This window comes from Arvicanthis niloticus, chromosome 15, assembly GCF_011762505.2.
Source record: "Arvicanthis niloticus isolate mArvNil1 chromosome 15, mArvNil1.pat.X, whole genome shotgun sequence".
Taxonomy (NCBI): domain Eukaryota; kingdom Metazoa; phylum Chordata; class Mammalia; order Rodentia; family Muridae; genus Arvicanthis; species Arvicanthis niloticus.
Genome location: NC_047672.1, coordinates 53,370,197 through 53,514,375, shown reverse-complemented (window position 1 = coordinate 53,514,375; position 144,179 = coordinate 53,370,197). Strand labels below are relative to the sequence as shown.

At 42.0% G+C, this 144,179-nt stretch overlaps 2 protein-coding genes and 2 long non-coding RNA genes across 5 annotated transcripts; 2 read left to right on the top strand and 2 right to left on the bottom strand.

Annotated features, from left to right (window-relative positions):
* Positions 1-67,153: 67,153 nt before the first annotated feature.
* LOC143434572 (uncharacterized) lies at positions 67,154-105,768 on the bottom strand. The gene is made up of 2 exons (XR_013104184.1): positions 104,662-105,768; positions 67,154-69,553 (listed from the first exon to the last, which is right to left on the bottom strand). It is a non-coding gene; the product is annotated as an uncharacterized LOC143434572 (long non-coding RNA).
* Positions 105,769-105,946: 178 nt separating this feature from the next.
* Dlx6 (distal-less homeobox 6) lies at positions 105,947-111,185 on the top strand. The gene is made up of 3 exons (XM_034519666.2): positions 105,947-106,953; positions 108,209-108,402; positions 110,212-111,185. Exons 1-3 carry the CDS (start codon positions 106,494-106,496, stop codon positions 110,461-110,463), a joined length of 906 nt encoding a protein of 301 aa, XP_034375557.1. The 5' UTR covers positions 105,947-106,493; the 3' UTR covers positions 110,464-111,185.
* A 9,804-nt stretch (positions 111,186-120,989) lies between these two features.
* On the bottom strand, positions 120,990-125,434 carry Dlx5 (distal-less homeobox 5). 2 transcript variants are annotated; one of them, XM_034519467.3, is made up of 3 exons: positions 124,732-125,304; positions 122,720-122,904; positions 120,990-121,696 (listed from the first exon to the last, which is right to left on the bottom strand). In XM_034519467.3, the coding sequence occupies exons 1-3, from the start codon at positions 125,084-125,086 to the stop codon at positions 121,367-121,369; spliced, it is 870 nt and encodes a 289-aa protein (XP_034375358.1). In that variant the 5' UTR covers positions 125,087-125,304; the 3' UTR covers positions 120,990-121,366. The 2 variants fall into 2 exon arrangements, with proteins under 2 accessions (XP_034375358.1, XP_076769826.1); XM_076913711.1 differs by having other exon boundaries at positions 121,554-121,696; positions 122,720-122,822; positions 124,732-125,434.
* An 8,738-nt stretch (positions 125,435-134,172) lies between these two features.
* On the top strand, positions 134,173-136,278 carry LOC143434469 (uncharacterized). Its single transcript, XR_013103943.1, has 3 exons — positions 134,173-134,820; positions 135,845-135,960; positions 136,181-136,278. It is a non-coding gene; the product is annotated as an uncharacterized LOC143434469 (long non-coding RNA).
* Positions 136,279-144,179: the final 7,901 nt, after the last annotated feature.

Here is a 144,179-nt window from a genome sequence, read left to right as displayed (position 1 = left end):
CCAGGTGGTCTATAAAATACATCCTGTGAAAGGTAATGCTACATGGTTAATAAAAGAAGTTACAGGTTCTTTCCCAACTACATGGGTTGAATACTCATCTTTTGAGATAACTGGATTAGTTCTGCTTAAACCATCTTTAGAACTGTGAGTATGCCCCAATATTTACTGGACTTTGACCAAGATGATAGTCTATACTAGGTAAAGAGATATGACCACCAGAAGCCATTCCCCAATGGGATTTGGGTATTAGAATATTCTGTTTGAAGAAAACAACAACAGCAGCAAAACCCAAGCCAGAAGCGCAATGAGCACTGATGGTTTTTGCCAAACCATGCTTTGACAATCACTCATACTGTCCCTTGCAATAGCACTGAATAAAAGAGACTTCCAGGCCCTGGCAGATACAAGGCCTGCGGTGCTTCATTGCTAGGGTAACTAAGCTGTGAACTGGAGATGCTACGGTGGAAAACTCTAGAAAGTAGCTATAACAAAAGCAGATAAGCATGAAGTCTTGATTTACCAACTGGCAACACTGGTAAATAACTAGGTGTTCTCTGTGGTGCCCTTAGGATTCCAAGATTTCCTTACCATGCATAGCTGCAACACAGATATAGCTGAGATTCACACTCAGATTTCGTTAAAATCACCGAAGTTATTTCATTTAAAAATACCACATTACTAGGGTACTACAAGGATTAGAGAGCAGTTGGAACTGATTTTAACTCTGATCATTAAGGGAGAATATCTAAACAAAAGAGAGCCAGGCTGACAGTTTTACAGCTCAAGATGTCTTTGGTTGATTTCAGCAGAGACCATCACTAAAGTCCATTACTTGATGACAGTGAAACAGATGTATCTTTCTGTCTTAGTTAGGGTTTCTATTGCTATGAAGAAACACCATGACCATGGCAACTATTATAAAGAAAACACATTTAATTGGGGCTGGCTTAAAGTTCAGAGTTTTAGTCCATTATTGTCGTGGCCAGAAGCATGGTGTCACACAGACAGACATGCTGGAGAGGCAGCTGAGAGTTTTTCATCTGGAACTGCAGACAGCAGAAAGAGAATGAGACACACTAGGGTTGGCTTGAGCTTCTGGGACCTGAAAGCTTGCCCCTAGTGACATGCTTCCTCCAACAATGCCACACCTACTCCAACAAGGCCACACCTCCCAATAGTGTCCCTATGGGACCATTTTTTTCATTCAAATAAACACACTTATGAAAGAAGAAGGGGGAAAGCAAGCACCTCTAATGCATTAGCAGCACACACATGCAATAGAAAAATCTATGAATATATCCAGGAGCCTGGTCTACTGGAAACTTGTAAGTCCAGTTTTCTAAATATCCTTTTACTAAAGAAACCTTACTACACCATAGACCTTGTGGCATGAAGAACAAGCTGGGTCTCTTAGACATTGAAGTTAACAAATGGTTAAGTGAGATATTCTGACATCTCTGTATTATTCAAGAACATCCTTAAGAGAAGAGAGACAAGAGTCATTCAGGAGCTCCTAAGAAAGGGTGATGGGGTTAGGACAGGGCTTTGTGGCTTGTTGTCAGACTGATGACCAGAAGAACTGTTCTGATGGTTGATAAGCTGTTAATCATTGTGGCTAGCCAGGAAGATAGGCTTAAATTGTGTGTGTGTGTGTGTGTGTGTGTGTGTGTGTGTGTGTGTGTGTGTGTAATAGAGAGAGAGAGAAAGAGAGGTAGAGAGAGAGAGAGAGAAGACAGCCACCACACACACACACACACACACACACACACACACACACACACATGTATTTATGCAAATACTGACCATAAGTAAATTAATGGCTCTGAATTGTGCCTTCTTGGCATGCATTAAGTTCTTATTATTCAGAGCAGGACATGTGGTGCAGAGTCATTCCCTAGCACTTGAGAGATGAATGTAGAAAGATCGATATTAGGTCATCTTCAGCCACAGAGTGAGTTTGAGGCTAGCCTGCACTACATGACACCATCTTTAACAAACCTCCACATTTGAAGTAGTGGACTTGAACCAGAGGGTCCATAATTCCCTGAGGGCTTTAAGTAGTGTTTTGAAGGTCCACGCAGACCTGTTGAATCAGCATTTCTGTAAAATCCCCAGGTAAGTTTTTTTCTAAATGCACAATCACCATATTAAAACATACACATAGTTTGTAAGATGCGTCTGAGGCCGAGAAGCCCGGGTGTACAATCTAAATAGCCTCCAAGGAAGCTGGTTTAATCTAAGAAACCCTACCCTGTCATTCTAAGCAAAGCCTTGGGGTTGCACCATGCTCCCTTCCAGGAAAATTTTGGAAAAATGAGAGAAGAGTTGACTGAAAACCCTCCCGCATGTAAATCACCTCTATATTTGATTGAGAAGATTTTAGTCCTAAACTCTGTGTCATCCTTTGTATGTTCCATGTACATATACACTCTGCACATAGTCCCTTGTCTCCAGTTCTTCATGCACAGGGCTGTTTCTGTCTGAAGTGGCAGTCTTTTGGCAACCTTCCTCCCAGCTCCTCAGCTGACCCCTAGAGGAACTTCTGAGGCTTACCTTAGTATCCCAGCGTGTCATCCCAGCTAGAGACTTCTCTGGGAGCCCTGAGATCTGTCCATAGTTCTGCTCGTCCAGAACCAAATACACCAGTATGACATTGCCTGAAAGTACTGTGACTATAGACTGCTAGGGATCTTCCTGTAACCATAGCACAAAGACACAACCCAAGACTTCTGAGGTGCCTATGTTACTACTTGAGTGAATGACTAAATACTTATCCCAGAACATACAGCAGGGGCACATCCCAGTCGTGACCCAACCTCCACCTGCTTTAGGCTCTCCACTCTTCTGTGCTGCCTCCAGCTAGCCTGTGAAAAACCCCAACTCAAAAAAAAAATGATAAGGTGGAGATTGTAACATTTACCTGCCAGGCACATTTTATGTGGAAAGCAGGGTTTCTCAAATGCATTTTATGTGTAAGATCAAGTTTGTGTATCTTGCAATTTAGCATCAGTGTGCAGAAAATTCTAGTGAAAAGTAGGGAGCAGACATCAGAATGTAAATACATTCTTAAAGCATAAAAATCCAAAATAAACATAGCAAGCAGTTTTGCAATGCCTGATTTCAATCATATTACAGACACATAGCCCCAAGAACAGCATGGTACTGGCATAAACAGACAGACACACATGCCAATAGAGTAAAAAATAGGACTCAGAGATAAACCCACAGAACTACAGCTGCTCTGTTTTGTTTTATTTTCCCCAAAGGTGTAAATATATATATATATATATATATATATATATATATATATATATATAACTATATATATATATATTGGAGAGAAAGCCTATGTAATAAATGGTGCTAGAGAAAGTGGGTACTCACGAGTCCACAAATGAAGCTGCATTCATGTCTCTTATTCTATATAAAAAATCAACTGAAATGGATCAAAAAATGATAATGTAAGTCCTGAAACTTCTTGAGGAAAATACAAAGATAAAGCCATAGACGATGACTTTCTGAAAGGAACTCTAATTGTTGGGTAGTCAATAATTGCAAGAATTGACAAATGACTTTGTGCAAAATTAAAGTTACTGCACAACAAAAGAAACAACAAACAGAATTCAGAGACAGCCTACAGCATGGGAGAAAATGGCTGTTTGTTGTGCATACAATTGGGAAGTAATAGCTAGAGTAGAGAGAGAACTCAAAAACCAACAAATAAATAAGTGCCCCACCCCACAGATAACCTAGTCAGTCAATTGGCAAGTGAAGTCAACGACATCTCTCAAAAGACAAGTTACAGATGGCAAGGAATACATGATGAAATACTCAACATCCTTAACTACCAGGGGAGGGAAAACCCCAACAACCCCAAAGTTCCCCCATCCCCTGTTGGACTGGTTATTATTTAAGAAAAAAATAATAACAAGTGCTGATGAGCATGAAGAGACAATGAAGCCCCATTGCTGTAGTGGGGATATGAATGGTAGTACCACTACAGAACTCAGTCTATGGTTTCCTCAAAAAACAAAACAACAACAAAAAATAAATAAATAAAACGAGAACATCCATATGACTCAACACACCCTTCCTGAGAGGAAACATGCCCACCATGTTTACTGTGGCACCACTGCCCTTTAAGGATTCCAACAAGGTGTCCTTCAGCAGAGGATCAAATAAAGCAAAGGCGTTAGATACACAATAAGCTTAGCCCTGCCAAGAGAACGAGTGGAATTATGTTATTTCCAGGGGAAAAAAATGGTTAGAATTGGAGCTCATCAGAGCAAGCAAAGGAAGCCAGAGACAGAAGACAAAAACAGCATGGTTTGCTCCTATCTGGAACTGCACATGCACACATGCAAATGATATAAAAATAAACAGGGCATCTATGAAAGAAATGAGGAGCGAAAGGAGGCAGGAGAGGGGAGTGATTATGGGCACAGAACATGATGTTTTACCAGAAACATCAGCTTCAAACCCTGTAACTTTGTGCAATGAAGATGTATCAACATAAAAGGAAGATTTAAAACATTAATAAGATGTTAAGATACCCTTAAAAGAAAAAGGTCATGAAGAAATAGAATGTAGGCATAATCAATACTTTCAAATAAACTTCAAGTATACCTCCCATTCTTTCTTTCTTTGTTGTAAAAAAAAATATTACTCTACTTTCTTTAGTCACACAACAAATTTTGAAGTTTGTTTTCAGAATTGAGTCCCTGAATAGATGAGTTAACAACACTCATCACTATTGGTACTGGTAAACATGTCTTCCATTTTATGCTTAAACTTGTTAACGGTGGTAGCCTGGAGGCAGGAAATATAATAATTATCTCTGTCTTACTGCTGACACACCTTCCCTTTATTTATCTTTCTTTTTTAAACTCTGGATGAAACTCTAGCCAGGGCAGTTCTTCGTCTGATTGCCAGGCTTTCCAGTAATCACATCAGAAGGATTTTTTTTTTTTCAACATGTGGGCAATTTTCATTATTTCAGCGCAGCAGTGACCTTTGGAATTCCAGGATCATTTTCTCTCCCCTTCCTGGTGCCCCCATAAGAGACCCAGAAGCACAAACATCTGAGGCGCTTCTCTGGGTCTTCACATCTGCTGGCAGAGAAGAGGAAGGCCACTGTGGTGGATTTACAACAGCAGGTGCTGAGCTGAGGGATGATGAGCCCGCTGGGTTTGAGAGATGGGCAGGAGCAAGGCTTAATTCTTAGTTTCCGGGCTGTTTGAAAAACACTTGGAAAACAAAGTGCATCTGTGAACACAGAGCTCACAATGAGAAACTGTAGTTGAGCTGTTACCATGTAAAACCAGACAGGACTTTGATTCCAAAGTCCTGCATTTTATATCAGTTTTCCCTCTGCAATGGTTCACTCTTTCCATCTTGAGTTATACCTCCCTGATGCACCTAGAATCCACAAAATATTACTTATTTCAAGGATAGCTTGCTTCTTCCTCTGTCTAGTTTCCAACTCGTGACACAGTTCTGATACCCATAGACAGAGTGGGACTTCTCTCTAAGGCTGATTAACTCAGTGGAAGTCATTGGCCAGGAACAAAGTGAGAATGTGAAACGCCATCTGTATTATCTGCTGTACAAAAGTCTCTGAAATCATTGCTTTTCCTTTGCTCACCGGTAGTAACGACTCAAAATTACAGAAACAATGGAAGCACTGTGTTTAACCCAAAATATCACTGAGATCCATTTTAGGAAAATCTGTTTCTTTCAAATTTTCTCAGAGAAGTAGAGCGTGTTGCAGGGTGCGCTGTTATCTGCCGGGGTAAATGGTATAAATGGATAATTGCTTAAATACGGCTTCTTTTAGAGGGAGTTAGAGGACTTTACCAAAGCGTCCCACTGTGCTTGCCGTACAGGTGAACCTTTTCCAAGCAAATAATTTGACTTAAGGGATTGTTAGAAACTTTTCTTATCTCTTTATCTGGGCAATAATTGCTAGATTTCTAATCTGCTTTTTAAAAAACCAGTTGGGGTTTGGTTTCTCCACAGTATCTTCAAAGTCAGGAGATATTTAATGGGCATAAGACAGCTAGTGAGAGTGTTAATGATAAATGGTCCCTTTATCCGAGTACCAAGAGCTAGTACCTTTACCACTCTCTGGCACAGAGCTGGTTCATAGTCGTGACTTTCCCCCAAGGCTTTACAATAAACAATCTGTAAATGTTCCATAGATTCCTCTGCAATCAAATTCTTCAGTCTGTCAGCCTTACTAATTTTGACTAAGTGATTTGCTACGTAAGTGCCCTGCAGTACTGTGATGGGGAGCCCACCCTTTCTCCAGACAGCAGGTGGGGGCAGGGGACCCATCTGTGGAGGACCAGCTTTCCTGCTTCTTCTTGAAAGCATTGTTCTCTTGCTAAGCTGCTGAAGTGTGCTTACCCATCACATTCAAGCTTAAACATTCTTTTGGGGGGGAGGGTAGTGGGGTGGGCTCAGCGAATGTTTGTTGAAGTATTTAAGAGAGTAGGGAGGGCTCCCTAGGCCCCTCCTGTTATTATGGCATCTGGGATGGAAATTGAGAGGGAGATGCTCAGTGCTGGGGACAGGGACTCCTCAGCAACCGTGGGTCTCTCTCTTGCTCTCAGTGTCCTTGCTGGGGTGGGTGGTCCAGGGTTTCTTACTCCTTTGAGGCCATGTAGGCCGTGAGGTCCACGACCCTGTTGCTGTAGCCATATTCATCGTCATACCAGGAAATGAGCTTTACAAAGTTGTCATTGAGAGCAATGCCAGCCCCAGCATCAAAAGTGGAAGAGTAAGAGTTGCTGTTGAAGTCACAGGAGACAAGCTGGTCCTCAGTGTAGCCCAGGATGCCCTTCAGTGGGCCCTCGGATGCCTGCTTCACCACCTTCCTGATGTCATCATACTTGGCAGGTTTCTCCAGGCAGCATGCCAGATCCACAATGGAAACTTTCAAGTGTCGACTGCCTATCTACTGCAGATTTCTGAGAATTTACATCAGATTTCCAGGAGGATTTTGCCTAGAAGCTATGAAGTCCTCTGTATTCAAACTTGTTTTTCACACTTACTTATAAAAATGGTTTTTGATAGACCAAATGATCATGGAAGTTAGTGTAATTTATCTCTCTTTATGGAGGTTTAGCTGACCTTGCTAGCCACCCAGAGAGTACATTCCACCACTGACAAAGAGAACCAGTAGGAATGTAGGGGTATCAATAGGAATACCATGTCTCTCTACCCTCCTGGCCTCTAGAGAGAAAGCACATTTAAGGAGAATGTCTGATGAATGCTTATGCTATCTCCTTCCAAGAAGACACATGGACAAACCAATCCATGTACCATAATTATATCTGCCAGTTAACATCCACATGGAAACATGTTTTATTTGTTGTTTGGTTGATTGGTTTGGTTTTTCAAGCCAGGGTCTCTCTGCATAGTCTTGGCTGTCCTGGAACTCGTTCAGTTCACCAGGCTGGTCTGAACTCAAGAGATCTATCTGCCTCTGCCTCCTGAGTGCTTGGATTAAAGGTGTGTGCACCACCACTGCCCAGTGGAAACATGTATTTTAAAATGATTTCCCAAATATTTATCATAGCTTTGCTTCACGGCTACTTTGTGGTAAGACCAAGGATGGGAGGTAAGAGGTGACAGAGTCACTTGATGAACTCAGGGAAATCCCAGGAGACCAGACTCCAGAGACCAGCATCAGGGTGCAGATCTGAGTTTATTGCCTAGCCTGTAAGATTATATACAGTGTATGAACCAATTCCAAGTCCCTAAATCCTTGGCCAATTGTATCTCGTCACACTGTCACTGTGCTCCAATGAAAACCCTTCCTAATGAGGTAATTCAGAAGGAGTAGGGGAATATCTTCACCTGTGAGGACTTTGGTGAAGACAAGCCACCGCTGTGGCCTCAGTACCATGTCCCAGGAGCCATCTTAGAATTAATGCCCTGTACCTCAGATCAGGACTCTCTTTGAGGAGTCGCCAGAATTTGTGGAACCTTGCTCTTCAACCCACTTTTTCCTTCACAAGGTCGACTTGCACATCCCCTACGTTGTAGAACCAGTAGAAATGTTCCTCTTTGTTTCACTGGGTGTCTCCTTCTGCCTACCACTTCCATGTTGACATGAGTTCCTTTGTCTTTCCTGGCTTTTTTTGAAGAATTGGTATGAATGTTTCTATTTTCATCTCTCTGAACGTTCACAGTAATAATGAATCCATGTCAACCATGAGGATAGTATGTAGCCCTAGCAGGCCTAAAACTGAAGAAAGTACAAAGAGAACACAATGTTTTGTGTTTGATGGTATGGGAAGTTATTGGACTTTTCACAGTGAAAGAAAAAACAAATAAGTAAGAGATCTTCCTTCAAGTAGTCAAAAAGTTACTAGATTTCTTGTATCATTTGATAGATTTTATCATAATAACTCATCTCTGTTATACACTAACAATAGGCATTGTTTTGTAGATAAAATATCCTATCATCAATTTGACAAAGGAAACTATTTTACAGTACAAGACTTTGGTAATTATTTCTAAAAGTCCCCATGCACTGGTCCTGCATAGTTATCTAAACCATAGCACATATATATGAAATAGGCATAGAGATGGGGGCAGTGTCATGGTAGTTAAGAGCACTTACTGCTCTTACAGAGGACCCTGCTACAATTCCCAGGACCTACATGGTGGCTCACAATCATCTGTAACGTTTGTTCCAGGGGAACCAAAGTCTTCTTCTGCCTTCTGAAAGCCATACGTGCACACATGCCTAGACAAAATAAATCTACAGACTGGTGGAGGGAAGGAGGGAAGGGAAGCAATAAAGGGGGGAGAAAGTGAGGGGAAGGGAAGGAAGGAGAAAAGGAAAGAGGCTAATTACTTTTCAGGTGTCTCAGACCACTGGTATAGCACCAGCTGCTATATATCAACAGCCACGTAAGAGACACAAAGACAGACCACCTAGTTGAGCCTGTCCCTAAATCACGACCCACAGAAACTATGGGGATATTTGTTTTAAGCCACAAACTTGGGCATTGATTCGCTATCTTACAATATCCAGAACAGACGTCATTCCTATATTATAGAAGTGACAGCCGGTGCTGTTGTTTGTATGAAACTTTTAAAAAGGTTAAAAAAAATCAATCTATCTATCTATTTATTGTGAGAGAGTATATGGGTGCAGGTGTATCATGTTGCATGTATGGAGGCCAGAGGGTTTGCAGGAATTAATTCTTTCCTTCAACCATGCGGGGGCTTGGGGATGGAATGTTAAGTTGGCAGGCTTGTCAGTAAGTGCCACTGAGCCACTTCATTGGCCCCCTTCCTCTGAAACTTCTATAATCCATGACAATAAGAATTGAAGGACTGACAAACGAATCACCAAGACACTGCTTTCTGTTGCTCCTTTTACTTGAATTCATCTCATAGAAAGAACTGGGATAGTAACATACGTGGCTCCATGCAGCATCAGCTCTGGCTGGTTTATATCCACTGAAGAGCATCATGATCATAGCATGATTTTTGTGTGTGTGCTGGATTCAGAATTTGTCTAAATGACTCTTGCATGCACTCCCTCAAGCTGTAGACACACTGTCACCTTCTGGAAATAAGAGCAAAACAGCCTGTGTCATCTCTCACTAACAAGTAATGATCTTTGCAAAACATGTTTTTCTTGTTATTGTCTTGTTTATGTTGAATATACTTATCTTTGGTGAAGCTGGATATACTGTGCCTTTCCATTTAAAGCCACACCCATGTCTGACATGGCAGCAGCATGTACTCAGTATACGCACCTATTGTGTTCTATTGTAAGATGGGCAATTTTTATATTTAAAGGATTCTGCCTTCCTCCTCCTTCTCCTCCTTCTCCTCCTTCACCTTCTTCTCCTCCCGCTCCTCTTCCTCTTTTTCTTCTACTTTTTGCATTTAGCACTTTGCAAAGGTTAGGTACAGGGTAAAAGAAGAAGCAATATAAAGTTAATTATTTGGTTTGGTTGTAAGGTAAGGTCTTATTATATTCCTCTGGCTGTCCTAGAACATACCCTATACAACAGACTGTCGACCTCAAACTCACAAAGCTCTGTCTGCCTCTGCCTCCAAGGTGCTGGGATTAAAGTTGTGCACCACCACATCTGGATTAAGTTAATTTGTTTTTCTTCTGTAAAGAGTTCTATAATGAATATGCTGTCAGAGAGTCTGTTGTGCTGGGGGAATGGTGCTTATTAAAATCTTCTATGTTAGCTGGGCGGTGGTGGTGCACGCCTTTAATCCCAGCACTTGGGAGGCAGAGGCAGGTGGATTTCTGAGCTCAAGGCCAGCCTGGTCTACAGAGTGAGTTTCAGGGCAGCCAGGGCTACACAAATAAACCCTGTCTCAGAGAACAACAACAACAAAAATGTTCTATTGTGTTTGCAACATCTAAACTGGTAGCAACTAAAATCAGGCAGTGATGTTCAGTTTTTCAGTCTCGACTCTGATTCTGGAAAAATTGCTAAACCAGTGACGTTAAGAAGTTTAACATTTTTGAGTCACTCAGTAAAAAGTCAAGTGTCCCAATTCATCCTAATTAGTCTAACTGAGGAGATCAGGAAGCTGGAACAAGCTTCACTATACAGAAGATTAGAATTCTGAACACTTTTCACTTCCCTCAGACACTGGTTGTTATAGGCCTTCCCTGGCTGTTTACTGATTATTATTCATAGTTCTCAAATCTACCTCCAAGGTTGCTGGCTTTCTCTACCTTCACTGCTTTCAGAGACAGCTCAGGAACTTACTACTACTCAACACTATTTTTGAGGTAACCAGTGCATAACTCCTATTATCACATAAGGCCTGCTTCACTTCCTCTAGTGAACATACTATCAGTACAAGCTACCCACGTTCAACCTGCCCACGGTTTTGGCAGAGCTTAAAAACATTATGATTCCAAGATACACCATCAGCTTAATATCTGATCTCATTAAGCTAGGCTGCTTTCTAAGCACAATGTAAACAAGGTAGAATTATTAACTACTTCCCTGAGTCATACTGTGTAATTTCTTTTTACAGCAGCTAGTTGTTAAACTTGGATGTCTGTCTGCACTGTGCTTAGACTTCATTGTATCCTGCACTGTCACTGATCATGAAAAGGATTCAGCTTCCTTCATAGCTGTGAAGGAAACTACAAAGGAAAAAAATTATTTTTCACTCTCTTGTATTTATGCTCGTGTCTTCAGAGGTATGAACAGGAAATTCTTAAATGAACAGACTGGAAAAAAAACACAGATTTTTTAAAGGTGTTATTCATTAATTTTATGTGTTTTCTTTGGTATTAAACTGAAATAATTTATATTAAGTTTCAACTATATGAAATAGAACTAAACATATTTGTTACAAATATTTACTCAGATAATTAACATTTTTATGTTGGCTGTATTAGCAACAGCTGAACTTAAAGTTGATTTTTTTTTTTCTCTTTTTCTAACAAAGAGAAATTAGAAGCTGGCTCTTTCCGGGTGTGCCTGGACTTGACTTGGGTTTTCCACAGTAAATAGTTGCCTTTATAAGCTATTCTACCTTGAACAAAATCTAAATCTGGGTCAAGTCTGTGATATGAACAAGAAGAGAAGACAGAGCAAGTGCACCCTGACCTACGTTGAGTTCTGTTGCTTTGATTTGGAAAAAGACCGGAGTAAACAAACAGCACCTTTCAAAGTGACAGGAAAGTCTCTGTTTGACACCATGGATGGTTGCTGTCTTCATAAGACCTTTAAAAACAAACTATGCACTTGACTATGTGTGTATTACAAACACGTACCCTTTTTCCTCTAGGCTAGGACTTCAGGCTCTACATGGGCTTCCAGAAATTCATGATCTTGGCTTTCCTGGAATGGCTTCAGACCAGGAAGTCTGACTTATGATGGGTAGCAAAATGTTCTGACTTAAGGCAGTTGAAAATCCAGAAAGGGACACTGGCTCATTTTACATCATGTGATAAAGTAGAAATTAGGTATTCAAGAAACAGGTCATTGCTAGAAAGGGCTAAAATCCTTTCCATTGTATGACATTTATTCCTCCCTTTTCCCTGTGGTATATTCCCCTAGAAAAGACCAAAACAGCCATTCCCCAGATACTACTAAGTGCATTTCTTCTAACAGTGCAGCTGCCAGTACCATTCTCACACGACATAGGAAGTGATAGACCTTGACCATCAGAATTTCCTATAATGTTGTACAACTGCCTTACCTCTGTCTGATAGAGAACAAAGGAATGAGGTGTCTTTTGTACAGGGTGAACATCTCCAGTCTCCTCATGTTTCGGAAACACATAACTGATGTTTCTTTTTTCTTTTTTAAGGAGGGAACAGTTTATACTGAAATTTTATGCAAATTCCTTCAGAAATTGTTTTCCCTCCCCAAGAGTTTCCTGAGTTACTGCCTTCTGCCCATTTTAAATGCTGAGTTTGGCACAGAAAACATTTAAGAAAATGACAGAAAAATGAGCGTCATCAGCAACTTCAAAGTGAGGCCATACAATTCAGAATTTGTTACCAAAGTCTTCCAGGACTGAGCCACACATGGAGGTATTTTACCTCTCATTTCTCGAAGCAGAAAAGAGCTGCGTTGAAGAACACTCCAGCTTATTAATTTTGCAATTGATTATCCTGATTGCATGAAGATTTCCATTGCAAAAACAGGTTTTTAAGGACTAAAAAAATACAACAATTATGCAGGTTACTTATTTAAGCGAAGAAGCAACTACGGGTTTTTAAAGCAGCAGACACTTGAAAACTCGGGAATCATTTGCCCCCTTCCTTCACCTGCCTGAAATGTCTTCTCATGTTTTTAAACTAAAAGAGGCCAATGCATGTGAAATGATAGTAATCACACAGTAGTTCAAAAATCTGAAATGAATGATTTGTGGGCACATTATAGATAATTAAACTATGACATTGTCTTGATAAAATATCTGAATGCAATTAAACAGAGCCTGGTCTTCAGAAAGGGAATCAAGAAATCCTCTCTAGGGGCTTAACAGCCCTCCAGTGCTAAGGCTGGAGCTGCATCCAAGCATCCTCCTGCCTGCTCAGATACGTGAAAACACACAGGTAGCTGACATTTCCAGAAGGATGTTTATCCCTCGGAAGTTCCCAGTGGAAAGCAGGGAGAGAAGAGAAGACGGGCACTGTTATTTTCTCAACAACAGTAAGGGGAATGTTCACATCATTAAATGACAGAAATCCAAATGAAGGAAATGATAAAATGTTGTGCTCTGTACTCTAAATCTTCTGACTTCTCCTCAAGAAAGAACATCCTGAAACTGCTTTCATGTGTGTACATACCTCTAACTAACTTCAGCAAAAGGACAAAGGAGAGGACTGTTGACCTGAATTTTAGCCTAATAAACAAAACCATCATCATGGCACAGTGAAGGGCTTCTCAAACTGACCTGATGCCTGCTGACGGATATTCCTGTCTGTCGTGTTTGCTAATGGTACCCAGCATTTAGATTAGTCAGTGGTGTATATCACATGCTTAAGAAATATATTCAGAAGAGTGACTGAGCCAAAGGGAACCAAGGAGACACATAAAACTGCAAACACCTTGGCTTGGACAAGACCTGGTGATGGTGGGAGAGACTCCAGAGAGCTGAAAGAACCAAAGAATTTATATTTTTAAACAGGGATTTCAGATGAGTCTTAGCATCAGCAGATGAGTATGTCTCAAAGATATGAGGAAATTTACTTGGTAACTAAATCTTTCCTGAAGGTTGGTCATCCTGAAAACTAAGGCTTGAGTCCTATATACAAGTCTCAGAGTAATTTACCTTTTCAAAGCTTTCATTGTCCACTATACAGCTCCTGTGACCATGTTGTTAGGAGTGGGTGGGGTCCTAGTGGGCAGAACGACAACAACAATGAGCTCCTGGTGGGAAAAACAAGGGCAGAAGGAATTGATGTGATGGTACTTTCTTGCTCAAAGTTCACATTCTAGAAGCTGCATACTGAGAGTCCCTACTCAACACCAAACAGCCTTCAGAAAGATGACCTTTACCAAAGTGCCAGTAGAGTAGAGAAAGTATTTAGAAAATTCCACCAAGTGACAATGGTTAACATGCCAAACAGTTGGCTCTCCTGTGCTCCTCCTCTGCTAAGGGAATTAAAATGCTGATACTGCAGACCACATGGTCTTTCTTTCTGTGGTGTGGACCGGCATGTAAGCTTGGCTGAAGGGAGACACAGTGCTCTAATTCTCCTGGAAGCTGGGACAGTCATATGAAGGTAAGGAGAAGAGAATCGTATGCACATGTGGGGTTCCCTCTATACATTTTTTAGTTCACCCTTAAGGGTAGCTTTAGGTGTGTGTGTGTGTGTGTGTTGTGTGTGTGTGTTGTGTGTGTGTATGTGTGTGTGTGTGTGTATGTGTGTGTGTATCTGTGTGTGTGTGTTTCTGCTGTTTAACTGTCAAGCTGGGTGACTTCTTCACATCTTTTTCACATATGCTAGAAAAACAATGGGATTCGACTACTGTATAATTTTTGAGTCTGTTGGGGTTTCTGCTAGACTCACCTGTCACTATTCTCTACCCAAATGACTATTGACACACTCAGAAGGGATGAAGACATACCTTATGATTTCTCTGCCCTTTGCTACCCCACTACCAAATTCCATGCTGCGCAGCCTTCTTTCTGTATCTGAAACACTTATACATTTCACCGGAGGAATTGGTACTGAACAGGTATCTTTAAATTGGTTCTTAGGTTTGGTTTCTTGAGGGAGAAAATGGAAAAAGTTAGCCCTGAAGACCTCGGGTAGCTGAGATTTCAGAAGACCAAAGACAAATTCAATTATATTCTCCTGTCCCCACCATTTCCTATGCAGTACCAGCTATTTCCATTGGCTTTGACTACACTGTGATGCTCTGCCGATGCCAGTGTCCACAAAGATGAGCAGTGGGGTTTCCCGGAAATTATCTCTATCCTCCCATGTACTTAAAAAGGAAGCTAGCGTGCACATCTACAATAAACACAAAAAGATGGGATCGTTACAGCATGCATTCCTAGTCTTGCTGTTCACCTGCCTGTGGTTCAAATCACAGGTATCTTCACTACCCATATCCATGCTAAAGAAGATTCTGAATATTCATCATGCGTGTGTAAAATTCAGCTCAGATGGCATGGCAATCCCTGCTGAGGAAGTAATATGTACAAGGCAGAAACCATGGATGCTAAAGGCTCAACATAAGACAAATTACCACCTATTTGTTGCCACTGCTTACTGCAATTTTTTACTCTAAACTGACTGGGTTCCAGCAAAGACATGAGACCTGAGGAACCACTGTCACTAATGTTAGCTTTGACCTGAATGCTATACCTTCTGCAAACCGTCAGCCACAGGGAGGAAGACTCTGTGATCACCTGGCACCAGCCCTGCTTGAGTTTCTACCTTAACCAGAGAACAGACTAGGAGTTTCGGGGCTGATAGGGTTAACAATGTCTGAATAGGTAGCTCAGCAACTTCCTAATGATATTTCTCTCTCTATGGGATAGTATAAGCTCTATCTGTTTTATGAAAATATCTATTGGTTTTATAATTACCTTGCAGCATGATAAATTATCTTAAATTGATTGCATAGACAGCCAGCTGTGTCTTTGTTTACTTCTGGCCCAGGACTAAAGCCGACATGTAGCTATTTTGATTTTACAAGTATTAAATGTCATTTCCCCAAACAGTGACTATATCATGTAAGAACTATGAGCAACTAAAGTCTGTTTGAGTTGAGTTTTCTTATATTATGTTATAGTTTCCTTATATTCCTTGAATATAAAACATTAGCAACATTAAGAAAATATTGATTTAGATTTTTCACTTTCAGAGACATGAAAATTACCCTAACCGTACTTAAAGAATAGTCTCAGATTTTTCTCAACTACACGTGATTTTGCTGACTCTGGTCTACTTCTTGTCTGCTCTGTTATTTAAAAAAAAAAGAAAAATATCATAAACTAAAATCACATTCATGTATGTATATTCATAGAAGTATATGTCCAAAAATGCCACTAACAATATCATAACTTCCGCTCAAGTTACATAAATCTGCATAGGAAGATAAAAACCACACCAAAGCTGAACACTTAAGCCTTACCACACAGGTAATTAACCTGAAGTAGTACAAGAATTTTCATGTTTCTTTCCTTGATTTTGCCTCAGGTATTAACCACCCAAAAAGTAACAAGCAGCATTTAAACATTTCTGGCAAACAGCTGGGCCGAGGCTCACACAACATATAACAAGAACACAACAGAGATGACTTCACAAAAATGAAAAACCAGTTTGGATTGCTGTTGTACTTGAGTGCCTGGAGCCATTTGGAGTGGAAAGAATTCTATAGCTAATTAGAAATACCCAGGGTTAGGAAGGGGAGTCTGGTGCTGTTTCCCTTCATTTGAGAAGCTGAAGCTCTTCTGAAAAAATGGTTGTGTGTCAGTTTACAAAAGACTTGTCTCCCTGTTGAGTCTGACAACCTAAGGTTCAATAGACTCTAGTCATCACTGAAATTAGACACAAATAAACAGAAAAAGATGTACTCTTGCTCGTCTTTAAATCATGGACATATGCAAATATTAGTCCTGAATATGCAAGCCTGTTTTAATTAATGCAGAAGACTATAGAAGTATTAATTAGTAACTGATTGGCATTTCTTAATGGTCCCAGAATAAGAATATTATAATAAAATCTTTTTTATAGTATCTACCTACTTTGACTTCTCTGTGGAAAGATGATAATAAACTTACCTGATCATCCTGAATTTGAAATAATTCACACAGGGAGATGTTATGATCTAAATGTCCCATGAAAGTCTTGGCTTCAATCTAAAATCCCTGTTGCATCAGGATTAAGGAGTAGGGCACTTGGGGATAAAATCAGGAGAACTCTAGACTGATCAGTAATGTGGCTGGAATGAACTAGCTTAGTGCATTTACATTCTTTTCTCCCCTCTGCCAAGTAATGATGTGACATTCATCCCCCACAAGATTCTATACCAAGCTACTCTGTAGAAATGGAGTCAAGATCATCACCAGACATCAAACCAGGGCCTTCCTCGATGCTGGCTTTCTATGAAAGTTTTGTTCATCATAAGTGAAATCAGGAGGAATCCACTAGCCAGTTGCTCACTAGTCTTGGACAGCCGACTACGAGACTCTCAGAAATCATGACTTTTCAAGAAGAAATAGGTTCAGAACCTAATGTGTTTCTCTTTGCTCTTGATCTCTTTCACTGAAGTTTAATTCTTTGGATCTCTGCACAATGGAAACTCAAGGTGCGTTGTGTGCAAAAACCTGAAAGTCTCTGGTGCTTGTAACACACCTCCCAGAGACCTGTAGATGTGTGGTGTTAAAGAAGCATCCGTCCAATAGCAAGGTGTGGGTTGCTGAATACATGAAAATCTTTATATTTCAAATACTGTGTATGTGTCTCTGTAACTGTCTGTGTATATATGAATGATACACATATATTACAGTTTCTCCTTATGTATACATGCACATAACTCATAGATGCCAGATTTTCATAAAACACCCCAGTTTATAGTCCAATTTCCTATTCAGGAGGACAGTGCTGCCAACTATATAACACAGGGATCTTTCCACTTCTTTATCAATATGACAAGAAGCGATTTTGCTTGTATTGGTATCTTTACTTTGAAGTGAAGTGAAACCCCACCGCTTTTATTTTGTTGGTAAAAATCCTTAAGAACCCTCCTATCTTTGACCCCATATGGAGTCCTATAATCTAGTCTCACTTGGGGCACCAGAACCTTTTAGGCCATCACTGCTGAAATTGGTACTGGAAAGGAAAATAATATCTCTCAGGAAAGTCAGAGAGACTAACAGGAAATTGTGTGAGGAGAATATTAGAAAGAGAAAGCTGAGAGGAATTTCTGTATCTTGTTTTTACTCTCACTTTGAATGTTAACTCTTTGAGGTTTATAATCTTCTAGCTGCCTTTCTTTTGATTCACAAAAGTGTAATGTATATAAGTGATACATATATGTATTTATATACATATTTGTAATTTAAGTCAATTTATATCACTTAAGATGAAAAGGTACCCCCTACTACCAAGAGCCAAGGACTAGTTATCAAAATCCAGAGTGCCAAACATGGGAAACCTCATTTGGAGTTGTTGGTCATGGGAATCCAGGAGACTTTCAAAACAATATAAGCTACTGCTGTTGTTCTTGGATGCCCCTCAACAACTTGAAGGTATCACCCTGCTGCTAATGACACCACACACTTCAGACACAGGACTTAAAGCAATCTAGCTGGAACTCTCCTGGAAGCCTCCTCGTCCTTGAGGACTGGATTTCATAGTACTGGAAAGTGCTATGCAAGCTGCCAAGGGAGAAAAGCAATCAGTAGTCTTATCTATTTGTAAAGCCTCAGAGCCACAATAGCTGACCTGGGGAGATATACCTAAGGTGTGCAATAGTGAAGCTTAAATCTTAGCAGTAGTCAACAGGGACTTTAGGCCCACCCTACAGAAGGAAATCCATGCCTGGTACTGTAAACCCGGCCAACTGCTTGTGGCTGTCAAGGTCATGGACCTTAAGAGGAGAGCTGATAACTGTCATTTGCTTAAGCCAGTATTATTTCTAACTACATTCTAAATACTTAATTTTTATACCCAGATATAAGTGTTGCTCTCAGCCATCACTAAAGTAGCTTCTTTTTTTTAAGCAAATGGAAAAGATTACATAAGTCCACAACTAGAGGAAATGCAAAGAAAAATTGACTTCTGTTTGTAAACAAAAGGAGTTACATTTATAACCAACCCACTGAAGTACTTTCAGGGGCTTCTTTCTTAGAAGAAAGAAATAAGAATAAAGATTTATTTATTTATTTAGAGTGCTCTGGCTTCATGCACACCAGACAGGGGAACCAGATTCCATTACAGATGGTTGTGAGTCTTCATGTGGTTGCTGAGAATTGAACTCAAGAGCAGCCAGTGCTCTTAACCGTTGAGCCATCTCTGCAGACCCATATTCAGGGAGTTCTATCTATTGGGGCTGGGAAGGTAGTTCAGTGGGTAAAATGCTTATTGTGTGAACATCAGGACCTGGGTTCGTATCCCCAGCAGGCTTGTAAAAGGCCACTGTGGAGACATGGAAAGGTAAGTCTAGAGCTGCAGGAGTAGAGACAGAGATATTGAGGCTCTCTCATCAGATAACCTCACCTAAATTGTGAGTTCTAGGTTCAACAAGAGACCTTGTCTCAAAAATAAAAGATTGAGGCTGGGTAGTGGTGACACACATCTTTGATCCCAGCACTTGGGACACAAAAGCAAGAGAATCTCTTTGAGTTCAAAGCCAGCCTGGTCTACACAGTGAAACTCTGACTTGAAAAAAAAAACCAAAAAACAACAACAACAAAAAGATTGAGATTGATAAAGGAAGAAACCCATTGTTAATGTCTGGTCTATATATGTGCATACAATAACAACAACAATAACAACAACCACACACACACAAACACACACACACACACAAAGTGGAGAAAACCTTTGTCTCTGAATCTGATACAGGGAACAAAAATCATTCCAGGTATTTCTGGTAGAAAGGAATCTAATACAAGAATAGAGACATTATCACTGGATGAACTTAAAAAAAAAAAAAAAACAAAAAAAAAAACTTAAAGATAGACCCTTCTCAAAATGTTGATGCTTTCATCCTTCTGTAATTTAACAAAAAATGCAATCATTAAATAATTATTAAACTACTAATGACTTAACTAGAATTAATTTTTCAGTGCAACTCAACAATCTGTGTATTCTAGGTTGGTTAGTTTAAGTTGGTTTGAGCAAATTTTGATTTTATCAAAATCTAAAGATAATAGTTTTCATTAACTAACTAGTTATAACTTAATTCTGTTGTCACTGAGATTTAAATAGTCAACCAATTGTTCAGACCCAAATATATGGGCATCTACTTCAAATTTTTATTTCACAAAAATTTAAAGGCTATGATTACCCAACCTACAGGAAGCATCTGACATTTTTTCTTATATGAGATACTGCTTGTAAGAACCTCTTTAAAAACCAAAGAAGGGAGCTAGAGAGATGACTCATGGTTAAGAGCACTTGTTGTTCTTGTAGAGGACCTGAGTTTGATTTCTGGAACCCACACAGTGACAAACAACCATCTATAACTCCAGTTCTGAGGGATCCAATGCCCTCTTCTGACCTCCATGGGGACCAGACATGCAAGTGGTACAAATGCAAACATTCATACACATAAAATAAATAAATATTTTTATTTTAAATAAATAAAAAACAGGTATTTCAACTTATTCCCAAGGATGATTAGCTATGACAGAATACTGAAGCATAACTTCTGTTCTTCAAGAATTGTCTTCTGAGGTCAGCCATGTCCTTGCATTGGTAAATTTATATGCACAGGCAATGAATCATTATTTAAATGAAGCAATTAACATTTAGCAAATTTTGAATTTAGATTATTTACTATAGAAACTAGGTCATCCAGAAGAGAGCAGATTTATTCATCTTATATAATTGAAACTTGGTATCTATTGACAAGTACCTCCCTCTTCCTCACTCCTCTACTGGCAACTGCTAGCCTTCTCTCTGTCTCTGGAGGTTGCACAGTTGTAAAGTTCTATAGATTGGTTACAATATCAAAATAAAGGATTAAAGTTATACATAATCATCTCATCTCAATCCATTCAGAAAAAGTGTTTGATGGAATTCAACTCCCTTTCAAATAAAATCTCTTAACACATTGGGTATTGGAAGGAACTTCTCTACACACAAAAATTGCCAACTAGGTCACCAAACACATAACTAAACAGAATGCAGACTCACCATCAGATTCGGTGCTGAAAAGCTGAAAGACTTCTCCTTTAAATCTGTAACAAGGGAGGAATACTTTGCATCACTTCTCAGAGTAGTGCTCAAAGTCCTTGCAATTAAGAAAAGATTTAGTAATAGGAGACTTCCAAATCAGAGGAGGGGGAGCAAAGATGCCTCTGTTTTCAGATGACATAAACCTACATGTAGAAGACCTAGCAACTTCACAATAAAACTGTTAGAATTGATAAATTAATTCAATAAAGGTACAGGACCCAAAATCAACAGACATAAACATTAGATGTGCCTCTATTCATTAAAGGGGAAATACTTTTTTAGTCCAGTCCTAATTTCCAGAAAAGAAATGAAGAAAACAATCTCATTTTCAGTAGCATCAGAATGATTATAATACTTGGGGCTAAGTGTGATTAAGGAAATAACCTTTTTTTAAAAAACCTTTTTATTGATTCTTTGTAAATTTCACATCATGTACCCCAATCCCATTCACCTCCCCATCCCTCCATATCCACTCTCCACTCTTTAACCTCCCCCTCAAAGAAAACAAAAAATATTATAAATAAATAATAATAACAACAAAATCTCGCCATAGAAGCTGCAGTGTGTTGTTGTATCTCACACAGTATATACCCTTTTGCCCAAACAGCTTTACTTGCAAATGTTCATTGCAATGAACCTGGTTCGAGGCCTCTGACTTCTGCTACACTATCAATACTGGATCCTCAATCTTAACCTTGACTGTGTCACTGAATACTATAAAACATGGGTGAAATACTTTTGTCTTCTCATAAGTAAATCCCTTAATTCAAAGTCACATGAGTGAAAGTCTTAAGTGTTAGGACACTAACTCATGCTTGTAACACTCTAGTCAGTAAGGGAAATGGGCTCCTGATATCCCAGGTGGCCCTGTTGTGTCACACTGCCTGAGTCTGCAAGGAATATCCCTGCTAAACCCTCAATACTAGGGCTTAGGGGTTGCTTCCCTGTAGGAATGTCTCACTAGCATTTCTCAGGAAATTAGGCTATCTTTCCAAATCTTGAGAAAAATCTGTCAAGAAATCAGCAAAATTGTGGTGGTAGGGGAAGGCTTTTTATGAAAGAATTCAGACATAGACTAAAAGCAGAAACTAAAAGTGTACAGAACCAAGGTCAGGCTTGGCTGACAGCTCTAAAAATCAATAGAAAAATACAAAAGAGAAGTGGTGGACATCTAAAGCCACCACAAGTCTGGCTTCTCCCTATTGCTAGGTTACAATTAAATCTTCATGGCTCCAGTAAGGGCTAACAGTGAGTCATGCATGTAAATAAATGTATCATAGAATACTTATAAATATAGAACACTGGAACAAGTCTTATGAGTAGTGTTTTAAGAAATAAGTCAGGATGCAATGTAAATATCCTATTTTGCTTCTCTGTTTCAGTGATACAACACTGACCAGAATCAACTAGGGGAAGAAACGTTTTATTCACCTTATTGCTTATAATTCATCACGGAGAGAAACCATGGCAGGATCTCAAGACAGGAACTGTAAGCGGAGACTGGAGGAACGCTTATTACTGACTTGCTACATATGCTCAATTTGCGTTCTTATACAACCTGGGACCAACTGGCCAGGGGTGGCACCGCCCACAAGGAACTGGGCCCTCCTGTGTCAATCATTAGTCAAGAACACACTGGATAAATTTGCCTGTAAGTCAGCCTGATCAAGGCGTTTTCTCAACTGAGTTACCTCCTTCCCAGACTCTAGCTTGTATCCAGATGACAAAAAACTAGCCAGCAAATTGACACTTTTGATCACAGGACCTTGTTTATTGTCTTGCTTGTCCCTTGACTATTTGTAACTATTGTATTGTTAGTCCCTCATCCTAGAACTGACCTGAATACGTGCATGCAATTAAAATGGTATAAAACTTAAAAGGAGGAGGGGGGATGAGATAGAGGGCTTCTGGGGGAGGGAGGGAATGGGGAAACGTGATAACATCTGAAATGTAAATAAATAAAATATCCAATTAAAAAAAGTGTTGTTGATTCTCTGTGATGGTAGGAGATAGGATATTGTTTGAGTACCGAACAATAATATTTCTTGGCATCTTAATAGCACTTAAATATTGGCTATAGACAAAAAGTTATTTATAAATACTATTAAACATAATGGTTACTTGTCAAGCAAGAATTTTAGGTGCTCATAAAAATATATGAAGAACATAAACAGCATGAAAAGTAGTTGAAAGACAAAAGAAATTTACAGTTCCAATGATTTCTGAGAATTTATGAGGCCTTTGACCTTTTCCTTCCCATTTGCTAAAGATTATGAGCATGTGGGAATTTAGAGATTCCACATTTAGGTCATGGATTAACATTCTAATTTTGAGAGCTTTAGAAAGAAAAAAGGTATGTTTCTTTACACTTTTCTGATCCTATTTGTTTGACATTTACTTGTTTGAATTATTATAATATAATTTAATGAAAACATGTTTATAATAATGAATTCTATGACATGTTCATATATATCTGAAGTATATGCATGTGTATACATATATACATACATATGTATATGTGTATATACCATATATTCTATTTATTATTATTATTATTATTATTATTATTATTATTATTATTATTATGCCTTACCTTTATTAGACTCTGGTCTCAACCTTCTTTCCCAACTGTACATATGATTAAATTTAAATTCTACATAGGGGGAAAACATGGCTCTATGAGCTTTCTTACCTCACTGTCTTCCCTCGCTCGCATCCCCTTCCTCTAGTGCTCTTGCTCCACGTGCATCTCCCTTTCACTTTTACGTCCTGTACACATAAACATTTTAAAATATTTAAATCCAGATTCCATGTGTGCTAGAAAACATATTTCTACCTTTCGGAGTCTGGCTTACTTTGCTTAACATGGTGATCCCTATTTCTATCCATTTCCCAGCAAGTTACACAATGTCATTTTTATGGCTGAGTAAAATGCACTGTGTATATACCCCCTTTTCTTTACCTACTTGTCTATTGATGGACAGCTTGTCTGCTTTCAAGGAAAGCTTCCTTTATGTTTTTATTAGCACGTATTAATTGTGCATAATAATGAATTTTCATACATGTATATAACATATTTTGATCATGTCAGCTCTTTGTCCTTCTCCGTTCCCACTGCGCCCCTTCCTCTTGACAACGGGGTCTCCTGTTTTCCTGACACAATGAGTTCCATTAGAGTTCTTGCAAAACACGAGCAAGACGTTATTTACAAGATCAGAAGCTTGGCTATAGCACCAAACACAAACAAACAAGTGTCTCCTTCCCTAACCAACCATTAGCTACCTAGGTAAACCTTTAGAAGGCCTCTGAGATCCCCACCCTATGACAGGATCTTGACAAGCCCAAGCTTCTGAACTTGCAGCTGTTGTGAAGAATTCAAGAACATAACTTTTATATCAAGCCCAGAAGACAGCTGTCCAGAAGACAGCTTTCCACAACACTCCACCCCTTCCCTCAGCTCTTACATTGTGTCCACTTCCTAACTCCACCATGCTCTCTGGGCTTTGGATAGGCTAACATAGATATCCTATCTGTATATGCTTCAGGAGAAGAATTGTCATCAATAGTTAATAATCATTTTAAGAAATTATTTTTAGATACAAAAACTAAGAATACTTAGATAAATTCAAAGTCTTCATTTTGTTTTTTGTGGGTTTTTTTTTTTATTGTTCCTATGAGAATTGCAGAAAAGTAAGTATACCTGGAGTCTTAAGAAAACATAAATGGATGAAAGAGTTCATCAGGATAAAATACATGACTCTGAAACTATAGTCGATTATCATTCTGGCTTCTGAACATATACTGGCTGTGTAGACAAAACCTGACTGAAGACAACTTTGTTCCACACACTTAATTTTGAGAACATCATGTCATACTAAAGACAATGGTTTGTCCTTTTTATCCTTTCTGCCTTTCTTAATCTACCATGATTTTCTAAACAACTTCTTAACAGATCATTTCATTCAACCCCATAGAAAAATGCCCAAAGTCATATGTATTCTACCCGAAAGGATGTTGAGAGAGAGAGAGAGAGAGAGAGAGAGAGAGAGAGAGAGAGAGAGAGAGAGAGATTGCTGATCTTCAATATCCTTTTGAAAGCAATATATAAACACTTTGCACTTGGTCTTAGACTGTGTATAAACAGGAAACACTGTGAAGATAAACTACCAGAACATGTATAAAAATCAGATCTCATAATTAAAGCAGGAACCACTAGCATGTTTTCCACACCTAGTTAGTATGAAGTTAAGTCTTCGTCTACTAATGTGCAGAATCATGTAATATATAGAAGATTCACAAACAAACAAGAAATGCTCCCCAAGTTCAAGAAAGTCAGAGTCCCATGGAATCCGAGAGGTACCAGTGCTGGTCTTTTAGAACAGAATGGCTTCTGAGCCACCAGTTCTTCAGAGGGACACAGGAGAAGTGGGAGGCGCTTGAGATGGAATGTTGGGAATGAAGACCAATGTAGGAAGTGGCTGGAGATGAGAAGACTAGAGGGGGCTTTTCCTGGTAGAGAGGGCAGCAAGACCAAAGACAAACAGGCAGAACTGTGTGTTTCAAGTAGCAGATGTTAGAACTGTCTAGTTCCTGGGAAGAATCTAGAAATGAAGGAAGAAAGTACATTTGACCTGAATGATGATTAACAGTTACCTAGATAGTTCAGTTTATACTTGACTGATTTTCACAGACTCAACAATCCCTCCATTTACGAGATCCGTTGGTATCTCAAACCAACTCTTTGTTCAACTCCCATGTTAATTACCTTCATTCTAAAATGGAATTTTCTTTTTTTCTTGCCAAGAAGGGAATGATTTCACTCTTGCCTCTCTTCCCTTTTGATTCCTTCCACTTATGTTTTTGTAGATACATAGACACACCCTTTAAGCCAAGGTTTCAATGAAAAAAACTAACCCATCCAGTTATAACATTGTCCATGGTGACGCTAATATGGAGACAGTGCCTTCTTATTGCTCAACAGGGTGAGACTTTGAAAAAGGCTTGGGCATGTGCATGGAGCCAATGTGTCTGGCTTCAGCCACCTCCTTCTCTCCCATTGCCAAAGAAGCAGAAGGAAAGGAACCATCTCCTTATTGTTCTCTTGCACAAGCAGTCCTGCAGCCCAGGTGGAATCTCGGCATTTTATATGATCTGCTAGGAAAGGGTGGGGTTCCTGTCTCAAAATCCCTGCTCTTAAAAACTGGAGAAATAGGGCCCTCCCTGCCAAGTAACTAATATAAAGGAGAAATACTGGCCTGCAAGCCTGTTGCCTGCTACTAGTGGGAAAGGATGCTAGAACACTTTCCTGCTTGTATAGACAGTTGGAGGAAACTCAATCCACCCATGACTACTTGAAGATGGGCAACTCCACACCATACTACCAAGTCTCAAGAAGCTACCTCATTCCTTGGTTGACCAGATACAAACAATTGAGTTCTTTTGAATCTAGCGTCATAGGCATTGAGACATATTTTTGTAGCGTAGTTTATGATGACATTTATGGGCTATGTATGCCTCATAGAAATCTTTCATGGCGAGTGAAGATAATCCAACAAATGGGCAAACTAAAATGTGGGGTACCTCAGAGCAGGCCCCAGCAAGCTAAAGCCCAAGAAATGGTAAAACAGACCAAGAAAAACTCCTAAGTAAAAAAGGGCTGTGTATTTTTGAGTCGAGTGGAAAATTATAGTTAGGAACATAAGTATGGGGAAGCAAAATAAAACAAACAAAAAAAAAAGGGAATCAAAATTGAAACCACCTTTAGTATGCAGTCAGTTCAAAGCATGCATCGTGGATTCTAGGAGTATCACAAATCCTCCCTAGCCCATTACACTTCTAAGAAAACTGCTTATAAAAAAATCTGAAAGCAAAGCGTAATTCCAAAGTTATTAGCTATACAGACAGAATTCAACTTCAGTCAAAGAAATGACACAAGTTAAATGTCAGACCAGTCACACCTGAAAGAGTCCAAGGTATCTCTTGTGTCTGCAGGCGTTGCCCAATTTGATTGGACAGTGGCATTTCCATTGGTGACCAAGCACTATGGAGCCTTTTATTTGTTTGGTTTTTCATAAGTTCTTGAAAATAAAAACTCAGATATACAATGTATTATGAGATTCTGGGTAAAAATCTATTTTCCATTAAAACTTTTAAGCTGTTGTTAAAATTCCTGAGAAAGATAATTGTTTTAAACATACTTCACTTCTGAAGACAGAATAAACAACATCTCTGAGACAAGGCCAGGGATGTTTTACTTCATTTTCTTTTAAATCACAGATGCTTTTCTCCCTCTACAACCCTTGCTTCAACCTTGTTTACTATTGTGAGGATAGAGAAAGGCTGTAACAGCACAGGAGAAAGCAAATACACAAAAAGCAGTGGCGGCCTGGTCAAATGCTTTCACCATGATGACTGCAGTGAAGAAGAACTTCAAGTGCCAGGGTCTGTGGTGGAAATGTTACCTCTCATTGTCCCTGTCATGTGTGTACCCTGCTTGAAGCAGACTCCTCCTTTGTAGTTTTTCAGTTTTGCTTCTTTCCCTGGGAATTGCCTGGAAGCATAGACTCAGTGCTGTCCTGGATCTGACTTTGAATTCCAACTTTCAAGGCGGAGAGCTTAGACTTTCTTTCTTTCCTTCAATCTCTTGGAGATTTCTTACCCAATCTGTTTTAAATGATGAAGGTTATCCTGAGGGCAGAAACACCTTATTAAAACATATAATGAGGGTTGTGGTTAAATGCCAAGCATGCAGGAGGCTCCAGGTTCAATCTCCAGTACCTACTTTACATACATGTTTTAAGTATAGACACATATAAATATAATATTTAATACATATTCCTAAACATTTACACATATATGACATAGATGTGAATAGTGAATGGTGAATGGCATTATAATTCATCCAGCTGCCAGAAAAGATATTCAGTCATCATCCTTGAGTTTTCTCAAGTAACCAAAAGCAGGTCCAGTCAATCCTTTCTTCTAATCTAAAAACTATTGCTTCATCTCAGGCTACAGATCCCACTCCTAGTCTCAGACTATTTTACTTCTATGCTACCAGCAAATTTTGATAACCACAGTTTCCATCCCACAATTTCCTGTCCTCATTCCTCCAGGAACCTGGAGAATTTCAAAGTGTGTTGTTACCTGGCCTAGCACACTTAACCTATCCTTTTTTGTCCTGTCTCTGTCTTCCTTGCCTTGAGCCCTTTCTATCTCCACCTTTATTCTTTGTTACATTCTCCCTTAATTCATCTATTGCAACCACACTAACATTTGCATTTAAAAATAGTAGAGTGGTTATTATTTGTGATTTAAGTGCAGGTTTTTCTTGAACACTGTCCTAGAATTTCTCCCTCAGCCCACTTAGTCTAGTCTGTGTTGAGAAGTCCTTCAAATGTCTAACAAAGCATCCTAAATCTAGCACAATTTTGTGGATAGTGAGGATCTATGAGCCCCCCCTCAGCATAAAGATAGATATTTTGGCTTTATGGCCCTAAGAAAATATATAATATTCAGTAAAGTACTTTATAGCATGATGGTGAATGCATAAATGAAGAAACTCACATGCCCAACATAGTGTCAAATATATGAATGAGTAAACTCATATGTCAAATATACAAATAAATAAACTCATATGCCTAGCATACTGTCAAGTGTATACTCATCTCAATGAGCATTAATTTGGCTTCTGTTTCTTCAGTCCAAGTCCAGAATGAAGGAATTTCTAAAATGACCATTTTCTGCAAGAAATACTTGAGCCTGTGGCCATACCATCTTGAACATGCCCAATCTCGTTTGATCTCAGAAGCCAAGTAGAGTCAGGCCTAGTAAGTACTACAATGGGAGAAATGCTGTAAAATTTTATGTCCTTTCTCTACACCCTGTAACTGTCTGGTTCCTATTACTCTTCCTTCCCACATCGACATATACATCCCACACCCCACACAGATCTCCAGAGTCTCAGTGAAGTTTCTTGAGCCCACCTGCCCTTCCATGGAGCTTCTAGACATTTGAATTTATCCAGAGGTACTTGGAGAGTTTATTAAATTACAAATGTATATATCCCATACTCTCAGAAAGACCATGGTGACAGTTTTCAAAAACAGTCCCCAAAGCAATCCAATAAGCATTGCAAACTATGAGTCACACATCAAAGTTGTAAAGAACAAAAGAATGTAACTGCCAGCCCATGCCTCCTTCCCAGGCCCACTCAGCAGTAAGCCAGAAACTGTTGCTGCCAAGGAGGAAACAAAGGGGATACCTGTTTTACATACATTTTTATTCATACTTCCTATTATTCCAAAACAGTTTAGAGTGCCAGCGAACAATCCCATTCAACTAACAACTGGGAAGATATGGAACGTTGCCAAATCCCACTTCCACCAGATGGCCCGCTGTCCTAGCTTCACTTTCTTTGCTGTTGTGAAATGCCCTGATACAAAGCTACTCACTGGAGAGCTTACTGTAGCTCATGGTTCCAGGTTACAGCCCATCATAACACAAACATCATAGTGGCAGAAGCTTAAGGGAGCTGGTCACATCCAGAGTCGAGGACAGAGAGAGAATAAAAGCATGCATGCTACCCAGATCATTTCCTCCAGTCCTATACAGTCCAGGACCTAACCCAATAGAATGAGACTACCCATACTGAGCTGGACCTTCCTATATCAACTACCATAATCGAGACAATACTAGTCCGGCAGGACAACCTGCTCTAGATGACCCCTCTTTGAGACACTCTTCTCAGATGATTCTAGATTGTCTCAAGTTGACAATTAAAAGCAACCCTACGCACAGCCCTTCCTAATTAGTAAATACATAATCTGCAGTTTTTGAAGATATTTTAGAATCACGTTGCCCTGATATTCTTCAAGGAGCAACACAAACTTGGGGTCAAAGATGCTTCTATGGAAATTTGCTGGTTCGTGTGTTGCACTGTATTTCTGAGACACAACTTACACTCGTATGATGCTAGTTAGACAAGAGCAATGAAAGGTACTGGAACCAGTGAGGACTAGGAGAGAAAGAAAGGGGGAGGGGATGTATTTGTGTGTGTGTGTGTGTGTGTGTGTGTGTGTGTGTGTTACGCATATGTGTGTAAGTATGTATACATGTATGTGAACGCCAGATATCAATGCCCAAATTCCTTCTGCTTTCATTCTCCACTTTATATTTTTGAAACTCAACAATTCAGCAAGTCTAACTGACCAGTAAGCTCCAAGGATTCTCCTGTCTCTGCATGGCCAATCCTGAAATTACAACCCTCACTACTATGAGCAGCTTTTATGTGAGTTCTGGGGGACTTGAACTCATGTTAATGTGTATTGAATGATCTTCCTAGTTCCAGTAGGAGGTTTTGAAATGTCAGTATGTTTGGTCCATTGTTTCCTTTTTATTTTTATTAGTGTTTTGATGGTTTCATATTTAATCATGTTCACTCTTCTTCTTTAACTTTTCCAAGATCCTCTCCCTCCCCTACATATCTGATTTTGTGTCCTTTTATTTTTAACCCTTCAAGACTAGTTTGCACTGCCCAGATATTCTGGGATGTGTGTTCTTCCATTGGAATGCGGTGGGTAGGAGCTACACTCTCCTCCCAGAAGCTAACAATTATCAGTATTTCCATAGCTGGGGTGAGATGATATACCTAATATTCTCTTCTATAATTGATACATCACAAAATTAACTGGGATTTAATTTATCTTTAAAGGGATCAAAGCTGTGCTTCAACTACCTGTGGTCTGGGAATCAACTCTATTTTGCTACATAAATGAGAAAGTTGAATTTCCAACATGTCTCAACTTCTCAATTCATTTCCGTTTCAGAGGCTCTCCTGGGGGTTGGGAGGTGGGGAGAAAAGCATGATCTACTTCAGGGTGGATCTGGAAATCCAATTGCCTAGTTTCTTCTTTTGTCTACCTTCTCATAAGGAAACAGATGTACCAGAGCCCAAGAAAAGTGGCTGCTTGCCCTCTGTGTCAGTTTCAGGAAACCTGGCAAGGAAAAGAGCAGAAAGCCTAGGGCAGTGTGTCTTCTTGATTCTTCTCTCTTCCTTTGGCTCTGTGATCTTCGTTTGCTCATGTGACTCCTATAGTTCAGTAGTAGGAAGGTCGCTATCACAGTACCTAGAATCCAGAGCACATGAAATCTGATAGGCCTAGCGTGACGGTGGAGTCCACCCAACTCCTTTCTCTGAAGTCCGAAGGCAGTGCAGATTTTGGATTATTCTTTTTGCCTAGTGACCAGGAATCCTAGTCACCCCCCTCAGGGGACACTCACTTCCTCTACAGCAAAATATCAGTGGAGAAGCAGGGATGGTGGGGCACTGTGCTCAGAAAGGCTTCCCCTATGTAGGAAAGCCCTCCTGGTACGTGCGTGGGACATGATTTACTTTCTTCCCGTAAGGATGAGCAATAAGTGAGACCTAACAGGAATTGCCTCGGAACACTAGCAAAGCTACAGAAGTGAACACAAATGTTCCAGTTCCTTCCAAATCCTTGCATGCTTAGCATTAGCAATGGCTTCTTGCTACCACTGTGACACCAGGGAGGAATCCTGTGGGACTGCACAAATCACCCCCGGTCCTCCTTAAGATGCAGTGACCAGAAAATATTCTTAGAACAACGGCTCAGCTATTTTCCTATGAGGCCATTTTTCCTTGACATACCAATAGTTCCCAACTGATGTGGGAGGGTAAGGAAATATCCTCCCCCGACAGCATCACACCCTGCTATTAGGCCACAAAACAGAGTTGCCTTGTGACTTAGCTTTTTATTAGCCCCACTATTTTTCCAGCCCCATCTCCTAGGACTCTGGCTCTGCTCCAAAAGGGGAGGGGTCAGAGGCAATGGAGGTGTCAGCTTCCTTTGATGCACTTGTTTTAGAAGCTTCTTCTCTGCGGGAACTATTTTCTCATTTAGAAAGCTGTCCCAGAGCTCGAGGGTTAGCCACAGCTTCTATCTACTTAAGGTCATGAGGCTCAAGGCGTTGTACTTGGGCACTTTTTCCTTCCCACAAGGCTTTAATCAGCCTGTAGGAGCATTGACACATAAAAATATAATATATATTATACATGTTATATTTGCCTGAATTGGCAGTGGCTATATAGCTCAGGTCCTTATCTTGAGATTTCTTTTATTCCACCACCCATCAAATCATTATGTTATAGCAAAAAAAAAAAAAAAAAATCATCCAATCACTCAACAAATACCTATTTAATGTCAAGTATTACAAAACATTGTCCTGCACGGCTAAGCTATGTCAGCAAATAAGTGAAAAACCTTCGCCCTGGTGGAGCTTATTCCTGTTGAGACAATGATCAAATGAAACGACCAGTTGTACTGCAGAGTCATTTGTGATATGTGCTGTAGACAGTACCCAACTGATTAAGGAGACCAGGAGCAAGATGGAGCTGAGAGGTTGGAACCGAAGTTGAATAGAGGGATCAAGATAGGACTCTGGGTAGTATTTAAACAGGTTTTTAAACAAGTTAAGTGGGTCAGCCTTTTGGCACACTAGAGGAAGAGGTAAAATGTTTAATTTGCTGCCAAATACTTGAGTAAACCCATCCTTGACATGACAGTGAGATTGATATGGATGAAGCAGAATCGGGAGACAGACTGCATCCCGTTTGACAGGCCATGAGCAGGAGCAGGGAGTCTGTTGCTTGCAAAAGTGCATTCCCCTCACTTAATTGTTTCAAACTTAGAGTTCTATAGGACAAATACTAAATTTAAATATACTCCAAAACTCTCTCTTGAGCAAGCCTCAGTACAAAATGGATGTAATGTCTAATCGTGCAAATAAGACTTTTAGAAAGTGACTGACCTTCGCCACTTTTTCTCCCACCCTCTCCTCTCAGGGTCAGTCCTAGATGATGCACTGGTAGAACCCCTACCCCTAGTAGAATGTCTAGCCCACACCACTAGATTTTCACCACAATTCTAGAGATGGGGCTGTGATTTGAGAACATGATGGGATAAAATTTCACGGAAAATATTGAACACTTTAAATTAAGCATTGCATCTGTTACTTTTTACTTTGTTTAAAGAAAAAAAAAGTGTCCCGCCAGAGCTAGGCATCTTTAATTCCAGCATTTGGGAGATAGAAGCAGGTGGAACTCTGTGAGTTGGAGGCCAGCCTGCTCTACATAGTGAGTGCTAGGACATCCTGAGCTACATAGTGAGACCTTGTCTCAATAAAACAAAACAAAACAAAACAAAACAAAACAAACAAAAAGTGTCTCCAGGGAAACGGGTGATTCAAGCTAGGAGAAGCCTTTAGCAATCATTGATCGATTAGAAGCTATCATTGATAGCTGAAGACGTATAAATCCTTAATTTGTAACCAATCTACAAATGAGACCGGTTAGCATTTTCCTTAAACACATCTCTATACAGTTACCTTGCCCCACCCAAAAGTACCACACATATCTTTAATTCTCTGTCTACTACAAAATCCCCCAAACAATACCCTACCACAGCCATTTCTCTCCCTCATGAACTGAACAGCCTACCTAAACATGGTGCTTATAAAAACTGGCAGGCCCCAGAGGACCTTGGGTGGCCCTCCAAAAGCACATGGCGGTACTAGATGGTCTCCTAAGTGAAACAGGAAGCCACTACAGAGTTGTGGTCTCCGTAAGAACATGTTCTGGTTTGTTGTTTACAAAGTCCCCTGGCTGCTGCTTGAGTATTGACTGTAAGAAGAACCAAAGCAAAGAGACCAGTGAGAGGTTGTTACAGGACCAGAAGTGAACAACAATAATAAAAGAACCTTGGACTATCTTGATTTTCTTGAAAACTCAAAGATCCTTCCCACCTCAAGAGGTTGGCTGTTACTGTAGCCTTGACCTTGCATTGTCTGTTCCTAGGTCATCAATTGTCTCACTGAATCATCACAACTCACTTCTTTTTCTAACCACACAATCAGAAACAACTCTCATTTCTCTCTGGTGGTCTTTGTCCTCTTGTTTTTACACCTCAAATCATGGACTATTGCCAAACACTTCACTTTTTACCTATTCTAATTTATTGTTACCTCTTCCTCGTGATCACAGACAATATGAGCAAAGATATTATCTGGCTTTGTTGACGTAGTAGACAGAAAAGTTGAGTCTGTTTCTGGCACAAAATAAATGAAATGGGTTTTCATTAGACATATATTGCCTGGATGGATGGATGACTATATTTGTTTATCTATTTATAGAATGATCTGAAACAACTTATAAAGGACCAAATTTAACTTCTAAACAAAACAGGAGATAATCACTGAAAATCATTAAATACTTCTGGTTAATAATAATCACCTACATTTATTGGGAGTTCACTAGATTCTGGATAGTATTGGGAGCTTTATTAGTTTATATGAGCAGACATAAGAAAAGGAAACCTATGATATGGTTTTCAGACAAGAGAACTTAAACTTAGCTATATACTCATTGTGGGGTCTTAGGAACTGGCAACTTCACTGCCTTCCAGCTCTTAGAAGCCCTTGAAAAGATCACTTTAGCCTTGAAAGAGAAAAAGTTACTGATAGGCTTGTTTAAAAGCCTACAAGTTGTTACAGTTTTAAAGCCTAAATTGGACCTGGTGTCAGCAGATCTGATGACCTTTCTTCTTCTTTTTTTTAATCCCAGGTAATCCCATAATCTGCCAGTGATGAACAACACGGGTGTATGCTTTTAAATCCTGGGTGCATGAATGTGACCAGAAGAAACCATCGTGGACAATACATAGCTGAAGGGCAGTAAGGTCACAGTTCTGGTCACCTGCTCATTCACCTCTTGTCATGGAGCTGTTGCACGGACCTGGCTGTTCAGCTCTTCCTTGACCAATGCTTGGTGTCCTGTAGAGCTGGACATTTCAAATTTGGCCCAATTGTCTTCCTAACCTGTGTGATTGCTGCGGTGAGTCACACACACTTCTTCGAATCTCATTGAAGAGTCAGAGTCCCAGGCTGTGTTAACAATGCCAAATACGTGAGTCTCCTCAAACGAAGGACTTATAAACAGAAGATCAAAGGGATGTGGTTTTTCCAACATGAAATATTAAAAGACAGTGGGAAATGTAAATATTTGCAGAGTTATAATCAGGATCTGATAAATTTAATGCTCATCACAAAGTATTTTATGTTGCTGTGCATGGGGACAAGAAAGATCACCTTCTTGAAAAAACTGAATGTACATAATTTAGTTATATTTTCAGGTGGCTCACAGCCAGAATTTGGTGTTTATATTTATCCTTTTGAATATTAATTAGAATGTTTGTGCTTATGTTTATAGCTAGTATCTTGATAACATTAGCATGTCTCCTCTGTATGGATTAAGGTGATCAGACAGTTTGTCTCTTCTCCTTTTTATGACTTTTTTTCAAAAGATTTTATTAGAAAAGGATTGCTTCTTATAACCGTCATTTCATTTATTCATCCATTTATTCACTTATTTACTTTTCTTTCATTAGAAAAAAAAAAGTCAAACATTTGAGGTTCTTTCCTGAGACACACAGTGACTCATGGGAAGGCAGTTCAAAATCGACCAGTCTGAGAGCAGTAATTGTGGTCTGTTCCTGAAAACATAGCAAGATCTTTCCCAAGAGACCTTGAAGGGTATGTGGGCCTGAACCCCCAGTCTAATAGGTACAAGGCTTTCTTTTATTTCAGAGCCTAAGGCTGTTTACAAATAAACACAGACTAAAGTGACATTCTGCCCAAGATAGCACTGTAAGGGGAATCTCAGTCGTTTGGTTAATGACCTATCTGAAATAATACACCACTCTCCATTTAGGGGCAGAGTTTCCACTGATGCAGAGCCTTTTTGGGTGGGCCAGCTCTGAGAGCAATGATGAAAGCCTTCACAATGGCTTCTTAAGAATGGGAGCCAGATACCCTCAAACAAAGTCGGACTTTCACAGAGCAGCAAGAGAGAGAAAGGCCTTCCAGTAGTATAGCCAATAGAAAAGTTGGCCCTGACTCCATAGCCCCAAGCACAGACCTGGGAACAGTTAGAGCAGGGGCTCTGGCACATCTCAACTGACACATGAGTGAATGGCAGGAGGCAAGGGAAGGAAGCTGGGGCCCAAGTCGGATTGCAGAGATCCGAGGCTGCTACTTACACAAGCATGCACGTTTATGAAACACACACTCAGAACGACAGAGAGACAGAAAGAGACGGAGATATTAACTGTCACAAGAAAGGTTCATTTCACATGTTAGGGATAAGTAAACATTGTAAATCACTTCCTCCTCTTCTACACATGAGAAGAGCAGAAACCCTTCGGAAGAAGCAAACTCTGAAAGTGCTCCTGTGTATTATCGGAGACGGACCAAATCAACGTCTGTTTCTCCTTGTACATCAGTCAGTTGTGAGATGTTGCTTACCTTATATCTGCCAGGTAGACATATGCCAGGACCTTCAAGTCATTCCTCTCAGCACTGGCATGACAACAGTCTGATGCCTTGGGAGGCAGAGGCAGCAGGATCTTTGTGAGTTGTAGACTAGCCTAGCCTGGTCTACATACGTTCCAGGAAAGTTAAAGCAACATAATGAGACCCTGTCTCAAAATACAACCAACCCTGTCCATCCCCCCTCCTAACCATAGCCACCCCCACAGCACCAGTAACTAAGAGGCATCTCCTAGAACTCTAGGTCAGAATCAGTCACTTTAAATAGCAAGACTCTTCTTCTAAATGTCCTTATAGATGGAACTTTCCCGTCATCCAAAAGAAAACATGTTACCACCTAATGGAGACTTTTTCTGTGAACATTGTCTCAACCATTGCCTACCTCCCTTTTTTAATTTCATAAATGTTTAATTTTTCTCATTGTCTTTTTTCTAGTCTATTTTATGTTTCTGGTTGTTCAAGACCCCTCCCGATGTCCACATAAGCTCTTTTAAACTATTTCTTTATTACCAACCTCACCTGGATCACTGTCTGGCACTTTGAATGTGTTGCATAAATATTTTTATGAATGAAAGGGCTTAGCTGAAGTTCCTTTTCTCCCACACAGCCCATGGTTATTAGAGCAAGTTCCACAGTCCTTTTGTGCTTCTTTGTATGGCGTTGATGCTCCGTGAGCCTACCCTATCTTATCTTAGTGCTAGATCAGGTTCTTTACTTATCCATTACCCTAAATTCATTGAATAGATCTGGATCCACTCATATTAAACCTAATACAATAGAGATGTTAGCTATGCAGAAAGCAGTCCTTTTCCCACAGATGAGCCTTTCCCCATAAACCCTCCATACAGCGGAATACCTACTGTCCAGATGCTGAGCCTCTAGCACTATGTGGAACATCAGGCCTGAGTTTCAGAACGCCAGGAGCAAGCTGTCACACTCAGGAGGGCAGAGTTGCTGGTGGAAGTCTTGAACTCCGTATAAACATTACTCATTTCAGGCATACTGTGAAAAATCTAAACAGTGCCAAATTAAGAGCTGATTGTAAGTTATTGCAGATTTCCTCCTGTCGCTTCCAGATTATTTGTCTAAACAGGTCTGGTAAATACCAGACCTTTATTATGATGACTAATGTCCTGCCAAAAGAAGAAGTGGGGGAAGGATTTCCAAATTATTCTGTAGGGAGATGCAGGTGGCTCTGTCCCACAGTTCAGATTCTACCCCACCCCAGCCACCCCCAAATTCTCAGGCAGCCTGTTATTTCTAAGTTTTGAGGGAAAAAAAAAACTCTTCTAAGATTGGGACTTTTTTCCAAACTGCTTCTTCTGAGAAGCCAAAGCCTCACTCCTCCCTTAGGGTTGTTCTTTGTCATCAGTCTTTGGTGGTCAGCAAAATGACCCCCAAGTGTCAGAATCAAATGAATGATGTAGGAATTAAACTTTAGAATAAATGCTTAATTCCCCAAGACAGGGACTCCCACCACCTGTCAGATGCTTGGAATGCAAAGAGGCAGAAAGCAGATGACAGTGTACAAAACGGGAGAGGAAACAAAGTTGCATTCAGCTGAGCACTGACTTCAGATTTCCAATTCAGCCTTAATGGGCACTCACGGTCCTGGATAAGTTTTAATTAGAGGGAAAATGGCGGACAGAAAAGAAAGGAGTGTTAGTTTCTCACAAGAGCCTTAATCATGCAAGATGGCTCAAAATATCCATCCCAGTAAGCCAATAGTTTCAAGATTTAAACCACTTCAACTTCCAGTACTCTCTGAAAGAAGCACCCTCCTCCCATCCAAATATGTACCATCACTGTGCCATGAGAGATGAAGTCAATGTCTCTCTAACAGTAACCTTGCCCAAAACCTACGGTTCTCTTGTTTGGGATATTACCTCAAAAAAACTTAAGTTGGGCTTGACTTTAAAAATATTCACTACATATCAGATCCATGCAAAATGAAGCTGTGTGCTGAATGTATATATAATGAGTGTATATATAGTAAAACCATGACGATGAAAAATAGCACCCTATCTCTGAGAATATTATAAATTTAATTATAACTGCATAAAATTTATCTCCAAGCTATATTCGAAGACAAGAACTATTGGAAGCAAAGAAAGGTAAAGATTTCAGAAGAGACACCAAGTTCTTTCTGTCTCCCTTTGTTTCTCTCTATCTCTGTCTCTATACACACACACACACACACACACACACACACACACACACACACACACACGAAAAGACAAGTACCTCCTGTCACTTGGTCATTACTCAGTACACTGTTGTCATTTAATCTTCACAATAACCCCATGAGGCTGGCACTATTGTTACCCCCCATTGATGTGAGAATGTCCTAAAACCATGCACGGTGCCACAGCTTTCTGATTCCACCTAGATTTTAGAATAGCTAAATGAAAATAAATTTAAAATACGTTTAAACGTTTGCTGTGGCTAACTTGTACCATTTATTCTTCCTGCAGAGACTCCCAGATTTCTGTCAGAAGTGCCGATTAATTATAACTCGAGTTAACCATTCCAATCCTAATTTGCCAGTATAAGGAGATCAAAAGGCTCATGCAGAATCAATACACTCCAGGGAACAGTTACACTATCACTTCTCTCATACTGCTTTGCTTTTGCAGGGTCGTGTCATCTGTTTTTTGAGTATAAATTGTAGGTGGATTTAAGTCTTTTTGTTAAGCGGTGCTGTCGAGTGCTTTGCTTGAAGCTGCAAACCTTGGCTCATCTGGCGGGAAATGTACTCAGGATTCCAAGAAGCCTGTTCCTTCTTTGGCACATTTAATTTGATGGGAGGAACATATCTTGATGTGCCTATTTTTTTTATTTATTGTGACATTTTTTTTCCAAGAGTACTAGTGGAAAATGGAGAGGTTTTTGTTGTTTAAGTTTTTTGTTTTTTTTTTAATGTGTGGAGGATATACATGAAAAAATGGGAACTTTGCTGATGTACTCTATGGCAAGACACTTATGTGATGACAAACACAGACCTGGATTCACACAAACACTGCCCATTCATAGCACTGTCACTTATTAGTGGTACCCTATAGGAATGTTCCTGAGCCCTCTCTGAGCATAAGTCAAGCAATAAATAAATCAAGCATAAGTCAGCAATAATGTACACTGTCCTCCAGAGGTGATCGCAGGGATTAAGTGAAAGGATGACTAGAAAAAAACTGGTCTCTTGGTTATTTTATTTTTGTGTGTTGCTGAGGATTCATGCATTAGTTGTGGGTCTCTGCAAAGGGAGATGATAGATAGATAGATAGATAGATAGATAGATAGATAGATAGATAGGATTAGATAGATATACATAGATGTATATATACACATCTATGTACATATATGTATGTATATTAAGCTAATAAAATATGCATGGTAACTACATGGATATATATATACATGAGAGAGAAAAAACATTTATTAATGAAGACTTACCTCATGGTATTATGAAGGCCCTACTGTCTGCAGAAGTTGGACACCCAGGAAAGCAGAGGTTCACGATTAATTCAGTCAGGATCTGAAGCCTTGAAACCTAAGGTAGCTGGCTATTGATCGAGGACTCAGGCACAAGCTGTCCTAGCTCAGGGGGCAAGGCAGAAAAACAGAGGTAAACTCCTGCCACTTCACCATTGGTTCTGCTCAGGCCTTCAGTATGTAGGATGGTATCTGCCTACACTGGGGAGATCAGTCCCTCTTACTGAGATCCACATGCTAAGCTCATTTAGGAAGAGCCTTAGAGACATCCAACAATAATGTCTTCATATTAGTGGTGCTCGGGAAAATTAATACATAAAATCAGGCATCACAGCCAACAAGTGCTAGATGTTAATTCTATGTTAATTGTGGTCATTTACAGCGGGAACTGGCCCATCTTTTCCTCATGATACACTTACCTAACTGACCAGCATTCTATCAAAGCTCCCTTTTGGCTTTCGGTTATCATCAAATCAAAATCTCTATGTACATTCAAGAGATCGTTTTGCCCTCAGAAGGTACGTTAGAAGAAAGGGATGAAACATACCTAGGGAATAGTCATTTTGAAAAACTGAAGAATGATTTCCAAGTTCCCAAGATGGTCATTCAGCAATAAACAATTAAAACAAACAAACAAAAAAACTCTACAAAAAGTAGGCTGGTACTTGCTTTCTTTTTTTTTCCTTACAAGGAAGGAGTTTGTAAAGGAGTTTCAATGATTCCCAACAAATAACACAGAACTCACAGCACAATATAGACAGGACTACAAACCACTGGGGAGTTGACAATGAAGTCTTCGGAATATCAGTCACTAGGCTGAGCTTGAATCACAGTTACATAGACCAGGCACCAAATTAGCGCAGGCTAAAGCTGAGAAAACTCGGACTTAAGTAGCTGAAATTGGTTCAGGAGCAAACACATGCAAACCATGACACCGAGTGTGCTGCTGCTGTTCGTCACAGCCCAGGCCACTCTGACATCAAATCATCACCTTGGTGACCTCAGTAGCAGAGGACAAGACGGGTGAAAGCATTCGATAAGAAAAGCACTTCCTAAGTATGTGACAGTGACAGCTGTCCGTTTCCAATATCATGTGCTTTCCTTCACGTGGTTCTCTTTTGTAGCAAAATGGACTGCTCTGTGGGAATATAACTTCTGAGCCTTGTTCTGTGTGTTCAGACTGTCCTGAACCTAAAGTGCTAGTTACATGGGTAGGGAACACAAATGGTGGGTGTCACTCAAGACCCTGCACATAAACCACCCAAACTTTCAACACTATTCAATTTCCTTCTTGTCTCCAGAGATAATCACAGTGATGGATGAGGAGTGCTGAGTTGTACAGAACCTCACAGGCCTATATCTCTGAGTGACTGGGTCCATCCCCATATCTCCACTGCCCCGTGCACTGTAAGTAACTTGGGATATTTTACAGGCATGATGAACATTTCTGTTGTATGTAACCACCCTTGTGTTTCATCATCCACTTGTGACAACAACCAGCATCACACGAACTAAAATACCTGGTGTTATCCTAAGATGTAATATTTGAGAATACATGAACATTAAATTCTTAAATAATCTTCTGTCCTACCTAATATAAGCTATAATACTAAAGAGTACATGAACTTTAAATACATAAATACTCTTTTCACTTTTCTTTTACATTCTGATATGGACTTAGTACATGTTAAGAAAGATTATAATGGTTGACCTATAATATAAAATATAACTTCTCTTTGTCACTAATTCCTAATATCTATAATTAATATCACAATGTCATCACTATATTGAAATATAATGAGGATTAACAAAAGGCTACCTGACATGGCACTCTGAGCCTTTGGGGTTCAAAACCATAGCAGTATGGTTAGAATATATGCAACAAAGTTTTTAATATACCTGTTAAACACAAATCCAGTAGAGCTGGGGTTGTATATAATTATCTGGAACCCAAGAATCCCAAGTTACTCTAAGCTACTACAGTGATGAACACCCATAAGAGTAAATAGCCTCATTCAGTGTGCTACACATATAAAATGAGATTTAAAACCTCTTTAAGGGATATCTTAATAGCTAAGAGTCAGTAACTACTCAATATTATTCCTTTTAACAGAAGTGTAAATCTTTTAGTTTAATGTTACCTGGATGTACAAGCTTTTATGTCATTTATAGATATTAGATATGGTGACATCTAATAGGACCTCTCTGGGTGCTGGTCTGTAATGACCACAAAAGTAAATCCTCCAAAAGATCTGCAAGATTCTTCTAAAAGGAAAGCCCCTAATGGGGGTACCTAGCGCTCTGTACTGATTTTTAAAAGCAATGTAGGTTTTAAGAATTTCAGTCTGTTTGATTTTACATTAACATCTGTAATTATAGAGCTTATATTATAGTTGACACAGGCTCCCCAAAGGAAGAGGAACCTATGGAAGCTGTGTGCCTGGTGGCTTGAGTTAGCCAAAGTTGGAAGATTAATCTTTTTCACCTAATAATATTGACATAGGGAATCCCCAACTCTAGAATTTTGGCTACATTTAGCATCATGTCTTTCCACATATGTCTCCCATCTCTTTAATCTCTAGGCTAGAAGTTGGAGTTTACATTTGTTCTAATCACATGTTGTCTCCACTTAATAAGAAAGCAAAACAGAGTAAGCATATGACCATAACTGAGCAATATGTTTTGTCAAATGCAGTTGTGTGCCACATGTAAATGCGTAATAGTTCTGTCATTATGTCACAGAGATATATGCAATAAGAATTCAGAAGTGTTCTGTATTAGTATATGTAGTGGTTCGAATATGTTTGGCCCAGTGAGTGGCTCTATTTGGAGGTGTAGCCTTGGAGTAGGTGTGTCACTGTGGGCATGGGCTTTAAGACCCTCTTTCTAGCTGCCTGGAAGGCAGTCTTTTCCTGCTGCCTTTGGGTGAGGATGTAGAACGCTCAGCTCCTGCTGCACCATGACTGCACCATGCTTGATAATGAACTGAACCTCTAAACATATAAGCCAACCCCAATTAAATGTTATTTTTATAAAAGTTGCCTTAGTCATTGTGTCTGTTCACAGCAATAAAACCCAAACTAAGACAGTATATGTGCTACAAATACAGTCAAAGACTCTAAGCTCCTTAGCTCACCTCAACTCACCAGTGTTCTGCTTCAAACAGATCAGCCATCAAATCACTGTCAGTCTGTTTTTGTGATTTGAGGATTTTAGGTGGTCACATCAAGAGGGTCCCATGGAGGGGATGGAAGTATCAGTTTAGGAAGCAATTAACATAGGAAAGGTGTTAAATTTAATCCCTGTAGTCATCCTCATAATCATCATCATCATTGTTGAGAAAAAGACAGAATGAGATCTTGATCAAAACATCCTTCTCCTGAATGAAAAGTTTATTACATGATTTTTATTTTTGTCTTGAGCCTGACTATACCCACAGAGTATTAAAAGCCTTATCTCCCCATCTGGTTTTTTTTTTGGATATTCCTGCTCAGGCCAGAAAGTATTTGTGGGTATACAAAGGCAATAAAGTAAGTTGTAGCCACTTTGGAAAACTGAAAAGAAAAAAAAGAAAAAGCCTTCCTTTGGAAGACATGACTTTCTTTGGATGGCACCTGTGCCCTAGGGAAACTGTCACACTATTACGAGCAGGAAAAGAATGTCATCCCACCACATGGGAGTGATTGTTAGCAGTCAGTGATCATGTAATATCCAGCAATTGTGGGTTTTAAGGGCAAGATTCCAGACCATGATACAAGCACAGTTGTCTGCCCAAGGTTAATGGAGTAAGATCCTTGCTCACTTCAGCTCAAAGTTGAATTAACTCCGTAAACTCTGAGTTTAGGTTCTGTCTTTTGTCTGAAGGTATCCAGATATAATCTCTTAAAGAGGACCGGATGATTTAGTGGTTCGTGGAATATTTGTTCTTTTCTACCAGACTAAAAACAGAGCCCCCTTCCTGACACACCCCTTGAAAAAAGGCCTGAGACACAAGATTTTTGCTGGCAGCCCTTATTTATTTACTTAAACACTGTTTGGAGACACTCAGTTCTGGTTCTGCCATCCACTGAGAGGACATTCTCAACTGTTGTTACTACAAGAAATGTGCTGCTGGAGGAAGGATCGTGGGCCCCAAAGGGGATAGAACTCCACCGGAACAGCAGCAGTGTGAAGTAACCTGGACCCTTGGGGTGCCCAGAGACTGATGCGCCAACCAGAGAATATATATGGGCTGGGCCTAGGTCCACCGCACATATGTACCAAATGTGCAGCTTGGTCTTCATGTGGGACCCCCAACCAGCTATACCTATATCTTTTGCCTGACTGTGGAATCCATTCTCCTAACTGGGCTACCTTCTCTGGCTTCGGTAGGAGATGATGCCGCCTAGCCAGGTAGAGACTTGACATGCCAAGGTGGGAGGATTGGGGTTGGAGGCTACACTCTTTCAGAGGAGAAGGGAAGGAAGATGGGAAGAGGGATTATGTAAAGGGCGGACCAGGAGGCAGAGCAGCGATCTGAACTTACGTGAATACATTTTTTAAATTAATTTTTTATTGGATGTTTTGTTTACATTTCAGATATTATCCCCTTTCCCCATTTCCCCCACACACAACCAGGAACCCCTCCTCCTGCTTCTATGAGGAAGTTCCCCCACCCACACATACACTCTCACCTCCCCGTCCTCTAATTCCCCCACACTGGGGCATCCAGCCTTCATGGTACCAAGGATCTCCTCTCTGACCTATGTCTGACAAGGCCATCCTCCCCTATATATACAGCTGGAGCCATGGGTCCCTTCCAGCTCCCAGGCTGGTGGTTTTAACTCTGGGAGCTCTGTTTGGTTGGTATTATTGCTCTCCCCATGGGGCCACAAGCCCCTTCAACTCCTTCAGTCTTCTCTCTAACTCCTCTATTGGGAACCTCATTATTAGTTCAATGGTTAGCTGTGAATACACTTTTAAAAAAAATGCTACTAATGCATTTGCTTCTGCCAGATTCCCCTCCCCCCAAAGAGCTCAGGAGCTGCTATGAAGAGTACACAAATGACTTCATCACTCTGTGTGTGTGTGTGTGATATGTGTTAGTAATGCAATGTGTAAACGGTGAACTTGTTTGACTTACACTCTCATTTTAGCTGCACATCCCTGAATCTCTATCCAAATAATTTAAATCTTAGGGTCAATAATTGTTCAACCTGCCCAAATTTTAATTGGCCATACAGCTCTATAAGCTTACCTTTTAAATAATGAGTTGTAGATTTACAAAAATAAATTTTATGGCATAAAAATGTTTCCTGATAAACGTTAATCATGCTAATAATATGCAATGTTGTTTGAAAATATAAGTAAATGACCAAATTGATATACCGACAATTTGTGTGAGTTAATTTCATGCCTAGCCTGATCCGAGATGGAAAATATACGATTAATGAGGACTCTAAATGACCTAATTTGTCATAGGAAATAATTTATCAAAATTTAACAAGTTTAATATCAAATTTAACCATTGCTACATAAAGGCAAGCATTTGGTTTCTTGCATCTCCAATTAAACAGAACCATTTTTAAAATGTTTGAATGTCTTAGACCTAGACAGCATGGCAGTACAGATGAATGAGTCTCTATCTTTGGAAAAGAACAGAAGTGAGGCTGTGTTTATAAACGACTATCGAAGGCATGTTGTAGCCATCACTTTACATGTAATTGTGTTAACTCATCAAAATTGTATACTGAAATATGATATCCTAAGAAAGCAGCACTTAATTTTGTTAAAAAATAATTAAAACCTCTACATTTTGTATGGCTAGCTCATGATGAGTGGGTGTCTTACGTATGCAGGAGAGCCTCTAAGCGATATTCATAACTTCCATTCTTTTTCTAGAAAGAGCAATGTGCTTTCAAGTTGGGCTTTCCACAAGACTGAAGTAATGGCCGTAAATTTTTCAACAACCGAACCTTATAGATGCCAGTTATCATTCATCCAAGTGCTATGAGAGATGCCAGTTTATCTAAACCTGCTTCAGATGCCAAAGTCATTCCCCGGGGACACTGCTGCTTTTCTGTGGACTTGGAAATCAAGGAACTGTCACTGCTGTTTCATCTGCAGCAGAAGGTGGAGCACACAGAACCACTTTGTATCTAGGGTCTCAAAGGGAGCGCATGCTGAACACCCAGGACCCTCTAACTATCCCACCGTTACAATAAACATTTAAGAGAAATGCTTTCAGAGGCTTGAGATTATGAAATTGCTTCCATTTGTTATTGTGCATTTATGTAGAATTCATTTCATGCAAAGTAGTCTCATGGTTATTCCAAGGGAGAAACAGCAGCTACATTTTATAATTTACAGCTAATATCTGATCATATCAATAATCCTTTAAGGCAGGGGATCTTTGTCTCATTTGTTTGCTTATCTAGATGGAGACAGGGCACTCACTCTCTTGCCTTGATGGGCATGAGAAAGTTAGAGAATAACTTTGTAGAATTGGTTCTCTCTTTCTACAAAGTGGATCCCAGGGATCAAAATCAACAGGTTGGGAGCAAGCATCTTTACCCACTGACCATCTTGCTGGCCTAAACTAGGTAATCTTACTGCACGTTGTCAGTAGATTGATAAATTAACATCTTAATGAGGTTGAATACTTTGGCTAAACGTATTAGTGTAGTAAGTGGCAGAGATAGAATTCAAACACAGGGCTCAACTGCGTGAGAGTTACTAGTTGAGTAAGATGGCTGAAAAAGCAAGGAGCCTGTAAACTCAGACTGAGGAAAAGGCTGTTGTTAAGTTTGCATTGACTTTGAAAAATGGACTTACCCTTCAGCCTGGACATCAGTGGGAGGCCAGAAGAAGCTGGCTCGTGGACAGGGCTATCTCCAACGTGAAGATGACTGCTTGGGGGAGCAGAGGCGGGTTATCTGTAAATTTCTACCCGAAGACAACAGCTTGTCCATCACAGAATATGATGCTCACTCACAATACCTGTCACTTAATGTAGAGGATTATAAATACCACAACTGCTTTGGCTGAACACGTTGATAAGGTCATTACACTTGTAAACTGTTAACAAGTTGTTGGACTGATAAACCCAAGTTCAACCATGTCAGACCATTTACAAGGAACAAAGGCAAAGCTGGACAGGACATATTGGCTGGAAATTTCCCTAAATATTTTCTAGACACACTCCCTCTCTACTGGAAAAAAAACCAGACTATTTGTGATTGAAGATAGTTCTTTTTCTTCTTTTCATCACACACAAAAGGACACACTCTCCTGAAAACTCCAAATTGACACACACACACACAAAAATGCTTTTGTAGGTTTTGCCGTATAATTTCTACTTTGGGAAAAGATGCCATGCAGCTAGGCGGACACATTTTCAGTCAGTGGATCTGCGTGTTTGATCTTGACCGAGGTCTTACGAAGTGGGACAAGCATAGTAACCTACCAGGCTGCCTATGTCCCAGCATGGGCCTATTTCTTGACTAGCTTGAGTTGTTGAGTGACTGCATAACTGTTCCCACAGAGCACATGAGGTAAGATGAGACACAGGTGTGAATTTGTAAGGTGCAGTGAGCTCTCACGCGCCCACAGCTGAGTAGCTCTCCTCACCGCAGCCCAAATCCTGTATGGCCTCTGTCTCCACACTTAAACTCAGTCGATCTCGTCAGACCAGTGACGATGGGGAAAAATTGAAACTCCGTTAATAGGATTATATGATTTGGGGAGTAGAATGTTGTTACAGATGATTTATTTTGAAAGCTGATTTTGCTTTAGTGAAAACAAGCACAAGCCATTACACCAGAGGCTGTGGTGCCAAACACAATCATTTCTAGCTTGAAAGATGTGATTGCTTTTTAATGTGGAAATTTCACAAGGTTACAAAGAGGAAAAAAATTAAACTCCTTTCCTATAACAAAGTCACTTTAGGGTATGGGTCGCAAAGCCTTGACAGTGTCCAGATTCCCTGGCCACATCACAAGTCAGAAGGGTGGGTCCATTTGATTTACACCATCCTTCATTTTTCTCCTCAGGCCTCTGAAATAGCTGATGGAGGTTTTGTTTTGTTTTGTTTTGTTTTTTCAAATTAGAGTAAAATATTCTAATCGTAAGTGTTGCAGAGTCAAGCAATGAAAAAATATATAGGGTAAGAAACTTCATCTGGAGTCATATAAAGAAAAGCCTGGTGATATAAATTCAATCCCTGGAACTCACATAAAAGAAGAAAGAGCCACCTGCATTGTTGTGCATCTGTGACATCAGTCTTTCTCTGGCAAGTTAGGAGGCTAACACAGGATAATCACCAGGAATCTCCCAGATCAGCTGGTCTGCAGTCTACGGCAGTTTTGAAGAAACTTCATCCTGAGGTCTATTAGATCAGTGTGTGTGTGTGTGTGTGTGTGTGTGTGTGTGTGTGTGTGTGTGTGTGTGTATGTATGTATTTGAACTTTCTCCAGTCGTAACCAAATCAACAACCTGATACTCTGTCCTAATCTAGCTAATCTGGTGTGTCCCTTTCATCAATAACATCTGTAACGTGTTTTTCCTCATCTTCTACATATACCTTTAAGTAATTCTGAAGCAAATAAAGTTGTTAATAAATTTTTAAACATGATCCAGAATATGGCTGAGATATGAAAGTGATGGTAGCTAGGTTTTGAGTCTGCCATATTTTATGAGACTTGTTAAGTGTTTGCTAATCTGAGATTCGCAATGAATGCTTTCTAGAATGGTCCGTGGGGTAAGGAAAACCACCAGCTGAGAGAGATCAACATTTCAAACTGCTTTGAAGAGACTCGACAGTTTTTGCAAGACTCCTTTCTCCATCCTTCACCAAGACTTGTTTTATCCTGAGCTGTAGAGGTTAGTGGGGGAGGGTGGAGAAAATATGGCACGATACCACAGCAGAATGTCTAGGGTCTTTGGGTGGGAATGTGGCATACCCCACGGCACCTTCTTGTCCTGCAGTAATTGGCTGCTTTGGTATTGCTTTGTCTTATGCCTGTGCATTTTGAATGCACATGGTCCTGGCTTTTGTGATTGTCGGAGGGAAGCAAACAAACAGCTCAGGGATTGCAGAGCTTTCCTAGAAGCTGGCCAGGCAAAATTATTACATAAGCTACACCCAGCACAAAAGGACACAGCAAGAAAGTCCAGATGTAAAGTTAACTGAAAGGGAAATGTGTTTGCCTTTTTGTGAGGTGGAACTGTGGGGTGACTTGGGAGGTAGGAAAATAAGCGAAGTGACTGGAGAACCTAGATTTCAGTGTGAGCACTGAGTTGGCTCCCAGTACTAGAACCTCAACTAGGTTAATCCCAGATGGTGGATGGGAATGCAATCAATCTCCTGCATCTTCCCATTTTGATCCCTCCTTTTCTCTTTTTTATCACTCAGTTCTATTCTGGGGAGGAGGTTGTGTTGTTTCCTGAGACAGAGTTTCTGTGTGTACACCTGGAACTCACTCTGTAGACCAGGCTGGCCAAGAACTCAGAGATCTGTCGGCCTCTGCCTCCCAAGTGCTGGGATTAAAGGCATGAGCCACCATATCTGGCTAATCACTTCAGTTGTTATACTTAAATATTGACTAAGGTTATTTCTTAGCATTAGTTCACAGAAGAAGGAGAGTTGAGTGTTACAAAATAAAATGTGGTATAATGTTGGGTTAGTGCCATTGCCGCTTGATAGATCAGTGGATAAATATTTGATAGAGAGATCAATCATATATGAAAATAGATAGGTGATAGATACATAGACAGATAGTAGATGATAAATAGATGATAGATAGATAGATAGATAGATAGATGATAGATAGATAGATAATAGATAGACAGATGTAAACAGATAGATAGGTAGATAGATGGATAAAATACTACTGACTATAGATTTGTACAGCAATAAAAAAAGACTATGAAACAAATTACAAGAATAGCATCTTATATTGATATGGACATCCCTTTGTACCCTCTCCTAGGTATTTTCATATCTACTTCTCTTAACACTCTAAACACAACAGTGTGGTATCCCCACTTGACAAGGAAGGAAGCTGTATGGGTAAGCACTTTGTCCAGGATGGCATCTGTAAGCACAAAATCATAATCCAAAATGACTCCCTTTTTCAACACTTAAGCCAGTTGAACTTCCTTCTGAGATACATATCCTGCTTAGAACTGGCCCCTGAGCAGACTGTACCATCTCTGAGTATTGTTGTATTCTGTGTATCACACTGTGTGTGTGTCACACTGTGTGTGTCACACTGTGTGTGTCACACTGTGTGTGTGTCACACTATGTGTGTGTGTGTCACACTGTGTATCAATGACACTGTGTGTGTATCACCACATGTAGCAATCACATTGTGTATCAATCACGTTGTGTATCAATGACACTGTGTATCACACTGTGTATGACACTGTTCTTAAATTATTAGGTCACTCATCCCGATTTCATCAACTTGACATGAAGAACTGTCGCATCTATTCAAAATGTAAGAAGTCATCCTATTTACCTTTCATTGTATTATTATTTTATGTGTATGAGTGTTTTTCCTGATTGTACATCTGTGTATTATGCATTCAGTACATTCTGAAGAGGCCAGAAGAGAGTATTGGAATCCTTGGAGCTGGAGTTGTTGTGAGCTGCCATTGTGGGTGCTGGAAATCCAACCCAGGACCTTTGGAATAGCAGCTAGTACCCCATAATGACTGAGAAACTTCTCCAAATCCTTATTTGCCTCTTTAAATATAACAAAATGAGAAGACAGAAATGGTTCAGTGGATAAGCACACAAGCTTGACAACCTAAGTCCAATCCTTGGAACCCATGTTTAAAAATATAAAACCAGATGTGTTGGTGTGCATCTGGAATCTCAATGTTTCTACAGCAGTAAAGGTGATAAAGAGACAGGTGACTCACACAGCTCCTTAAGGGCCAGCTAGCCTAGAGTATGCACCGACGCAGCAGAAACAAACAGCTTTGCATTAACAAAGTAGAACAGAAATCCCACAATGAATGAATCTTGCTGGGTATTGAGTTGTGGTCCCTTTAATTGTTTAAATAAGAGATTCCTTCTTGAATTTCAGTGGCCACCATGAAACTACACAGTCTACACACGAGTAGAAAAATCACACGCAACCAAACTCTATGCTCAATGGGCAAGCATGCACACTGCATCAGAGAGCACGCTCTTCAAGGCCCAGTGCTACCAGGAACGTATGATCAAGTAGTTAAGTTCTAAAGGAAATGCAGGCAGCCCTGAGTGGACACTGTACAATTCTGTCTCCTTCAGTCTTCAGTTAAGGAATCTTATCCTTGACTCCATATCTCTCTCGAGAATGGCAGCTTCACCAAGTGCTTCGAAGGAGTTACGCAGTATGGGCCAGAGCTTGGATTTGGAAAAGAGGCGAAGCAAAACGACGACGCTGTGGCTTACTATGAGATCCTGGGAGGGGCGAGGAGTGCTGCAGAGCCTTCCTCTACCAACGCTCGCTCGCAGTCTACTATTCCCTCAGGAGTCGCGTGCTTTTGATTTTTTTCATGAGAGTTTGGCAGGCCGAGTAAGAAAGACTAATTGGAGAAAAAGTCCTCTCAGCACAGATCTCCTTTCCTATGACCTGTGATGACAACCCCACGAGGAGATTGTGAGGCTGGGTTCCTTCTTTCATTGAGTCTGTCTCACAGAGGGGAAAAACTGCTTTGTGTGATGGCTTCATGGCAAATGCTGGCAAAGGCCTTGCCTGCATACTGAGAGACATTTCTGACCGCAGCTCATGAACCACACTTATTTACTCTGGCACATGCCCACTATTTGTTCATAGGCTTTCTGTCTCTACTAAATGTGTTCCAATTTTGGAGGCTAAATCATTGCCAGTAGTTTCCAAGACATTCCGCTAGGCTAAGCAAATTGCCCTAAGTGGTAGTCAGAAACGACTGGCATGGTACTGTAAATACAGACTATTTGCAGAAAATGAATGACAAAGGACATCTTATCTCTTTGTGCCACTGAGACCCATAGGTTGTAGCCTTCAGAAAGGCATCCAAGATGCTAACAAGAATTCAAGCAAGTTTATTTGCACCGCGCTCAGAAATTACACCAACATTAAAAATTAGTTATAGCCTAACACAGTTCTGGATCTGGGCTATAGATGTATTCTTGAGGTGTGCCACTGACCACAGTCTAATTGGTATCACCTTTTGCCTATGATGGCTTTTGAGATGAACATAAGATCTGAGAGCAGTAGAGCAATGGAGGGAAAAAAATGGCGGTCTTCATGGTCTCCTCACAAATTATTACTGTATCCGTTCACTCCATCCCACTGTGAGTCAGCACTAATGAAAACAGGGTGGCCTGTACTGAATGATACTGACTCAAGATCTGGGATGACTGGGAAATTCTCTTTTTTGTACTTAAACTTCCCAGTACTTCTGAATTGCTCTGCCGCATATCTCACCGGAGACAGACTAAAAAAGAGATTGGTCTACTATGTGACATTGCTTCCCTATATGTAACTTCTTTCCCTATATGTAACTCTTACTCGGTTTGTTCCTAACCAGAGATGAGATTTTAATCACATGTGTTCATAAAAAATAAATCAGTCTGTGTGCTACAGGACTGGAAACATTGATATCAGCTCACCAATATGGCATGGTTTTGTTTGGAAAGAGTTTACTTCAAAAAAACAAATAAGTGATTAGAAATACTGATTTTCTCTGGAGGAGACTAAGAAAATTCTTGCAAGTCCTTACATATTTTATGGTACCTCTTGAGTCACACTGAAACTAGTGTCTTTCATCCCAAGGGCGAAACAAAATTAAGTTGAAACAAGCCACAATTAAAACTCTCTGTGGTGGGTTAGACTGGAGACCGAAGAGCCTACACATCTCTCTTCCTGTGTATTCTGTTACCATGTCAGCTATTTTAGCCATGAATAGTGGACGGCATGAAGGAGGACTAGGTAGGAACAAGGCTACCACATCAAACTGATAGTGGGTAGAGAAAACATTTGACACCTCCCGCCTTCCCTGCCCCTTGTCTGCTTTTAATTTTGCTAAATCATTCCCGTCTGGAGATTGTATATTTTAAGTTGACTCTCCAAGCAACATAGAGGTACAGTGTCAGAGAGCCTGAATTAAGTTTTGGGTGAAGATCTGCAGACACCGTAAGTCTCTAAGTCACAAAGAAAAACAAAACAAAAGCCAGAGAAGGAGCAGGACACACGACACCTCAAATGGTGTCACCTTTACATCACCTGGAAAGATGGCCCTTAGAAACAGTTTCTCTCGTCATGGATTTAAAATTTAGTGTGTTTCAAAACTTTTGGGGGTGATGTCCTGGGAAATGAGAACCTCCATTAAACTTCACTGGAAAAGAGATTTAATACCAAAGAGAACTTCAACGTGGGTCCGTTTGCCCACCAAAGTATAAAACTGATAGAAAAGCAGAGAAAACCATTGACCAAACCCCTCAGGGGTGTGATGCATACACACTCACACACAGAAAGACCCTGATGGCATAGGAACATCAACAGTGGGCATAAAAGGAAACCTGACATCTGCTTCAGTGTGTCCTTGACTCAGTCGCTGGCTTTTACCACACATTCCCAATGTGTATATGCCTGTGTAATAAAGGCAAGATGCATGATGATAATTTCTAACCAAGGAGTAATTGTGAGGCTCAAATGGGATCAAAGCCACTGTGATTAAGGACAGGAAAGGGACAGGTAAGTAATCAAAAACTGTTATCTACTGATTTTATCCAGAGACTTAAAACTGTATATGGGATGATAGATAGATAGATAGATAGATAGATAGATAGATAGATAGATAGATAGATATGTGTGTGTGCATACACATGTATGTATATAGAGATATACGTATACATACACAGAGACTCACAGACACACATAGACACAGACACACACACAGACACACACAGACACACACAGACACACACAGACACACACAGACACACAAACAGACACACACAGACACACACAGACACACAAACAGACACACACACAGACACACACACACAGAGACACACACACACAGACACACACACACACACACATATATATATATAATATATATATATATATATACAAATATATATATATATATTTAAATTTATTTGTGTGTAGAGGCCAGAGGTTGACACTAGGCATTTTACTCAATCACTGGCCACCTTATTTCTCAAGATTGGTCTCTCACTGAACCTCGAACTCACCAATTTAGCTATGCTGGCTGGCTAGCAAGTTCCTGAAGTGACCAGATCCATCTTCCTGGCACTGGATTCGAGATGGACTACCACACTGTTTTTGTTTGTTGGTTGGTTGGTTTGTTTTATTTTTTGAGACAGGGTTTCTCTGTGTAGCCCTGGCTGTCTTGAAACTTGGTCTCTAGACCAAGCTGGCCTCCAACTCAGAGCTCCTCCTGCCTCTGCCTTCCAGTGCTGGGATTAAAGATGTATGCCACAACTGCCCAGCCCACACCCAGCTTTTGACATGAGTGTTAGGGATCCAAACTCAGGTCCTTCTGCTTTTTCTGAGAGCACTTGGCTAATGTGGTATCTTCGCAGGCCTCTGACTTTGTCAGTTCATAGTTAGAGGAAAAGGGGAGGCCTTATTTAAGGAGGAAATAGTTACGGGGAGAGCAGAGTTTCATAAGGTGTGTGTGTGTTTGTACACATCCTTAGGTTAGTACTAGAAAGTATTTGCCCTGTACACATTTACACATGTAAAAGACAAGTGTTTACATATAGAAACCACATAATTAGTAAGACCGACCAACAATGCCTGTGGTTCTCACGGGGAATCAATATACACCACGGGGGAAATTTTTCAGTGTTTCAAGTTAAACCAGAACCTTGCCTCCAAAATTCCTCAGTGAATGTGAGGATGACTAGCGTAGGATGTTAGTCAGAAAAACTTTGGATTAACAGAGCAAAGTGAAACAGTGTCAAATCAGAACTGGGGTAGGTATTTCAACAAGAATATTTCTCGCTTTAAATCGTTATGTAATCAAGAAACAGTACATCATCATTGCTGTTTCCAAAGCGATGGTGAGGAAGGGATTTGATCCGAAGTACAGGGACACTTAAAAAAGGAAGACAGAGAGAAAAAAATCAGGCACAGATCGTGGGATTATAGTCTAAGCAGGACAAAGCTATGGGTGCTTCTGAATCATTCATCTTTCTGATCTTTTGAGAAATCAGCCTGTGGGCAAACCATAGGGTGAGGCTGGGTGTGCCTGGGTGAGGGTGTGTGCCTGTGGGAGGTGTGCCCAGTACCCTTTCACAGTGCCAACCCCCAGGAGGAGAAAGGGATGGACAGTCCTTGGTCTTCTATTGACAGAAAAGTCAGACTCGTCATAGTGCCATTTGCTCCCTGACAGCACCTCCTCCCTCCACTGTGATGAGACCTGGCTGTACAAAGCAGATACTCTGCCCTCCCAACCACTGGAGCTGGCCCCTTATACCCATGGCAGGCAGTCTATGGGCATGAGTCTAAGGGTGCTTAACACTGTGTCCTTGTTCCCTCACTCTCCTGAAATGTCACTACTAAAAGTTCACATTTTTGTTTTGTGGTAACCAGGAATTGCCTTACTAGTTACAGGCCCTCTTCATTTTTTTTTTTTTTAATTTTGAGATAGTTTTTGGAAGTTGCCTCGTTGAACTTGAACTCAATATGTAGCCCAGGAAGTCCTTGAACTTAGCAAGCACGAGAAGCAGCTGAGATTACATCCAACTGAAAATTTACATCTTGGGGCCAAAGTTCTGTTGCTCTTGAGTTATCCAGGAAGACTAGTGCCTGCCTTCACCCTGTTTCTTTAGGAGATAGAGTACATTAAGTTGTCTATACCCACTCTGCTGTCGTGCTGTCTAGATTATCAGATACATTTCTGATCCTTTGGAAATTCCTTGTTCTGTTTGAAAAACATAAGGAAGTATCAATGGGATGCGAGCTGAATATGGTAGGAAATTCAGTCTGTATGAGAAGCACACAGAATCCAAAGCATATCCACCCTGATGAGACAACACAGTACAGGGGCTGTGGGTAGCCAGACAACAGAATTACTGATCTGGACAGAGGAAGGGGTGTGCATAATGAGAGAAGAGCCTTTGCAAAACAAGAACCGTTTCTGGCCCTTCCTAAGTGAGCAAAACCTACAACCATACAACTCATCCCCACCATGGTCCCTTTTCTAAGCCACTCCCCATCCTGTCTTATTTAAACAGCCTTTAAGCTTTACTGTGAACCATTCACAGAACAAATAACAGAAAGCTTAGACTTCTTTAGCCAAATGATCATGTCCCTGATTTCTCAATTCTGACACCCAAGCCTTGGATTTGGCATGTCAGTAAAAGGTTACCATGTTGGCTGGGAGACAGTGAGCAAGTCCCTTGAGAACTGCAGAGATGGGCACAGGCTAGTCACACTCACCTAGTCAAGGAAGACATAATGTATGCTACGTAGTTCAAACCCACAGTTAGAAACAACTCATAATTTTTAGAATCTTTTTTTTCTTTTTTAACTTCTTTTTGGTTCTAGTTAAACATTTACCTCACAATTGCATGTCTTTTTTCTTTAGGACACCTGTAAGCGTTTTTATGCACAATACATCACATTAAATACTAACATGATCCCAGTAGACTTGGTTTCCCAGAAGGTGATACTCCAGGCCCTCAAACCACCTGATGCCACCTCTTCCAAGTCAAGGAACGTCCCTATTCACTCAGGAGCTGTGACACTCTGGGGACACTTGCCCAGGCCAGTTTTCATAAACAGGCCCTGAAAAGTCAGCAAAGAATCCATCTTTGTGGATAAATGTGTGTGTGTGTGGAAGGGATGTCTGTAGGACTTGTTTTAGATTTTCTAAGTGGGGCAGGCAAGGAACTGAGAAGAGAGTACAACTGATACCTAAAACCAGGAAATAAATGATCATTAGACATTTACTTGACTTCTCCAACCTGTGTCTTTGAATTAAGAAGGAATTTAGGACTCCATTTTTTCCATCTCTTTCTACATTTTGAAAAGAGCATGAAATTTACTTAAGTTAGTACCAAAGTAGTATCATTAATATTTCAGGGTTCATCAGTGCTTGATGATGAAGTTATTGCTGCACATAACAAGAATTGGTTTGTGCAGATACTGATAAAAGGAGAAAAGAAAAAAAAACATGTTAGACACTTTGTCTCAATTTATTTTTTTTAACAAGCTACAAATGAAAAAGTCATTCCACATCTTCTATCCCGAATACAGTCTTTTACAAAAGAAATATTACTTATTCTTACAGAATAATTCTACCAAGACAGAAAAGAGCAGAAATTTCCATAGTTTTCTAGTGAATTACAAAACTGTGAAACAATTAACAGCAAACAAAATTAATACCTCACCTTCCTGGGTGTTGGCGGGTTGGGGTAGACTAGGCTTTAGTCCTATGTCTCCATAATTTCACATTTTGAAAAACTTTTTAGGTTAATTTTTTTCTTTTACATCTAGTACTGTAAGGACAAAGCTTTGATGGAGAAAAGTCATGATTGACTTTGCAAGACATAGGAATGAATTAGTGTTTGCATCACTCCTTTATCAACCAAGAAGGAAGCTGCAGAAGCCTGCAGTTTAGGCAGGCAGGCTGGACTCAGCGACACAGAGCATCTTTTCCATACGAATCCACACAATTATCTAGTTTTAGCTGAGATTACCCTTGAGGAGGCAAGAGGCCACTCAGATTCTCTTTTCAGCTACTCAGCCCCCAGAAGCAATTCCAGAGACATCAAGAATCTCAGTCCAGAAAAATACATGAGACTCCTTACAGCCACACTACATTGGGTTTTTCTCTGAACTGAAAATCAGCAGAAAAAAAGGAAGAAGAGGAGGAAGAGGAGGAAGAGAAGGGTAAGAGAAGGAGGAAGAAGAGGAGGAGGAAGAGGAGGAGGAGAAAGAAGAAGAGGAGGAAGAGGAGGAGGAGAAGAAGAAGGAAAAAGAAGAAGGAAAAAGAAGAAGGAAAAAGAAGAAGAAGAAGAAGAAGAAGAAGAAGAATAAAAAGAAGAAGAAGAAAAACAAGAAGAAGAGAAGAAGAAGAAGAAGAAGAAGAAGAAGAAGAAGAAGAAGAAGAAGAAGAAGAAGAAGAAGAAGAAGAAGAAGAAGAAGAAAAAGAAGAGAAGAAGAGGAAGAGGAAGAGGAAGAGGAAGAGGAAGAGGAAGAAGAAGAAGAAGAAGAAGAAGAAGAAGAAGAAGAAGAAGAAGAAGAAGAAGAAGAAGAAGAAGAAGAAGAAGAAGAAGAAGAAGAAGAAGAAGAAGAAGAAGTAATCATCTCAGCGGGATAAAAAATAAAAACTCAGAGTATGGAGGAGCTCAGAGAAACAAGTCACCAGAAAGTCTCAGCCTTTTTCTACAAGATAATATTCCTATGGAGAAAAGTCTCTTGCCTATTTTTGTGGATTAAAGAGCCAGTATTTCCCTTGTGCAAGGCTAATGTCTCTGAAGAATTTGATCTTACCCAGCAAAAGCAATCTCTGCATTTGGTGTTTGGAGTCTCAAGAGGAAAGCTAAAACAAGTGGTCATTACTGAAAGGTTCCAATAATTACTTTAATGGGAGAGAGTGATTTTATGTGAAGGTCTTTGTGACAAGTCAGGAAGAAACAATCAAAAAGGAAAGTGTTTTCACAGTTTGTGACAAGGTAATACCAATAAATAGGAATGGTGCCTTGATCCTTCATCACAGAGACCATAGTACTTGAATTGACCATATAATTTATTGTTCGTGCTAAGGCTCTGTAGAGGGGAAAAGGGGCTGCAATTAGCAATTATGCTGGAACAACAGGTAGAAACAGTGTAGACAAATAACGTATGTTCACCTTATTAATACAGGAGATAAGATTGTGGGAGAGGAATGGCAGGCAGTTATCTAATTAATATTTACTGTGTGTGAATGGGCTTTTAGGACACTTTGCTTCTGTGATGAGAAAAATGATCCAGAAAACGTGGGTACTTTCTTGAAATAGATAGGGAGTTTCACTTAACCCAAAGCAAAGACTCTAAAGTGGGTCAGAGGAGGTTTAGGCCACATCATTTGGATTAATTACAAAAACAGTGGGTGTGGTTGGGGATGTAGCTCAGTTGGCAGAGTGGTCATCTAGAGGGTGTGAAGCCCTGGCTTCATCCTTGGTACTGCATAAACCAGGGAATGTGCTTCACATTCATAACCGAAGCACTTCAGAGGTAGATGAAGGAGGGTCGGGAGTTCAAGGTTATCCTCAGCTACACAGCAAGCTCACAGCCATCTTGGGATAACTCGAAACCCTGTCTCCAAAAAACTTAGCTAAATTAATCTAAAAAGAGCGTGGTGGGCCAATGATCCACACTAGTGTTAACATGATTTCTTGGTCACAACCTTAGCTAAGCCCCGTTGGGGACTGGAAAATAAGTGAGAAACAGGGCAAACTTCAAAGAGGGTTTAGGAAGCTTCCAAGAGGAGATTGAAGAACTGAGTCAGAACTGAGTCTGTGAGATACAACATGAGTGGCTGAACTCAAAGATTGGTCTGGAAAATTTGTTTAATGTCCAGTTTGATATTTTATAAATTCTTTATTATGCATTGATGTGTGGAATGGTTGTTGTGAGAAAAAGTCAGACAAAACAGGAGGACATAGGATAAAAAAATGAAAGTCTGTGCATGAACACACATTTTCTTTCTCCCGAGTATACCACTATTTACATGTTCTCTCTGTGTGTGTATGTGTACATATATGTATACATATGTATGTATATATATGTGTGTGTACAACATACATATATGTATCTATATACTTATGATTACTTTACAAAAACCAGATTATATACTATTTATACTATTCTGTAATTTGCTCTTCATACATAACAATATCTCTTTTGTACTTTTCCATCTCAGTAAAAATAGCTCTGCCTTCTGCCTTATAAAAATATGAATAGATAATACATGAACATGATACACTATATAATAGGACAACAGGAGAGTCTTCCAGTCTCCCAGCCAATTTCTCCCCAGAGACAACTATCATTTTCACTTCCTTAAATGTCTCTCCGTAGTCACACAATGCATATAAACATACTGAATAAACATATGTATGTGCTTATACAATCAGTAGCACCCCATATATATATATATATATATATATATATATATATATATATTGCCTAGTAAATGTTAGTTATATATCTTGAAAGTCATTCCACATAGAAAGCCACCTCATCCCCTTAAACGGCAACATAGTATTCTCTTGTATTTTTATTTAACCAAATTCCATGCTTGGGTATTTTTAATTTTTCACACTTAGCTAAATGCAACCACATTGAATAAAAATGAGCATTTTTTTCAATAAGAAAGAGAGAATAAATTGGAACCAAAGAAGGTTTTCAAAAAGGCATTTGAGACTATAAAAAAATAATGTGCATGGAGACTAACTTCAGAGCTGAGGCAGAGCAATAGAGTCCTTGCATGGCATTCACAGGACCCTAGGTTCTGTCTTGAGCACTGCAAACCAATACATAAAATAGTGAAGTCTGAAGCTAGAGCTTTGTCTTGGAGATGTTGAGGCAAATATTTGAAAGACAATTTTAAATCCTAGGTGCCAATGTTCTTATCAAAAAGGACCTGGCTGTCTCTGTTACTTTCAAACAATTCACTAAGGAGGAGCCTCTCTGTTCGGATGCTTTACACTCCTAAATTAACCTTGATGCAACATCATCCTCCAATCAGTCAGAAGAGCCACACCCACATGTGGGTCACATAATGGAATCTAGGAATTGCAAAGAATGCAGCCTCAGTGAAGGGTTTCTGAATATGCAGTAACCAGTAGTTAATTTGAATTCAAGTGCACAGTAAGTCTGAGGTGCTTCTGGCCATTTTCCCCTGTGTTGCAGTCTGCATGTTCGTTGGTTGTGTCCTTGGTTCTAAGGGCACAGAACACGCACATTTCAAACTGTACATGTTGTAGCCAACAGCAACAGAAACTGACCTGAGAATGCTCTGTTCCATGGGTCAAAATGATTTTAATTGTCTATACAAGGTTTTCTGCCATCTTAGAGATACAATGGTTTAATTCTGGAGAACATAGACTTTTTTATCGGTTATTTTACTTATTTACATTTCAAATGTTATTCTATCCCCCTTCCTGGTTCCCCTTCGCAAACCCCCTGTTCCATCCTCCTCCCTCCTGCTTCTATGAGGGTGCTCCTACCCACAGAACATAGACTTTCAATATTGACTTGTCATTATTTCTAATATATAGGTATCAAATTACTATAATTTTAATTGAACTGGATTCAAATGTTTGATTTTTAAATTTATTATTTTATTTACTCACTCATTTATTTTTTAATTTTATTGAGTGAATTTTGGCAACAGTCTCTGAAATGAACCAAAATATACTTCTGCCATTTTGCAAATTTTCATGTGGTGTAATATTCATAGCATTGATGATTATAAAATAAAAATCAACTCTGGAGAATACTGAAGATGTTTCATGTCCTGCAATATCAAATATCTTACCAAAATTTAATTCTTTCTGTTACAATGAGCAAGTACCTGAATCTCTTTAGTATACAGATTTGTTTTATATTTAATATATGCAATTATTTGTTTTAAAAGAATTATTTAAAAGCATGTTTCTTAATGATTTATTATGAGTCAATGTTTGATTTATATAACTACTTTACATACATGGAGTCATACAGAAATTTCTCCAGGGAAAGGGCCCATGAATAGAACAAGTTAAGAAGCCCTGGCTTAGATGGCCCATTTTTTTTTTTCTTAATAAGCCTGCCTGGCTAAGAAATCATGTTCCTTTGTGTGACAATGAATATTGCATCGACACATTTTAGAGGCACATATTATACAGATTGCAATCAAATTAGAATTATTGAAATTACTTATTTGCAAGGAAAAAATCAGAAGATATAGTTTCTCTCATGTGAAATGAATTATTAACTAAATTGACAAAACAGGCGTCTTTAGTGTCTGGAATCTTTTTCAGGGGGTAAGAAGCATTGCTGTTGTTTTATTTTGAAAAAATTTCTCTCTGTAACCCCATCAGAACGCCACTGTAAGAATCTCCAACCCTAACCTCCTGCATGCTAGAACTTCAGGTATGCACCACCACACCCAGCTGATTAGAGTCTTGGGTTGTGGAGGGATGGCGCTCTGTGACCACTGGGTAGGTGAGAGAACCTATATCATTTGATTCTTTCTGCTTCGGTTTCCCAAGAGAAGTACTTGTGTTCAGTGTCTCTCCCTCAGCTGGAAGGCACAGGAATGTGAAGATGAACATGGCAGATGGGTTTCAAGCATGGTACCTTTTACGTAATCATGTTACCATAACTGATCAGGTGAGAGCTCAGAAGAAGCAGGGATACTGGAATCAAAGGGATGCTTATATGAGAGTCAGCAGTCTTTACTACCTTGCACCTACCTACCTACCTCACTTCCCAGCTGAGAGTCTTCAAGGCTGGCAAAAAGCTCAGTGACTTGTTCCAAAAGTTCTAGGAAGTGAGCACTGTTGAGTTTTCATTTGTTTTGTATTTTTGCTTTTCTTGCTTTTTTTTTTTTTTTTTTTGCCTTTTATTGAAAATGGATTTCTTTTTCTTATAATAGATCCTACCTAGTCATGGTTTTCTTTTCCTATGCTCCTCCCCCTTCCTCCCTACCTGTCTTCCCATCAAGACCCAACCCTTTCTGTCTCTCTTTAGAAAACAGGCATCTAAAGGATGATAATAAAATATAATAAAATAAAAACTAACACACTGGAATTGGACAAGACAAAGAGAAGGAAAAGAGCCCACGAGGAGGCACAAGAGTTGGCGAACCACTCATTTGCACGCTCAGAAATTCCATAAGAACACTAAACTGGAAGCCATAATATACACACAGAGAACCTGATACAGACCCAGACAGGCCCTGAACACACTACCTCAGCTTCTGATGTGAGCTCTGCTCATGTTGATTTAGACAGCCTTGTTTCCTTGGTGTCCTCTGTCTGCTCTGCCTCTGACACACTTTCTGCCTCTTTTGTGGTGTTCACCAAGCCTTGAAGGGAGGCATTTGATAAAGACATCCCATTGAGGGCTGTTTCAGACTCTCTTACTCTTTACATAATATCTGGCTGTGGGTCTCTATATCTGTTCTCATCTGCTTCAGAAAGAAGCTTCTCTGATGGTGGATGAGTAAGAATCTGATCTATGGCTATAGCAGAAAGTGAAGTGGGAAGAAAGGAAGGAAAGAAGAAAGAGAAGGAAGAAGGGAGGGAGGGAAGGAGGGAGGGAGGGAGGGAGGGAGGGAGGGAGGGATGGAGGGAAAGAAGAAGAGAGGAGAGAGGGAAAGAGGGAGAGAGAAATGAAAGAAAACCCTCTGGATTCCTTCTCTAAGGCAAGTCAAAAAAGAAAACCAATCACATAGCTACACTTCATGTCTGACTCACCAGACTCAGTAGTGAAGAAGAACGTTATCAAACTTGAAGCATACCCAGTTAATTCTGGGCACCTGCCTGTCTGCCCATGAATGAATCCCGTAGAATTGTCATTAAGCAGACTCCCCCAGAACTTCACCTGGAGTCTCTGCTTCTGCATATGACCTGGAATTCACACAGGACTCCATGTCAGCTCTGCCCATCATCAGGAAAGTGCCCGTTACTTTTTGCATGGCCTCTAGCTCTGTGGTTGCCAGTATGATCCAGCAGCCATTAAGTCCAAACACAGCTAAATGTTGACCTAGTTCTAAAGCCAGCTGACGGTGGCTTCGCCTCTGGGAGTCAGCCATACTCCTGAGTACTCTCCGCTAACTGAGTGCCACCTTGCCTCTCTCCTCCACATCATCATTATAATTAATAAGCAACAATATCATCCCTCGTGGTTACGTGCTCATTAGGTGTTAACTGGCCTTAGTATCATTATCTCATTAAGCCTTTCCAGCTAAATTACTTTATCAGCTTCCCTCCAAAGGGGGTCTGTGCTGTCTGCTTGCAAGGAATCCTAAGCACAAGCAGAGGAAAGCAAAAGGGGAAACCACGGGCATTTACAGCAGTTTGCAGCGTGAACATTTTTTTCAATTAATATTGCGTCTACTACTTTACATTGCTATAAACCCTCCCAGTTAAGTGTTTCAAACAATATGCAAAAGCTTTGTAACTTACGGCAACCATTTTTATGGATGGGGAAAATGTTGCAGAAAAATAGATTATAAAGTATTTACTGCAGTTTAAACTTCCTCCCGTCTCCCTATTATACATCTATTTGGATAATTGATCTCTCCATCTTCTCTGGGATGCAGAATTTGAAGATCTTATATTAAAGGCTGTGAAGGGGTTTGTTCACATATCCCTGCTTCAGTTACTCTAGATGTGATCTTTTTAAGTTCCGTGATAATGCTCGCCTTTTCTTTCCATTAATAGCAATCATTTTATAACTCAGCCTCTTACAAAGGGAGATGAAGAAGAGTCTACTCATAAATGAACGGAGAATACAGACTAATGCGTTCCTCCTGATGTGCTTTCATTCCTAAAGAATGACACTCACCGCTCCGTCTATTGTTCTCGACTTTTCCTAGGAACCATGAACTGTTTTGGTCTCCACTGTTATTTTCTAGCTTGTGCGCCTTCCCTGGAGGTTGCTGGGTCACCATGCAGAGTCTGAACTTGTTCTTTTACAGCCTCTTAGTCACACTCGGCTTCCCATTCCAATTATCCCCCCCCCCGTTGCCTCCCCCAATCCTTAATCATCTCTCATGTAATTCTTCATTCGCTCTCACTTTCCCAAGTAATTTTCCCTTCTAAATATCTTATTATTTCATACCCCTTCTTGCACACGTCCTTCAAACTCGATCGTTCATTTGATTTTCTCACAAATTGGACCATCTTACCAGACAGGCAGCCTTCCCTCTACTCCATTTGTCTTCTTCCTCTGCCTCCCTCTCTACCTGATAAAGTCTTTATTTCCATCTGAGCAAGCTAGGGGTTGAAATGTTACAGGTAAATCTCTTCATCTCCGGTTTATTTACTTAATTGTCGAAACTCAATTACCATCTTAGGGAGAAAAAAATGGAAATTTGTGACTAAAAAGTCTTTCCCACATAAACAATTGAGGATCATTTTGTTTTGTTTTGTTTTAATCTCATCAGGGGCAGTAAAGAAAATTCATCCCCATCCCCAGATAAAATAGTATAAAATAGCACTGCTCTAAGATAAATCGGCCATTTTTTTCTTCTCTGGGGATGAAGCCCAGCATTGTGTCCAAAAGTTACTACTGCCACAACCCTTTCCTCTCCTGCGTTGAAAAACAAGCCCTACACACAAATCTCAATTTCCTCAAATTTTCAGTCTTGTTCACTGTTTTCTTGGAATAACATTTACCTTTCCAGTTTTCAGGTTTTACTTTGTTTTAAGAACTCCACTGGCTTTGAGGGCCCTGACATCTTTATATTTTCCTATCATTTTTTGTTTGTGTGTGTGAAGTTTCAAGAAATGTTGTTTTTACCCCGAAGACATTCATTATTTTCCTCTTTATTATTTTCTTAGCCACCTCCTGCTCTCATCCTTTTGCAGTGAGTGTGTCCCTCTATCAGATTTCTGTCAGGAGCAAAAGGTCCAATTTTTCATCTGTGTTCCTTGTCACCTTTCCATTTTCATTAGCTGACCCTTAACTGCTTGATTTTTACCCAAACTACACCCTGTGTTTAAGCCAGATCACCTTTTGCAGTTGGTATGCTTGCTGAATTTCCCCCCACCCTGCTTCCCTAGTCAAGGGGCAGCCATATTGTTCCCATGATGCCCCTGGATACTAGTAAAGGAAAGACACCCTGATTATGTGCTTCCTTAGCCATAACACCACGATGATGGGATTAAACACCCTAGAAAGAGGACAGACTCAATGTGTTATGCTTCTAGAAAGAACCGCAGCAATTTCCCAAATTCCATCTCTTTATTGAACTTCTCTGGAAATGGTACTCATTTTTCAAGGTTATTGATCTTCCCTTTCCATCGCAGGTAGATAAAGTCCTTATATGAGAATGAGTTGAGTGGATTGTAAGCACAGAAACCTGGCATGTGTTTCTCACCCACCTGCCTTTCTTTTACTGTAAACTGGCAATAAGTATAGACTTCCTGGGTTGAGGGAAAAACCAGCGTTCTTTATGAATTAACCGAATGTGTGTTTCTTTGAAAAGACTCAAGCTTCTCTAAGTTCATCCTTTTTTTTTAAAATAATCCAAATTATCTAGTGTTATTGCTACAATATGACCCTTTTCTCCCTCAATTTTCTATTACAATTCACACACGATTTCTCTTGAGGGTACGATAGAGTCTAATTTTCTTCATTATTCAATTTGGTTCCTGTTAAGTGAGACAGGCATTCACTGACAAGAAGAACATTTAAATTTTGGCAAATAAGTTCATTAGTATTCAGAAAGCCTTGCAACCCTCATATTTAATAAACCTTTCCATTACAGAGTAAGAAATCATGGAAAATAGTCAAACAAATTAGCAATGGGGGCCACCAAGAGAGTACATTCAACCCTAATAAGGAGATGTCTCAGTTTATCAGTTTTCTGTCAATCATTTAAACAAGAAAGATGAAACTTGCAATTATATACAAGGAGATATAACTTCTCTTAATTCTTTCATTCTACCTGAAGCAGAAGAGTTTTAATTGCTTGGAAAAATAAGATTTTTCTTTTCTCCTGAAGGATAAAGAAACCATATGTAAGTTGCTTTAAGATCAATGGCTGGAACTAGAACACACCAGACCATTCATACATTTAGCCTTTGCAGGGCCAATATTCAGATACTTGGTTCTTTCACACAAGCCTTCACACTTGGAAGTGTGAGATGCTCAGCGGAATGTTTTCGTTTTCACTAGAGTGGTTAGAATTATATGGGTTTACTGATTCCACTTCTACATAAAGAGAGGAATGATGCCCTACAATATTTGAAAATTAGCTGGGCATATTCACACCAGCCACAAAACCGATTCGGGTTACCTGTGGCTGTCTCAAAAAGTAAACAATTTTGGTTAAATTTTTTTTTCATTACATACATACATAACATATGTATATATGTGTATAAAGTTTTTTGAGACGTGGTTTCTTTGTGTAACAGAGCGCTGTTCTTCCCTCACTTTGTCTACCAGGCTGGCCTCCAACTCACAGAGATCCATCTGCCTCTGCCTCCTGAATTCTGAGATTAAAGACATGCACCACCGTGCCCCACCTATCATAAGATATATTCAATCATGTTCTTTTCCCTCCCGCCATCTCCACCCAGATGGATCCTCTCCATCTCCCTATCCACCCAATCTTCTGTTCTTTCTCAAAAAACAAACAAACATCAACAACAACAAGCAGAAAGCAAGACAAAACCAAAAGGGTATAATAGACATTTATTCCAATATATATCTTGAATATGTTAATTATTTAAGTTGATTTGTCATTCATTTATCTTGGCCCCTTGTTTTTCTAAATTTTTAACCAAAAAGTGTTTCTCGTGAATTTTATACTCTCTTTAATACATTTGTCATGTAGAAAATAAATACTAACATATACCTACTTAAAGAAAGGCAACAGAGATAGGTAGAGCCCTTAGTCATAGTTAAGTGTAGACATTATCTAAAGGTAGTTATTCCTTGACCTGAACTGAAAGGAAACTCGAAAGTCAAGAGTCATCCATTTTACCACTTAAGTCATAAACTGAAATTTCTAAAGTCATTCCCTATAATAAAAAATACTCAAAACCAATAGTATATGTCAGTGCTCTGAATTTGAAATTCCATTGTTTTATGTATTGTAAAATATGTACTGGACTCAGAGATAAGTATTCAGTAGATTCGTTGATAATGAAAGAGATAGAAATGATTAATTTTTAAAAGGATTTCCAATGAGGTCAGACTGAGCTCATGGCACCATTTTTGTCTGTTTATTGTTTGTCCATTCCTTTTTAAAGACTTGGCAAGCTGCGGGGATGATACAAAGAAACATTCTCTCTCCCTGGTTAAGGATGGGATGCAGGGAGTATTCACTGTTCTTCCCAGGATGGAGGGTTGTCCTATACACATCTCAGAAGTAAAATATCTCTCTTCCTTATACCTGGAGTTCTTCTTGTGGTAATCCAGACAGATACAACAGGCTCCCGCCAAAGAAAATGCCAGAAGACACTCTGTGTCAAGTTCACCGTGTATCTCCAAACCTAAAGCATACCTGATGCATAGTGCATATCACAAGCTCTACAGGGATGGGACTCAGAAATAGCATCTTCTTAATTCCAGAGAAGAACCTGATGTATGTTTAAAAACTTGATAAAACACACCCTCCCTCAAAAAGAAAAATGTTTATGTAACTGCTAAAAAGACATGACCTAACAACCAAAGGGAAGGTATTTTGAAACTGGCCACTGTAGCCCGGGGCCTGATGTTAAAAGCCTGGCAGAGCTAGAGGGGGTTTAAAGTCATTCAGGAGACATCCATAGAGGAAGAGAAATGGCTTATCTACAGTCACATAGCTTTTTAGTATTATTTTTAAAAAGGGACTAAAACAAGGTATCCAAGTTTCATATTGTAGTTTCCTACATAGAATAGAGATAATCATTGGTTCTGAACCCCATCCCCTTTTTGCTTTCTGTTCCAAATCATTTACTATTTCCCTCCCTAGAAGCCCTGCCAACCCCAGGAACTTTCCTGATATCTCAGGAGTTTTCAAGGCTTGCTAAAGAAAAGCAGTCCAGGTTCACAGCGTGTAGGCTCAGAGCACAGTCACAGCCATGACTGTGGCATTGGGAACTCTCCCACTGACTAGAGGCTGTGCTCAAAAACATGTCTGTGGCTACATACATATGATAGCCAGTTTTCTACAGGGACATTCGGTTGTAAAGATCCGTGGGAAAGGAACTATGTCTACCTGCTGCTAGTCTCTGCAGGGTCTATGCTGTACTTAGCTGGTTCCTGGGTTGCCCAATATGACCAGTAGCCCCATGTTTTGTGATGTTTTGCATGTCCCATAATGCCCTCTTCTACAAATAACTACAATGTCAAGTTTCAGCCAAATATTTTTAGAGTTTAGTATCACCCTGTGACTCCATTGATCTAATTAGCTCAATATGCAATGTCACCACTTGGTGCATAAACAAAAAGTTCGAGGATGTTTCAAGTACTCTTACCATTGACCTTTGTCATACAAGAGCATTACTACCAATATCTTCAAGGTCAAGAGTACAGACCCACAGTGCAGAGAAGTAATACAGTGACTAATGAGTTGGTCTCTTACTAAAGAGCAAGAGCTAAGTAGGAGAACCACTAGAATACTTAGCCTTGCCTCTGAGTCCTGATTAAGCAGGAATGCCAGAATACATATCCCAGTAGGGACAAAATAGAAGTCCTGCAGTAAAACAAGCCCACATTCCTCTATATTTTGATTGTTCCTTGGTTTCAATCTTTAAGGAATTATGAACCATCCCTCTCTCTTGCACTTAACGTATTTTCCTCTTCTCTTTCGATGGATCTGACAGTACACTGTTGACTGTTGGTACCCTAAGAGGTCAGTGCTCCAATCTGTTGTCCAGTTGGTTCATCTCTGGTCTGACCCTGATGAGAGCCTCACTGGAGTGAAGAAAACATAGAGGAAAAACTGTGGTTCATGAGACTTAACAACCATCCATGAAGTCTTCTGGAAGTTGGTATCCAGGGACCAGTGTTCAAGGGACTCCATAGCAGTGGGAAAGCAATAGAGGGAGATGTTCTTCTACGAGTAGGTTTTCCTCTGGTTCTCCACAGCTGTAAATTATAAACCAAAGATTATAAAGTTAAGCCACAGCACAAGATCTTGGTAATCACATGGCCTAAACAAAGCCTGATGAAGGACTCATTGGTTTTTAAGTGAAGTGTGTGTGTGTGTGTGTTTTTTTTCCAGACAATGAAGCAGCCTATAGAAACACAGAAAATATACCTTTGTTCCCTTACCAACTTTGCAGTACCAGGAAAAAAATAATACTTGCAATTAAATCCAAGCAAATCTTTATGTATAAGGTTCATGATATAAATGAGCTAAGATGGGGCATAACAGAAAAAAAGAGTCCAGGAATGCAAAGCTTCTGTGGAACATTACATGGAGTTGACCCAAACACAGTACTGACTGGACGAACTAAGAGCCAAGTACATGCTAATATTTAGGAACAAACTTGGTTTTAAGATCCCATAAAAAAAGTCAGAAGCAGAGTTACCCAAGCCTTGTTCAATTCCTGGGCAATCGATCAGATTAGTTCCCAAAGTCATGAACAAAATAAGACAGAATGACTCAGGATCTCCAAAAGGTCTAGATGAGGACTCTCATTTAGTTTGGAGCATAATCTACCAAAATCATCAGAGGCATTATGCTATAGTGCTACCACTTTGGTATTGAGGAAAAGCACCAAACCCTTGCTCGGCCCACCTGTCCCTTTTCTCAAGTCCAGGAACCCAGAAGCCATGCTATATTTAATTGTTCTCTCCAGTTTCTCTAACATGACAGCAGTTGAATGGAAAGTTTTCCAATCACTAGATCTCTATTTGTCATAGTAGAATATTATTAACAATTGGTTGCAGGGCATGGTGGCATGCACAATTAATGCCAGTAATTGGGAGACAGAGGTAGGTGGATCTCTATGAGTTCAAGGCCAGCCTAGTCTACTCAATAGCTTCCAGGCCAGCCAGGACCACATACAGAGATTTTTGTCTCAAAACAAAACAAAATAAAACCAACAGTTGGTCAGGGTGATAGTTGAATGAGAACCGTCCCTACAGGCTCAATGTTTGAATGCTTGGTCCCTAATGATGGGTGGACCTGTTTTGGGAAGAATCAGGAGGTATGGCTTGTTTAAGATGTGTCACTAGGGGTGGTCTTTGAAATTTAAAAGTTTAAGCCATTCCCCCTCCTCTCTCTCTCTCTCTCTCTCTCTCTCTCTCTCTCTCTCTCTCTCTCTCTCTCTCTCCAACTTGTGAATAAGGTATAAGCTCTCAGCTGCTGCTCCAGCACCGTGCCTGCCTGCCTGCCTGCTTCCATGCTTCCCACTATGGTGGTCATGAACTCACCCTCTGAAACTGTAAGCAAGCCTCCAATTAAATGCTTTCTTTTGTAGGTTCCATTGGACACGGTGTCTCCTCACAGAAATAGAATAGTAACCAAGACAGTGACATGAACACTCCAATGACATGTTGACAATTTGTAAGTGGAGCTTGCACACATGAAAGTCTAGATTACCTGAATCTGAGAAGAAAAGAGATGGAAGAGAGGAAGAGGCAAGGAAAGAATTGTGTCTTTAAACGATTCTTGTTTAATCTTACCAGATCTACACAAAGTCTCTTCAGACATTTTGATTCCAGAAAACCAGAGGAGCTGTCAAGGTGGGAAAAAAAAATGTTCTGCTTTCAGAGCACCGAGAAGAGGTGGCTGCTTTTGAGGTGATTCTATAGTGAAGCCTACAATTCCAGGTCCTCCCCTAGTGAAATGCCTCAATTTAAAAGCAAGCTAGCTAGAGGGTAATGGTTCAATCAGCATTACCCAGGGGCTGACTAAAAGCTAAAGCAAGGCTAAGCCCAGATCTTCCAAATCCCAGCTCTCAGTAAGGCCCAACTAAACCATTATGAGCACAACACACAGCTTTTATTGCAGACACAGACAGAAATATCATCCTTCTCAAACTCCAGAGCAGTGTACTGGTGTCCTCTGGCTATTCATTTTCCCTTCCTGGATAACAGGTTGTGGCCTGGCATGAGAATCTGCATGCTAATAACTTCCTGGGGGACTCTAGCATTCTGTGTATAGGGATCATCCTAGAGTGATGGCTGGAAGGTCTCTCTGAAAGGGACTTCTAGGGACATCATCTGAGCCCAAACATCACAAGACTGTATAAACTAATCTTCCATCATGTGGTATGATCACAGGCAGGAGTAGATACTAAGATGCATGAAGAAAATGCCCTCTGGTTGTAATATCTATTAAGACTGTGGCTATGTAGCTTAGTGGCCCCTAGTTCAAAGCCCTGGGTCCTATCCACTGCAATGAAAGGAAAGTAAGAGAAGGACGAAGATGAAGAAGAAGGTAACAAAGAAGGAAGAGAGAAAGAAGATCATACTTAACCATGTAAAAAAGATATTCAAGGTCTAGGGGTGGGTGATTTGGTTAGTAAGGGATTTGCTGAGTAAACATGAGGACCTGACCAAGTTTAGAAACCTATCACTCATGCCAAAACCAGGAACAGTGGCACATGTCTACTCCCAGTTCTTCAGGGGCCTTGTTGAATAAACGAGACGGTGGAACTCTGTCTCAAAAAGTAGGAGGACAAACAGTTGAAGGAGATACCCAACATCATCTTCTAACCACCAGACTCACCCACAGGCATGTGCACACACCCACACAGACACATACATACACCACAGAGAGAAAGGGAGAGACAGAAGGGGGGGAAGCAAGAGACGGGGGAAGGATATCATTACAGAAGAACTCCACTGGGGAGGAACACAAATTAGTATCATATAAACAAACATATTTTACATGACAACAATATTCAACCCCTCTGACTGGCAGAATCACAGTTGTCAGTCCTAAACCCATAGGCATGGGACTGTGATTTGGTGAGCCCAAGAAAAGTCTGAAATCTGTGCTTTTCACTCTCTCTTAGATGATCGTGTGCAACCAATAACAGGTGGGCATTTGGACTGCACACTTGAGTAGTGAGTTTTAAAGTTTGCTAACCATATCTTGATTTTTGAAGAAAAACAAAAGCCCTAAAGAAGTGTGACTGCCTGATATCACATGTAAGTGGGTTATCTGCCTCCCTGGGTCTTTATGACTATCAGATAGCATCCTCTTGGCAAGAGATAGGAAAGTTGATGATAATATTAGCACTGGTTTATCAAATGCTTCATAAATGGTCAACACCAGCAACAGAGTAGAAATTTGTCTCTGTGCTTTGACATGTCAGATGAGGGCTGAAGACCAAAGATGCGGCTGACATTATTGTTCTGCTGTTATTACTAAGATTTTAAGCATCCACAAAATGAAAGCCTAATAAAGTTAAATTACTTGAGCCGGCCCACATCTAGGAAGCTGTGGAGAGGAAACAAATGCCCTTCTTCAAATCATCTCTCTCATGGACTTGACATTTTTACCATTAGATTTGGAAACAAGAGAATAACAGTGATAACAATCTGAGCACTCCGCTTGTTTGCTCCAATGTTGAGACTCATGCTGGAGCCTCACTTTGGGTGCCAAAATGTTGACAACTGCCCCACGCTTGGGGGCCAAAATGTTGAGGACCACTCTGCCCCATGCTGGGGATCAGAATGTCCCGGACTGCTTTGCTGCTCCGGTCTGAGGGTCAGGGTCTAGCAAGAGAGAGAGTGAGGGGAAGAAGGGGAAGAGACTCAAAGAATAGAGACAAGCCCAAGGGTCTGTAGTCAAGTCTTGTTTACTGTCTCCCATAGACTATATTCACACCTCCTATTGACATCCTATTGACTCTATTACAAGGAAATCCTGGGTATTTATAAGCACAAGCAGGAGAACACAGGTGAAGATATTTTACCACGTGCACCATGTAGCTGGGGTCACTAAACAGCAAAATAAGCTATGTGGGATAAACAAGGTGTTTGTCAGAGTGTGCTTCAGCTGTTGTAGGCTGTTGATAAACAAGTCTCTCTCAGGGCATATGGTTCCAGATGGCTGCAAAGTTGATAGCTGCTTTCTGCTTAAAGTCGGCTCCCAACACTCCAATGTCTCTTTAAATACGAATTTTCTCATACTATCCTTAACTCTGCTGGGTGCTCACTTCTCCCAATTTACATGAGAAAAACCTGAGGTAGACAAAGTTTAAGTCATTTTTTCCCAAAGCCACACAACTAGTAATTGATGAAACCAGAATTTGAATGGAGATGGTTAACACTGAACCAGCTAAAGATTCAAACCAAGATGCCTACAGAAATAGTAATAAAAATGTGAAGTGCCCCACACCTGAAAAGTTTGTTTGTATACAAAAAAAAAAAAAAAAAATCGGTCCACCTCTTCTTTATCTATAGCAAAGTAATAAATTCTCTGCCCACACTCTTTCTGTTGGTGTTTGTTTGTCTGTTTGTTTGTTATATGTTAGGAGAAGAAATCTCACTATATAGCTCACAGTTGCTTGAACTTTCCTCTTTAGCCCAAGCTGGTCCCAAACTCATGATCGTCTGGCCTCTGCTTCTGGAGTACCTAGATTATGGCAGTCTAGAGTTGCACCCAGCTCATAATCTTTCTTAACACAAAGCGTTCAGAAATGTTAAATAGAAAATAGCATTTATCTCAGTGTTGGGAATGCTAAAGGATGCAGAAGAAGTGAAAAATTGGAGAGAGTCCACTCTCTCAAAGGGGCTTTCAAAGGCATCGGAGGCAGTGTCATTGCCATGGTTACTGAGAAGCCAATAAAACAAGATCATTACAATGTTTTAATTGTTTGTTTGTTTTTTTAAGATAATGAGGAGTTGTACAAACCAAATTTGGCCTGCAGCAGCCATGACATCCACCCATTCTGTGTAACCAAGGTATAGGACCTGCAGAGACACCAGAGTCTGGAATGGTGGGAGGGTGGTGCAGCAGGACCTGAGGATTCTTTCTTCTACACCTCAGGGAAAGCAGATAGCCTGGTGGCTTTGTATTGTTGAAGAAGGGAAGTGGATGAGATCAGAAGACATTTCTGGCAGTGCTGTGAAAGCAAACTAACTAGCAAAGATGGCTGAAGGGAAGTTATCAAGGAGCAGGAGGAAGCTGCTGCTGAGAGCCCCAAGTCAACACTGCAATGATGACCTTAACAGAATGAAATCATGGCAGTGGTTCCCTCAAGGAAATGAAGAATCTGTACAAATCAAGAGGACTTGTACATACTCTCTCATGTAGCTAGAATATCACTTTATTTTTTTAATATGCTATTATCTTGAGAAAAAAGTTAACAAAAGTGAGAAAGAAAGCTAGAAAGGGGGTGGAGCTTACAGGTCAAATATGTGTGGAGCTTGCCTTGGCATTTAGAAAGGAAAGAAAATGTTCTTGGCTAGGGAAGAGACAGCTTTAAAACAGTCTTCTAGAAAAATAAATGTGAATGAGAATTAAAATGTGCACGCACACACACATACACAGAGGTAAGGTATTAAGAAATTAAGAAATGTGAGAGATCAGCAAGGGAAAAAAAAAAACCAGGCAATGAACAACAGTAAAGTCTCCCAAAGTCAGAGTCAATGCAGAGAGAAACCAGCACAGGCATTTTTAAACCATGTTGTCATGAGGACACCACGGACGGAGATCGCTTTAACAGAGGCGGAACTCAAGAACACAGACCACAGTGGAGATATTTAGAACGAACAGAACTAAAGGAGCCAAAATATAGGAAAGGATTTTGGTTACTGGAGACCAATGGGGAAAGATGAGTCTTGGAGATGTCAAAGAGGAAAATATGACAGGATTCTGGAATAGCCTCAAAGGGAAAAATAAAGCTTATTCTGTAGAAAAGAAACACAAGTCCTCTCTCCACAACTGCTTGAGGAGCAGCCCGAGGAGAGCCAAAGATAACACCGAACCTGCATTCCAAGAGCATGAGGAAGAGGCTACAGTTACCAGAAAGCCCCAAAGGGAAGGAAGAGAAGATTGCAGTCTTCACCAGGCTTCCTTTTCATTGGCTATAACATCACCCAAACCGGAATAAAGTTTCAACAGAACCAACTCTTTTGCAGGGATAATCTTTCGATGGTCCACAGAATTCTGGGAGGGTTTCAGCAGGCAGGAAGAGAGAAGGGAAAGGGTGGGATCGTCACTATCCACATGGCCCAGAGATTAAAAAGGACCACCACAAAAAGTAACATCCTACTAAAAGCATCAAGTTGGACATTGCAAGGGAGCAAAATACCAAAAGGTGGGAAGAGACTATAATATTGAGTGCAACAGGTATTAGCGCTGACCACTCTGCTCCGTGGCCTCTGGCATTTTCAACACTGTTTCCTATTTACATTCTATGACAAAGTCACTTCATTTTTCCAGAAATAAAAATTGTGGTGCCTATGTAAAAACTTACCAAAAGAGACACTGAGATAAGACTTAATTGGATTTACATCATCTGTACTTTGTTTTAAGACTTTCTTACCATATTGTCCACTTCTGAGCTCCAGTGATCTTCCAACCCCAGCCTTCAGAGTCCGTACATGCCAGGCCTGGACTCTGGCCTGTACACTGTCCACTAAACAGACCACTGGACTCTGGTCCTGTCACTCATCTGGATGATTTTAGAAAGCATGCTAACCCATTTCTAATCAATATGTCACCTGAATGATCTTTCTACCTTTCTTTTCTTCTTTCTTCTTTTTATTTCTGAGACAGGGCTTCTCGGTGTGGCCCTGGCTGTCCTAGCTCTGTAGATTAGGCTGGCCTTGAACTCACGGAGATCCAACTGCCTCTGCCTCTGCAGTTCTGGGATTAAAGATGCAGGCCACCATGCCCGGCTCTGAATGATCTTTTCTGAACATTAACATTTCATTATAGTACCACGTTTACTCAAGTCCTCTCAGTAAATTTCCTTGAATCTTAAGTAGAGATCAAGCTGATTAGCACAGCCTTCAAATCTCTTCAGGACCTGGCCTTGTTCACCCTCCAGGCCTCATCTCAAGTTCTCTTTCCTGCAGGTGATAATTCAGTGACTCCGGGTAGATTTAAGTCTCTGGAACGAACCTCTTCATCCCTCCTCCTAGCCTTTCTGTCTTTGGCCCTCACTCGTGAAATGCTCTTCTCCCTGAGTTCAGATCTTCCTTTTATGCAGTATAGGCAACCATTGTTCTCTTCCCTCAGGAAATTCAACGCCCTTTGCTGCTATCCTCTCTACCTGTTCTAAGGTCTCCAAACCTCGTCCACCATGAGGTTCATGAGAAAAGATCCTGATGCTACCTCTGCTGTCTTTGAGTTCTCGGTACCATGTGCCTCAATGTGTAGATTGCGTCATAGATACCTACACATTTGTCTTGAAGTGGATAAATTCTTTTGATAGAATGGGGATAGCAGTGGTTACTAAGTCAAATTCTCAGAAACCTCCTCCTACCTTTTTAAAAACAGGGTCTTCCTGTGTTATCCAATGTTAACCTTTGATTTGTGATCCTCCTGCCTCAGCCTGCCAAGTGCCGAGGTTAGGTGTGCCACTACATCCATGTTTCAAAGTGTCTATTTTTTTAAAAATATTAACTATATTTTATTTGTGCATTTGTATTTATTTTATATCGTGTCTTTACCTCATTCTGTATTTAGAGTCCAGGATGATGGTGCATACCTTTAATCCCAGCACTTGACAGGCAGAGGCAGTTGGATCTCTGTGAGTTCAAGGCCATCCTGGTCTACAGAGCTAGTTCTAAGACAGCCAAGGCTACACAGAGAAACTCTGTCTCAAAAAAAAAACAAAAATAAAACAACAACAAAAAGCATGAGGTGTTTGCCTCATGAGCATTTTTACACCACATGAGTGTTTCATGCCCTCAGATGCCAGGCAAGGGTATTAAGTCCTCTGGAATTTGGCTAACACACAGTTGAGAGCCGCCATGTAAGTACTGGGTTGGAAGCCTTGCTCCTCTGGAAGCTCAACCAATGCTCTTAATTATGGAGTCATCTCTCCTGCCTCTAAAGTCCCTATTCTTGATTTACCTTCCATTGCCAAGGATTCTTTTCTTAGAGATTTCAAACAGCTCACTAACATTGTAGAACATGTTCTCTGTATGCCTCCTGTGGACTGAATTACATGTAATTCCAGAAGCAAAACTAGGCTTCTGCCCTAGTGTAGAGAATGAATCTTTCATTTTTGCCACCTTGCCATAATCCACAACCTCTTTAAAGGATCCGTGACAGCCTGAGAAACACTTGGAAATTATCATCTGGCTCTACAAGACCGCAAAGGTCATTGTAATTGAGATTGAATTTTGTTATTATCATCCTAGGGTATAGCATAATGGCTGGCATAGAAGAACGGGCTTAAATTATATAAATGAGTGAACATGTAAATGATCAAAGCCAACCAAGTCTTGGATTAAGCTTTAGAATCTGTCAACATGGTACACACCTTTAATCATGTCACTCTGGAAGAAGAGGCAGAGGGAATCTCTCAATTCAAGGACAAAGCAAGTTCCAGGACAGCCAGGGTTGTTACACAAAGAAACCCTGCCTCAAAAACAAAAAAACCACCAACCAAACAAACAAACAAAGCAGAAGCTTTACAAACTGGCTCAGAGTTTCAAAAGGAATCTTCATTACTACACAGACAATCCAGTGACACAGTTCCTAAGGTATCAGCCCTTTAGAAACACACACACACACAAACACACACACACACTCATTCACAAAACAAACATACCAGAGGCCAGGGTCTATACAATACAGTCAGTGCAAAGAGAGGCAGGACCTAATTTAGATGGCTCCAAACCAGGCTTTTTCCATGACCTAAGGTCCAGCATAACATTGTGAGTATTACATACAGACTGGAATGGCTTCATCTGGCCCCTACAGTCTCTACTTGCTCATTGAGGCAAACCATAGACTGTATTTATCAGAAGGTTAAATAAGTAGACAGACTGTTAAAGTATCCACCACATACTTTCAGAATCTTCTAAGAAAACTCATTGGTGACATTCCATATCAATAGTAGCAATGAATAAATGTCCAACTCAAACAAAGGTATTTGGCTAGTCCCTACACCTTTCAAAGTTAGAAACAAAAGTCCAGAAATCAGCAGAAATATCTAAATAGCATCATTTCACACACATACACTTTGAAGTTTACTTGCTGCCAACTTGTTAGTTATTTAAATAAACATTATTTCTGCCACATGCTTTAACACCAAATAGTACCTTGCAGTCAGTTTAAAAACCTTTATTGAAGTTGGAGTACAGTATTATTTTGACACTAGACAGTCCTTTGCTTTTGTGCAGAATCACTGTGTTGCCTGAACAGCGTATGATTTTGCTTTTGTGCAGACAATCAGCAGGTCATTAGTGTACCATACAAATCGCCCTGGACTCAGGATGGAACCCTGGGGGACTGAAGCCATAATAGACTGGAGAGTAGATACAGTGTAGCTGACAGTTACCTCTGATGGCAGTTAAAAGGTATGATTGCAACCACATGACAGCTTAATACAACAGATCCCTGAGCTGTTCACATGGCAAATTCTGATTAATGGTATCAATAATCATTGTGAATTTTTAAGTTCTGTGAAGCACTCCATCTCATCCTAACACCAGAGCATAAAACTACACAATGACGCAGTTATTTATCAAATAAAATGTTTTATCATGATTTTGCTACCATTGGTTTTACATATTGGCTAACACGAGTTTACTCAGACAGAGGAGGTGAAAGAGTTTTGCTGAATATTTAGAAGGCTCAGGATACAATTCTTGAGTATGTGTTATACTGAAAGTCTATATGTGAGCTGGAATTTTCCACCTTTACATATACATAAGAATACACACACACACACACACACACACACACACACACACACACACACACAGAGGAGTCTATTTCACTCTCTCCACATCTGGTAATGATATGGGCATAATGAAAAGATTTCAAATTCCCCCCAGAAATCCCTTAGGCTACAAGCATCCTACATCTAATAAACCCATCTTAGATAGATCTCCCATATGGCAAAGCCCTGTTTTGCTTTATTCCAACAAATTGGTCCATGGATTCCTCTCACAGCTGTTGCTACTATTGTTTATGATATATTGAATCCTGGCAATGCTCCAGAGGTCAATGTGTAACAGATTTAGGATGCCCCATCACTGAGCTGTGTACGTATAAAGTGATGTCACCTGTGAGGATGCCCGAACACCCAGGAAATGTAAGGGTGGGCTACATAAGAACCATTCAACTAATGAAGCTAGCAGACAAAGAAACCCAACCACCATTATCAGGACACTTAGTACTAGAAGAAAAATCAAGGTTGGTTTCTAAGCCAGATTATACTTTTCCTTCTGAGAATTTCCCCTTCATTATTCCCCACCTCAGTTTGGTTTGACATGAGAAACATTGGTATCCTTGCACTAAAACTGAAAAGGGGATGCTATGGCCATGGGGAACCATCATACTGGGGTAGCAAACTGGGAGGCTATCTAAGGCAGCCTTTCTCTGTTGCTACAACATTTAGAAAGCTTACCATATACACCCTATGAACACTATCAATCTGTAAAAGAAAAACCATGCTTTTCTCAATTATGACTTCAGTTCATTGACTTTGTATATATGGGAAGTTTCCTCCTTAATTTATAGCCTCCATATATAACAACAATTACTTTTTGTTTTCCTGTGTAATGCCTAGAATTAGTATATCTTGTCCATATACTAAAATATAAGTAAATAAGTTCAACTAAATGCTTCAAAATTAAAGCCTGCCTAATAGTGAACCTATAGATTTGATTTAATTCATCTGTTTGATTTAATTTCATCTGAAAACAACTTTGCAGCCATCACCAAAAAATGTATCTGGAATTAAAAATCAGAGATATTAGCAAAATATTAGTCATTGTTACCCATATCAAGATATACTCTGAATTCATCTGATGTGTCTGCATGAGTCCCATAGACAGAGTCCCACAACACTCTGAGTTGGACAAGATCATCATTAGGCTTTCAGAGGTTTCCTTCTACTGTTTTCACATTTCCTCCCTATTCCCCTTCGGATCTCCAACAAACTCTTTATAAAAGGTAGAAGAAAACACGCTACCTATCCTGTATTGATCAGAGCTTCCTGTTAGCAGTGTAGGGGCTAACTCTGCCTCCCTCCCCTCTTTTCCCATGATCTTTCCTTTATAGTTATGCTTCTCCTCCCCTATTTCCTTCTGGACTTTCCCCACCTCCATGTTTTGAGTATTAATTGTAAAGCTTTCATTTTCTATGCTCTAAGGAAAAAGAGGATGGATTTTAAAATAGAGGATAGAATCAGGAGAGCAAGAGACTGTAAAAAGATAAGAACTCAGAAGCTCCTCAGTCTATGACTCTCAGATTCTCTTTGTGTGAGAGCCAGACATGGCTGCTGATTCCAGAAAGGCTAAAATGGAAAAGACAGTGGAGGGGAGAGCCTTCTAGAAGGAGAATCCCCTTGTGTCTTCCCAACCCTCCTCACAACTTATCTCCAGTAGCCCTCGATCTCCTGGACAGATTGCATCTATTGGAAAGTTTTAAAGTATCTATAAGGGATAAGATGATATGATGTAAAATCCCACTTACAAAACCAAAACATCACCACCACCACCACACACACCCAGACACACACAGTTCCCCAGGGCCTCTTCATTCATTGCATTTTCCATTGTACTCCGCCCACTCTTCCAGGCCAACACATACCACCAAGTCCACCTCACACCTGAACTTCTGGTTGAGCCAGAAGAGCACTGGAAGTTTGGGGGCAGGGCCAGGTACCCAACAGGGCCTGAGGCAGCAGGCACACCCACCATCTTTGCAGTGCTCGAAACCCACGGCCTCTACAGCCAGCCCTGGAAAGTTGGGTAGGAAAGCCAGCCTGGAAGGCCAGAGGCAACTTGGGTTGGTACTAGGCAGGATCTCACTCATCTTCCAACATCTCTGGTCCAAGCTGTGTCATTAGAAGATACCAGAATATCCTAGTTCCAACTTCCAGTTAAACCAGAATCTGGGCATTTAGAAGACGAGTCAACAATGTGACCAGGAGTAGGGACAGTTCTACCACAGTTCTGCTCAGTTTCCAGGCATGATACAAGCCGTCTAAGTCTGTAAACAAAGCGTTCAAAATTCTGTTGAAGAAGAAGATCTTCCATTCTAGACTTTGATATGAACAATCAGTGATGTCCGTCATTTGTTGAACCCTTTCTACACACAGCGACATTCTGTGTAGTAAGTCACTTAATCCTAACGACCACCCAATGCAGTAGGGAACTGTAATTATCTCTCCTTTAACAGACTTTACAACTGAAACTCGGAAGAGTAAAATAACTTAATTCCAGCTTAAAAAAAAAAAACAAAAAAACAGGTGAAAAAGTCTAAAGCAAATAAAAGTGACTCTTCCCATGTTTACCCAAAATTGTATAGAAAGGCAAAATTCTATACCTTTGAAAACATTCTTCCTGGCTAGGATTGGAAGGATCTTTTACCTTGTTTGGTCAAAGAGAAGAAGAACTGAGTAGCAGGAGGATGCACAGTTTACCTCTGTGGTGCCTGAGGCCACAGGTAGATGGAATCAGATAAGCAAGTGACAGAGATAACCCACTTTCAAAATGGAATTGGAGGGGACAGGCGAGTGAATGTGCACTCTTGGCTCAGTCTCCCTCACAGCTATTTTTCTCAGGGCTAAAACTTCTTCTCTTGCAGGGGTAACCAAAAGATGGAATAAGAGGGGTGACATAAGATGAGTTAGCCTAAACTCTTCCTAATGTAATCCTAGTGGCCTGGGTTTGATCCCCAGAACCCACCTAAGGGTGGAAAGAGAGACTAGACTCCAGAAATTTATCCTTTGACCTCTGCATGTAAACCACGGGATGAGCCCCGCACTCACACACATCAGACGAGCGAACATGTACACTAGTAAAACTAAATAAATAAATGATTTTTTTTAAATAATAAAGATACTGCAAATATAACCACCATGACTTCAGTCATAGCTCCAAACTGATCAATGCTAATAGACTGTGTGTTAATATATCACCCACCTAGTTCTCAATTTTCCAGGAATCATTTTTCTGAGAGGTGCACACTTAAGCCAAGGAGAAACATAATAAAGTTTCAGAGAATTTCTGAGAACTTTGAAAAGTAATCAATGAGGACAGAGTCAACAGTACTTTTTTTTATTAAATATCTTCATTTTTAAATATCATTTACTCTGTGTGTGTGTGTGTGTGTGTCCCGTGCTACATGCTACCTGCATAGAGGAGTAACAACAGATTCTAGAAGCTGGGTCTGTCCTTTTGCCTCAAGGGACCAGGAGATCAAACTCAGGTCAGCACATTTGGCAAAAAGCCTGCCCACTGAGCAGCCTCGGCCATTTGTAAGCTCTGAAGCTTTTTTTCTTTTACAGAATTTCAAAGTTGAGAATAAACAAATTTGATTCCAAATATTTGCCTGTTTTAAAGTGTGCTCCAATAGCATCCTGGCAAATTATTTATTCAAAACAGTATTTTTAAACTCTACATGGCTCCTAGATATTAAAACAATAACACTTGTAACTTTATAGTAGTAACAATAATAAATGTAATTGATATAACATGTATATGATATAGCATATAACAACCAAAACAAAAAACACAGTCAGGGGCCTGAGGTTATATTAGCTACAGAGTGAGACAGCTCTTTTTTTTCACTTTACATCCCACTCACTGCTCCTCCTCCTGGTCACTCCCTTTCACAATCTTTGCCCCCATACCCTCTTCCCTCCCACTAGATATCCACCACCATGGCACATCAAGTCTCTGCAGGGCTAGGTGCATCCTTTCCCATAGAGGCCAAACAGAACAGCCCAGCTTAGAAGAACATATCCAATGGACAGACAACAGCTTTTTGGATAGTCTCCATTCCAGTTGTTCAGGACCTACATGAAGGCAAAGTTGCACATCTGCTACATATGTGTGGAGAGGCCTAGGTCCAGCCCGTGTATGCTCTTTGGTTGATGGTTCAGACTCTGAGAGCCCCAAAGGCAGTTGACACTGTTGGTCTTTCTATAGAGTTCTTATATCCCCTTTGGGGTTGCAGTCCTTCCCCCTACTCTTCCATCAGAGTCCCCAAGTTCTATCCACTGTTTGACTGTGGGTGTCTGTTTGTCCGAGTTAGCTGCTGGGTGGAGCTTCTCAGAGGACAACTTGCTCCTGTCTGCAAGCATAACTGAATATCATTGTCAGGGGCGGGTGCTTGCCTCTGGGTGGGATCGGTTACAAGTTGGGCTGGTTATTGGTTGGCCATTCCCTCAGTCTCTGCTCCATTCCCCATGCCTGCATGTCTTGTAGGTAGGATAAATTTGGGGTCAAAGGTTTTGTAGGTGGGTTGGTGTCCCTATCACCCCACTGGAGTTTCTTCATGGCTACAGGAGGTGGCGATATCGGGCCTGACACGAGGTCTAATCTCCATTCAACCTGCACACTTCAGTCACGTAGGACACAGGTGGAGGGCGTGATAAACAGGCCTCATGGCCTCTTCAGGTTCCATACCTGCAATGCTGGGAGTCATAACTAAGGTCACCCCCCATTGATTCTTGGACACCTCCCTTATATCAGGTCTCTGTTAGGTCCTGGAGATACCTCCACCTCCCCACCCTGTCAGTTTTAGGTGTCCATTCATTCCCATGGCCATCTGGCCATCTCTCCTGTCCTTTCCCACACCTGATACTGAACCTCCCCATTTCTCTCTCCATCCCCTCTCCCACCCAGTCCCCTCCCTCCATCTGCTTCCTAAGACTATTTCATTCCCTCTTCTAAGTGAGACTCAAGCACCCTTGCTTGTGCCTTCCTTGTTGTTTAGCTTCTTTGGGTCTGTGGAGTATAGCATGGGTATTCTGTATTTTATGGCTAATATCTACTTACAAGTGAGTACATACTCACCTTTTAGAACTAGGTTACCTCACTTGGGATGATGGTCTCATGTTCCATGGATTTGCCTGCAAAATTCATGATGTCTTTATTTTGAATAGCCGAATACTATTCTATTGTGCAAATGTACCACTTTCTCACCAGCATCCTCACCAGCAATGGAGGAGTATTCCCCTTGTGAGCTGGCTCATATGGAGATCAAATCTTACAAAGATATAGGTCTAGTTGTTCCGTGTACTGATTTATCACTACTTACTGAATGTCTGCTCCGTGGGAGCTACTAGATGAAGATGCAATGAGCATGGAGTATCCTAGTCCCAGAATATGTTAGCAAGAGGCCATGCCTGCCCAGAAGAAACTTACAGTCTAGTATCCTATGCATTCTTTAAGATCCGTCTGACTCATCTCAAAGTGCACAACTCGAGGGAATGATACATGAAAAGATAAGTGCCAAGAAGAAAGTTGCAAAGGATCCAATACAATGCAACCATGAAGAAGATGTCAGAGATGTAGAATGACTAACCAAGACTAACAGCATGGCTCCCTGTTCCAAGCTGGGTGTTGGGTTTAGTTCAGTGGGATGAAAATAAAGGAACTATTGCTAAGAATTCAGTCTGTGTCACCTATGGTCGAAGTCACTGCCAAGTTCATGAAAATGCTGTCAAGGTTGCTATATGTTTTCCAGGGCATCCTCAACATCTCTTGCCAACTTACAGTGTGGGGTGGAAACCATACAAAATGTGGTGGTTTTATAGGGTTTAAACCTGAAGGAAAGCAAAATGTGGTGGTTTGAGCTGTATTTTTCTTGGAGTTCTTTTTTTAGCTACTCAGGCCTTAAAATCCAGAGACAAGCTTGGGAGGTCCAAACCTGAAACAATAAAACATTTTCACACTATCCTTTCAGTAACCACATGGGGGAGGTGGCCAAGAGAGGCTACACCAGCTTGTTTGAGTGTCTTCAGCAGGGTTCTGAGATGGACCAGGCAGGCCATATTTATGTGACAAAAACTGAGTTTGAGGTAAGAAAGTTGTCTTTTTCTGAACCAATTGTCTACATGGGTAAGAGAAAGTTCAGAGGGTTTTATGCATGTTGCTGTATTAATAATAAAAGTCCCTAATGAATGTTTGACAGAAATATTTTGGTCAGCCTGCTGAGAGAAAGTCCATAGGTTGACTCAAAAAACGGGAGTAGGCAGAATGAATTGTTTGTTTCTATTATGTGTCTGTTATTAAACCCACTTCAAGTCACTCATAGAAAGGTGGAGAGTATAAATAAATTGGAAGTGTCATAAAAGAAGTTGACAGAGATGGAAAACCTCTGAGGCCCAACTCTTTGGATATGCAACCAAAGCACACCTGTACTTCCTTCAGGCTAAGGATACCAAGATGTCTTCATCGACAATGGAAACTCAACTTTCTCACAAAGAAATGAAACTTGATCTTCTTTTATAATTGTGTTTTAATTTCTTTTCTTCCTGCAGGAAGCTTATAAACATTCCCTGTAATTCACATGACCAGACAGGAGGAAACCATCCTTTTTAACCACTGAATGCAAATATTTATAAGTTATTCCAAAAGTTCGTTGATGTGGACCGTATGCCTTTGACACACTTAATAATCCATGATGGGAAATTGGTTTAACTGTTTCTTTGGTGGAAGAAAGAGAGTTTACAATCTAATTAAATTAGCCTTGCAGGGGGTGATTAATCTTCTTAAGAAAACAAACTGCTTTCAAACACTCCAGTAGCCACTGCTTCTGGAGATTAATGAAATAATTACCAAGAGTTCTGGCCTACATATAAAGCAGACCAGTTAAGAATCTCAGATGAAGAGCCTTTGTCCCTGGCTAGCAAAAATGTGTTCTGCACCACTGATAACAACATTCTATAATTTTGTTTTTGTTTTGAATTGTTTTAATTTAATTTTGAGACAAGTTCTCACAGTGGAACCTTAACTGGCCTGGAATTCGCTACATAGCCGAGGATGACGTTAAACATTTGACAATCCTCCTGTCTCAACCACCCACAGTGCTAGGGTTATAGATCTTAGCCACTATGTCCACCTAGTGTTCTACAGTTTGCACATACATGTTTTATCCTGGTCTGTCCTCAATGAAGCCTTCCATAATAAGGAAGCTTTCCTATATTTCTGTTAGAGTTATTAAAATGCAAGGAGCCAATGAAGGAAGTTTAAATAGTTGTTTTCTGAATTGTTTGTGGTGGACCACTCTACCATAGCAAGCAGGAGCAAGATTTCAAATTTTTCATCAGTCTAGGCTACAGTGAGTTCCCCTGCATCCAGTGCTATGAGATCAGGGGAGGGGAAAAGAAAAGAAGTTCTTCTATTAACCACTTTTACAAATACATAGGACCTTTATTCAAGGATATGACTTATTCTGATTTGTTGGTAGTCCATTTGGCCAGGGCATTATGAAGCTAAAAATATAACTATTAACACTCATATAGATCATTGTAATAATCTTGCATCTGAACCACGTGCCTGAGGAGTGTACAGGTAACCCAACTTGTCCACAAGGTCTTCAATTAAAACAGAAAATTCTCCAAAGATAGTTTGTTCTGAAAACACCAGTTTACTAGAAAGCCACAATTAAAACCCTTTCACAAAGTCACTTATGGGAATAATATGTTCTGTTTACCACTCTCCTTAAAGAATTGATGCCATTTTCTATGGAAAGAAAATTAAATTTAGAAGACTCCATCCAGTTACAACTGATTTATAAATATACCCAAAGCAGAAAGTAAAAGGCTGGAGGTTTTCACAGTGTTTGCTACTCATCAAACTCAGTTGTGAGCTCTAAAAAAGATAAATGTTGTAATTTATATTCCAAGGAAGGAGGCAAGGAAAGCAATAATTACAACAAAACCTGTAAAATGCTATAAGAGAAGCAAGCAATGAGTGCTCGGTGGGCTTGAAAGCAAGATCTTAATTTGAAGTGTCAGATTTTTCGGGGCCCATATAACTAGAATTGCAGAGATTTTAAGTTAAACCAGGGGGGCAGTGAGCCCCAAAGACCTCTCAGAGCAGGAGGGATGGACTCTGAAAGCATAAACTAAACTGTCTTGATAAAACCCCATTTGATGTTTGTGTTGAGCGTTACCTTGTACTCTCTAAACATTCCCTCTGCACACCATACCTTGCTAAGAACTTCCTAGGCATTTCCCTTGTCTAATTTTACAGTCACAGTGTCAGTTGGTTCTAGTCCAATCATCAGTATTCTGATTGTTCTGAAAGGAAGCTATGGGCTAAGAAAGCAACAAAGCTTGTTCAGTAGTGCCTAGCAGTCAGGCTCTGGAGACCACACTGCTCAGAATACACATTCTACTACCTCCCAGGGATTCTAGAATAAGGGGCTTGTTTTTTCTGGAGGCAACAGGAAGCCACTAAAAAATTTAGGTAATTCTCCTAAACCTTTAACAGGTTTTTGTTTTGTTGTTGTTGTTGTCATCGTCGTTTTTTTCCTTTTCTTTCTTTCTTTCTTTCTTTCTTTCTTTTTTTTTTTTTTTTTTTTTTTGAGAAATGACTTCTATTCTCTGACAATTTTTTTTTTAATCCTTTGGATCAATACTTGATTACCACTAACTAAATTTGATTCCCACCTTTGTTAGAAAAGGTGATTTAAGAGAGTACTTTCTGAGGCTGGAGAGATGGCTCAGTGGTTAAGAGCATTTACTGCTCTGGCAGAGGGAGGGCCTGTGTTTAGTTTCCGGCTTCTACACCACAGCTCACAGGCATCTCTAACTCCAGTTCCAGGGGAGACCACGGACATAGTACTAGGGAGACATGATGGCCAGGGCACGTGGTACACACACATACATGCATTCAGAAAAGAAACTCATATGCTTAATATAAAAATGAATAAATATTTTGAGAGAGAGAGAGAGAGAGAGAGAGAGCCTGTTATCCACAAGTCACTACTTTGAGAAGAGAGTACAAAAACAGTGACGTGATTTCCAGAAATGAAAACTGTCTTGTGCCAGTCTGATACACCATACAGAATCCAACATGGTTGCCACACCACACGGACATGGTGAGCACCGTTATTACATCTACTCTCATAAAGCAGGAATCAGATTCCTAAACCTGATGTCTTCGGAATTTCCCAGAAATCTTTGCTTCATAATTGATGGTTTTTAAAGGGCAAGATTTGCTTAGAACCGTGTAAAAGGCAGAAGGGTGGAACTACAGCGATCTAAAATGATTGAATTTTCTAGAAAATTACTACTTTCTACTAGCTGTATAAACTTTAATTAAAAAGACAAGGAGGTCTATTCTTCCTTCCACACGCATGAGACTCTTGAGATCCTGGTCGAGTGGGGCAGGGAGGGGGGACTGAAAAGATTGTCTTTTCTAACAAAACTCTAAATATAATTAAAGTGGAATGTTTATTGCCATATTTAATGACCAAGAAGTGATCAACATTTGTTGCTTTTTCGTGGAGAACGTTTTAACTTCAGGTTTTCTGTAAAGTCAACTTACAGAGTGAACTCAGAGCTATGCTAAGCTGTAAGGTAAGACAGCAAACCAACCAGGTCCTATAAACAAGATATCCTCAGCTAAATATCAAATGAGCATGACTGTGATACTTAATTCAGGGCTTTTGTGTCTGTGTTTAAACACAATGTCCCCAACATTGTGGATCTTATAAAGGGATATCTTTATCACGTCCACTGCAAGTTCTCTAGAATCAACTTAGAAGAATGATCCAGAAAAAAAAGAAGAGACTAGAAGACAGTAAACACTGACTCTGGAAGTATCTTCAACAACTCATAAGACATGTTAGGGTCACACACACACACACACACATTTCTCCACCTAAATAACCATGAGTACTGCTCTCTTCTCTTCACCTTTCTCTTAGAGTTCCCTTGGTCTATTCTTTCGACTGCTTTCCAAGCTTTGTTCCCAAACCAGTGGGCAAAGTCATTTCAAAAGAGCATGTTTGAGTTCCAGCAATTTAATGTACTTTGTCCTGCTTGTAAAAGGGTTTGGGTAGCTTGGGTGTTAGTGATTTGGGCTGTCAACAAGACTGGCCCATTATGGTTAGATCAAAACCTACTTAATAATGAGGATTTGCCTTCTCTCTCTCTCTCTCTCTGTCTCTCTCTCTCTCTCTCTCTCTCTGTGTGTGTGTGTGTGTGTCTGTGTGTGTGTGTGTCTGTGTGTGTGTGTGTGTGTTATGAGCTGTTTTGCTGCATGTTATAAAGTTTACCTGGATGTATACATATAAGCACAGTGAAATATGGTATCGTGTGTATAAATATCAGGTAGTATAAAATCCTCCTGTAGCTGTTTGTTTAGGAACACATGTGGATTGAATGAATTTTTTGTAACAATCATTTCTTTCCAAGCCACACATATGCATACAGACACACCACACACGGAATCACACTTTTTTTTTTTTTTATTGGTTCTACAGTCTATTTTTTGGCAGTTCTTTGATCACATCTGCCATCTCCTAGGCAGTGCTTAGCCAAAGCGCTAAGACTTGAGACTTGAAATTGTCAATATCATCTCCTAATCTTTAAGTCTTAAATTATCTAAGATTAGCTACCATTATTCTATGCTTATAGTACTTAGGGGTTAAAAAACAAGGAAAGATTTTTTTTTTCATTTCCAGGCAGTAAGTTCCTGTGGAGGTTGTGTGGGTGATATGTGTTCGGAGGATGGATTTATGTAAATAACCAGGTAGACATGGTGAATACATTAACTTTATTCTCTATAACTGCAGGACAGAAAATGGCTTCCATACTGCATTAATTGCCCCTGCTTTTGCACTATAACTGAATTATACTCATATCCATAATTTATAGTTTGTCAACTTGGGATGGATATTCAGAATCCAAGGAAGATTTCAGAAAGGAAGGAAGGAAGGAAGAAAGGGTTGATGGATAGATAGATAGACAGAAGATATGGCTCATTTTTCCAACAGCCCCTGAGTGTCTGCTATGACCTAGATTCCGAGATCAAAGCAGGATTAACGTGACTCTTTACTGCTTGTACTGCACACCACAAAGCTCTGGAGAGTTAGGCAGTAAGTATAAACGCAGTTCCAGGACACAACGGAGAAGCTTGGGTGGGGTGGGTTAATAGTATAACGGGTATCTAAAAGGCAAAGGCTATCTAACGGCAAAAAGTTACTTGGAATTTGGGAGGAAAATACAGAATTTAAAGTACCTTTTCAACATAGTTGCCTTTCTATTTTTATTTTTTTCTCTCCGTTTCTGAAGCAAGACTTTTGGCTAGTTGAGGAGGCTGGCCCTGAATGTCATCATCTTCATAGTCTCCATAATGACCTTCTGGCTCATTTGGAACGTTTTCGCCGCTGCTCATACCCATGAAAAGGAGAGAGACCCCTGCTGCATGTTTTCACAGGAAAGCACTTTCACGTTGCTACAACCAGGCATTTACAAGAAGGATTTAAAAGGGGAGAAAAATCTCTTAAAATATCAAAATGTTGAGCCTTTGTGTTCCCACTGCATGGGACATTCCTGGATACTGGAACCCCTAAAGGGTGAGTGGTTCTGCAGCCTTTCAGAATTGCTTGCTCTTTTGTTGCAGAAAAAGGCAAGTCCATATTCCTGGGATCCCAGAAGGTGAAGAAAAAATTTCATTTGTAATGCTTAGCTTGCACGCCCCATAGGGCTGGGGCATGGGGCGCGCTTCTGTCCTCCAAACTTGATTGATTTTAGTTACATTACGTGGAAGAGCGCGCCACAGTGTAGCTCAAACAAGCGGCTATAAGTGGACTCCGAAACTCCCTGCAGAACAGGATCTTGGGGAATGGGGGATGGGGTTCTGTAAACCTAAGGAAGTGATCCCACGGTCTCTGCTACATAGTTCCAGTGCTAAATTTCCCACAGCTCCGCTGGCTGGGCTGCACCAAGACACCTACATAACAAGAGGGGTCAACGCCTACAGTCCACCCCACCAGCGAAACCAGGTTAGAGAAGCAAGGCCTGACCAACCACTTTCTACCTCCGCCCAGCTGGAGCCCGCACACCAAAGACATCCAGGGTGGCCAAAGCCTAGTAAATGTCTGGAAAGGAAGATATCCCAGAATTGACCTGGAAAAGGTCTTGACACAACTCTACAAGGGGATAAGTCCTGAAGGACAGGCCAGTCTGTACACTCTAGAAGACTTCATTCCCTATTGACAGTCAGTACTGAGGATGCTGCAAGGGCTTAGGGCCAGTGTCTTTCCAGCATAAGAGGTGCAGAGGTGGGGGGCGGGGGAAGGGTCCCAGGTTTTGTAGCATCCCTAGCCAAGGCCCTGAATTCTGAGGCTCCAGATTCTCTCTGCGAGCCCCAAGTTAGTCTCTAGAGAAGAAATTCCCTCTCGAAGAACCTTTTGAGGTGTCTCAGGTGGACAAACCTCTGCCAAGTGGGTATCTTCATTCTGAACACAATCCTCAGGCCACGAATCTGGGAAAGGGACTCTCCACACACCTGAACACTCCCTATAATAAATGTGCAAGCACATTCGACTTTGTAGGGCCAGTTTCTAGTTTTATTTGGCTTTACCTGGCAGGGTAATTTTCTCATTATTATGCTAATATTTTGAAGGGGGGTTTCTTATAGTTAACTTGAATTATTCTGTGGCCTGTATCTAGACATCACAGCTGCCTGGAACACCCTACTGGAAAAGTTCAAAACATCTTATCATCTTTCCCCCTTTCTGCAACCCTGGTCTGCCCAGCTTTGTCCTCTCTCTAGAACAGCTGTGTACCCCCAAAACACAGTCTGAGAGACAGAACTTGCTAGCATCTTTTTAAATGGAGAAGATCTAAACTGTAGGGTTTGTTTCTTGATACCAGCTGACTCTCAAATAAGATTGCTGTTACATTTAAAGGTTTTTATATTGCTGGGATTTTTCTAACGTACTACACTACTGAAAGACATCAGTTCGAGTTCAGTGAAAGTTATTTCATCATTAAAACATAATGAGGGTTCCCATGGGGGAAGTGGGGAGGGAGACAGAGAGGGAGAGGGAGAGTGAGAAGGAGGGAAAGAGAGGTTGGTTAAGGGTTGTATTTATTAAATTTTCATTTTTTTTAAATGCCACATTTTGGGGATGATTCGTTGAGTTTCAGTTATGTGATCTTTTGAAACTAGCAGACTATCCAAAGTTTAAAGAAGCAAAGTGCAAACTTGTGTCTCTTTAGAGGCACAGCACATCGATTCTTTAAACTAATTCTTTCAGCTTTTAGTTCCTAGTGTAGAAAAAAGGTTCCAAAGAAAGATGTATTTGGAAAACTGATAACAACAACCAAAAAAGACCGATTTTTATTTATTTAACTTTGTTTGGAGATGGAAAACATTTAAATTAGCTAGGAGATACCAAAGGGGGGGGGGGAAGCACAGCATCCTGAAATACATAGCATGGTAGAAAGGGCTCTAAATTTTCCCCATCTAACAACATTTATAAGTGTGTAACTAGAGAGAGGTCCATATGCATAGTAAGTAGTGTTGCTTGCAAATTATATTCCATTGAAATGCTACTGGGTTTACCTAGCATTGTACTTTGAGTTGTGTAAAGATGGGTCTGTATGTTATCTATGTATAAATACTTCTTATACTTCATATATATATTTAGACACACACTTCTTTTTAAGTGTTTATGCAGTTAGTCACTTAAAGAGTATCAAAATAAATCCTGCTTTGGCTTCCATGATCTCCTAGGTATTCCTAAACACCAATGAGCAAAACTCTTTCTATGGGAAATGAAGAACCTCCCGTTAAAAGGAAAGAATAGAAAGGGGAACTCGATTTATTCTCATTTGTTTATCGCTAGACTTTCCCCCCACTCTGCAAATTCATTTGAATAGCTTTCAAGCCGGAAAATGGAAACGCGGCTCCTGCCCTCTATTTCAGCGGCGGCGGCGGCGTCCTGGCAACAGCGCAATTTTCTATCATCAAGGATAAATGGCATCGAACAGAACATTCTGATAAAAAAAAAAAAGAAAGAGAGAGAGAGAGAGAGAGAGAGAGAGAGAGAGAGAGAGAGAGAAAAGAAAGAAAGAAAGAAAGAAAAGCCTCAGCCAAGGAGTCCATGATTGCTGGCCTTCCTGTCTGTCATCCCTTTACAAAATCCTCTCGCAAACCTGAGCGGCACGCTGTCAGAGCTAATAACGTCTGTTGAAGGGGTGGAGGGGGCGCATAGTAGTCCCTGTACAATGTTCCCATTTATTAAATCGAGTGCTTATTTTAAAATTGCAAATATCTCTGTTTGGTTCAGTGAAAATTAAAACCAAGATGTAGGAAGTTACATGATGCAACAATTATTCGTATCATCCATATCAGAGAATCAAATCCCCATCTCGCCCTTCTGGTGAAGGTTGGGTGAGGGGGAAGGGGGATCAGGGGTAGGAGGTTTCTGGTAGAAAAACAGGAACCCATTGGCTCTGCAGGTAAACCAAGAGACCGGCCGGAGTAGGGAGCGCTACCAGCGATACCCAGAAGAAAGGGCTACTGAGAGGCACCAAGGGCGTGCAAGAGCTGTTCAGGAACCCCGACGCCTGGTGGGTCAGCCCCATCAAAAACCTCAAGAGTTCCTGCGGGGAGCTTCAAATGCACCGGTGGTTATTTCTCACCTAGGAATGTGCCATTCTGGAAGAGGACATTCCCCCCACTCCAGTCGAGGGATTTCTGAAGTTTCTGTGCCTACGAGGGATGTAGGACACCCGGGGTAGCCTTCCCTTAAGTCCTTCTTTATCAAGAAGTCAGGGACATAGGGTACTAAGAGTGTTATCCGTACATCCACTGGGGACAGCTGACTCCAGATACACTTCTTAGCGGTTCCAAGCTCTTGCCTTCAGGTGTAGGGAAGGTGTGTGCTTGTTCAGTTGTTAGCCATGCTTTGTGCTTTGAACTTAAATCAACGTGACTGGGAGGTTGTAGAGAGGCATGTGTAGCAACGTTTTAGCGTGGGGAACTGTGGTTTTGATATTCTTCTCTCAAATTATTCATTGGAAGATGATGTGCGCGGGGAGGGGGGTTGTTATGAAGAAGGAGCCTACAGGTAACAGGAAACTAGGTTTTCATGTCCTTTAAAGCCAATCAAAGAGAAAGGGTTGATGAAAAAGGATACACTGGATCCTAAAATTTGGGCAGCCTATGAAGAAGCTGGCCAAACGTCTGGCCCAAGAGGGCAAAGCGTGAAGCGGGTGAGTGAGTGCCCTAGAGGCTAGGAACCTTAGAAGCAGGTGATGATTGGGGAAACCTTTAATAAAGAAACCTAATTATTGCGCACCTGGAAGTCTTGACTGAAGTGGTACCGGAGGGATACAACGCGCATGCCTTAGATTTGCATGCACGAGTACACACGTGAGCCAACTCCTGCGCTGCCACCAATAGCATCCCGCTTTTCCTGAGCCTCGGGGTCACAATGACATCTCATTTCCCCCACAATAGGCCTTTAAAACCCACTTTAAAAATAAAAAAGGGTGTTTTAGTATTGATCCTCACCTAGATAGTGAAGATCTCTGTGGGAGACACATGTTAGAACTATAAATATATTTACCACAAGCAAGGGTTAAGGTATTCGGAATTTGAGAAAAAGTTAAAGGCAGGAGGCATTTCCAGAGCCTAAGCAAAGCCTAGGATTGCTGTTGTCTTTCTTGGGACTTAGGCCTCATCTGTCATTTGAAAAGTCACATCTCCTCAATGAACCTCAGGAAAACAGAAACATTACCTGTACATGCATGTCTTAGAAAAGTAATCTCAAAACCCATTTTCCCCCCAACCCTATCTCCAGTCACACTTGGTTACCAGGGTGCTAGGAAACTGAAACACCTGTGTTCCATCTCTCACCTTTGCCCAGACACCAAAGAGGTCTGTGGTCTGAGACCCATATGTTAGCTTTCACATCTGTGAAATGGGGCTAATTATAGAAAAGCAGAGGACTAGAAAGGTAGATACGTGAAAGGACTTCCACCCTGTCTGGGCCTCTCTTGACTGCTTCTAAGCTGGGAATGACAAAGTTGATTCCTAGGGCCACAGAAGGGGTGGGCCAGCTGGGAAACATTACTGTCCACCCCTTCTGCATACCAAAGCTGCTGCCTGCCCTGGTTGTAGACCTTGCCAGTCGTTATGAGGCTCCTTCCTCATCCTCTGCCCACCATATTGTCCTTCCAGAATGTGCTGCCTAAAACAGGCCTCTAACATGTAAGGAGATTCATACCCCATGACTTGAAAACTGCTTGTTCTTATGACTGCAATAAAACAGGAGGTTACTTGCAGCTTCCTCTTCTGTGTAACTTACATGTTTCAACATAGGATTAAACTGCAGATGAACATGGCCAGGAACACAGGATCTTGTGTTCAGCTCACACAGTGTTATGCTTAGGAAGGCTCCAGAAATGCCTTTGTTTTTCTCACCCTCAGTTAAGCCGAAGTACAACGTGCCTTTATAAAATACCATGTGACAGAACTAAAGTGTAGTTCCAACCCTTCAAAATGTGGGACACAAAAAGGTGACTTCCAGGTCTTACCGGTCCATAGAAATCCACCATTATTTGGTATTTGGCCACTATTTGGTCAGCATACAGAATATATTGTTCAATAGTTATATCCATTTCAAAAAAGGAGAACTCTACTAAGTCTTCAGAAATGCTTTCTTGAACCTTCTGTCTGCAACCACCCCTTTCATAACTGTGCTTTGCAATTGTCTTCACAAAATATTAAGCTTTCTTAATAAATCCAGACCAATAAAACTAGAGTGCTGACTTCAGCCAAATAAGGTCAGGACTGAACTGAAGACCTGGCATGGTTCTACCACCCAAGCATAAATTATTCCTTGAACACTTTGGATTTGGGGTGTTCTTCTTGTAAAAGACTTACATTTGTCCTTTAAGAAATAGGAAAATAATAGTGTGTTTGAAATGAAATATAGGGCAAGGTAATGATCTTATCATTCAATTATTTTATTGCTACCAATAAGACATACAGCTCCTCTTTCCCAGTGCCATGGGTGGTTGGGATAGGTGAAAAGATTTTCCTGGTATTTCAAGGATAATTAAACCAACACAAGTCACAAACCCACAGCCTGGCCCCTTTCTATATTAGGCTTTTACATCAGCAGGTTGGGGCATCTGGAGAGGATCACTTGAGGTGTGGGCTCCAGACTAGAGCCGGAAAATCCAGGATCAACCACAGCTTCTTTCTCTGAAACTGCCATTTCCTGGGACCTCGCCCTCCTAACCTACAGAGTCCTAGAAAATCTCTTTGTCTCGTATTTGTAGATGCCAAGTACCTACAGATCCTTCCCACCCATAATCATTTATAATAGAACTGGGCGAGGGAGGGAGGGAGGAGTGAGAAAGGAGGGGGAGGGAGGACGATTTCCTTCCCTTCCCACGAGGGGCTAACCCACTCTGATTTGATCAATTTCTGAAGATTATTGAGGGCAATTACTTAAAAATGCAGTGCCATTCAGAACTTCTTTCATGAGGATACAAAGACTGTGGCCGTTAATCAGCTAGACAACCACCACACCTCAGGTTTTGGGTCATCAGGAATGGGGTACTATAGGAGATTCCCTTTCTCTGGTACTGGCCAGTAGAATCAAGAAAGATATGGGGCTTCTCAGAAGTCCTCCCTCTGGGAAAAGGCTCTTTGGGAATCTGTTATGCCTGGGGTTCCCCTTCCCATGACCTTTCTTCCCTCAGGACTCCCCCCCCCTCTCTCTCTCTGCCTCCCTCCCTCCCTCCCTCCCTCCCTCCCTCCCTCCCTTTCTCCCTCCCTCCCCTTTTCCCACTCTTTCCCACTGCTAATATACTCCATAGGAGAGCACCTGAACCTTGAATGGACACATAGGTACTCCATTCTGTTCCATTATGGACTCAAGAGTCCACAAGTCCTTGAGCAGGTAACCAGACCGACAGCGCATTGTTCTGACTGGCCAGCGTTTTCAAACAACTTGAATTACAGACTGTATCTTGAATATGAATTAGCCTTCCGTGCTGGTGTGACTCTGCTTTGAAACTCAACTTGTCAAAGTATGGTTTTAATTAAAAGTCTTCCGTTCTGGAAAGATTACATGTTTTGTAAAATATATCCTACCATGAAATTTACTTCCACAATCTGAAATTAGGCTCCTTGTAAATGTTTTTACAAAAAGGAAGAAAGAAATAGGAGGGGACGAGTGTGTGTGAGAATGGTGCAGTTTATATTCGCTGTATTCCTTTAAGATATCCAGTCAGTGAACCACAGCACCCTAACAGGTAGCCAGCCTGGTCCATCCGGAGCTGGGACAAGGCCTCTAGCTCAACACCAGCTAGTAACCCGAAGCCGCCCTGGCAGGTGCGGCCCACGCAGCTTTAGCGGTTGGAGACAATTCAGGAGACAGACAAGTTAATCCCGCACTGATTTGTTTCGGATCCATCTGCAGGATGCAGGATACCCCCTAGGCTGCTGTAGGCTATAGACACCTGCCACCCTTCCTCTCCCCAACCTAGGATGTGGTGTTTGATACAGGACTCAGTAGAATTCAAGACAATACACATCTCAAAATTTAAAGTTCTCTCTTAAGAATTCTTAGCTAATACGACTGAAAATAGACATCCAGTGAAGTGTTTGAACTGCTCCAGGTCAACCTAAAAGCTTGCCTTGCCTTAGAAAGGCCCTCTGAATGAGCTCTTTATCATTATATCTTGGGGACTTGTACTGCACCCCCTCATAGTCTTAAGAGAAAAAGAGCCCTACTTTCCAGAGTGGGGGAGGGAAGATGCCTCCTCTCCATCTCATGGTGCATCTTTCTATTCAAGAACAGAATTAAGATCTGGGTCTCCACAGAATTCTTTTTTTTTTTTCCTAACAACTCTCTGTGGAACCAGCCAATTCTGACGGGATCTGCTGGATTTGAGAGTGAAACTTGGTGTGCACGCAGTGGATGAGATGAGAGCACAAGGGAGGGGCGCGGAGCTCCTTTCTTCCAGGTAATTGGTACCCAAGAACCAAAGGCAGGGAGGGGGTGACGCGGTAGGGAGGGTTATTTATCACCCTCCACCTGAAATAAGCAAGACCAATAACGCGCCTGGCTTCTCGCCCTGTTTACTCCATCCTCGTTCAGTGATTGGCAAAGCAGGCCCTGAAGGCAAAGGCAATAATTGCTCTGCTCTCCTTACTAGGAAAGTGTGTAGGCATTTGAAGTGTACTAAAAATAAACGAAGGAGTGAGAAAATGAAAAGGGGACAGAGTGACAATTTGCAGCAATTAAGGCGTCTGCGCGCTGTTGCCTGAGGAACAGGGACCCACAGAGGTTTTCGTTTTCTCAGGCCTGATGATGTGACTAACTTGTTAGGGAATTTGCGACCTAAGGTTTTGCACCGGGCGTGTTGGTGTATGTGAGTGTCAAGAAGCCCGTGTGGTGTCCCGATCTTTTGGGAAAAGAGGAGTGAGGAGCTTCGGTCTGTTTCTGGGCCCCTAAAAGACCAAGGGGGGGGGGGGAGGAGAAACAACTTCAAGAAAGAGTGGATCCAGTTCACCCTATTTCTTCCCACCCCGGGCTTGTTTCAAGTGAATGCCTCCCTATTAACTCGCAGGCACTTCTTTACAAGAACGTTAAGCAAGTCTTCAGCTCCGAGATGTCTAACCTTAAGAGGGGGGAAAAAACATCCCAAAGCTAACACCTATTTTACAACCACGTGAACCGCTGAAACGCGAAGGATGAGAGGTGGAGTTGGGGAGAAAAGGGAGAGGGGGCGACCAGCCAAATCAAAGCTTGGGAGACATTTTGACAGCAGGCTTGAAATATTACCCTTAATTTTTGGAAGATTTTCAAGAAAGAAGGGGGGGGTGAGAGCCACAACTTTCTCTTGTCTGCCACTCAGGCGGCCAGAGAGGACTCCAACCTCCAGCACATGCGGAAACACACGTTGAGAAATTGCTTCAAGATACAGTAGGGCTCTCTTGTCTTCCCTACCCCCTTCACCTCTCAAGAGCCAAGGACTTCGCAGAGAGGGTAGTAAAGAATTGGGGGGGGGGGGGCTTTGGGTGTCAGAAGTCTGTGCATTGCCCCTTGAGATCAAGGGTTAGCCCCAGGCAGTGAAACACCCCTGGGCCTGGCTCCTGCGGACCAGTCTAGCGACCAAACTGGCCCCCTGGTTGATCAACACCTCCCTTAACCCCTACCCCACCTCCAGCTGGGGGTGGTAGGGGGGGTAGCCACCGCCTAAATCCACCCTAGCTGGCTTCAATGAAAGCTGGCAAATCCGGCGAGTCTCGCAGAAAATTTATTCGACCCTAATTCAATTTTAAAGCGGATTTTTACTATTAAAAATGCTGCCGAGCAACACATTGAATTAATCTGACTGTACGGTTTTAATTACAGTGAGGGTTTCTCTACAAATCTGTACAAGACAGTGGCTGGCTCTCTGAGGATCCCTGCCTGCTGAATTCCATTATCCTGCCCCTGGCTTTCCGCAGACGGCGGCGCGTGGGAGCCAGCTGCGGGCGCGGGCGTTCCGCCTTCTCGGCTCCTGCCCCTCGCCCCTTCCTTCACCCCAGACCCACAGATAGGCCGGGATGCCAGCCTGTCTGCTTGGGACCGCTGGACTGGCATCCTGAATTGCTGCTCTTGCTGTTTTAATTGTTGGGCCCAACACTTCACCATCTTGTTATTAAAGAATGGCTGGTTTTGTCCCGGAGAGGTGGCCTCTTGTAATTTTTGGATGGGTTTTCCTATTACGACCTTGCGGAAGTGGTCAGTGTGACGAGAGAGAAGGAGGCTGAGGAATAGGGAGGAAAGGAGGAGGGGGTAGGGTAAAAGACTAGCAAATGGAGGCTGGTTTGGCAGGTCTAGCCCACCCATCTCCACCCCACCCCCTCACTCCAAGAGTAAATACACGCCACTGCAGGACCAGGAAACAGGACTACCTTTGTTAGTTTTAATTTTGTTGATTTGTTGTGAAACTAACATTAAAGTGATGTGGTACCCAGCGAACAGAAAAACCTCCAAGTCAGGCATAACAACAAAAGCTGGTTGACACTCTTCCTCTCTATACTCTTAACAACAACAACTCTTGTATTCCCTTTTATTTTATTTTCTGCCTTCCAAAGATGACAAAGTCAAATGCTAGCTTGCCAAATAGACATGCCCTCTCAGTGTGTTTAGAAAACCAAAAGCTTTGAGTCTCCGGGGGGAAGGAGCCCCACTTGAAGGAATAAAGATGGCAAGCAACATTTTTGTGCATAAAATTATTTAAAACAACACGGGAAAAATATTTTATCCCAAGGGTGGAAAGGAATGAGTTTCCTTGAGCCTAGGTTTGCATAAAGAGGATTTTTCTTTCCTGAACGACAACAACACAAGACAAATGGCACCGTAATCATTCGAAGATTTCTTTTTTTAATCCCAATTTCCAAAGGCTTGTAAATCTGTGGTCCTCTGGGGGAAAGTTTCATTTTAAAAGAATAAGTAATAAACTGTCTTCCCATTTATTGGGATGTTCCAGAAATAAGAAATAAATGTCTGTGAACAGATTTGTAAGAAAATTATAGAAAAAAACATATATCAAAAGATGGTCAGACGCAGACCATGACTCTTCTTTCTCACTAGTCAAAAGAGTTTCCACTTATACTTTTGTTCCCATTTTAACAAGAGGATGCTGTTCATCCAGGTTTCCCTGAAGAGCTGCCCCAAGCCTGGCTCTCTATTAACATACAGACATTTGCTATGACTTTATTATTGCTACTGCTGATGAAGAGATGAAAGAATTAAACAGAAGATGCTCCCAGGCATTTAGGAAGACACTGGGCAGCTATATTAACTCCTTATTAAGCCTAAAAATAGTCTGCCATTTCCTGTTGATGCTTGTTCCTGCCTCTCTAGGGCTGCATTTACTCTATAATGGCCAGGGGTCCTGCTTTTCGAAGACCGGTAAATGAAGGCTGACTTCCAGCATCCCTTCCTGCCCTCCTTTACTCTGCTACATTCCCCAGCAGGGCAAATATGGGGCAAGAGAGGGACAGCCTTGGTTTAGCCTATATGTTGAAAAGACAAACATCTGCATTTACCTTGTTTAAAACTGTTTAAGTACTATGGGTTCTTCAACGCTCTTCTCTCTGGAGCTGAAGGAAAATATGTTTATGTATTAGGGGTTAAGGTCTAATGTTTGCTAAATATTTGCTGAAAGAGACCAAAAGAGGGAAGGAAGAGAAGGGTGCAAACACATCCAGAAATGAATCCAGGGAGGAGTCAAATGATGGTGCAGTTGGAGGAAGGACCTAGTTAGCTGTATATCAAGTAACACCAGGAAATTTCAGATTTTAAAAAGTCTACAATAGAAGCCTCTAGGTTGAGACTTGGTTAGTGATATTCTCCAAATAAGCACGTGTGAAAATGCTGAGGAACCCTCCAGGAGGTCAGTGGCAGGTTGGGGTTTCCCAAGTTCCTGTTCTTGGAAACCAGAACTGGAGAGATAAGGGTCATACCCCCAAACTCTGATCAGTCTTCTTTTGGGACATTTAATAGCTAAATCCACTTTTAAACTGGATCTGGAGAAACCTGGAAGAGTATGATATTAACATGGGCTTTGCAGTTTTATTGCTAGAGAAAATACCGCCAAACTCTCAGCATTGTCTTGCCTAGGCTGGTTCTTTGAGCTATGCCTAAAGGTGCCACCGTTAGCCTGCGTCAAGAAATGGAAAGGGGCAGGTTTCTACCTCATGCCCTGGGGCTTTTACAGGTGTGTGTGTGTGTGTGTGTGTGTGTGTGTGTGTGTGTGTGTGTGTAGAAAAGGTTCTAGAATATCAGGTACCCTTTCCTTACACAAACACTCGAGCGAAAACACACACACACAGGGAGAGAGAGAGAGAGAGAGAGAGAGAGAGAGAGAGAGAGAGAGAGAGAGAGAATTTCATGTTAAATGAGGAAAGAACTAGCAGGAATTTTTCCACCAATGTCTCCCATTGAGAAGGGGATTCTTAATGTGGCTATGTAAATCAACACCGAGTTATTTCTTTGAATTCAAAGGCCATTTATCCAGGTCTAATTTCTTTAGAATTAACGTGATAACTGAGCCCAACTTAGCAACCAAACCCAGCCAAGTCCTGGACGGCTTGAATTTACTGCCACAGCCCCCATCAACACTGTAAACCTTCCCGGGAGATCCAAGCATTCTCAGCCCTCCACATGTCTGCAAACGTCTTCCACAACCAAACTGGGACAAATCTCGGACCCAATGAGCCCGCTCCTACACACCTATTCTGGCAAAACATAAGCAGGGGTATGTTAAGAAGGCAGTGTGTTAGTTTTTCTTTCTACTTATCGTGGACATAGTTCACAACATCTCAACACCTTAACACCTTAAAAAATAAAATGCAATTTAGGCCTCCAATCCCGCTTCCTAAAACATCAATGAATATAATTCTTATCTTACAGTAACAGGCCCTTAAAACAACTGCTTAGGCCTTTAGATTTCTACGTTTACTTGTATTTTGAATGATAAAGGCTTCAGTGGCCTTTCTAGCCCTCCTTCCCCTCCCACTGGCTAGAGTTGGCGGAGGTTCCCCAGAGAGCGAAACAAAGAGGAAGGAGCCTGGACTGCGCTGGAGGCGCCGGGGCCGAGAGCCCCTGAGGTGTCCGCCTTTTTGCAAGGCTCTGAAAAGCCCGAAGTTTTGCCTCTAACTGAAGAGCTGGTAGCAGGTTGCACCACGGTAAAATAGAGGGACAGTAGACTGTCCCATTTCGCAGTTTAACCCGGGTGCCCCAGACACTAGGCGAGGGACTAGGAACGGAACTGCTCAACTTCATTCAGTTTTGAGTAAAGCTCTGTGAGAAGAACAGTGCACCTTTGCTGGTGGCAAAGGCAAGCACTAGCTTTCCACCTTTGGGCCACAGTAGTCTTCCGCTGTTTATTCCCTGGACTGGTGGGAAGTGGGTTGCTTATTCCTAGTCTTCTATCCGGCGAATGAGAAAACCGAGACCGCTGTCCAGCCGGTTGAGACCCCCTTGCTCACTACTCTGTCTCTCAGAAACCAGCCTGGGTCACCTAATCAAATCCCAACAAAACCTACACCATGTACAACTACCCCCTAGCTGCACACTTACACCCCCAGGTACGGAGAGACACCTGAACGGACAATCCCAGCCATCGCGGCTTCTTTCATACTTTAAACAAACAAGGGGGAAAATCCCTTTGCAAACAGACGCTGAGCGCCTTGGATCTGGCGCTTAAGTGGTGAGCGGACATTTCCCGAGCCCACCACCGTCACCCAGATGCTATCATCAGAGTTAGTAGGCAAAGCAGTGCACCTGCGAACATTACGGCAGAGACACGGAAAAGCAAACGAGAGAAACGCCTTCATCGTGTTAACAGCAAGCTGCAGGGTATAGAGCAATAAAACTGCCATGTCTACCTGCTGGCTTTGAGGACATTACGAGCTGGGCTCGCAGCCCGAGTGCAGGGCCGGGGGAGGGGGTGTTTCTCTTTCCCTGACTTCCCTTTCAGCACCCCACCACTACCTTACCTAGCCTATCTTTCCGTTTCCTAGAAGATGCTGTTGTTTTAATTCATTGCCGAGATGTAAACGCACGGATCGCGTTACAGGTTCGCGTGTTAAACTGCACCTCTTGTTAAAAGGGAAGGAACAAGAGAGCCACTTAAAAATGAATTCAGAGTTACTGAACCGACACCCGGGACTCAAGAAGTTAAGCGTGGCAGGCTGGGTAAAGGAAGAGGGCGCAAATGTAGCTGCGGGCGAAACTATGGAGAAAGCCGGCGGGCCACTAGCCTCCGAAGGAAAGAAAGGAAAAAGAAAAGGCAAACTGGCCTGAGGGTACCTGGAGACCCCGGGCGGGTAGCTGGGAAAATCAATTAGCATAAGCTGCAGTCAGTGACTCCTGCGCCACGGGAAATTGTGAGGCTCCGTCTACTATCACCCTTTTCTGGAGTTCCAGTGGCAAGTAGCACCACTAAATTCTCTAATCTAGGATTCCTGGGGTCCTGAAGTTAATGGGCTTACAGACGACGAACGGTACAAAAATGTCCCAGAAGTTTTTCCAAAAAGACAGACTAGTCCCCCGTAACCTCAGACACCATCACACGGGGTTGCTACCCCACACATTTCTTCTTGTGGCCGAAAGCTCACAGTTTGTTCCCTGTACCCACCGAAAGCAGGCACCGAGCCCAGGGGTGGGGTATAGGGTGAGGTCCTCAGATTTCGCCCACCCAGTCTCCATAGTCTGGCCACTCGAGCTCCGAGAGTCTACCTGCCGGCCCAGGACCCGACCCGGTGCGGCCTGGCTTGTCCTTCCCCAAGCCTAGAGTTGAATCCGGTTCTCCTACCTGGTGGCTGGGCCTGAATGTGGCCGCCTGGGCTCCGCTGTCCCTGCTCCGCAGCTTGGACCTAAGAGAGCCTGGAGACCCAAGGGAGAAAAGCTAGATCCGTAGCAGTGAGCTGCTCCAAACTTAATGTCTTTCCCCAGTCCATCTTTGAAACAGAAGTGGTTCTACCACCTGGATGTGCGGATATAAACCCCCTTGCAAATAATAAATGGATTAATAATAACAAGGTATGAAGTTCTTTTTATAGAAAAAAAAGGAGAGAATTGAAACTAAATGCGGCAGTTAGACAACCATTTTGATAAGAGGATAATTGAGGCGACACTGGTGTATAATTAGAGGATAATTTATGCTATATCCACTTTTATTCCACCTCCCAAAATAAACCCAGTCCATAATCATTACAGGCAAATTGTTCTGAATTTTATAGCAGCAATTTGAACAAAGTACTGCAGTTAATCATGGGAGATTTTTGTGTATTCCTGATTAGAACTCTAATTGCCTCCTTCCAGAAAGTAAAAATAACTGTAAAACGACTCTATTTTTATCATTAACAATGTTGACAATAAAATAAAATCAATTGGAATTGTAATCGAGAGACAAATTTGGGACGAAGGCACTTTTACTTGGGTAGTTTATATTGTAATCAAGATTTGCCAAACCACTAACCGCATGTATCATTTGCATATATTTGAAAGCATTACAGTAGCTTCTGTTTTCAATAGGGAAAAAATGCATTACTGTCAGCCCTCCAACGATTCGCTTTCAGAGCAGGCTGCTGCGTTCTGGGGGTGGGAGGTAGTCCTCCTCTGTTGGGGGGGTCAATATATAGGAAATAAGGCCTAAAGCAGCAGGAATCTCTCCAAAGCAGGGTCTGATTTTTCTTTCTTTACTACCCCCGCCCCCTGCCATGAGATGGAGCCCAGATGTAGGGATTTTTCTTCCCTCTATAGCTTCAATAAAGTACTTCTGAAAAAACCCACAGTGCCAAGGTGCTCCCTTGGGAGTAGAGTAGAGTTGGGGTCCTGAGGGAGGGGGGAGGTCAAGTGAGGGGGGGTGGTCTGGCTTTAAATGCTAGGGCCACTGCTTCAGAACACAGGCAACCTGAAGGATGCAAATGTTTGCATCAGCCTCCAGCCAGGCTATTCGGAGTCTCCAATCCTGGAAACAAGGGCTCTAGGATACGGGGTTGGAGCTTCGATGGGATGCGTCTGCAGCCTACCGGGCGCCTCCCTCCACCGCTGCTCCCCTTTAGCTCCGGGCGGCCCCAGGTTGCAGCTCTGGGCTGAGCTTGTAGTTGCTTAAGGTAGGCGAAGAACTCCGCCAGCAGCGCACACGCCAGTAGAAGCGGTGCGCCTGTGACGTCAGGGGGCGACTGACCAATAGGGAGGCGCTGCCCTTTGGAGACAAACCATTCGACTCGTGGCGTCTGCATCAAGTCTGAAAGCAGACGCGCAACTTTCGCAGAATCCACCTTAAAATCTCTGCTTTAAACTGCACCAGCCCCCAAAAATCCAAGGGGGGAAAAGCAAGGGGGGGAGAAGAGAGCAGATTCCCCCTCCCCCCTCTCCTCTCCCATCCCTCCCCCTTCCTCCTCCCTTTGGGTTAACAAGGCCCTGCTCACTATATCTCTTTATATTAAATATATATATATATTAGAGAAGAGTGAGGAAGAGAACCACCTCCGCCCACTCCTTTAAAAAATTTTTTTTTAAAAAAAAATTTTGCAAGGATCCCGGGAGCTAAGGTGGCTGCAAAGGGGAGAGCGGTGCGAGCCAAGTGGGGGAGGGTGAAGGAAACCCGGGAGAAGGCTTTCTCCAGCCCCCAAAGTTTTGATGATGACCATGACTACGATGGCTGACGGCTTGGAAGGCCAGGACTCGTCCAAATCCGCCTTCATGGAGTTCGGGCAGCAGCAACAGCAACAGCAGCAGCAACAACAACAGCAGCAACAACAGCAGCAGCAGCAGCAGCAGCAGCAACAGCAGCCGCCGCCGCCACCGCCGCCGCCGCCGCCGCAGCCGCACTCGCAGCAGACCTCCCCGGCCATGGCAGGCGCACATTACCCTCTGCACTGCTTGCACTCGGCCGCGGCGGCGGCGGCGGCGGCCGGCTCCCACCATCACCACCACCAGCACCACCACCATGGCTCGCCCTACGCGTCAGGCGGAGGCAACTCCTACAACCACCGATCGCTCGCCGCCTACCCCTACATGAGCCACTCGCAGCATAGCCCTTACCTCCAGTCCTACCACAACAGCAGCGCGGCCGCCCAGACGCGCGGGGACGACACAGGTGAGAGGCCGTTTAGGCAGCTAGCTTCGCCCGCCTCCCCACTGCCTCCGACCCCTCCCGCCCCGCTCACTTCCTCCACGCCGGGGCCTCCGCCGGCCCCCTCCTGCGGGCAGCCCCGCGCGCCCCCAGTCGGGCCCCCGTGCGCTCCCGATCGCCTGGCGCCTGCCTGCCGGCCTCTCCCAGCCGGGCCCCTTCCCGCCGCCGTGGACCCCCCGGCAGGCTCGCCCCGCGATCCGCCTGGCTCCTCCGCCTCCTGCGTGTGGTTCCCACTGAGCCTCCGGGCTGTGCGCTAGCCTGGCTCTACGGTCCCCACTGCTCCCTCCAGCCCACCAGGTCTGTGCGCCCTCTGCCTTGTCCCTTCCCTCTCCGCCGGGACCCGCGTTGGTCCGGACTGGAGACAATTGTGGGCCACGACTGAAGGACTAGTTAAAGCTTCCCATCTCAAAGCTGGGCGAGCAGTGGCCTACTTTGCGTGGGGCACTTGGTGCGCCTTGGTGACTTGGAACGAAGCTTTAGCGGCCGAGAGATACTAATGACAACTGGTTTTGTTTTGTTTTGTTTTAAATTCTTCCCTTGTGAGCTTTGAGGTGTCCCCTGTCCCCAATCCTGACCCGGCTCCCTCTCTCTCTGGGTTTTCGATAGTACTTTGGCTGCTCCTTTGTTCTTGGAGGCGAAGCAGAGGGCCTGGGGTTGGTAGCTCTCCGTTAGTCGCAGCCTGCTCTGGAGCTGCTCTGAGCTCTTGGTGGTGTTTTGTGTCTGGGTTTTGATCCATGCGAACAGAATCATTTCAAACCTACAGAAGGGACTAAAGCACTAAGCGTGTAGCTGGGTGACACAAAACTAACTGGCCACGTAAACACGCGGGTGGCTCCGATACAGCTCTAGGCGTTGTGGGAAAAAAAAAAAAAAAAAAAAAAAGCCAGGCCAAGAAACCGCTCTTGGGCCTAGAGAAGACAAGCCTTGCAGCGCCGCGGACTGCGGAAAGCGGCCCGCGCTGTCTTTGCTCTTGAGGAGCGCCTCCTTTATGCCCCGGGCTTCCTAGATAACGACCACTCTCAGGCATTGTTAGGGTCAGAGACCTGATCATAGAGAAGCTTTCAAGCCTCTGGGGACACGTGCCCACACTGGTATAGCCGGGTTATTACGAGGAACCCTTTTTAAACTTGGGAGAAACTTCTTGCAGGCCTTGTCACATGAAGGGGGAAGGCAACAGTGGCCTCACAGGTGACAGCTTCTCTGTGCCATTTGCTTCCAGATCAACAAAAAACGACAGTGATCGAAAACGGGGAAATCAGGTTCAACGGAAAGGGGAAAAAGATTCGGAAGCCTCGGACCATTTATTCCAGCTTGCAGCTCCAGGCTTTAAATCATCGCTTTCAGCAGACTCAATACCTGGCCCTTCCCGAGAGAGCCGAACTGGCAGCTTCCTTAGGACTGACACAAACACAGGTAATTCCCGGGAAGCCCGAATACCCTTGAAATGCTGGCCCCGCTTGCTACCCGTGCAGAGAGCACACCAGGAGGAATTCTTGGCCTAGTCAACCAAGGATGGAAGGAGCTAAATGACCAATGCCTGTGCTCCAGTTACGCACTTTCCTGGGATCACAGTTTGGAACAAATGACATGGTATTGAATACTGGATTGCATTTGCACATACACCAACCCTCTGCGACCCCCGCTGAGCCTAGGATCTTTTGGTGAACAAATTCAATCAAATCTTATTCCAGAGCAGAATAACATGAAGTAGAACAAGTGTGTGTGTGTGTGTGTGTGTGTGTGTGTGTGTGTGTGTGTGTTGAGGGGTTATCCGGCTAAGAGGCAAAATAGGGCCCATTCTTAAGGACCCAGTAGTGGCCCCTCGGAACTAATATGAATTTCAACTCATTGTCATAGGAAGGAAACTTACAAGCTGAGACCAGGAGCAAAAGTTAACTAGGCATATTTTCTAGTAGCTTAATAAAGGCATCCATGTGCAAACTATTCACTTCAGAACTGGTAAGATAGGGTTTTCTGTAGTTGAATCATCCTGGTACCAAACAGTACAGGCTGAGGTACCTCCCTGGAGCACAGAACTTGACAGAATTGAGAAACAAAGAGAATGTTCCCAAATCGTGGCCTGGGACAACACAGATAACAGTCCTGCTGACCTGAAAGCTATACTGGACATTTCAGATTTCACAGAAAGGGGCCTAGAGGTGAGAATATCAGCCTGCACTCTAAAGCCAGCAGTCAAGCCAACCGCATGGGATGGCTAGGGCCTCTTCTGGTGTGCATCATCTTTAACCAGCAGGGGTCCTGCAGGTCTAATAAGACAGTTGCCAAGTCCTTACAGGATGGTATCTCTGGGCCATGTTCCTGAGCTCTTCTCAGCCAGCCTGGTTTCTATTGCCATGTTGCCACTGAAGATATTTGAGGTTTGCTATGAAAGGGCTCTAGATGCTCCCTGACTCTTATTCTTACAAAAAACAGATTCTGGAGTTTTATAGGTAAGGCTACATTGTGAGTTTTCTTTCATCCAGAGATTTGGGTTGTTGACTTAAATCAGCTGCCAACTTACTTTCCTAGATTCTGATTCTGTAGTTTTTAGAAGCCTTTTGACTTTTAGTAGCTACCCCAACAATCATGTGATGATTGATGACTTCTGTTTGCTTAAGCAACATAGGACGCAGGGAATGGGGGTTGGTGCATTTCTTAATCCTTGCAGGACTGGAGAATATTTATGTTTGGAGAAAGATATCCTAGGCATATTCCATGGTATGTGCATAGTATGCATAGTTATGTTTGAGGTATTTTGTTGTGAACATACAACCTTTAATCAAATCATAATTGTTTATTACTTGATATGCATAGCATAGCGAACTTGGAGGTTGGTAAATATAAAAGCTGAACAAGCCAAAAGAGGTAAATTCAGTTGTACAGTTGTGAGCCAGACTCTATTCCACTTAAAAGTCATAAAATTTTGGGTCCACCGATCTCATTCGATTTCTTTCTAATTATATGCTGATACTTTAAAACCTCAAGCTATAGGATTCAAATCAAGAATCACAAGAACTGTAGGCATTCTAACAAGATACCTAGTAGGCCCAGAGTGGATGGAGGGATGGAGATAAAAACCTTGAAAGAGGGAGGGGAAGGGGGCTTTTGGATGTCAGTGGTGGTTTGTTTGCTTGTTTGTTTGTATATTACTTAAGTCTGGGATGACACTGAAGGCACCAGTATGATATTTATCTGGCCTAATGATTACTACATGTCTTACAGGTGAAGATATGGTTTCAGAATAAGCGCTCTAAGTTTAAGAAATTGCTGAAGCAGGGTAGTAACCCACATGAGAGTGACCCCCTCCCGGGTTCAGCAGCCCTGTCACCGCGCTCACCAGCTCTGCCTCCAGTGTGGGACGTTTCTGCATCTGCCAAGGGTGTCAGTATGCCTCCCAACAGCTACATGCCTGGGTATTCGCACTGGTATTCCTCACCACACCAGGACACCATGCAGAGACCACAGATGATGTGACTTGTCTGAGTGAACAGCCTACGGGAGCTTCTGAAGGAGACAAGGAGGATCCCTGGACTCTCTTACATCTGCCAAACAACCTAAACCTTGAGCGCCAAGGAACTGTCCCTGTGATCTGGAGATCTCTCTCTCTCTCTCTCTCTCTCTCTCTCTCTCTCTCTCTCTCTCTCTCTCTCTCTCCTTCCCTCCTTATATTCTTTCCCCCTCCTTTCTTCCTCTCTTCCTCGCCCCTTGTTTTTTAACCCTTTTACTCTTCTTTGTTTCTTGACTCTTTCCATCTTTTCTTTCTTCCCTTCTTCCTCTTCTGCAATCTCCTGTCTTCAGTAACCTTAATAAGTAACTTTGTAACACACACACATTCACACACACACACACACACACACACACACAGAGAGAGAGAGAGAGAGAGAGAGAGAGAGAGAGAGAGAGAGAGAGAGAGAGAGAGAGAGAGAGAGAGACTGGCTTTTGTGCCAGTGTTCTGGAAACCCATCACTGTGAGGATATTTTCCTTCACACTCTGGGATCCAGGCCCCGAGCCTCCTCTTTAGTGCTCTCTATCCAAATGACTTTTTTTTTTTACAGACATTCTCTACCGGCAGAAGAATCTGCACAAACATGGCAGCATTTTTACTTGTTTAATGAGTTTAAGATATTACGTGATGAAAGATTTTGGACTCCTGAATTTTTATTTACCAATCCGAGACTGGGAGGAGGAGGAGGAGGAGGAGGAGGAGGAGGAGGAGGAGGAGGAGGACGAGGAGGAGGAGGAGGAGGAGGAGAAGAAGAAGAAGAAGAAGAAGAAGAAGAAGAAGAAGAAGAAGAAGAAGAAGAAGAAGAAGAAGAAGAAGAAGAAGAAGAAGAAATGGAAGGTCCCCCCCCCCCAATATCCCTTCTCCAAAGGAACAAAAAAAGAAAATTTGGCTGTAAAATTAGAATATTGCCACAAAGAAAACGCTGCATGTCTTTTCAAAACCCAATGATCAGGAATGACAACTCAGCTAAATACAAACAGTAACAGAAACAAGAAAGATGCTTTTTGCATAACCCACCTCCAAACTCTGAACTGGAATCAAGAAAGACCAAGAAAACAACCAAAATCACCATTCCATTGCTTTGACACCTTTCCTAGGTGAATGGTGGCATTCACTAAGCTAATAGGGACGTTTATATCAAGGAACATTTCTGTATATATTGTTGAATTTTAGTTGTATATATACTTTGTATGTTTTTGTCTTCTTTCATATATGGAGTAAAAGCCACAAAATATTGGGAGTGTCCTCTATTGCTCCATGTCTCTGTCTGTCCATCCTTCCTCCCTTTCCACTATATTTTCTATCTCTCTTAAAATATTTTTTTCCTAATATAGTGTGCTCTATGCATACATATTCGGTGCCTGAAGAGATGTCAGCTTGCACTACAAGCCTTTGTCTCAGGTACTTTAACATGAGCCGTGGATGTTTTCTCTGCCTTTTATTTTAATTTTGTTGTGATTCATACACATTTTTACATTTTTAAACATTAGAATAACCTAGACCCAGCTTAACTTCTAGACATTATTCAGCCAATTCCAGCACTGTATCTGAATATTTTCCTTCACCTTTCCCCAGCTAAAATAGTACAGCTATATTTGCCCTTGGAAACAGTTAAAAAAAAAAAAAAAGGTAAAAAGAGAAAAGAATAATAAACCCAGAAAGCAAAATGCAAAATGCACAATTTTGACTACTTAATGTTGAAAACCCAGTTGCAAGCTAGCAAGGTAGGAAAATGTTCTATCCTGCAAGAAACACATCCTTCCGATCTCGTGGAAAGCAAAGAAATAATGAAAATGAAAAGTCCTTTCGTCATACAAGCAGGAAGCCCCATACTGTGAGAATTAATGGCTACAGACCTGGGCATCCTTCAAATTATGAACCTTGAAACCACTGAGCCATTTATCAGAAGTCAATAGAGATACTCAGAGTGCTCCATATAATGACAGCGACATACAGTCGTGCAAAAGGACAGTCACTATAATTAGACACAAAGCAAAGACTACTTACCAATATCCCCGTTCCCTTTTTTGTTGAGCAACTTCCACGCTCAGTCAGTCTTCAGAATGGTTTAAAACCGATCAGTCTTGTCATTTTCTAGCATTCGCATTGTTACATTAGGAAAAATGTTTTCTTTTCTTTTTTCCCCCTTCCTACTGTGAAACTTTGGGTTCGTAGCTCCCCAGGATCAATTCTGAACAAAGCCTCCAGCTGCAGTGCCATCCAATTTGAAGCAGACATTGGGGACAATTTAAGGTTTTTATCCACAAGAAGGTTTTTTTCCATTCTCTTAAATGCAGCCATAATTAGAGTAATTTTTCATGTAGCCCGCTGATTACAGCGTTTTTACCGTCAAAGATAATTACCTGTAATTTTCTTCCACTTTTAATACTAAAAAGCCATCTTTATTTAGATTCAGGAACAGGAAAGGCGAAACAAAAGAGGGAAATTATTCTGTTATTCATACACAAATTGCAGAGATGTAGGACCTAAAATTGAAAATTAACCAAAATTATAATGCTGGAAAGAATGGAAGAGGCTGCAGAAGTACAGCTGCTAGGGAGCTTTGCTGAATTATTCAAATTATGTTAGAGAGAAAGCTACCATATATCGAAACCAACACTAATTTTTTCATAAAAAAAATTCACCAAATATATGCCAAACCACTGTGAGTGTATAGAATTCTGAAACCCAGAAAATGTATGTTACTAGGTTGGAGGTGGAGTGCTGAGGCCTCTGCATCCGTCTTTATCTCTTAGTTAACATGAGCTTAATTACAGAGATGCTGTCAGATGGTCCCCCTGGAACTCTGCTTAGAACTGGACTCCCACTGGATCACCTGAACTTCAAGGGTTAATTTTTTTTTCTCCTTTAAAATATATTGACCCCCAAGGAAACTGGTTCCCAGAGGGAGGGATTGGTAGGAGGAGCATGGGTGAAAGGCGTTGCCAGTTGAGGTGTCTATTGCGCCTCCCCACGTTCAAAGTGCCTACTAGGCTGTAGAGTTTGAGTTCCCGAGCCCTGTTCTGACCATTCTAAGCGGTTGGGGTGGGAAGCATAGCTATTGGGTAGGGATATAGGAGAGAGACAATTTTTCCTCCTCTCTAATAAATAAGCGCCACATTATCTTTGGGCACACTTCTTGCCACGGTAGAAAAGCTTTCCTGTGCAGGGTGGGGCAGTCAAAGACATTGTGGGATCCCACACTAAACACTTCTAGCTACTTATAAAATTTACAGGGTCAGGAAACAGCGTCATCTAGAGATAGAATAGCACAGCTTGTTGCCAATATCTTCCTTGGTACGTAGACTAGACTGGTTCCTTGGCTTCATAAGTTGTCGGTCCCAGCCAATCATCCCCCCTCTAAGCTCAGGATCGCAGAATTTGGGCTCAGCAAGAAGTAAGCTCTGCGATCTGGACAGCTTCCCCTCCCCCACTTCTTCCAAACACCACCACCACCACCACCACCACCACCACCCACCCACCCACACACACACACACACACACACACACTCACACACACTGAGAGAGAGACAGAGAGAGACAGAGACAGAGCGACTACAGTTCTAGGCAAGGCCCTAAGTAACAGCCTTGAAGGGTTTCACATGTCATTTATTCTACAAACTTTCCCCCAGCTGGAGAGAAGATGTCCAAAGGGCTGCAAAGCCCAGAGATTCAGGCACACCTGCTTTTGCTAACATCCGTCCGCATCGCTGACTGCAAATAAGCAAGCCACACAGCCAGTTCTGTTTGATCTCTTGATGCCTCAAAACCTAAAATCATGGCCGCATGTAAAAACCTCAATGTATTTACTTAAGATCAATTGTAAGTAACAATTTTCAGATAGATTTTTAGCTTGGACTCTCAGCCTCCTTCCACACCTCACAGAAACCTGGTCCTTTCCTAGTCTCCAGTCACAAACTACACCAAACACTATCAGTCCCACAGAAGCAAGACAGGCAAGTCAGGGTCTTAAAGATCCCGTTCTCACCAGATCAACTCTTGTTAAAGGAAACTGAAAGGTCAGAACCCAAACCTTGAAAACAAAGTTGCAATTCAAATAAACCACAACATATTGTATACAGCTTGGAGAGTATGAAACAAGAAATAAAAACCGTGCCTAGAAGTTAGAAGTATGCCAGAAATAAAAACTTACCCCGGTGAATATCTCCTAAGCAATGATCAGGGTCTAGAAATCTATACTGAGCCGAGGCACAGGAGAGTATTTTTCTGAGTCTCAGGGCAGAAGCTCTGTCTCTATATTCTTGGTTGAGTGAGCACATCCAGGTGTGAAATTGTTTGCACACCCCAGCACCTCTTATATTGCCAGCAAAATTAGCTGTTATTACTGTCACTGTTTAGTGATGGTTAGCGTGATACAAAAAAAAAAAAAAAAAAAAAAAAAAAAAGCTGCTGTAATCAAGACCTGGCGCATCTTTGCAAATTACAGATAATTGTAAACGTCCAGATTATGATAATAGCATCCTAATCCAGCCTGCAATATAATTATTACAGAGTGTTACATCTGAAACTGTCCAGTAGGGCTAATTCAGCCATTATTTAGACCCTATTTTTTGTACTGCAAATGGGTTGCTGAGTTGAAAATGTACGATTGTAATTTCACGGGGGCACTCAATGAGTAATGGTATAGGAAGAGGAAAAATACAAAAGTGAAATGTGAACAGTAGCGATCAAATCAAACCCTGAAGGACAAAAGGCTGTTTGATTCATATGGAAAAAGAAGAGCCAGAATTAAGAAAATAGCAAATCAGTGGTCTGAAGTATTATGTGTCCAAGTCTTCAACAGTGCAGAGCTGATGCATTTGCAGGGGCTCCTGCTGCTGCTGCTGCTGCTGCTGCTGCTGCTGCTGCTGCTGCTGCTGCTGCTGCAGGCTCAAATAATTTTTCTTCTTCTTCTGTTTTTTTTTTTCCTTTAAAAAAATACTGCTGTCTTTCTTCCCTCTCCCATAGTATTTTCTACTTTTAAAGGTGCCCTTCCCCCACAGCCCCTCCACCACAGCAAGAACATTTGTCAGTCCCTCCATTCTTTCCACCAAAACCACCACCTCAGAATGTGCCTGTCACTTGTTTATGAACAAATTCTTAAATGAATGTGCAATTGCTCTTGTCATCAAAGCAAACTACCCTGGCTGCTATGAAATGTGTATTCCCTCCATCTTCGTTCTCTTTTACAATAAAGAAGCTCTACAGAAGAAGCTGCACACGTATTAATTGATGTTAATTAAATATAGTCAACTGGGAAGCTGTTGGTTTGACTATTTGTTTTCATTTCATTATTAACTTTATTAATGAAAATCTCCCCCCCCCCAATAAATCATTCTGGCTGCTTCTATGTCACAATCTGCTAAGAGGGCAAGATTCGCCATCACCTTCAAACAGGAAAGGACAGAATAGAAAGAATGGAGAGCTGAAGAGCCATTGGGAGACTCTTGCTGGTCCTAGAGTCAAATCCTCTGAGGATGCTATTGCTTCCAGTAGTATAAACCATGCCCTGGTAAAGACTCCTCTGGATGAATTCTGGTAGCGACATCTCGGTCAAAGAGAGATACTCAAAGATTCTGTTTACCAAGACTTCAGGTTTCCTGTGTTGAGCACAGAGAATTTCCTCGGCCTTTTTTCCAGTTTCTAGGCCAATTGTGTTGATTTCACCTCCTCCCAAGAACATCTTACAGACCCACACAAGCTGCCCAGCCAAGGACACCCAGCAGGGTGGCAAGCAGGCTCCCTAGCTCCTGTGAATTTAAGGGCAATAATGAAATGTCTCCTGTTTAGTGACCCCTGTTTATAGATGAAAGTTGAGTCCATATTCTGCACCCCCCTCCACCCACCCTTTTCCCCCACCCTGCAAATGGCAAGTGGCAGAGATAGTCCTAGTTGACAATAAGCTTCCGCTGGCAGTTTCTGTTTTCATGCCTTTCAGGGAAAAAAATGCTTTAAAAAATCATAGCTTGGGAACTGTTTACCATCCTTCACACCCACCCACTTCTTGAAAAAAAAAAACAAAAACAAAAACAAAACAGTAGACTGTGTATGGTGGATTCCACAGAGAATTGTTACTGAAACCAGGAGAGAGAGGGGTGGCAGGGAATCAGGTCATGAAGCCATTTTCCCTTCCTGTGGTGAAAGGTCGTAATGTGTGGTATTTCACGGTTTTATATAAATCTTGGTTTAGGATGTTGAACAGACTCAATAATACATGTGCTTTTGGCAAAGAAATCTATTCAGAACCCCATAAATCAGAAGTCCAAGCGAAAACAGCGCAGAAACATTTAATTGCTGTAAGAATCGGACTCTCCTTTAAAGAGAGATTCGCGTAAATTCGGTTTGTATCTTCAAAGTTAGAACTCAAAGTATAAAACAGGTTATTACATTACAGTGGGCAGCCCTGGGTGACTGAAAGGGAAAGGCTCTTCCATCCCTCAATCACTCATACCTCTGGCAGTAGATACCTTGTATACTTTCTGCCTTGCACCACTAAGAAATCTAAAGCCTGTCAGAGGCAAAAGAAAACGTCAGGAATGCGGGTCGCCGGTACAGGCTGTGTAGAAAAGATTTAACTAACACCACGCGCACCGCCAAGATGTGGGCTATTTTCTCTTGGACTGCGACTGGGTCAAAAATATGCAAGGTCTGTGGGCAACCTGGAAATAAGAGGGTGTGGGGAGCTGGGGACCGGAGTAAGTCGAAGAGCCCCCTCCCCAAGCGCTGGGCAGTGAGAGCCTGCACCCAGCACACGGGAGATGGGGGGGAGGTGCTTGAGAGTGGAGGAGGTGGGGAACCGTGGGCTGATCCTCGCGGGTGGCGTACTTCCCAAAGACGTCTCAGAGCTACTGCCCTCAGGGTGTGCCTTCTCCGAGGGCTTGAGAGCTCTAGGTTGGCCAGATCCCAACGGCCAGTGGGAGGCGCTGGATCCAGGAGGTGGTGAAGAAGGAACCGGGATGGGGTGGCTGAGTAGTCTTAAAGGTCCCTCTTTGAGAACAACAGGAAGCAAGAAGGGGGGGGGGGGGTGGGGGGGGATGCAGAACACTTTCCAACAGGCATCCAGGGCAATTCGAGCTATAGAGTGCTCGATACCGAACTGTGGAGGCGGCTGTGTGCTATAAAGCCTGGCTCAGGCTTGCTGTGGGTGACTCTGAAAGGGTCAGCCAGGAGACCGCGAGCCACTGGGCGTCCGGTGCGATCAAAGGAGCCATAGGAGGCTAGCCGGCGCGCCTTGGGTTGTGGGATAAGGGGCGGGAGAGAAAGGGTTGTCCTTAGGCGGGGAGATACTGATCTGGCCAGTGTCACTGGGAGGGGATGCGTGTACATCTTTGTGTGGGTCAAAGCTTTTCTATGCAAGGCCGAGCCCTAGGGGAGGATCCGAGTGGGAGTGGACTGACTCCCTGGTAGGTGCTCGACGGGAGAGAAAGAGCGACAGGGAGAGAGAGAGAGAGAGAGAGAGAGAGAGAGAGAGAGAGAGAGAGAGAGAGAGAGAGAGAGAGAGAGAGAATATGAATCAAGGGCAGCGAGGTCTGCGGGTTCTTGAGTGTGTGTGTGTCTCAGGCCCTGTGGCTCAGCACTGGAGCCGCCTGGCACCCACAGGAATGCAGCTTCCCTCGGATCCCCAGGCCGTCTCTTGTCCCACAAGGAGGTGGCCGCCAGGAAAAAGGGGGAGAATGGGGGTAGAAACCCGCTTAGCCCAACCCAAGTCTCAAACAAAGGCCAATTTATCTGATCTTCAACAGGAGGTCCCGGGAGTCGGGCAGGGCACCGAAGAAATCACTCAAGCCTTGCCAACATGCCCTGGGCCTCCGAGCCTTTGCAGGGAGGTCTCAAGATGGAGATTGAAAGTATTGTGTGGATGGGGGTCTGCCGTAAAGAAAATTAGTTCTGAAGTCGACTTAATTCATCTTGGGGACATTAGACAGAGGACTAGGTAAGTGAGGAACAGAACCGGCAGGCACACGTGACTCCTACTTGAAGTCCAGGGCGAGTGTGGTCTGCCAGCACCAAAATGGAGCGCTGTGAGCTTGGTACACACAGGAAGAAACAATGGAGAGGGAAGGAAGGTGAGAGGGAGGGCAAGAGAAACAGATATTTTTAGACTTTGCTTAGGATCTGTTATTTTTACATCCTTGGGCGCAGGACTGCAGGGAGTTAAATTCCCCGGGGAGAATCCCCGCGGTGCCAGGAAAGCCCGTTGCGACTCACTTGCCAGAATATTTTTGTTCACCGCTCCCCATCCAAGTTAAAAGAAAAAAAAAAATCACCTCTCAGTTCAAGAGACCACTACTAGCGAGGCTCACACAGGGGATGAAATCCTAAAACCAGGTCCCCACCCCTGCCGCCGCCACTACACTGGGCTTTTGGCTTAGCAGCAAACCAGCTTTGGTGTCCTTAACAACCAGCAATGCCCCAGCTTGGGGTGAAGGGTGGTGATTAAAGAGCATCCCTCTTTTTCTCTGAGAAAAGTCTGGACCCGCCCTTCCCTCCGCTTGGCTGAATCTGGGGGTCGGAGGTAGTGAAGAAAACCACACACACCCCTTTCCACCAGGGATGAGAGCAGAGATGACATCCACCCTCTTTGGAATGCCAAAATGGAAAGAGCTTGTTCCAGGCGCATTTTTGACACTCTTGGGAAACCAGTGGGTGAGAAACATTGGGCGGGCGGGGGTGTGTGTGTGTGCGGTGGATGTCCCCTGCCAACCTTTTTAAATACACACTCTGGGGTGGGGACAGGCCCGTGACCACCAGAAAGCCAGGTCCTGGAAATCAAGACCAAGTCCTCAGAAAGCGCTGGGATTCTGGTTAATGGAAACTACTGAAATCTTTGTAAGCAAAGAAAGAAAAGCAGAAAACAGACACCTTCATCTCCTTCCCCATTCTACTCTGGGCCACTACAGAACACAAAATGAGGCTGGAGCCTCCCCAAACACCACCGCCCCCCACAGATGGAGTGGAGTGAGGACGGGGGGGGGGGGGATAAAATTTTTGGAGATAAATGTCTGTTTGGGCAGGGTTCCGCAGCCCAGGTTGCCTAGAAGTGTATGCTTGCCATCCCCAAGGACCACTGAGTTCCAAACTGGTGGGCTTGGTATCACTTGTGGGAAGAAAGAAAAGGAAAAGAGAAAGGAGAACAAATGGAGAACAAATGGCTGATGGGAAAAGACGAATGGGAAGAGACTGGAGAGACAGAAACTGACTCTGTAAATGGCCCAAGGGCACACAGCTTGCCTTTTCGGTTCTCGCTGCTGGAAGGGTCCTCTCTGGAATCCTGAGATGAGAAGATGCAATTTTTCATGTTCTAATCCCCCCTCCCCAAGAGGGCTCTTTTGTCACATTTATTGCAGCTGACTTCCTAGCTGTGGAATATTTCCCACAAATCTAGTAATTTCCAACATTGCATGTTCCTTTGGTGTCATAAAGAAATAGATTTAGGTGGACCAAAGGCCAGCCAGCCACAAAGATGCCTATAATTCAGGCCTGGGGGCACAAGTCTGGAGCCAGGCTGTAGCTCTGGCCACAGTCTAGATACATACATACAGGTGTTAGGGAGGCACAAGTGAGGGGCCAGATTGCTGCACCTCCCATACGCCTGCCTTAAAGATGGCTTCACGAAGAAATTCTCGCAAACATCCCATTTCCAACGCTTCGGAATTTGCCTTGCCACTGTTTTATGTAAAAGCAGAGCAGGAGATCATGAATGAGGCACGAAGTACGGGTGCCGGTGAAAGACAATTATATTAAGAACACTCTTTCACCTCCTCACATAAAATGAAATCAATATAGGGCTTCCCCTTCTCTCCCCCTTTTGTTTTGAAAAGGAATTCTCCCCACCCCCATATTTCTCATTTGGCCTAGTGCTGTTAGGTTCACTATTGTTCTGAGTCCCTACGGTATTTTCTTGACTGAAAGAATCTGGCCAAAGGTATAGTCATGCACATTAGGACTCCAAGGCTTAAGATACCACTCGCTATGCACTAAACATTTCAGATTTTGGAAAAAAAAATATAACAGGAATGAGAGCAGATTTCCTTTTCTTCTCCTTTCTCGTCGTGGAATGCTCCTTTCAAAAGGACCCTAATTTGTCTAACTGCAGTATACATGCTGACAAAAGAGGGGGTTTCCCACCAGAATCACTTTGAGCTTAGAATTCCAGGTTATTGAGGAATTTCTGTTGCCTTTTTCCCCTCTCACATGGTAGGAGAAATGAATTTAGTTTCAGTATTTCTTCCTACCTGAAACATTTGGAGTTATATTTAATATCATCTAAATGGTATTGTGGCTAGGGGAAAAAACAACCTAAACACGACAGTACTATAAATATATGTGCAGACAGATACCTAGAATAAAGCAACCAAAACAAACACATTTCTGCAACCATGAAGCTCCTGACTTCTGTTTTGCACTGTTGGATTTCTGGATAATTTGTCTGTTCTTAACCATCTGCATATAACCTTACTTGCCAGTTATTGGGGGGGGGGTAAAAGGGAGCAGTTTTCATGGTCGAAATAATTTTATTTATCCAGAATATACAGTTTAATTCCTCTATCTACACTTATTTACACGGTTAAAATAACATTGAAAAAAAGTCTTTTGAAAAGTTGAGGTCATAGATTTCAAGGCACCATTGATAGTGTCCACAGTTGCGCAAAAAAAGGGTTCTTTTCGTAAAAAAGGGGGCAGGGTCCTTTGAAATGCAATAACTTACATGCAAAAAAAAAAAAAAAAAAAAAAAAAAAAACCCAAAGCTTTACACATGATTTTTTTTGTTTCCATTGTTCAAATATCCCCGTATGAATTCCTTTCTTTCTGATTTCTAAACCAGCAAAAAACACTGTAGTCCCAAAACTGAGCAAGAGAGAGTAGCCCATTTAATAAAGCGTCCCGGAGGCCAGTGCCAGCGGGTGCTGCAAGGAGCCCGGCGGTGGCAGGTGGGAATTGATTGAGCTGGCTGCACTTGGGTACCAGGAAGCCGAATTCTCCAGGTAGCTGGACGCGGGGGACTGGTTGGAGGTCGGAGGGTGGGCATGAGGGTGGTGGCTGAGGGAGCGGGAAGAGCCCTGGGGCTCCCACACCGCTGGTGACTGTGGCGAGTTACACGCCATGGGGTCGCTGGAGCTGGGACTGTGCTCCGGGGGCATCTCCCCGTTTTTCATGATCTTCTTGATCTTGGATCTTTTGTTCTGAAACCAGATTTTCACCTGGGTGGGGAACAAAGGCACACGTTACCGGGACACTCAGAGGTTGCCCGCGCCTTTCCCTGAGCGATGAAATGAAGGCTTTTCTGGCCCTAGACTATCCTGCCCTGATATCTACTAACACCAAGCCGCCTATCGCCAGGAGGTAGCACTTTCCGCCTATGCAATGGGAGGGACCCACAGAGGGAGCACTGTCCAGCTCAGCTGGCGCCGGCCTCAGCAAGGGTGTTACCCCAAGGCTTTGTCCTTTATTCTCTGTAGACCTGGTCTCACTGTGGGCCTGCGCACCAGTTCACTGGGGAGGATACCTCTCCTGCTCGAAGACCAGAGTCCCCCACCCCGGGGGGGGGAGGGGCGTGGGTCAGACTGTAGGTGCACTGTGCCAAGGAAAGGAGCGATTTCCCAATCTCCTGCCCGACTCCCTTTAGTCCCCTCAGCACTGGGAGGCCAGACTCTGCCTGAAGCTCTGGGCAGCGACGTGAACATTCCTTATCCTAAGCCCCAGCGGGCTGGAGTGGGAGGGAAAAGAAGGGGACAATCCTGGAGGGTTTCCCCGTACAACAGCGCCCCCCACCTCGAGACCTTCAGGCTGCTGAGGCTTCCAGCTGCCTCAGGGACAGGACCGACCGGGACACGACGATCCAGGTCTTTGCTTGGCTGGAGACCCATCACCAGGTCAATAGCACCTGGCAAGCTTCTCCTTGTGAATCGACCTAGACATTTCTTAAGAACGCGAGACAGATCCCCCCAGAAATAACCCTTCTCTTGTTTTTCACTATTGAGCCTTGATTTCCCGGCCCTTGGTGGCTAAAGAGGGGGCGGCAACTCGGGACAAACGACGAATCCCGCGCCCACCGCCACTTGGGCCTGGCTAATGGAGGGAGAGATGCAATGGTTGATGTGTTTTTATCTGTAAATGTCTGCAAAGTGCTAGAGAATCGGCTCCAGCCAGTCCGGACCAAGCCTTGCAGCCCAACCCGGCTTGCAGGCGAGGCGGGGCCGGTACCCGGCGGCGGCCGGATTTACCTGTGTTTGCGTCAGTCCTAGAGAGGCGGCCAACTCCGCGCGTTCTGGCAGGGCGAGGTATTGAGTCTTCTGAAACCTTCTCTGTAAAGCGGCCAGCTGAAAGCTGGAATAAATAGTCCTGGGTTTACGAACTTTCTTTGGTTTACCATTCACCATCCTCACCTCTGGCTCCGCCACTTCTTTCTCTAAACAATCAAAACAGACGAGGTTAGAGCTTCCGGGCAGACAATGGCTTTTTTGCACAGGCCCTCAAATCACCGAGGTTTTGTTTGTTTTGAAATATGTAGTCATCTTTCTCTTTCCCAATATCACAACCTTGGCTTTTCAAACCCCAGTGAAGTTTGTTCCTTCTTCAAATCACACACAGAAGAGCTGGCGAGTCTCCTAATAGCTACAGCATGCATGGGGGGGGACTTTGTACACATCAGGATCTTCGTTTTAGGAATGGAACCCTTCGGAGATGCTCAGTTCTCTCATTATTTTTCCCTCCCTGCATTCATGTGTCTTTTTGGGATGCGAATAGCCACTCCACTCCCAGGGCGTCAAGCGAGGAGGCCCCTGGGCCATGACCCCGCTTCTGTCGGCGTCTGTTCAGGCGCCCGCAGAGGCTAGACGCTTGGGCAGGGAAGACGCTAGCCAAGGTCTCCAAAGTTCAAAGACCGACAAGCAAACTATGTTCCTTCACTACAGCGGCAAGCGGTCGGTCGGGGCTGCGGCAGACAGAGAGCCGATTATGTAGTCCCCATAATCTCACTGCAGATCTGAGAGGGCACAGATGTGTCTGGTTTCTTTCACAAATAGACTTAATATGTTCTTGACCACCCCCCCCTCCCACACACACACATGCACAAATACAGAGACAGCAAGAGGAGCAGACTCAAACTTCAATCAACAATGTATTGAAAAGGAATCTGTAGTAAGGATATTTTCGTAGTAAAGGGGAGGCAGCCGGGAAGAACTATCACTGTTACACACGTAGCCCGCTGGGGTCCCGCGAGTCCGTGTTTTGCTAATGTGCCCCTAGGCCACATGCCCCCTTCCTCCCACCCCTTCAGTCCTGGAAGGAGTGGAAAAGCCGGTGAGTGAAGCAGCTGCCAGAGGAGGGGTGGAGAAGGAGAGAGGGCTGTGGTCTCCACTCTACTAGAGTAGGGATGCTAATATTAGCAGCCTTGTTAATGTGTCGGTGAGGAGACATCAAAATCGACTAGTCAAACTTCTCCACTGAGACTTCGAGCTTCTCACTTACCGCCCAGGCTCTCTACCCCACTGTAATTCTCTGAGGAAGTTTTAAGGTGGACAGAAAAGGGAGGCTGTGGAGAAGAAGGGGGCAGATAAATTCTAGGCACCTACGGAGAGCGCGCGCACGCGCGCGCGCGCGCGAGGGAGGGGGTGGGGATCTCCTCTAACAACGTGAACTCTCAGCAACCCTCCGCTATTTTAAATGGCTTTTTGTATTTAGAAATACCTTGGATAAACCGCAAAGTTCCCTGCTCGCTTTTCTCTGTCAGGCTGCAGCCCGCCGGCCCTCAGGCCACCCGGTGTGCTGCGGGCACCCTCCCTGCGAGGCCTCGGGGCGCTTCGCAGGCTAATCCAAGCTAGAGCTCACCAACTCAGCACGCTCACCCAGAATTCCAACTAACTTTCCTTTTATTACGCAAACACCACTGGGATTGCTTGATTCTTTCTTTCCTCCCAATCCCTAGCCTCTGTCCACCCAAACTGGTTTTCTGGCTAGGCCAGCTAAGAATCCAGTTAAGAAGGGACCCCCCCCCCCGAGTGATGCCAAAGGGAAAGCACCCGATTAAACCTCTTTAAGGATCCTCCACTGACCGCCCCCCACCCCCAATTGGCTGTGTGAGATGCTGTCCTGTTTGCAATCTCAGGCCCCCACTTCCTTCTGGGAAGCACCCTTCTATGGGAGCGGACAGCGTGGCCCTCATCTACCACACAACTTCGCGCCCGCGGGGTTACGGATGCCCTGGGTACCTGTCTCCCGCCCCCCGGGCGCCTACCTGGCTGGCTGGTGGCACTCGGGACGCGGTTGTAGGCGCCGCCGTACTGGTGATAGGGGCTGGCGTAGCCGTAGTCGGCATAAGCCTTGGCCGGGTAGCCGGCTGCGGAGCCGTTCACGCCGTGGTACTGGTACTGGTAGGGGTTGAGCGCTTTGCCGTAAGAAGCAGAGGTAGGAGAGCAGTAGCCGTGCGGGGCGGCCCCCGCGGGACTGTAGTAGTCAGAATCGGTGGCCGAGGACTCCGGCAAAGTTGGCGATTCCTGAGACGGGTGGTGCATGGCGGCGGACGTCGGGAACGGAGCTTGAAAGTCGCCGGATCGGATGCTTGGGACTCTTCTGTCAAATACTCCAGTCATAGCTCCCGGGCGGTGGCTGTCCTTCTACTGCGGCGGCCGCTGCTGCCTGAATAGGCTGTGGAACTGCTCTGCTCTAAGCAGACATGGCTGTGGGAGCGAGGGAGGAGGAGGAGGAGGAAGAGGAGGCGGCGGTGGCGGCGGTGGCGGCGGCGGCGGTGGGGAGGAGGAGGCTGGGAGTCGTGGAGGCTCTGTCTCCCGCAGGCTGACTGCTGGCTGAGGCGCAGCACAGCCTTGGTTAAATCCTTAATTGCGCGCTTACGCACAGCGGGGTGGATCGGGTTCCATTGGCCAGGGCCTCGGGAGCAGAGCAACACCCTAACTCGTCCAACTAGTTTTAGCACAACAAAGCATTGCTTAAAAAAAAAAAAAAAGAGGGGGGGCGTACAAGGAGTGTGTGTGTGTGTGTGTGTGTGTGTGTGTGTGTGTGAGAGAGAGAGAGAGAGAGAGAGAGAGAGAGAGAGAGAGAGAGAGAGAGAGAGAGAGAGAGAACGGAGGGAGAGAGGGAGGGAGGGAGGGAGGGAGAGAGAGAGAGAGAGAGAGAGAGAGAGAGAGAGAGAGAGAGAGAGAGAGAATATACTATACGTGTTGTTGACTGTTGGGGGAGGGAGGGTCTCAGTCGATCTGGTTTTAGAGAATAGCTGCGACAAACCAAGCAGTCCCAGGGCCCAGCTCTGTGCTCTTTGAAGACAACGTGTTCCAAAGAGCAGTCGCAAAAGTACGCGTTTGGAGGATGCGGCCCATGATGCTTTTTTCTGTCTCCACACCTACCTGTCCTCTCCCCCTCCTCCGACAGAGGACAGAGACTACAACTGAACGCTTGTTTGGGGATGTGTGCAGCAGTGGCGGAGGAGCAGTATTAGAAGGCGGTGAGAACAAACGGAGAACAGCGTTGTTTTAGTGGGATGTTGGGAACTAAGTTGCAACTAATTTGTGTTGAAAATGTGTAAATTGGAAAACAGACTGAGGTGCAGCAAGCACTTTTGAGGACCCGAAAGAGGACTCCATAGAGATGTTCAAGAATCTAGATGTCCGTTTAGCTGTCAGTGGCAACAGCAGTCTTTACAGGGGCTGCTAAAAAATCATTGTCTTATTCCTGACTATCTTGCGGTTGCCTAAACTCTTAGTTTGCTTTCTTGAAGAGCTGAGCAGCCTTACTTTTGGTTCAATATCCTCAACTACTTGGAAGCTTCTAGAATGGCTTGTGTCTCAGTTCAGTAGCCAGATTCCGGCAAAAGTGAACTGGTTTGGTTGTGTGTGACCTACAGTGTGCCTCCAGACCAAATGGAATATGGAGACCACAAAGTAGGCAGGGAAGGAAGTCCGCTTGGGAGATGGGAGGTCTTGATCACTGATGATCCTCTCCTGGCTTCATTTCCTACATATATTCCAAGCCCCTCTTAACTCCCTAATTTGGGTTCTGTGGCATTTCCCCCATTATTCCCTGCCCACTGAACATCATAGCTTAAGTACAAAGGCGGCAGGGCCCAAGATTGATACACTGGGCACAGGCCACCGAAAGAAGTCTGTCAGCATGGGTTTTTCCTCTAGTTCTGATTGAGTGGAGGCTTAGGAATGCATCATAAGCCCCCCACTTCTCTGTCTACTCTCAAAAAAGAGTTGTACCCTATCTTGGGCCTCCTTATCTTGGGCCTCCTTTTGTCTTTCTCTTGGGGAGGGGTCTATGGTCAGGGACCCTGGAGTGTCATTGACTATGCTAGATGGAATCTTCTGGCTCCTCTTACCCCTCTGCCAGTGGAAGAAGTGAAAATCTGCCCGAGGTTTCTCTAACTTTATTTTGTTCTTATTTTGGCTACACTGCTACCAAGATCTCCAACCCTCTGTCAGAGAGCTGGAAGCAGGATGCCAGGCCCTGTCTGGAATCTAGAGTTGCAATTGGAAGCAGCAACATGTGCGTCAATGTGCACATGGGCCCCACAAACCCATAGCTACTGTCACATTTCCTTGGCTGGACAACTTCAGCTTTTGTCAACTTGAAGGAGCAAGCACGAATCAGGACGACCCTTTTCTTTATCTGGAGTCCCTACTTGCAGCCTTGGTGTCTCTACATTTCCCTTCTGACACAGATGTGTGGGTTCAACAAATGTCTGCTGTCCCATGGCCCTGATCCCACGCCTTTGATTTTTTATATGGTTGCCCAGGCTCTAGATTTGCAATGAGTATCTTCAAGGAGGCAACCACGCCACTGACCTGACTGGATTATGATCTTGGTCTGCTCTAAAGATGCTCACCTAATCCGTGGAGCCTAATTGCACATATCTGTCTTCCAAATCAATGCCTGGGGCTGGTCAAAGTGTTTAAAAGTTAAAAAAATTAAAAAGGTTCAGAGAGATGGGTGGTCCTTTCAGTGGCCCTAATTCTATTTACTATGTATATAAATGTAAGGTCAGCATGGTCGTCATCACCAGGATGAGTCTACCAGAGCTCTTAGAACCTGGTGAGAAGGCTGCTTCCCGTGAGCCTGATACTGCAAACTGCACATATACTTCATGTTATATTGGTAAGATAATTCTAGATCTTGCTAAAATTTACATGCTGCTTTTTCAGCGGAAATATACACAAATACATGTACATGCATACGATTGCACATGTGTATATATTACACACATACACACATATGTATGTAAATATATATTACACACATAAATATATTTATGAACAATGAAATATATGTATTTATGGACAATGAGAAAGAACTGGTAATGAGGATGCACCATCTTTACATATAACCTGAGGTGCTTAAACAGTTGCCCTTATGCAGATGTAAGCATGATGTATTAAGTCCAGTTCAGGGCGAAATCACCAAATCTTGGTGCCTCTTTGAAATTCACCAGTCTCAACCTTCTTGATTGCTTTTCTGAGTTGAGCTTTGTACTCTTCCAGCCATATCCAATACAGTCAGGGGACGGCCACTATAGAAAGCCTGGAGTCTGCTCACAATATATAGTCCTGTTTCATGTCACAAATACACTCTCTGTGTTCTGTGTGCTGCAGGCCCAGCTGCAAGTCTGGTCAGCACTTTTGGACCCATACTCTGGAGTTTTTTCCAGCCAGCGATGTAATTTTTACCGGTTCTGTGGAGGTGGATCTGACTCGGTGGCCAGTGATGGGACACTACTGCTTCTCAAATCTCATCTGACCCAACGATGGAGAAACAATCCCATTGCATCACAAACTCCTCCAGCAAAGCTCCCTGGGGAGGCATTCAGGGAGCCTGTAATTTCATCTTTGGGTAGCTGAAATTTGCAAAGGGTGTGTGGTGATGGGGGAGACCCTAAAGAAGTGCAAGTCTTTACTACGAGCGCCACCCAGTGTCTGCCAGGAACAGTGTGGATTCAGCAAACTTCCCCAGCTCAGGATCATTATAGGCTGGTTCTGAAAGGCCTACTACCAGGAGGAGGTCATGTTTTGTCTCAGCTTCCAATAAACCCTTTTCTCAACCCCCATGCTTTTTCCGTTCTCTCTTACATAGTCATGAGGCGATTGGAAGACATTGAGAGTCATCTTCTTCTTTCTAGACAATCTGAGATAACATTACCCTTTTCATCCAAATGAGGGTCCAGGCAGGCTTCTGGTCCTTGTCTAAAAAAAGAGGAGGAAGAGTCTTCAGAGTAAATGCTCTGGAAGGTGAGTTTGTTGGGGTATGTCATTTTGTTTATTCACTTATTTAGACACAAAACCTCATATATCTCAGGCTGGCCACGAACTTGCTCTGTAAAGAAGGATGATGTGGTGCTGGTGATCTACCTCAGGGCTTGTGCTTGCCTACGCTAGCAGCAGAGCTACCCCTTCCCCAGGAGGTCAGAAAAATCAATGGCAACATTAAGCCTTTTCCCTTTTCTGATCCATCTGAAAATCTCTTTAAATGGGAATAGAGCATCCCTTAACTTTGAGTGTGAGACTCACTTCAATGCACACACACACTCAAAAAATACCTAAACATACCTAAGGTTTTGTTTTTAAAGACACGAATTTTAATATTGCATTTTACACAGCATTCAGATACAGGTTTGCATAATATATATTGGTGTTACATATGCATACTGGATGTAAGCAAAGCTGTCTTGGAGATATATATATATATATATATATATATCAGGGTCACATCTGTTTTATTTTTTTTTTTAAGTCTTGTTATTTGGCTTCTTTATTTGTCAGGGAAAAGCGCTAGCAGGGAAGTTCTCTGTTGTGTTTTTATTGTCTATGATACATTGAGGGCATGTTTGCTCATTTGAGACAGGGTTTCTCTGTGTAGCCCTGGCTCTCTTGAAACTCACTCTGTAGATCAGGCTGGCCTCAAACTCAGAGATCTGCCTGCTTCTGCTTCCCACATATTGGGATCGAAGGTGCGTAGGCACGGGCTATTTAATTAATTAATTAATTAATTATTTCATAGAACTCAAAAAACAAGACTGGTAAAGTCGTGTGTTCTGTGATGGTAGATCTGAGAAACCACTTTATTTTCAATAACACTCCAGTTATCTTTGAGACAGAGCACTATGATTGTTTAATAACTTTAGTAAGTCATTAAAGAAATAGCCCCAAAATATTCTGTATGATGGCTGCATAGCTGCAGTTCCACGGATCGGTATAAGATGAGAGTAATGACTGCAAAAACCAAGGAACAAGTAGCTGACAATTTGCATTTGGCAATGCAAGTGGCCCGTGCCACCTACTCTGGTTAAAAACTGACTCTCTGAGATGGTTCTGAGTTAGTAAAACCGCTCAGTTCCCCATCTAGAATCAAAGTTTTTGTTATATGTTTATGAGGTTTAGCCCGAGTCAACATGTTTAGAAGCCCATATGAACTGACAATTAACTCATCCTGGGAGGAATGGGAAAAAAAAAAAGCCCAAGAAGGCAATCGGAAAAGCAAAAGGAAAAAGTCTTCCTGTTCAAAAACTAATTACAATGCCCACTTACCTTTGCTTAAATAGGTTAAGCAAAGTTAGAGATTATCTCCAACAAAATAACATTGAAGGGCACACTATTAGATAATTATATAAATATTCTGAATAAATTAAAAATCCCCAGAGGCAAAATCCATTTTCCACTTAATTTTAACCTAATAAGATGTTCAGTTTATTTTGAATGATAGTGTGTATCATAGAGTTACACATATTTTGTTTTTTATAATTAGGACATGAAAGTATGTTTATTCATTTAGCTTAAACATAACTATTTAGGAAAAGACATCAAGTGTCCTCTCAAATCTATTCTATATGAGATGAATTTGACACAGCACAGCTGAAAGCACTTCAAGTTTATCTAAGCAGGAAGTAAATGCGTTTCCATTATTTTATGTTTTTGCAAACCAAAATCATGGCACGTTTTTCATCATAAGCTCAGAAGATGATCCCTGTGAAAGGAAAGTTTGGCCATGATACTATTTATATAACATTTATTCTTAAATGTATATGAATATTCCAATTAGAAATGCCCCTTGTGCAGTTATAGAGAAAGGAGCTGTCAGATAGGAATTCAGTAACATCAGGCAAGCATATGTCATCTACAGTAGCATACCGATTCCAGGCTTAATTTACAAGTTTAAAATTCTAAGGCTAGGTAAATGGCTTGGTAAAGTGCATGATTGCGAACTTGTATTCAGATCCTGAGCACTCACTTAAAGGCTAAGAATGCTAACACAGCTTATGCCCCCAGTGCTGGAGTGGCAGGGGGGCAGATCCCAACAGCCTGTTGGCCAACTAGTCAAATGGCAAGTTCCAGGTTCAGTTAGAGAATCTGCTTAAAGCAAAACAATAACAAAATAAAGGCAAAGACACAAACGAAGCAGACACTCATTAACCTCTGGCCTTCGTGCAGGTACACATATGCACATGTGAGCACACACACACACATACATACGTAATACACATACACACTCACACATGTGTGCAAACGTATTTACATCATAACACACTCATCATACACATCATAATGCACACGCATATACATCATAACACATTCTCACACATGCACTCATTGATTTGAGGCCTCTGTATTTTACGATATAACAACATCATGCAAAGATGTAGGAAACCATTTCTAAAGTCAAATCCATTAAGAGTATTCAAACACAGTGAGCCAGATAAAACTTGCAGCGCAAGAAAGGGCACAAAGGTGGATTGAAGTGGTGAATTAAACTGCTTTGGCTCCCAGTGGGTCATGGGCACACTGCACGTGTCCAAGAGCTCCGTATTTGTGAATGAAAGCCACATATATATGCCAGCTAATTTTGATATGCCTTGAGTAGCTCAATGGCTGGGCACTTATAAACCTCCCCATGGTTAGCACACTTGTATTCCTGAGTTAACATCTTTTAAAGTCTATATTTCATCTCTGCTATCCTATTACCTTCTGGGGGAGACCCCACCCATAGGGTTGCCTTCCCTTTCCACCTACATTTCTGGATGGGTTCTCTCCTGCAGCTCTTAAATCTGATCCCTCTGCCTCCAGGCGATTCACCTGTCCCTTGCCCTCTCTCCCTCGGTCCCTTGCCTTCAAAATCTAAGAGTCCCACCTTCCTCTCCCTGCCCAACCATTGACTGCATGGCAATCTTAATTATCAATCAAAGCCAGCTGGGGGCAGGGACCATCAGGTCTGGAAGCACCGCTTTTGGGAGCCAAATTAAGACAAAGCATCAGAACCAATTTGCAACAGCGGATGATATAATTTGTATGGAACTTCATTGCACTCTGCCCTAATTATATCATTTTAATAGACTAAAACAAACAAAAAGAAAACACAAAACCTTTTCTACAGCTGTGTTTATTGCCTTATACCTTTTATAAAGAAAAGAATCTTAAACAGGCAACCCCAGTCTGAGATAAGAGGTCCTCCTGCTGTGTCTCACAGTGTAATCAAGGGAAGGCACAGTGCCCACCTGGACTCACCTTCCTCTGTGTTCCTGCAGAAGAAAATGAAGGCAGCAGAAAGGAAAAGTCAATAGCTTCTTCGAGTGCAGTGCAGATGACAGGGCAGTGGAGCCACTCTGGAAGCCCTGAGTAGAAAAGATGGGTTCCTAGCTGCCAGAATCCTCCCAATAACCCTTGGCTTAGTGAGTTGACTCTGTAGCAGCGGATTATACACCCTTACACCCAACCAATCTTCTATTGAATCTATTTCTGAAGTGAAACTATGTGTGATGAAGATTGTAGACTTTTTTCCCCCTGTCATTATTCTATGGGTAGAGCATTCGCATTGTGTTAATCAGTCTGAGAAATTTAGAAAAACTGTAGATAGATTATGTGCAAATATCATGTAATTTTATATAATGATGTCATGCTTGCTTGGAGGCTGGGCACAGCTAAATCCCTGGCAGTCAGGGACAATCATTTTGTCATGGAAAGCAGTTCATCAAAGTTCACTTTTTCAACATTAAATCTTTACTAATTGCTAACACACTATATCAGGAGAGTGGTTGCTACAAGCACCTGGTGACGCTTATAGCAAAATGTTTGCAAATATATTCACTCATCTCAATTTATCAATCCATGCTGATTCTGAAGGTTTGCACATACCCCACTGGCTTGTGCCTTAGGAAGCTCCACACTCTCTGATGTCTGCATTTCCATCAACTACCAAGAAAACCCAGGAACACTTAGTTGTCGCTGTAGATTTTCATGTAGATCCTTATGAAACTCCTGAGTTTCAGATAGTAACAGAAGAGACAAAACACTAAATCTTATGGGAAAATGTATGTAGACTAACAAGTCAAATAGTTAAATAACAGACATGTCCAAGAAAAGCTGTGTTCACATTTGGAAGAATAGGATATATTACTGAGTTATCCATTTTCCCTGTTACTCCCCAATTTGTTTCTTCATTATTGGAGTCTCAGTGCTTTGGATTATGAAATTTTAGTGCCACCCCCCCATATTGTCATTTAAAATTTCAGACACTCTTTTCTCAGTATCACATTATGAGTCACTGAGCCAAATGGCAGTTAGTTAAACCTTCATGGTAAACCTGGACAGACAAGGGAACTTTGAGTTTTGTTTTTCAAGACAGTTTCTCTGGGTAGCCCTGACTATCTTGGAGCTCACTTTGTCCACCAGACTGACTTTGAACTCTGAGATCTACTTGCTCCTACCTTCCATGTCCTGGGATTTAAAGATGTGTGCTACCACTGCCTGGTAGTGCATTGCCTTAAATGTTTTAAAAAATCGATGCATATATATGTATACCTGTATGTGGGTTTGCTCATGTGCGTGCAGTCTCAGAGGCCAGAAGAGGGCATCAGTGGATGCACCCAGGAGCTTGTTATAATAAGTTTCTGATGTAGTTCTGGGAATGCCACTCAGATCCCCTACAAAAATAGTATGTGTTCTTAACTGCTGAGTGATTCCCCCACCTCCCCACCCCCGACATTTTTCTCTTATTATTGAGAAAAGTAAGCGAATCAGAGAGTACCTTTGTTACAGTGAAATATTTTTAAAAGGCCTGTTAATTATTCATACAGCTGAAATATCAGTTAGGGTGGAAGTACCTAACGATTAAAATCGCCTACTAAGCTTCCCAGTTTATAAGAACAATGAACAAGACTAGAAGAGAAATGGAAAAGCAAGAAGCAGAAGCACCAAGCTCTCTGCTCCTGAGTAATTACTGAAGTGATGAACAAGAGGCAAGCTGCCTTTCCAAAGCTCGTTCTTGGGAGAACACCTCACAAAGAGGTCAGAATGAACTGGGCTGTGGACACTGTGGCTGGATCACTGTTAAAACTTTGTTTTAAAGATTTGTTTATTCAATTTTAAAATGTGTGAGTGACATGTGTGCATGTATGTATGTGCATGATGCATGAGCCTGGTCACTGCAGAAGTCATACTTTCTGGAACTGGAGTTGTCCATGGTTGTGAGCTGCTGTGTGGTGCTGAGAACCAAACCCAAGTCCTTGGCTGGAGCAGCAAGTGCTCTTAACTGCTGAGTCATCTCTCCAGCCTTGTCACACACGGTTTGATTCTTTGTGATTTCTGGAACATTAACCTCCCACCTTGCACCACACACCAGTTTAGGAGAAATGATCTGTATTTTGTCTATTACAGGAGGCCTTCATCTCTGTTCCCAGGCTTAAAAGGAGCATCTGGCGTGTCTTCTGAAGAATTTGCAGACTTCAAAGAGGTTTTGCATATATTCACATCTACTTTCACAGTGGCCTTGAGAAGCAGCTATGTTAAGTTTTTGCAGGTGGTCCTCGGTGTTTGCATATTTGCCTTTCATTAATTTGAATTGGCTCACCTTCTAGAGCGGCACTCCAAGCTCACCATTTACTGGTGGGTTTGGGCAGTGTGATGGTAACATTGTCACTGCCAGTTCTGCTGTCTTTGAGGACTGGTATTGAAGGTTGCAGACAGTCTTCCTGCTACCCCTCACTAGGCCTATGAATAACAAACCAGAATTCCTGGCTTTGAATGCACCTTCTACCTCCTTCAGCCTGCCTAATCTCTCTCCTTCCTACTAATATTCTTGCAACCCTCTTTCTATGACTGTGGAGGTTAGACATTGGGCTGTTTGTGTAACCTTTAGCTCTAGTTTGTGCAGCCCAATGTTCTCCTAAGAGGATGTCAGCCCTCCTGAATGCATAAACAATAAATCATCCCATGACCTGGTTGAGACAGAGAAAGGATGGCCTCAGAGTCACCATGTAGCTAAAGTTTGGATCATTGGATCTTTGAACACCACATTCTTCTGCTTCCAACCCCAAATGCTAAGATCACAGGTATGCATACTCATGTCTAGCTTTTGATTTCATTTTTTTAACTGTGTTGAATGGATAGCCTCTTTTTTCTTTTTTTCTATTTCTCCCATCCATCTATCCATCCATCCATTCTTTCTTTACTTCTTCCTTTTCTTTCTTTCATTCTTTCTTTCTTTCTTTCTTTCTTTCTCTTTCTTTCTTTCTTCTTTCTTTCTTTCTTTCTTTTTTCTTTCTTTCTTTCTTTTGAAGCAAAGTTTCTCTGTATAGCTCTATAACCTGCCATGTAGACCAGGCTAGCCCTGAGATCTACCTGTGTCTGCTTCCCTAGTGCTGAGATTAAAGGCGTACGCCACCACCGCCCCACTTGGATATGTACTTTCAAGTTTCATGGTTTTTTTGTTTGTTTGAAACAAGATTTCATTACAGAGCCCAGGCTTGCCTTGAAGTCACAACCCTCCCTCCTCAATTCAAAAATGTTGGGATTATAGGCATGCACCTTTATGCCCTGCTAAAACACATTCATTTCAAATAAAAGACACTCCTTAAATACCTGTTTGACTAATACACAAAGGTCCAAAGAACACATTTTAATAATAATAATTATAGCTGTATTCTCTTAGAATTTTGAACTAAGAGTAAACCCTAGAATGTGGGTGAGGAGGCGCCTTACGACTAGGATCTGGGTCCAGATCTCCAGAAACCTTACTAAAAATAGCTGGGTGTGAAGTTACACCTGGAACTCCAGGACTGGTAGTAGTGGTTAGACAGAGGATTTGCCTGGTACGATGAGCTCCAGGTTCAGTGAGAGCCTGTCTGAAGGGCATAGGCAAAGAGTAGAAGAGAAAGACAACTGATGTCTTTCTTAGGCAACAAGGTGTACACACACACACACATACACACACACAGACACACACACATGAACACATGCACACACACACAAGAGAAAGAAAGAGACAGAGAGAGATTGACTGAAGAAAAAACCTTACTCCTTTATTAAATATAAAAAATGACCACAATTAGGCATTTATATGTGCTGTTTTTTCAGTGTTCGTCTTTGTTTGCTGCTTGCAAGAGCCAGCACAGAAGCATCACCATTGTCCCATGTTATAGAAAAATGAGAGCCAAAGAGGGCTGGAACGCTTCACTATAAATTCATGACAAGTAAGCTGATTGCAAGGAAAGTCTGTGACATCTTGCGTGTCTAGCCTTAGACACTAGAATAACATTTCTGTTGCTTATCTTCTCTTCTTTGTATCCTTAGATTCTTACAATAGCATTGCATTTGCCGGCAGTCATTGTTTGTGGCAACAGACATTTTCTTTTAAGATTGTTTATAGCAACAGTTTCATTTTCTCTTAACAAGTCTCATTTCTTTCTTTAGGATGAAAGTGTTGGATATCAGCATCCTCTGAACTAGGACACTGAGTTGAAGCCAGAATGGTAACTCATGGCTTTAATCCCTTCCTACAGGAGCCAAAGGTAGGTGGATCTCTGAATTCAAGAAGGTCAGATGGGGCAAATTCCATGACAACCAGGGAGAGAGAGAGAGAGAGAGAGAGAGAGAGAGAGAGAGAGAGAGAGAGAGAGAGAGAAAACAGAAAACAGAAAACAGAGTTAATATATTATGCTGTGTGCCTAGAATGTGGGGCCATTAGAGTCAGAACAATGGGAATTTGAGGGAAGATGCTCTGATAGAAAACAGACAATGCATTAATAGGTACCACAGTTTGGGAAGGCAAAAGATCAAGATGAGTATGAGTAGATGAAGGATAAGGTACCGGGTGCAACTGGAATGATGGAAAAAATTTCCAATGTTCTGCAGTGTACTAGGATAGCTATGATAGACAACGATTAACCATGAATTTAAAAATAGCTAACAGAATTTGAATGTTCTCAACTTAAAGAAATGATACATGTCTGAGGTGATGGATATGCCAATTAGCCAGATCTGCTAATTGCATATTATGAACACGGATTGAAATGTCTCATGGTATCCCACAAATATGTACAATTACTGTGTCAATTAAAAATTAAAAACATATTTAAAAGGAGAAATTTTAGTTTCTCACTTGGTGTTAAGTATTATGAGCAGCTGGTCTCTAGAACTGTTCCAACGCCCACACGCAGAAGAGCGGGAAGGCATGGCTCACAGCTGCCTCTGTTTCTTTTTTTCCACTCACTCATTCATTCACACACATTTCTCACACGTGGATCGAGAGATTGTCTTGACAATTGTTAACATTATTTCTTATCAAAGTTATGTGTTGGGTTATGATAAAATTTTGTATGCAAACCAGGTCTCCTTTAGAAGAGAAGAAAAAGATGATTATAGTTCCTCTAAGACAACAGAAGTCAGCTGGAAAGGTCATGGCTAAGTCTTGATTTTGTGATACACTTTTAACATACAAAGTCCTTTAAGAGGCCATATCAGAGGGTATCCTGTCTAGTAACACAGCAAATTTATCCAGGTGGCAGTGCAGAGAGTTTTCTAGATACTGAGGGACTGAGCTACATGGCCTGTTATCTGTCAGGACAGTGAAGGTGAAGGTCAAGACTATTACCCATGGTTGTGCAAACTATGTGCACTGCACATATTTGTCCCAATGAAGGAAGAATGATAGAGAATATTTGACTCACACCATCCTAACATAGCCATATGCTCAGGTCGATGACAGAGGTTCTATTCTCAGATCACAGAGGTGGAATCTCTGCGTGTAACACATGCTAGTCTTCATCTAGATTTTCATAAGGGCTGATGTTATATTCATTACTTCCTCTGCTCATTATCCAATAGTCTCAGCAGAAATCATGTCTCCACGTTTTAAATTTTTGCTTAATAAAAACTCCTCATGTAGTAGAAAACTTCAGAGACTTGAAACCCAAGACTTTTAAGTGTTCAATATTATATACTTCGAAGCTTCATTTTCTGTTCGGGTTGAACATTCTTAAGGATTTTTAAAAATCTACTGTATGTAGAGGATAAATGCTTCTCTTTGAACTGATCTTGCAGTAAAGAGATGTGTGTCTTCTTCTGTAAGGTGTGGCCTTTATAACAAAGCTCTCTTATACTGCCAAAATTTCTTCTAAAAGTGAAACACTGAAGAATATTCTCTCTCACCAAACTTTAAAAACGTATTCTCTGTCCCTGCAAGAGACATGATTATCTGGTGCAATTGACATTGGACCACATACCCAAGGAACAATGAACATTTCAAACACAAATTGCTGTTGAAAATCATTGTCCTATTCTGGGCTAATGATGTTCATGGAGAAAATTAACAGAGAATTTTAATAAAAACCCGTTGGATAAAGAAAATCAGATGAGGACTGCCAGTTTGTCTTCTAAGCTGCTTGAGCAGATCTGTCATAACAGACAGTGCCCCAGATTGTGGAACCCTCTCCTTCGAGCATCTTTTAATGGTAGTAGAACTTGCGGTGCCATCATCTCCTTTCAATTTTGACAGTGTTACGTGATCTTTATAGACTTGCACTGACAGCATCATTAGATCATCTCACCTGACTTCCTCATGGCTCACATCATTGCGTTGTGATGGTGCTGTACAATTACCAGTGAAGTGAATAGGGTATTAATGTGATTATTGAGAAAAGTTAGCATGTACAAATATAGCATCCTACTTTTGAAAGCAGTTTATAGCTATTAACTAGCCTGCCCAATGTTTCTTGGATCCAGTGAAACTTACTGTTTTTTTGTCTTTTAAACCAAGTAAGAGGATGAGAGGGGATGACCTAGACAATGTTACAGGACCATGAAAGGCCATACTTTCCTTAACTTCCCTGACCATTGGAAGGAGGGTATAAAGGTTTGCAGTAATGAACCACTTTCACGAAAGGGTAGACATGGCAAAATTCTCTTTCCATTTCTAAAGCCCACCTTCCCTGTTTCTAATTTATGACTGTCATGGCAATGAGCAGGAAACAATTTTAGATCTTGTGAAGACTTTGGTAGATAAACACTGTGAAAAATTTTAAACATTTTATGTCAGCAAAATAGAATTCATTTGTTACAAAGAAACCCTCTCAACTTACAAAAATATCACAAATTTATTTATTTATTTATTGACTGACTGACTGATTGATTGATTGATTATATGTGAATGCCATGATGTGTATGTGAAGATCAGAGGCCCACCTGCAAGACTTGGTTCTCTCTTTTCACCATGTGGGTCCCAGAGATCAAACTTACATTTTCCAAGCTCCATGGTATATTCATTTACCTGCTGAGCTATCTTGCCAACCCCAGTATTCAACTTCTAGCTATTACTCAGAGAATAATACAATATATTGATGATATCGAAAAAACTTTAGGGCTGTAGAAATCTTAAATATTAAGGCTCAATATTTTCTCCAACTATTTTCTAAAACATTACACAAAAACAGTCCTCTCACTGACACCTCAGACGTTAAGAAGGTGCAGACAGGACAAATGGTATGCCGATTGCCCTTTTCTAATTCTTATACTTCCTGCTTTCAGTTTTTCAAGTGATGAAATAAATCAGCTCTGTGTGAAGGTAAGAACTTTATACATTTTCAGAGCTTCTGTTTTCTCTTTTGTGCCCTGTTAAGTAGATATCATGAGGATCATCAGGAGGGGGGGATGACACAGAGATGTTGTGACATTCTTGGCTTGTGTTCGGACCTAGTAGAGATTTCCAGAGAGAGTACAATATCCTGTAGCTCAAGGGAACTAGGTCCTATTAACCAGGGTAGGAACTGTGATGGCTTGACAGTGGTTCTTTCTGGGCCATTTCTTTACTTTGCCTCTTCTTCGGTGGGCTAGGGAAATATTCCAGTTGTTGGAAGTATAATTTTCTCATCAGTTCTGCAGTTGAAGATAATTGTGTCAGTGGATAGAGCCATAGGATCCTTGACTAATATAAGTTTGCCAAATCTTCCTCCACCCACCTGTGAGGAAAGAAAGCAAATGAGAAAAATACAAGTATTCATTTTAAATGGACTAAGTCAGAGCATCCAGAATGCCATCTGTATCTGTATACACTAACCTATTTATAGCTGTAACTATTTTATGACAAACTAGTATTTTTATATATTGGGGTTTTGTGGCATGGTGGTGGGTACACATCTGTGTGTGGAAGTCAGAGGATGACCTTAGGTGTCATTTGTCAGGTTCCTTTGTTTTCCCCTTTAAGACAGAGCTTTTAATTTACTTGAACATCTCACATAGGCTCAACCACCATTATGCATGCAGAGATCAGCCTGTTTCCACCTTCCTGCTGAGCTTTCCAGCATAGATCACTGCACCCAACTTTTATGTAGGTTCTAGGGATTTGAAGTCAGCCCTTCATGTACACAAGACAAGTGCTTTACTACCCAACTGTGCTATTTCTCCAGCCCCTAAACTAGTATTTTAGTCAAATGAGCTTTTATTAGCAATATTGCATCTTTTATATTTTAGAGACAATCTTCAGGCTCTCCTTATACCTTGACATTTTACTTTTCCATGCCCAGCTTGCATGTCTCATTTCAGTTCCTCTCATACCATGCAACTGCTTCAGTATCTTCAATGGTTCTTCTACATCTAGTCTCTGAGTTCTACAGAGACAATTTACCAGGGACAGTTATTCCTCATAAAGTGGATTTGGACTCCATGTGACTGCACTAAGGTTTCTGGGATTTGCCTTAACCCTGCCCGCCAGCATCTCTCCATTTCCTGTCCATCAACAGTCTTGTTTATTCGGCCCATTTGATTTCTTTCATGTTCTTCTGTCACTCTTTCCACACCTACATTTCATCTCTACCCACATGAGGACTTAATGTAACAATCACATGTTATTCTAGATATTTCAGGTAGGAAAGGATGTAATACAGGAGATAGGATACTTTCAGTGTCACAGGCTGGAGGGGGATGCTAAGCTGGTTGTCTAGATACTGCTCCTGAAGCATTGCATTGGGGAAGCCAGAGTATGAGCGACTGAACACAGGACTGTCTGCTAGAGTAACAACTCAGAGATGCAAAACCGCTGCCATCACTACAGCTCTCAAGGAAAGACATTTGAGGACACAAAATAAAACCAGTCAAGCAAACAAAACAAAAAACAAAACAAAAAAAAAAGAACAAACCCACTAGAATACATTTTTTTTTTGGAGAAATTCTCTCAAATTCATGTTTCCATATCCTGTCACTAGCAGTGAAGAGCCACAGGGGATCTAAAAACGAGCTCTCCTTCACATCAGTCTTCTGTACTGACTGGAAGGCATGCTACTTATTCCATAGTACAGAACCCTAGCTGCAGAGATGTCTTGGTGAACAGAGAGCAGCTAATAATTGGGTACACAGAGCTCGAGAAGGCATCCACGGTTGTAACACCCATCTCTTCTTCCCTTTGTGCCATCTTCTGTCTTCCTTGTCTACTGAAACTTTACTTCCCCATTTCAAGGCTCAGTTCAAGTGTCTCCTCCTCCGGGAAATAGCAAACAATGTCAAGGACAGATCTTTTTACTTACTTATCATCTTCACATCACATTGCAGAGATGGTAAATACGGGGTTCACATGGCCATACCCTGGATTCTCATGCTACTGTCTGTCAGCCTACTTGATAGGTAAGATTAAAGCACAAGATTTGCTTAACCTGGAATTGGCCTCAGTCCTTCTTCCCACAGGACTTAAATCAGCCTCAGCCGACTAATTGGAAATAATGTTTTGGATAAACCCAGTTCCCCTCTCCTGATACCCATGCTGCAAGCATCTGAACCACTTTTGGTGATGTTACATGCAATTCTGACTTGGTTGTTCCCTCTAATAGCATCATAGCCTGCAAAAATGGTAACTGTGGATTTGTGGTTTGGGCTGGTGTTTGTAAGCAGTCTCTGAATCATAGATATTTAATCTGGAAAAAGCTTTGAGATAGAACCTGTTAGAACTCATCTATATTACCTGGGTTCAAAAAGGAAATGCAGAGGGGTAAAGAAACAAAGCACCTTTCTATGATCACACAGGAAGTATCAAGTTTTGTCTGCTAATAACGCATCACATTTCAAAATAGAATTCTAAATGAATCTATTATGAATTTTTATATTTTAAAGTTATCGATTATTAATTTCAATATGTCTCAATTGGAATTTCTATTGTTTTGATAAAAAAAAAAACCCTCAAATATGACCAAAACCAACTTGGGGGAGAAAGGGTTTATTTTATCTTACAATTCCCAGGTCAGACACTACGAATGAATGAAATCATGGCAGAAACTTAAGCATGGCTGGAATCTAGAGGCAGGAAGTAAAACAGAAGTTACAGCAGAATGCTGCTCACTGACTTATAATTCGTGACTTGCCCGTCTTGCTTTCTTATACATCCAAGGACCACTAGCTCAAGGATGCCACTGCCCACGGTGACTTGGGCCGGCATAAATCAATCATTAATCAAGAAAACGCTGCGCAGACTTGCTTAGAGTTCAACAAATGTATTTTCTCAATTAAGAATCCTCACTAATGACTCAAGTTTGCATAAAACTAATCAACACAGTTGACCCTCTGTCAATTGTGACACAGAAACACAACCCTACTAAACCATAAACTTACCCTTGTTGTCTCTCTGATTTCATATTAACATTATCAACACACAAAACATTCCAGCTTTTAAGTCCCTCAGACTTTAAAAATCCAAATACTTAAGATGTTCCGTTTTCTACTTTGAGCATCTAAATTCTATGCCAACGTTCAAAGCCTCTCTAAACCATCTAAAGTTCAGATTATCCCACATCTATCCAAAATATTCAAAGTCTCTCTAAAATATCCATTTTTTTTTTTTAAAAAAATCTCCTGTTAAAAATATTAAATGCTTCCTTAGAGGGAAGAATCAGGGCATTGTCACACCTAAATCAAAGTAAAACATTAATTAACAGTGTGAAAGATTCAATGCTTGCCATCTGAGCCCCACTCGTGGTCCTTCGGGGTCTAAAGGGCCCTGGCAGCTCCTTTTCTTTGCCCTGCTCTCCCAGCACAAACAGTGTCTCCTCACCACATCTCCCTTTAATGCTTCTATTTGGACATAAGCATATAAAACAAAGCCTTTCTAACAGATGTTAGAAATTCCTTTTGCTATTTTGTTTCTTAGATGGTAAGGAAGTAATTTCAAATGGTAAATGAACGTGTAGTTTAAGAGCACAGGATGGAAGGGAATGGTGACTCAGAGGCAGAAGCACTTCCGGGGTAAGCTGAGTGTGACCCTAGAATCCACACAGATGTAAAGGAGTGTGCTGACTCCATGTTACCGTGACCTCTGCATCTCTTGACCCACTTTTTTTTGAATAATTAGAACAGGGCCCACTCAAACACCTAGGATAGTCTCAACTCCATAATTCAGCCAGATATGCAGACTCCCCTTTGCCATATATGGTAACTTAACTATCCATGCCAGGAGTAGGCACTGTTTCTATTAGGTGATCATTTCTTTCTCCCACATTCAGCATCCATGATATGATACCATCCTGACCCAGTTTTCCCTGTTTATTTCTGCCTTTCTTTTTCCTTTTATTCTACTGACACAGTGTTGGCATGGACTACAGCGATGATTATCAGAAAGTCGTGTCCTCTGCATTCACTTCTATGTGGTGGTTCTTTCCTTATGCTTCTGACCATGCTGTATTTATATAACTAATTCACCTGCCTTCCTGAACAAGTAGCCCCATGGCAATATTCTATAAATACACTTTTCAGTGTTGAGATTTTCCACATGAGCCTGTTAATTCCATCTTTGTTTGTTTGTTTGTTTTGTTTGTGTGAGACAGGGTTTCATTGTGTAGCCCTGGTTATTGTGGAACTAACTCTGAAGACCAGGCTGTCCTCAAACTCACAAAAATCTGCCTGCCTCTACCTCCTAAGTGCTGAGATGAAAGGTACTGATGCTGGTTTTAAAGATGGAGGAAGGAGTCTATGAGCTAAGGGGCCTTTGGACCTCTAGAAGATACCGTATTTTTCATCTCACAGCCAGCAGAAAAACTTACTCTCATCATACAAATCCATTTTAAAAAGCTGAATCTTGCCAACATGCACCTAAGCAAGAAGTACTTTCCCCAAGAGCCCTCAGGATAAATAACTTGATTTTAGCCTCATGAGGTCTAGTCCAGACTTGTGGCCTACAGACTCTACTAAGCAGTGTTATGTTTTACCGTCAAGTTGGTAGTAATTTGTTTTTCAGCAATAGAAAGCTAATAGACCATGTGGAATAAGGTAAGGAGAGATCACTATGGGGATCCTGAGGTCACACCCATCATCTCAGTGGTTTACAGCTGCTAGTTCCAAAAGGTGGCCCATGTCCTGAAGAGTGGAACATGGTAAGCAAGAAAACTCATGGGTCTAGGGAAACTTCTCACTGCAGGGAGCTTTAAGTGTCTTTAAAAGC

Coding starts and splice junctions, on each gene's coding strand:
- Dlx6 (XM_034519666.2), top strand. CDS start 106,494: ATGATGACCATGACTACGATGGCTGACGGCTTGGAAGGCCAGGACTCG. Junction 106,954..108,208: donor GACGCGCGGGGACGACACAG/GTGAGAGGCCGT, acceptor ATTTGCTTCCAG/ATCAACAAAAAACGACAGTG. Junction 108,403..110,211: donor TAGGACTGACACAAACACAG/GTAATTCCCGGG, acceptor CATGTCTTACAG/GTGAAGATATGGTTTCAGAA.
- Dlx5 (XM_034519467.3), bottom strand. CDS start 125,086: ATGACTGGAGTATTTGACAGAAGAGTCCCAAGCATCCGATCCGGCGAC. Junction 122,905..124,731: donor GAGTGCCACCAGCCAGCCAG/GTAGGCGCCCGG, acceptor TTGATTGTTTAG/AGAAAGAAGTGGCGGAGCCA. Junction 121,697..122,719: donor TAGGACTGACGCAAACACAG/GTAAATCCGGCC, acceptor TTCCCCACCCAG/GTGAAAATCTGGTTTCAGAA.